Source organism: Somniosus microcephalus, chromosome 1, assembly GCF_052327205.1.
Source record: "Somniosus microcephalus isolate GS21.2 chromosome 1, FLI_Smic_1.0, whole genome shotgun sequence".
NCBI lineage: Eukaryota > Metazoa > Chordata > Chondrichthyes > Squaliformes > Somniosidae > Somniosus > Somniosus microcephalus.
In genome coordinates this window covers 430,557,609-430,694,707 of record NC_140987.1, presented here as the reverse complement: position 1 = coordinate 430,694,707, position 137,099 = coordinate 430,557,609, and the positions used below count along the sequence as shown (strand labels likewise).

The following is a 137,099-nucleotide window of genomic DNA, read 5'->3' as shown; positions in this document are numbered from 1 at the left end:
TCTGCTGTCATCACCCCTCTCCTCAAAAAAAATCAACCCTTGACCCCTCCATCCTTGCAAACTACCGCCCCATCTCCAACTTCAATTTCCTCTCCAAATTCCTTGAACGTGTTGTCGCCTCCCAAATTCGCGCCCATCTTTCCCGCAACTCCATGTTTGAATCCCTCCAGGCAGGTTTCTGCCCCTGCCACAGTACCGAAACGGCTCTCATCAAAGTCACAAATGATATCCTTTGTGACTGTGACAAAGGTAAACTATCCCTCCTCGTCCTTCTTGATCACTCCAGCCTTCTCCAACGCCTCTCCACTGTCATCCAGCTGGTTGGGACTGCACTCGACTGGTTCCATTCTTATCTATCTAATCGTAGCCAGAGAATCACCTGCAATGGCTTCTCTTCCTGCTCCCACATCATTACTTCTGGTGTCCCCCAAGGATCTATCCTTGGCCCCCTCCTATTTCTCATCTACATGCTGCCCCTTGGCGACATCATCCGAAAACACAACGTCAGTTTCCACACGTACGCTGATGATACCCAGCTCTACCTCGCCACCACTTCTCTCGATCCCTCCACGGTCTCTAAATTGTCAGACTGCATCCTGTTCTGGATGAGCAAAAAGTTTCTCCAATTAAACATTGGGAAGACCGAAGCCATTGTTTTCAGTCCCCGTCACAAACTCCGTTCCCTAGCCACTGACTCCATCCCTCTCCCTAACATCTGTCTGAGGCTGAACCACACTCTTCGCAACCTTGGTGTCATATTTAACCCTGAAATGAGCTTCTGACCACATATCCGCAGTATAACAAAGACTGCCTATTCCCACCTCCATAACATCACCCGTCTCCGCCCTTGCCTCAGCTCATCCGCTGCTGAAACCCTCATCCATGCCTTTGTTGCCTCTAGACTTGACTAATCCAACGCACTCCTGGCTGGCCTCCCACATTCTACCCTACAAAAACTTCAAAAATTTAAAAATTTGCGGACGACACCAAATTGGGGGGTATACTTAATACTGAGGAAGAAAGCAACAAAATACAAGAAGGCATTAATTAACTTGTGGAATGGGTGTATAATTGGCAAATTAATTTCAAAACAAATTAGTGTGAGGTGGTGTATTTTGGGAGGAAGAATAAGGAGGCCACATACTGCTTGGATAATAAGAGTCTAAATGGGGTAGAGGAGCAAAGGGATCTAGGGGTACAGATACACAACTCACTAAAAGTAGCAATGCAGGTTGATAAGGCCATTTTAAAAAGCAAGCCAGGTGCTGGGGTTCATTTCTAGAGGGAGAGAATTGAAAAGCAGAGAAGTTATGTTAAATGTGTATCAAACCTTGGTTAGGAACCGAGCAACAGGAGTAGGCCATTCAGCCCCTCGTTCCTGTTCCATCATTCAACGAGATCATGGTTGCCTTGACTCCATCCATCTGCCTTGGCTCCATATCCTTTATACGCTTGTCTAGCAAAAATCTATCGCTCTCAGATTTAAAATTATGAATTGAGCAAGCATCTACTGCTTTTTGTGGGAGCTCCACACTTCCACCACCCTTTGCCTGAAGAAGTGTTTCCTAACTCCTCTCCTGAATGGCCTGGCTCTGATTTTAAGGTTATGTCCCATTTGTCCTAGACTCTCCCACCAGCAGAAAAAGTTTCTCGCTATCTACCCTATCAATACCTTTCAAAATACTAAAACCCTCAATCAAATCACCTCTTCACTTATATTCCAGGGAAAGCAAGCCTAGCTTATGTAGTCTCTCCTCATAATCTAATCCTTGAAGCCCTGGTAACATTCTGGTGAATCTGCACTGTACTCCTTCAAAGGAGACGGCACTCGGAGTACTGTGCACAGTTCTGATCTCTATATTGTAAAAAAGGATATTGAGGCACCAGAGAAGGTGCAAAAAAGATTCACAAGGATGATGCCAAAACTGAGAGGATATACTAATAAGGAAAGGCTGAACAGGCTGGGGTTCTTTTTCCTAGGAAAGAGAAGGTTGAGGGGTGACCTGATAAGGTCATGAAAGGATTCGATCGGGTAGACATAGAAAAAATGTTTCCACTTGTGATACATCATTAATCCAAAACTAGAGAACATAAATATAAGAGAGTCATTAATAAATCCAATAGGGAATTGAGGAGAAGCTTCTTTACCCAAAGAGTGGTGAGAATGTGGAACTCGCTACCACAAAAAGTAGTTGAGGTGAATAGCATAGATTATCTGGTCATTATCACGTTGCTTTTTGTGGGACTTTGTTGTGCAAAAAATTGGCTGCCGCTTTTCCTACATTACAACAGTGAGTACACTTCAAAAGTACTTCATTAGCTGTAAAGTGCTTCGGGACATCCTGAATAAATCCAAGAAAAATGTCTTCACACAAAGGATTATGAGAATGTGGAACACATCTGCCCCTGAAAAATCAATTGATTAAAAGAATTCCGATTAGGCACTTTACAGCCTTCCGGACTCAATATCGAGTTCAACAATTTCAGATAATAATCCCTGCCCCCATTTTTCATGCTGTGTGATTTTGCCATTCCCATTTGCAACATTTTCACAGTATGTTCTTTCAATTCCTTCCTCCCCTCCTAACCCCCCCCCCCCCGACCCCCATCTCTGCACCTGCTTAATATCTGTTACATTTCCAGCTTTTTCCGGTTCTGATGAAGGGTCCCAGACCTGAAACGTTGGCCCCGATTTTCCCCCAGCCGTCGGGCGGGTTTTCAGGCGGGCGGGGGCTGAAAATCACAGAAATAGGGGGTCGCGACACCCCCGCCCGAATCCCCGCCCCGCCCGACTTTCGCCCCCGTGTTTCAGCGCGACCCGAATCAGTCCCACCCGCAGCAGACGGGAATGGTCGGCGGGAGCCTAATGATCAATTATTGGCATGTTTAATCCTATTTTCAGGGTCCCTTGCAATTTTCAGCCTTTCCCCATGTGAAACACGCCTGGTGGGAACACCGCTGATGAAACCTGGCATGAACAAAGTTGGCTTGCTTGCTTTCAGCTGCAGGTCAATCAGGACTGAAGAGATTTAATCAGACAGCATTTGCAGACTGCAGGACCTTGTTGCTGAAGGCTTGGGGCAACTTGTTGAAGGCTTAGGCACAGTTGTGGAAGGTTGGAGTCTCACACACTTCTCCAGCGTGAGCTCCTGGGAAGCCCCTCTCACCACCCTAACTCAGCGCCTCCTCAACGGAGGCATCTGCCAGAAGCATGGGAGGCCTTTTGTTCCTTCCCTTCCTGGCATTAGAGGACCTCCAACAGCAGAGGAGGCTGGAGCAACTCCAGCAACAGCAGTGATGTGCCTCAATAATTCCGAGACTCGAAGGTAGCAGAACAAAACAAGGCTTTTATTAACTTAGAACGAAACACGTAAGCGAGAGAGATGTCGTCCTTCTGGAGACTGTGGCTAGACTGAAGCTAGCTTACAAACGGGGCCAGGTATGGGCAGAGCCCTACACACAGCACATTCCAGTATACAATACAGCACATTCCAGTACACAATACAATGAGGTCTGGGGGAAGGGAAATGACACTGAAACCGATCTCAGTCACAGGCAGTGATGAATGGAAATATTTCATCACATTCACCCCTTCTATAGATTTAGTCTGTTCGGGGGTTTGATAGTCCTCTGCGACCGACGTGGCTGTTGCGGTGCCGCGGGTGTTGGCTGGGTGTCCCCGGTAGCCTCCTGGGTCTCTGCCGGGGGTGCCGCCAGGGTTGTTGAAGGGGTAGTTGGTGGGGGTGCCGTTGGTCGGTGTTCTTCCGGGGGTGATGAAAGAGTAGTGGGTGGGTAAGAGTTGCTGTGATCGTCGTTGCCGCTATTGCCGTGGTTGTTGTCGATGCCGGCTGGGGCGACGTCTTTTATGGACATGGTGTCCTCCCTTCCGTCGGCGTGCCGGACATATGCGTATTGGGGGTTGGCATGGAGTAGGTGTACTGGCTCCACGAGAGGGTCCGTCTTGTGGCCCCTCACATGCCTTCGCACGAGTACCGGACCTGGGGTGGAGAGCCATGACGGCATGGATACGCCTGAGGTGGATTTCCGGGGAAAGACAAACATTCGTTCATGAGGCATGGTATTAGTGGCCGTACACAATAGTGACCGTATCGAATGGAGCACATCCGAGAGGACTTCCTGCCAGCGGGAGATAGGGAGGCCCTTGGTCCTTAGAGCTAGAGTGACTGCTTTCCATACTGTCCCGTTCTCTCGCTCCACTTGGCCGTTACCCCGGGGGTTGTAGCTGGTGGTACGACTCGTGGCGATCCCCCTGGACAGCATGTACTGGCGTAGCTCTTCACTCATGAAGGACGCCCCCCTATCCGTATGGATGTAGCTCGGCATACCGAACAGGCAGAACAGGCTGTTGAGGCATTTAATGACCGTGGCGCTGGTCATGTCTGGGCAGGGGAAGGCGAATGGGAACCGGGAGTATTCGTCCACAATGTTCAGGAAGTAAACATTGCGGTCGACGGACGGGAGGGGGCCCTTGAAATCTAAGCTGAGCCGCTCAAAGGGCCGTGTAGCTTTGATTAAGTGGGCTCTATCTGGGCGGTAGAACCGAGGCTTGCACTCAGCGCAAGTGCGGCAGTTCCTGGTCAGGGACCGAACTTCCTCAATCGAGTAGGGTAAGTTACGGGACTTTATGAAGTGGAACAGCCGCGTGACCCCTGGGTGGCAGAGGTCATTGTGGAGGGTCTGTAGCCGATCCCCGGTGGCGCTGGCACACATCCCTCGTGAGAGGGCATCAGGGGATTCGTTAAGGGCCCCTGGCCGGTAAATGATGTCGTACTCGAAGGTGGAGAGCTCGATCCGCCACCTAAGAATCTTATCATTTTTAATCTTCCCCCTCTGTTTATTATTGAACATAAACGCTACCGACCGCTGGTCGGTAAGTAGGGTGAAGCGTTTGCCGGCTAGGTAGTGGCGCCAGTGGCGCACTGCCTCCACGATGGCTTGGGCCTCCTTTTCCACGGAGGAGTGTCTGATCTCGGGCCCTTGGAGGGTCCTCGAGAAGAAAGCTACGGGCCGCCCCGCCTGGTTGAGGGTGGCTGCCAAGGCGAAGTCAGACGCATCACTTTCCACTTGAAATGGAGTGTTCTCGTCCACTGCCTGTAGCGTGGCCTGCTCAATATCCTGCTTAATGCTTTTGAAGGCGGCGTGGGCCTCAGCAGAGAGCGGGAAAGAGGATGCTTTCAAGAGGGGGCGGGCTTTGTCGGAGTAGTTGGGGACCCATTGGGAATAATAAGAAAATAACCCCAGGCACCTTTTCAGGGCTTTGGGAGTGTTGGGCAGGGGCAGCTCCCGTAGGGGGCGCAATCGGTCGGGGTCTGGTCCGATTTCCCCATTCTCCACCACGCTGCCTAGTATGCAGAGGCGCGTGGTGTTGTAAATGCACTTGTCCTCGTTGTAGGTGAGGTTGAGTTTTTGTGCGGTTTTCAGGAACCTCTCGAGGTTCGAGTCGTGATCCTGCTGGTTGTGACCGCAGATGGTGACGTTGTCGAGGTAGGGGAAGGTTGCCTGCAAGTGGTGGTCATCGACCATGCGGTCCATCTCCCTCTGGAAGACCGAGACCCCATTCGTCACCCCAAAGGGGACTCTGAGGAATTGGTAGAGGCGTCCGTTCGCCTCGAAGGCGGTGTACGGGCGGTCCTCTGGTCTGATAGGGAGCTGGTGGTGCGCTGACTTGAGGTCGATGGTGGAGAACACCCGGTATTGGGCGATTTGGTTCACCATTTCTGATATGCGGGGTAGCGGGTAGGCGTCTAGTAGGGTGTACCTGTTGATCGTTTGACTATAGTCGATCACCATCCGTTTCTTCTCGCTACCCCTTACCACTACCACTTGGGCGCGCCACGGGCTGTTGCTGCGTTCAATAATGCGCTCTTTCAGGAGCCTGTCTACCTCGGTCGCGATAAACCGCCTGTCCTCCCAGCTGTACCTCCTGCTTTTGGTCGCTATTGGCCGGCAGTTAGGGGTAAGGTTCGCGAATAGCGAAGGCGGCTTTACCTTCAGGGTAGCCAAACCGCACACTGTGAGGGGCGGCTGGGACCCACCGTACTTGAGCGTGATGCTTTGGTGGTTGCACTGGAAATCCAGGCCCAAGATCACGCTCGCACATAGGTTCTTCATGATTAATACTTTAAAATTATCATATACAGTTCCGTTAACGCACAATTGTACCGTGCAGTAACCCAGAATGGTCGATGTCTGGGTTTTGTCAGCCATAGAGATGGTACCCTGAGTAGGGACCACCTTTAGGGAGAGTTGTTGTGCCAGTTCTGGGTGGATAAAGCTCTCCGTGCTTCCACTGTCAATTAAGCATTTAACCCGGCACCCGTTTACCTCGATGTCCACCATTGATCTGGATAGCGGGTGCGGCCTGGTCTGGTCCACTGTGACCGATGCCACTGTAGGGCCCTGATCAATACAAGATGGCGTCCACGCTGTCTGCTCACAAGATGGCGGACCCCACGAGGTCGGGCAAGATGGCGTCCAAGATGGCCGCTCCCACGGCGCACACGCGGCGGTGGCGGGTTTTCCGGCGGGGTTCCCTCTGCACACCTTCCCGAAGTGCCCCTTCTTACCGCACTTAAAGCAGGTGGTGCCTTTCGCCGGGCACAGGTTTCTGGTGTGCTTTGGCTGCCCGCAGAAGTAGCAGTTGGGTCCCTGACGCGTCGCGGCTGTCGTAGGGCTTCTGGGGGGAGAGCGGGGCCCAGCCGGTGTCGGGCTGTCGGGCGGGGAAGATGCCTTCCAAGATGGCGGCGCCCTCGGTGCACACGTGGCGGCGTGGACGGCGCAGGCTGAAGAGTAGGCATCCGAGTTTCTCTGGGCCACATCCAGGGATCGCGCGGTGTCCGCAGCCTGTTTCAGGTCCAACCCCGTTTTTTCCAGCAGTCTTTGCCGGATGTAAGTGGAGCTGAGGCCTGTGATGAAGGCATCGCGAACAAGCTCGTCAGTGTACACTGCGGCTTTTACATCTCGGCACTTGCAGTCTTTGCCAAGCATTTTCAGGGTGCTTAGGAGCTCCTCCACCGATTCCCCAGGTCGCTGTGCGCGGGTGGCGAGCAGGTGCCTAGCATACACCTCATTCGTAGGCTGCTGGTAATGCGCCTTTAAGATGTCGCAGGCGGCCAGGTACGTCTCGGCGTCTTGGATGAGGGGGTAAACCCGGTGGCTTACCCAATTCCGCAGAATTCCGAGTCTCATCCTTGCAGCGTCCGTAGCGTCTTTGACGGCTGCAGAATTGTCCAGGAAGAATTCCATACACTCAAACCAGTGTCCGAAGCGTGCTGATGCGTCCGGAGCACGTTGATCCAAATCCAAACGTTCGGGTTTCAGGAGTTGATCCATAGTGTTGAAAATAAGTTAATAAAATTGATGTGCCTCAATAATTCCGAGACTCGAAGGTAGCAGAACAAAACAAGGCTTTTATTAACTTAGAACGAAACATGTAAGCGAGAGAGATGTCGTCCTTCTGGAGACCGTGGCTAGACTGAAGCTAGCTTACAAACGGGGCCAGGTATGGGCGGAGCCCTACACACAGCACATTCCAGTATACAATACAGCACATTCCAGTACACAATACAATGAGGTCTGGGGGAAGGGAAATGACACTGAAACCGATCTCAGTCACAGGCAGTGATGAATGGAAATATTTCATCACAAGCAGCACCAGCAACAACAGCAGCACCAGCAGGAGCGACAGGCTGCGGCTCAGCCACCTGAGGCAGCACAGGCCAGAAGGGGCAAGCGCATGGAAGGCCATCGGCACAGGAGATACCCCCCAAACAGGGTCTACAGACACAGGATCAGCTACCTCAACATGACTGAGCAGCAGTGCCAGAGGCGGCTCCGACTTTCGCGAGAGGTAGTGACTGACATCTGCGCAATGCTGCAGCAAGACCTGGAGCCCAGAGCACCAGGTCCACACTCCTTACCAGTGGCCATCAAAGTCACCACCACACTCAACTTTTATGCCTCAGGCTCCTTCCAGGGATCAGCAGCAAACATCAGCGGCATCTCCCAGGCGGCCGCACACACTTGCATCATGCAGGTAACCGATGCCCTCTTTGCCCTCGCGCACAATCACATTCATTTCACCCGGGATCGCGCAAGTGTGAGGGCGCGAGTGCTTGGATTAGCTCAGTTGGCAGACTTTCCAAGGGTGCAGGGCATCATTGACTGCACACATGTGGCCCTTAGGGCACCCCACCGCAATCCAGGAGTTTTTGTCAACTGCAAGGGCTTCCACTCCCTTAATGTTCAGCTGGTGTGTGACCACAAGAAGGTGATTTTGCATGTTTGTGCCAGGTACCCTGGCAGCTGCCATGACTCCTTCATACTGCGCCAGTCTACTGTGCCTCCGCTATTCAGTCCGCCAAACGAACTTCAAGGATGGCTACTTGGAGACAAGGGATATCCCCTGCACTCTTGGCTAATGACGCCATTGAGGAGACCAGCCAACGAGGCTGAGGAGCGCTACAACTCCAGCCACATTACCACCAGATGCATTATCGAGCAAACCATCGGATTGCTGAAGATGCACTTCAGATGCCTCGATAGATCAGGTGGAGCCCTACAGTACTCATCAGCCAGGGTCTCCAAAATCGTCGTGATGTGCTGTGTGCTTCACAACATGGCACAGCGTCGTGGCTTGCCGATTCCGCAGGACCAAGAGGCTCCTCACAGAGCCGCCTCGGATGAGGATGATGCTGAGGATGATGCTGAGGAGGAGGAGGAGGAGGAGGAGGAGGAGGAGGATGGAAACGAGCATCCTGCAGAGGCCCGCCAACCAGTGGCACCAGTGCGCGAGAACATTACTGGGCGGAATGCAAGGAACGCATTCATCCTGGGCAGATTTGCGTAGCCTGGTACATCAAACACTGCAGCCTCACTGCTTCTTAACTGACCATGGACAGTGGCCCATGCCTGCACACTCCTACCTATTTGACCAGCTTGAAGACATCTGCAAGTTATCCTAAGGCCTCTATGTGATATCCCCATTCGCCAAATGACAGACGCCATAACTGCAGCAGTTGCCACCAGATTTTTTATGTACAGGAAAATGATGGCATTAAAACTATTTACAAGACTTTTCACCCAAATGACTACCCTTTTGATTAGTGGTGCTTTATTTTTCTCTTATGCATGCTCCTACGTAGTGGTACCCCTGTGGCTTCAGCAGATGTGGAGGCCCCTTGCTCACTTTCCTGCTGCTCCTGTCTCGACACCTTTGGCGGGCATCCTCTGGGGTGGCGAGCCTGTGAGGGCTCGCCAGCAGCCTGCTGTTCCTGCGGCTGTGCAGTGCTTGAGACTCCTATCTCACTGGGGTGTGGACTCCGGCGGGGCTCTGACCGAGGGCTCTGAAGTGGCATGGAAGTGTGAGCGCGTGGAGAGGAGCCCCCACTTCCTTGAGGTGTACCAACAACCTCCCTCTCATGGGTCAGCTCCCCCTCAGCGCCTGCAAGTGGCTGGAGAGCACCTTGCTGCACATCAGGGGGGCCATGGGAACCCGTATCTGCAATGGCAGTCCTATTGAGAAGGACTTCCATGAAGGTCTGGTTTCGGTGCTCAATAGATGCCCATCGCTCCTCAAGAGATGCCATTCTATTCAGAGCACTCACCATGTTTTCGATATCCTGGCGACTAAGCTCCTCCATGGCCGCAGCCCTACTCTCCTCGGCTGCAGCCCTCCTCTCCTCGGCTGCAGCCCTCCTCTCCTCGGCCGCAGCCCTCCTCTCCTCGGCAGTAGCCAGCCTTACCACGGAGGTTGCCAACCTTTCCATGGTGATGCTTTCATGCGCCAATGACTCCAATAAAGCTCTGCTCATGCTCACCATGGACTCCTCCATTCGCTCCACACTTGCAGCGACCCTGGAGACAAAACCTGCCAGAGACTCCTGCATCTGTGCATGGAGATCCATCACCTCCTCTCTTGCGGATGGACCCAGAGGCATAGGGTCGACATGCAGCTGAGCTGAGCTGGCAGAGGCCTGCGCCCTCCGACGAGGACTCTCCACTGCTGTCCCTGTCTCCACACTCTGCTGATGCTCACTTGTGAGCTGTGATACACCAGGTGACAACACTACTCTATGTCCCGAAGGTCCCACCGAGGTGTGAGTGTCTGCGCTGGTGTTGGGTGCACTTACTTCTGCTGACGCTGCGCCCTCAGAGGCTGGAGCTTCCTCTGAGGAGTCTGGCTGCAAAGCCTCTTCCTCCTCGGCAGTGGCGACGGGGGCTCCGGATGGTCCTGTGGGGGAGTAAAGGAAAGAGTTAGAGATGTGATGCCAAGGCTACTTGCACATTGGATTTGGCAGATGCTCATAAGTCCAAATGATGTGGCTTCAGAATCAGATCAGCAACTCATGCTATGTCAATGAGAGAGATGGGGAACTATTCTGTCACCAGCTTGCGGGCTTGCTCCTGTCTCTCCTGCCCCAGCATCCACAGGCACGTCAGCCCCAGCAATCTCGATCGCAGCTTCCTCCCAGGGGCTCAGGTGGGCGAATGAGGGTGGTCCTCCTCCAGTCCTCGCACGCTCTCGTCTATTGTGAGCTCTCTTTTCCTGCAATGAGGGAGACAAGTGGAGTTTGAGTGAGAGTGCAGGAGTGAGTGTAGAGATTGCATAGCATAGATACTTAGAAGGAGACAAAGATGTTGTGAGGCTGCAAGACCAAGGGCCCTCCCTGTGTGTTGTCAGTTGTGTTCCAAGCATCAGAGTGAGAGGCAGTGTGAGGGCTGCATGGTGGAATAGTTATGTGAATGTGAGCATAGAGAGATACAGAATGGGTCTGGGCGCATGGATGTGACTGTGAAGTGGGATGTGGAGGAAGAGATTGCTGAAGCTGAGTGCTGTTGGGGAAAGGCAATGGGGATCAGGTTGAGGGTGATGGAAACTTCGTACTTACTTTCCCTGTGCAGTGAAGGTCATGGAAGTGCTTCCTGCACTGCATCCAGGTCTGACGGGTGACTCCCAGAGAGTTGACCTCTGCAGCCACCTCCATCCAGGCAGCCCTGGTCTCTTTGGGAGGCCTCTTCCTCCCTGAGCGAGGGTAGATGACCTCCCTTTGGGCCCTTACCCCATCCACCAATGTCTGCAGTGACGTCTCATCGAATTTGGCGGCAGCTCGGCCTCTGCCGCTGGCAGCAGCTGGTGCAGGCTCCTCTGCCATTCTGCAAGACTGGTTGAGAAGCCTGCAGAGGTTGAGAAGCTTGCTGGACACTTTAAAAGCACCACAAATGATGACATCATACTGTGGGGCTTTCTGACTGGAAATGGACAATTAGCAAGGGTGCCCACACGTTGGAACTTAATTGGCCACTTGAGGGAAAATTGCGTGCAGCTGGCTGACCCATTTTTTTTCGGGTCGGAACCCGACATTCGGGGACCCGAAAATTTCCCGCACGATCAGGAAAATTGGGGCCGTTAACTCTGTTTCTCTCTCCACGGATGCTGCCTGGCCTGCTGAGTATTTCCAGCATTTTCTGTTGTTATAAAAGAATTATACATACTTACTTGGGATGTGAGAGTATTAATAGATATGAAAAATAAACTGGGAATTGGGATTAATAGAATACAGCTGCCATGAATATCAAAAATAGTAGAGCAACTTGATGGGATAAGTAGCCTATTCCCATTCCCAGATTACTAGGTAAGGTGGTGGAGTCAAAGACATTAGAGGAATTCAAAATGTAGTTGAATGCTGGACTGGGTGGGGTGGAGCATGAGAAAGACAACCTCGGTAGGGCAAATATCTTTTCTTGTCCTTATCTTTTATCTAACTTACTTGTGGAAAGTTATGTAAACATAATTCCTGATTACCAAAGCTTAACATTGAAAATTCAAAATATACACTTATCCTCATATCTCCACTATTCATCTCTGGTCTGCTGTCCTCCATTGTAATATTCCTCCCAGTCCCAACGGAACAGGAACCACTGTGTTGCATGTGTTTGACAATCTCAGTTATACATCAGTAAATCCACTCAATTCAATTCAATTCAATTCAAATCGCTTTATTGGCATGACAAGGTACATCTTATGTTGCCAAAGCATCGAAAAACATTTATGGTTGAACACATAAATGCAGGTCTATCCATACAGTATATAAACAGATATATCCCTGAGTGTATAAATATACATTCATATATTTTGTATATATTATTTTCTTAGATTTAATGGTTGTCCCTCTATTTATGGCAAGCTGTAACATAGTGTGCCGCTAAGGTTACACAATTTCTCTGTTCCCCTAGTAGGTATGGGAGTTTTTGGTCGTCATTCAAATTTCTGAATTCAGGGCATATTTTTGTGAATTTTGGGTAGAAATTCTCCCTTATGCCCTGATATTTTCTACAAGCTGTGAGGAAGTGCATCTCTGTCTCCACCACTCCTTGACTGCAGTGAGAGCATATCCTATCCTCTCTTGGTAGCCGGGTCTGCCTGTGTCTGCCTTTTTCGATGGCCAGGCTATGTTCACTAAGTCTGTACATTGTCAAGGTTTTTCTCAGTTTGCTATCCTTTACCATGGTTAGGTAATTAGCCATGTTGTATTGTCTGTTTAGGGCCAAGTAGCAATTGAGTTTGTTTTGGGTTTTTGTTGTTTCTGCCCAATATGACAGATATTTTTCCTTTTGCTTAGTGACGATTGTGTTGGGTCGAATTCTCTGTGTTACGATGTCACTGTCCTGGGGCTGGTTATTGACATTTATCCACCTCCTTTCCTAAGAGTTTATGAACTCAGCCTCAACTGATTTTTCTGATATTCACTATTCTGTGGGGGAAACCTTTGTTCGGACCTTCAATCTTAAACCTGTGCCCTCTAGCTCTGCGCCCACAGTGTATCCAAATGCCTATTTATATCTGCACCCTTGAGCCCTTTAACATCTAAAGATTTGCATCATGTCTCCTTGCAGTCTTCTTTCCTCCAATGAAATTGAGTTCAGTCCTGTGTGTCTCTGCTTTATAGCTCCAAGTCCCAGAATTATTCCTGCCACTCTTCTTCAATGCATCAATGTCCTTTTGAGGGTGCAGTGTCCAACATTACATAGAATATTCCAAATGTGGTCTCAATAGTGATGCATATAGGGCTCTTTTGACTGTTTCCAGAACTTCCATGCGTTATCAAATTATTAGAGCTATTCCATCCATTTAAGTAACAGAACAGACAGTGGTAAGCAAGCTCGGCGTTGCTTCTGTTGACCAGGTGATTCTGACGGAGGCCTTAGAGGTTTGATTCCTGCACTGACAGAAGCCATTTCTGAATGATGAGGAATACCATAACATAGAATTACATAGAATCCACAGCACAGAAACAGGCCATTTGGCCCAACTGGTCTGTGCCGGTGTTTATGCTCCACACGAGCCTCCTCCCACCCCTCTTCATCTCACCTTATCTGTATATCCTTCTATTCCTTTCTCCCTCATGTACTTGTCTAGCTTCTCCTTAAAGGCATCAACTACTCCAAGTTCCACATTCTATCCACTCTCTGGGTAAAGAAGTTTCTCCTGAATTCATTACTGGATTCATTAGTGACTATCTTATATTTATGGCTCCTAGTTTTGGACTCCCGCACAAGTGGAAACATCTTCTCTACATCTATCCTATCAAACCCCAACCTAATTTTAAAGACCTCTATTAGGTCACCCATCAGCCTTCTTCTTCCTAGAGAAAAGAACCCCAGCCTGTTCAGTCTTTCCTGATCGTTTATAACCTCGCAGTTCTGGTATGATCCTTGTAAATCTTTTTTGCACCTTCTCCAGTGCCCCCATGTATTTTTTGTATGACCAGAACTGTATAAGTGTGGTCGAACCAAGGTTCTATACAAGTTTAACATAACTTCCATGCTTTACAGTTCTATACACCCAGAAATGAACCTCTGTGCTTTGTTTGCTTTTTTATGACCTTGTTAACTTGCGTTGATACTTTTCATGATTTGTGAATGTGTACCCCTAGATCCCTTTGCTGCTCTACCCCATTTAGACTCTTCTAGGATACTTAAAGATAAGCACTTAGAAAGTATCAGTTCATTTGGTAAAGGCAGTACAGACCACAAAGCCCCAGGTTTGATTCCTGGTCTGTGTTGAGCTAACTGATATCACCAGGGATGGCAGTAGGAGCAGTTCCAATAGCTTCAGTACCCTTGGGATGGGGAGGGAAAATCAGCAGCATTCCCACTTCTGATTATTACCAGTGACCTTTGCTGGAAAACACTTGTGAGAAGCTTGTGTGAGGAGACCATCAGGCTTGATAGTGATGCCACCCATGTTCAAAAGCTTGCCAGCACTTAGGTTCACCCATGAAGGCTGGTCCTTTGGGGAAGGTGTTGGAGAGTGTCCAGCACCCATCGAATCATACTCTAGCGGGAATCAGCAACTTCACGAGAGGAGGAGAGATAAAGGTTTCTGAAAATGACTGTCAGAAATGATAGTTCGTTAATCAAATTTTTACTGAAGATGCCTTATCAATGCTGGTATTTGACCTCAATGCTAATTGCCAGTAATACAAAGATATTCTTTTAAATGTTTTACTCTGGGTTCCAAAATGGTTCTGGTAATGTACTGAGAGTTCAAGCTAATAAAGCTGAACTTTTAGAAAAGCTATTGTAAAGGGAAACAATATTCAGACACTTTTTACTGACTGTAATAACTTAGACAGTAAAAGATGTAAGACAAAGTCAAAATAAAATCCCCCTGTTCACTTTCGTTACACCCAGCTTATCCTGCAGTGTGGTGCCTCGTGTCCCGGTCCCAAGGATTAGCAGACACCTTGCTGCCAGGCAGTGCTGAACTGTAATTACCTAAACTAACTAACGAGAAGCTGGGGTTGTTCTCCTTAGGGCAGAGAAGGTTAAGGGAAGATTCAATGGAGGTGCTCAAAATTATGAAGGATTTTGATAGAGTAGCTAGGGAGAAACTGTTTCCACTGGCAGGAGGGTCGGTAACCAGAGGACACAGATTTAAGATAATTGGCAAAAGAACCAGAGGGGGAGATGAAGAGAAATGTTTTTCTGCAGCAAATTGTTGTGATCTGCAATTCACGACCTGAAAGGGTGGTGGAAGCAGATTCAATAGCAACTTTCAAAAGGGAATTGGGTAAATACTTGAAACAGAAACAATTGCAGTGTGATGGGGAAAGAGCAGAGGAATGGGACTAATTAGAAAACTTTTTCAAAGACCAGGGGCGTGGGACTAATTGGATAGCTCTTTCAAAGAGCCGGTACAGGCGTGTTGGGCCAAATGGCCTCCTTCTGTGCTGTATGATTCCATGATACCTGCAACAGATCTGCAAGCATAATTGGGCTTTCTTGATTATTTTTTCCCCCTTGGACCCTGCTCTCTATTTTCCCCCAGAACAGGCCGACTGACACCTTGATGGCGGGCCGGAAGGGAGGAGAGGTGGAGAAGGAAACAGCAGCTGTGGCTCCGTGTCCTATTGTTCATCTGTGCAGCATGTGGAAACACCAAACCTCAACACTACCTGGAAAACATTTTAAATGAAATGGCGCGTACATTCATCGCCTACGCCAAGACACAGGAAATACTGCATCTAAAGCGAAAAAAAGAGCGAGGGAGGAGGAAACTGCTCAACTGAAGAGACGCCTATTATCAGACCACAGAAGAGAACGGCTGCATACAGGTCTGCTATAGAATGGAATTAACAAATGCCTAGTGTTTGAGATTCCACTAAAATTTCGCAGCAATCTCAAAAATGGCTAGCCAATGCTCGTTGAAAGGACAAGTATTGCCAGAGCTGATTTATTTGATCTGGCTGGTTGTTTTATGCAATGTGGCAGCCAGCACGCAGTCAAATGGTGAGTCGTTTGCTATTTTTCTATTTCTTATTTTAAGCTAGCAGGAAGGAAACATTTTGAAGCGTGTATTTACCACTGCCCCATTTAGACCCCGTTTTACTGTTTACACTACCTGAAACATATAGTTAAAAATATTTTTGGGTTTCTGAACAATTGTCTTTAATTCTGTTTCTATTTAAATGTGCTAAAAATTCATATTTGTTGTTTGATTTTCATTTGAAATTAAAAAAAGAAAGACTTGCATTTATATAGCGCCTTTCACGACCACCGGACGTCTCAAATCTTTACAGCCAATAAAGTACTTTTTGAAGTGTAGTCACTGTTATAATGTGGGAGACACGGCAGCCAATTTGCACACAGTAAGCTCCCACAAACAGCAATGTGATAATGACCAGATAATCTATTTTTGTTATGTTGATTAAGGGATAAATATTGGCCAGGACACTGGGGAGAACGCCCCTGCTCTTCTTCGAAATAGTGCCATGGGATCTTTTACATCCACCTGAGAGAGCAGACGGGGCCTCGGTTTAACGTCTTATCCGAAAGACAGCATCTCCAACATTGCAGTGCTCCCTCAGTACTGCACTGGAGTGTCAGCCTAGATTTTTGTGCTCGAGTCTCAGGAGTGGGACCTGAATCCACAATCCTCTGACTCAGAGGCGAGAGTGCTACCCACTGAGCCATGGCTGACACTCTAAGGTATCTTCATCGACAATATGGTCAAGTGCGCTGTACCAAGCACGAATGGCAATAATTCAAATCTTGTTTAAATGAATCAGAACAACAGGAACTATATAACTACTCCCTCTTCACTCTCATATTTACGAAATATAAAAATGGACTTTTTGATGGATAATTTAAAACATTTTAGAGGATCTTTTAAAATCAAAATTGATCTCAGCCTCAAGTAGTCACATTTTTATCACAAACACTGAGCAAGTAAAAATAATCTTATACATAGAAGCGTAGACCAAGCAGAGTTTAGCCCACTTATAAAAATACATGATAAACCTACTCATAGAATGGGAAAGTCCTGAACTGTGTTCGACTGAGTGAATCATTTGAGCTGTTCGGTCCTACAAAGTCGATTATACATTATACTTGATTTACAGCCCAATTATAGCCTCATGCATGACCTGGTTAATTTCTTTATTTGTTCTTGGGTAATGGACAACACCGGTAAGGAAGTATTTACTGACCATCCCTAGTTGCCCTGAGGACATTAAAAATCAATCACGCAGAGTCACATGTGGGCCAAACTGGGTAGGGGTGGCAGGTTCCCTTCCCATTAGTAAACCAATTGAGCTTTTGCGACAATTCAACAACTTTCAGATGTTTATTTTCTGGTGCGCCCATAATATGGCAATCATTGGACTAATCGGGTTACGAGCCCAGTGCCATCACCACCGGGCTACTGCATCCTGCTGCATCAACTGATCAGAGTTTAGGCCATATATGAATACTTGATATATCTACTGAGAGAATGGGAAACTGAGAAAGTCCTACCCAGTTCAAAAAAGTAAATCTTCATCACTAATTAAAATGTATAGTTGAATTATGCAATCGAAAATTGGAGCTGATATTTCATTGTCACTATGTATTGGGTTAGTATGTTATCCACTGAATAGGAACGCAGTGCAGTGCAAATTCCTTTGAACTGTATGTTACATACAAAGCTATGTCCAGGTTAAAGACACCCACTATGCTATACAAACGTAAAGATCTTCAGCTTGTGCTGAGTGAGCTCTTCTTAGCTGTAGAAGAAATAGAGGACTACAGCCGGCCCCAGCATTCCAGAACTAAGGAAGGTGGGGGAATTCAGCTGAGGAGTTCCCACACTCGATCACCGTCTAGTGGCTCCTGCTATGTTGTAGATTTTGGTTAAGGGCAGGATTGACAGTGATGCCCTCCAATGGTTGAATAGCCTACTAATAATGATGAGGTCCTGGGATGGCAGGAATGATGTATGAGGAGAGAGTGGGTCGATTGGGCTTATAATCGCTGGAGTTTAAAAGAATGAGAGGGGATCTCATTGAAACTTATAAAATTCTAACAGGGCTAGACAGACTAGATGCAGGAAGGATGTCCCCGATGGCGGGGAGTCCAGAACCAGGGGTCACAGTCTAAAGATAAGGGGTAAGCCATTTAGGACAGAGATGAGGAGGAATTTCTTCACCCAGAGAGTGGTGAACCTGTGGAATTCTCTACCACACAAGGCAGTTGAGGCCAATTCATTAAATATATTCAAGAAGGAGTTAGATATATTTCTTAAGGCTAAAGGGATCAAGGGATATGGGGAGAAAGCAGGGACAGGGTACTGAATTTGGATGATCAGCCATGATCTCATTGAATGGCGGAGCAGGCTCGAGGGGCCAAATGGCCAACTCCTGCTCCTATCTTCTATGTTTCTATGTACTGAAGGATTGCAGATGCCTGTGGAGCCATGTACTACCCAGGAAAAGAGGGAAGTAAATATTTGGAGGATAGTTTTTTCAAAGGCAAGCACTGAAAAACTCATAAAACAATCCTAGTTCTTGTTGAGGTTATCCTTGTCCTTGATGAGCAAGCATTGCAGGATTAGATCTACATTCTTAGAAGTAATACTTAGTAAAGAGCTTCACAATCTATAACTTAAAAATTGTTTCAGTATGTTGTGAAAGTACATTACACAAAGATATGACACAGAGCTAGTTACGGTGGAGCTGAAGGGTAGGCGATAATATAGACCAATTACACCACAGGAAATATGCTTCAGCTCGAGTCTTTGGGGTACCACGTGTCAAGACACCACTTTATCAATGTGATACGTACAACTGATAAAGTTACACCTAATAGAATATTGAAGTTTTATAGGTAAAAGGTCAGGAGCCAAGAAGTAGGCCTCTCCTCCTCATTCTGCAGCCAAGCATCTGTCCCTGTTGTGTTATTTTTAAAGATCAGCAACAACAACAAAAAATGACCAGATTTTTAAAAGTTAAAAACGGCCAGCCACTGATCAGCCTGGCCAGTCTAAACAGAGCCACTCTCTAAACAGCAGGCCAACCACTCTGGCTACAATGATCGGGAACCAAAGCAGTCCAAGGTCAATCTCCCTTTTCATCCCAGTGCATCTACGTCACTGTTTTGTCTGATAAAGTGGAAGCTACACAAGGCTGCACTGAGGAGCCCTGCGAATGTGAATTAGGGCAGAGGCTAACCCATTTTCAGGTTGGAAGTGACACATATGTCACATAAGATGGAATTTTTTTTTTTATTCGTTTACGGGATGTGGACGCCACTGGTAAGGCCAGCATTTAATGCCCATCCCTAATTGCCCTGGAGAAGGTGGTGGTGAGCCGCCTTCTTGAACCACTGCAGTCCATGTGGTGAAGGTACTCCCACAGTGCTGTTAGGTTAGGGAGTTCCAGGATTTTGATCCAGTGACGATGAAGGAACGGCGATAAACTTCTAAGTCAGGATGGTGTGTGACTTGGAGGGGAATGTGGAGGTGGTGGTGTTCCCATGCTCCTGCTGCCCTTCTCCTTCTAGGTGGAAGAGGTCACGGGTTTGAGAGGTGCTGCCGAAGAAGCCTTGGTGAGTTGCTGCAGTGCTGCTAGAATGTGTCTAGTAATACAGCAACCTCAGAGCTGCCTCCACTTTTAAAACACGCATTTGAAACCGGGCGAGCACCATCTCTGCTCCCCACTCTCCCCCAGGCTAGTAATGTATTTATATTGATGGTATATCAACTTGCTCATTAAACTCAGTTTGATCCTGAGTTGCAGCTAAAAGAGGATTTGGAGACAATGCAGGAAAAGTTAACAGCTCTAGTTTAATGACTAGCATGTAGGAGGACTGCATGCTGTACAACTCTTTTCATTACACTTTCCATCTGTTATGGAATGCAATCTATTATTCACATGCAAATTTCTGCTAATTAACTTTCATTTTTTGGTCAGAGTGATTTTTATGCAATACGTTATACTGATATCAGCTGTTAACTACTTTTTTTTCTAAAGCAGTCCGACGAGTTTTGTCATTGTACATCTGTACTTTCTATCACGTTATTTCAGACTGATGAGAGTTTCTGAGCATTTCTAATGCTGAATAATAATCCACTGTAATGCAATAATTAATTACTGCCCCCATGCCTTAGTGGGTAAATACACAATATGCAGTGGTAGTAGACTATATACACCAGAGGGTCCCTGGTTCAGTAGAAAGACTCTGTTGACTTAGCTGATTTGAACAGGTGGTGCAATAATTGGCCTCAGTCCCCTTCAGCTGAAGAGGGGTAAAATAGAAAGTGTTTCCACTTCTCCTTATTATCCGATCACGTATGCTGGATAAAAGATGGGCTTGGCAGTGATACTTCCCATAGTTGAATAGCCTACGTTGTTTAGGCTCACATATTAAGAATTGCCGCATGAGTAATGTACTGGAGGATTGCCAGCACCTGTGGACCTAAACCCCAGCAAGAGTTAGCACTCTCAGAAGACAAGAGGTAAAAATTGGCAAAAGCAATGGGAGAAATATATGAGCTACCATTCATTCTTAACTGACATTGCACCAAAATAGTGCACTTAAAATATTATTATTTATTATTAAGAGATTGTTACTTTCCCGTCATCGATTGTTAATTGGTTCTTGATAAAGTTGCAGTTAAATATGTTGCAATCGTTCATTATTCAGCATTAACGTCATCAAACATTGAGCACGCGTAGCACACTGACCATCAGTGTCCAAGATAAAAACTACTGCCAGTAGAAAGGCTTGAGTCCAACTTGAGCAAAACCACAGTGTGAGAGCCACAGGCCTAGAAACAGGTGTAAAATAGGCATCAAAGTGGCATGCGCATGCACATTCCTCACAGGAAGTGAGCCACCCATCATATTACTAAAGGCAGAAAGAGCTGTTCAGGGCCAGCACTGGAAAGAGGTGTTAGGTCCTTTGCATATGCAAATAGGGGGCAAAATGCCTGTTTGAGGCCCCTTCCCAAAATTGGACTGCCATGAAGGCGGCCAGAGCTAGGCCTGCTGCATTCAGGATAATCATTTCTACACGCAGCCTAACCAATGGTCCTTAAAGAGACTGCTGAACGTCACCACCAAAAAGGGATGTTTTAAAAATATATACTTATTTGAATGTGGAGCTGTGAGGAGTAAGAGCTCACTTTTTGGCTCCACAGTAGTTTTGAAGAGTGTTGCTGGTCTCTGCTTGTTTGCCTTCCTGATTGCCCCCGCCCTCCCAATCACCTTCCCCCACCCTAGCTACCTGTGGGCCACTGCCAGGGAGGCAGTCGGACCAACCTTGTCCTTGGGGAACCGATGAGCTGTCTCTGGATGCTTGATTGGTGCCTGATGGTCCAATTTTGGGTGAGCCTCAGGTCTCCAGCTTCTGGCCTATTTCAGGCTTGAAAACAGGCAAAGCAAATGTTCACCCCCAGTATTTAGGACATTGTATGGTGAACAGAGCCTTAGCATCTAAAGTAAAGGTCCAACTGAGATTTTCTATTTCAAATTAGAATTTAAAATTAGTGTTGTATCCCCGAGTGTGTTTAAAATGCTGGTGAGTATAGTAATTGTTGACAAATACAATGGTGTGGCATTTCCGCTGGGGGGTGCAATCAGGAAAATGCGCCCAGAATGTGCTGGACACTGCACTGGATTTGTCCACGTGATAGAATCATAGAATGGTTACAGCACAGAAGAAGGCCATTTGGCCCGTCGAGCTCATGCCAGCTCTCTGCAAGAGCACTTCAGCTAGTCCCACTCCCCGCCCTTTCCCCGTAGCCCTGCAAAAAAAATTTCCTTCAGGTACTTATCCAACTCTCTTTTGAAAGCCACGATTGAATCTGCCTCCACCACCCTATCAAGCAATGCATTCCAGATCCTAACCACTCGCTGTGTAAAAAAGTTCTTTTGCCAGTCACCTTAAATCTGTGTCCTTTGGTTCGCGACCCTTCCGCCAATGGGAACAGTTTCTCTCTATCTACTCTGTCTAAACCCCTCATGGTTTTGAACACCTCTATCAAATCTAAAGGTGATGTTCCGCCCAAGTTCCTGTGCAAACTCTTAGCATAAACCCGATCATAAAATCTCCCATGAATCGGTGCAATCAAGCAGCATAATAGATGGTAATCGATTCGTGACTGGAACAATTCATTCTCCAGCATTACAAAGAGGAGTTGGATTGCCAGGAATTAGCCATTCTTCAATTGACTGATTTAATGCTCTTGGTCTTACTTTTTAATAGGCTTCAATTGACTGCTGGTCACTGCTGTCTTCACTTACGTACTTTACTGCAGCAGAGCAGGGCACACCTGTGAGGCTTCAATTGACTGCTGGTCACAGGTCTTATCTGGGATGGCAGGAATGATGTATGAGGAGCGATTGGGTCGATTAGGCTTATATTCGCTGGAGTTTAGAAGAATGTGAGGGGATCTCATTGAAACTTATAAAATTCTAACAGGACTAGACAGACTAGATGCAGGAAGATGGTTCCTGATGGCAGGGGAGTCCAGAACCAGGGGTCACAGTCTAAGGATAAGGGGTAAGCCATTTAGGACTGAGATGAGGAGGAATTTCTTCACCCAGAGAGTGGTGAACCTGTGGAATTCTCTACCACAGAAGGCAGTTGAGGCCAATTCATTAAATATATTCAAGAAGGAGTTGGATATTGTTAAGTATGTGTATTGTATTGAACAATTAACACAAAGACTTAAACGTATAACTCAAACAGGTCTTTACTGGTTGGAGGTAGGGACTATACGTAGGTCTTTACTTCATGCCCACAGGCGGGAACTGAGGGGAGATCAGTACCCACAGTACTATTTATACCCCTATGGCCAGGAGTGGTACTGCGTATCACTATGCCCTACAAGTAGTGCAGTCCTGTCCATAGGTTCAAAGTAGCACACATATTACATACACAACATTCCTCCCTTCCTAGCTTTACAGTCATCTCCCCATTTAACATAACGTAATAACATATATACATATATAACTTCAGGTTTACATAACAGAATAACATAGATACATAGATAACTTCATGTCAAAACAGATCACAGATTCAGTCTCTGCGGAAAACAGTTCACAGATTCAATCTCTGTGGTGTAGTCGGTTCACGTTGCTGGAGTGACTCATTCAATAGTCCTTCCATGGATTTAACAGTTTGAACTTCCGAACTGAATTGGCTCCGTTCGGAGGGACCACGTGTGTGATCTGGTAGAGGTAATAATGGTTCAGATGGGTCATCTTCTGTTTCGACTTTTCCTTTTCTGCTTCTTGGAGACTCTCTGGGCTCCATTGTCAGCTGCCACAGCTGCCAGCTGCATGCGCAGTTCCTCCTTCTCTTCCTCCTGTTTCCGTCGTAGAGCCAGCTTCTCCCGATGTTCCGTAGACTTTTGGTGCTCCTCCATGATTTCTGCACTTTGGGAGTCGAAGTTACAAGCTGGGCAGGACAGGACATCGTAATATTCGGTGTCGTCCACCAGGTCATGGTAATATTCGGTGTCGTCCTGAGCTAGACCAGTGAGAGGGTCGTCTATTTCCTCCATACCCAGCTGGACGTTAGCCAGCTCTTGTTCCAAATCCAGACATCTTTCCTGAAGAGACTTCTTCATGTGTACCTCTGCATCCAGCTTTTTCTGGGCTTTCAGCAAGTCGTTTACTAGTGACCTCATTTGTGATTTTAATACTTCAACTTCCTTTGGAGATTGATTGATCGGACTATGCAATCCCTCTACCGGAGCAGCTGTTTCAGCGGTCTGTTGTTCTACATTGACGTGAGTCAGCGTACTTTTGGCATCCAATGGCTGCTCTGTTGCAGTCGTTTCAGTCTGTGTCGTCACATCAGCCATCTCAATGACTTTTGAGAGCTCCGAACCCTTTTCCTTTGAAGATCGCAGCTCGTGTTCAAGTTTTTCCCATTTCAGAGTCCTGTCCTTCAGCATATGCAGGAGTTGGCTGACCGTTAACTCCTCTGACATCAGACGTTTTGTGTGCTCCTGCTCCATTTTCTCCATCAGCTGCTTCTGTTGTCTTTCCAGATTCTCCAACTCTATATCAAAGAACTCTTTCGTTGCATTCAACTCTTGCTCAAAACGGCGAAGCATTTGTTCTAATTGCTGTTGTAGTTTGAAATGGAGTTGAGTTCAAGCCCGGTGTCCCTCAGAAATGGGCACATCAGTAGACTTGACAGACTCAGAATTCTCTGTTAAACTATGTTGTTGTTGCTCAGTGGAATTCTGTGCTGAAACTTTGTCTTTTGCACATGGGTTGGTCTTACCATCATCAGTTCTAGAGTCTGGGCTGATTATCTGCACCGAGTTCTCACTCTTTATGGCTTTTAGCGAATGCCAGTCCATATTTATGTTTCTAAACCACTCCCGGCCTAGTAGTGGTGGACCTCCCTCCGGTAGCACATATAAGTCCATTATTTGACTTCCTTCGCCCTTGTTGGCCACTGCAACCTTTATTGTCCCGATGGGGTACACTCTCTGCCCCGTGTAGGTTGTCAATATAATCTCCGTATCCTGTAGGGGAATATGTTGGAATAACCTTCTGTAATCTTTCTTATTCATGACCGACAATGCCGATCCAGTGTCCAATTCCATTTTTACTTGGACTCCTTCTATCTGAATTGTCTGGAGGTCTGCACCCTTACCAACGTTGAGTACCCTTAAGCTAGCCAGTTCAATACTGCTTGCGTCTGAATCGGACTCCTGTTCGGCCACCTTGTGTACCTTTGCGTATTTCCCTTGCGGTGACTTCTTGTTGCTGGTCTTCTTCGCTGACCTGCATACTCTAGCTATATGTCCAAGCCTACCACAAGTTCTACATTCTTGGTTTTTAAACCAACACTGGTTCTGATCATGCGTTGTCTTTCCACAACGATAACATTTGCCAGAACTCACACCCAATTTGTGTGCACTGAGCTCCGGTGACCGTAGCTGCATTACTGCCGTGCCTCTCGCTGCGGCTTCGTGTGCTGCTGCCATAGTGACCGCCTTCTCAAGCGTCAGCTCATTCTCCTCGAGCAGTCGCTTTTGTGTATCCTGTTTAAATAAACCACACACAAATTTGTCTCGAAGTGCCTCTGTCAGTCCCGTTCCAAACTGGCAATATTTCGCTAATTTACGCAATTCCAGCAAATATTCAGCACTGCTTTCATGCTGTAGCTGCCTTCTGTCGTAAAATTTAAATCGTTCCGCTAACATCAGCGGCGTGGGGTTTAGATGATCTTTCAGGACAGTAACAATCTCATCGAACGTCTTATCCGCCGGTTCATCTGGTGATAACAGGTGTTTCAATTGCCCGTATGTCTTCGCACCCATTAAATTTAATAATGTTAGAGCTTTATCTTGGTCACGAATTTTATTGGCCTTACAATAATTTTTTACTCTTTCAACATATATGGCCCAATCTTCGAGGTCACTATCAAAGGTGCTAATATTCCCGTGTTTAGGCATTGTAGATTTGCAATTTCTCAGATTTTATTTTGTTTACTTGTTATCAAAGATGGCGGCTTCCCGCTCTTGCCGTCGTCCTCCGCCCACAAAATGGCGGTTTTCCCGCGCTTGGCGGTCTTCACCCGTCCCCCGACGCCGTCTCCCTTCAGCCCCCGAGTGCGGCCCTTATCTTCGCCGCGATCGATAGCCCGCGCTGTGCACCGCGGCTCTCGCACCTTGAGCTTCTGCAGCCGCTGCGCCTTTCAGTCCGACTGCGGCCCTTATCTTTGGTCCCGATCGCTGGCCCGCGCTGCGCCTCGCACTTGAAGCGGCTCCCGGCCTCTGGCTCACCCGCTCGCGCGGCTCTTGCTCGCTCCCTCCCGGGCTCTGGCTTACCCGCTCGCGCGTTTCACCGCGGCTCTTATCAGGGATTGCGATCGCCCTTATCTTCTCCAACTTCCCCAGCCCTGTCTTTGCAGCCAACGCTGCACGGCTTACCCCACCACCTAGGTTGAACAAGGAAACTGCAGAAAGACTTCTGTCAGTCGCTGGAAGCTGTCAGGATGGCTGTTGCACTCCAGTGCTCAGTCGCTGATGGAGGCTTCAGAGTCCTAAAGCCTGTCGCTTCTAGTGGGGTGGTGATGTTTGAAACCTCTCTTCAACTGCCGCAGGGTAAGAACCTGACTCGTCGCCAGTGTTAAGTATGTGTATTGTATTGAACAATTAACACAAAGACTTAAACGTATAACTCAAACAGGTCTTTACTGGTTGGAGGTAGGGACTATACGTAGGTCTTTACTTCATGCCCACAGGCGGGAACTGAGGGGAGATCAGTACCCACAGTACTATTTATACCCCTATGGCCAGGAGTGGTACTGCGTATCACTACGCCCTACAAGTAGTGCAGTCCTGTCCATAGGTTCAAAGTAGCACACATATTACATACACAACAGATATATTTCTTAAGGCTAAAGGGATCAAGGGATATGGGGAGAAGGCAGGGACAGGGTACTGAATTTGGATGATCAGCTATGGTCGCATTGAATGGCGGAGCAGGCTCGAGGGGCCGAATGGCCTACTCCTGCTCCTATCTTCTATGTTTCTATGTTATGTATTAAGGGCAGATCAACTGACCAGATCGATTGACCAGGACAATTTACTAACTCATTTAAACTTGAATTTAAAGTAGTAACAATGGTTTAACATGACCTGTGTGCCCGATGATCACCCTGCAAACGAGCACAATTGGTGGAAACTCGCCATTCTGACATGGGGGCAAGGTGGGGGTCTGCTTGTGACGAAGGGATTTTTGAAACAGCGTAAAAGATCACGGAAACAGGCGTAAAGTGTTTATGGATGCTTAAAATTCTGCAATCTTTTGGGCTATTTCATTTCATTCAGCCCAGTTTCCGTTGTTATCTGGACGGAAATCTGCCCAATAACTAGCTGGTGCACTCAGCTCACTGACACTATAAATAAACAAAAATGGACTTTGTTGTAATTTTAAATGGGAAAAGATGAACTCTGATGCTGTTTTCACCATACTAGGAAGTAACATTTGTAAATGCTAGCACTCTAAACACTTAAAAATGTGATTTCCACATGGAGAGGGACCATTGTTGTACACTTACGCATTATTTCACTCTATGTTTGATGTTAAGATCAAATGCTGGAAATGTGCAGCAAGTCCATCAGCATCGGGGAGATGGGAAAAGACAGTTTAACATTTTAGGTGCATACCCTTCTTCAGAAACTGGTAGATAAGCAAGCCCTTTACAGGATGGAAGAAAAGGAGGGAGAAAGAAAAAGGGACCACTGATATGAGTCATGGGGAGAAAGTTAATGGGTTGAACGACCTGAAAACTATTTGATAGAAAAGCAGGAACCTATTCGATGATATAAAAGGTCAGCTCAGTGAGGCAATGCAAAGATATTAAAAGAATGTGTTAAATGGTAAGATGGCAAAAGGCATGGAAAAGGTATGAGGCTAGGAATGAAACCAGGAAATGCTAGAAACGCACAGATGGTCTCCACCTGTGGCAACACCTGGAGCACTGAAGCCCCAGCAAGAGCTGTGTCCCGATGAAGGATCCATGTGCAAAGCATCACCTCACCTTCCCTCCCCTTGGGTGCCCAACAGACCCACTTCTCATCCCCAGCACCTCCCGGTGAAAGGAAATGCTATGGTCAATGTTCAGACCAGAGGGCTAATGAATGGTTAAACAAAATATGAAATAGTGTTCTTTTTCAGAACAGGTGGCTGCATTTCTTGTTTTCATTTTCAACCTCATGCCTTTTGCCAAACTTTTCACCATATTAGTTATTTGTGTGTTCTTTTGTACTTCTAATGCCTTTTCATTGCCTCACTGAGATTATCTCATATCACGTAATGGGTCCTTATCTCTCTATCAAGCAGTTTTCAGGCCATTTAGCCCATTCATTTCTTCCTGGTGATCAGCGTATCTATTGTCACTTTCTCTCCCCACTTCCTTTATTTTTCTCTTCCAGCTTACAGAAGGATTTGTTTATCTTTCAGTTCTCAAGAAGGAGCAAGCATTTGAAATATTAACCTGTTTTTTCTCTTTACAGATGGTGATGGAGCTGCTATATATTTTCATCATTTTGTGTTTCTATTTCTGATTCCCAGCATTTGCAGTTTTTAAAAATTTATCTTTGATAGAATCTACTGTTGATTGTATTGGAAATGTGTTACGTTATTAACTGGAGTCACTTATCTTATTCTCTGCAAATTAATGGTATTGTCCCTGGACCTGGAAATATCACTATTACTCAAATAATAAGTGGTTTGTAACAGACTCAGTTTATTATAGGAAATAGTAACAACCAAATCAATCTGGAATTGCAGAGCCATGTGTTAAACTTTCAATGGCCTGTATCAAGGTTTGGTAGGATGTGGCGTTATGTCTGTTGTTCCTTGTCTGGTGAGTTGCCTATCTCAGCTGTGTGATCGTGGGAAAGGACCGAGTGGAGACAGACCTCTTGTTACACAGAGGGAAGGAAAATGGAAGGGAGAATTACCTTGTGTTAATCCTCTTGGCAATGGCCTGGTAGCTGCTTTTATGCCAGCCATCTTGACTGGGATGGAACATAACACCTACAGAAGGGATGGAGAAAAACTAATAAAACACTTCCAAGAAATTAATACATAACTATTTTGATTAAACCTGCTAAGATATGAGCTGTTAATGCTGTAAAATTCACCTATTAAAGAATGTTATTGCAATTTCCAGGTAAACATAGGATTTGTAGGCCTGAGTTTCATTATTCCATGACCAGTGAACTGTTCCATGTGGCGTAAAACGATAGGGGTGTAGACACGTGACTGAATACTGGATAATCCATACTCCATCAAATATAAAACTAGATTTTTAACCGAGGGATATTTAGTCTACTGGGTTCAGTCTAGAAGTGAGACAGAGAGATGCTGGAAGTTTTTGAAGATGCAATTACTCTTGTTCTAGATTAATAGTTCCTAAATTAAGCCAACTGCTCTTTAAAATGGCAATGTGACAGCTTGTTTTCCATTACAGCGGAAAACATCAAGATAAGGGGAAAACCCTTCACCGTATAGTCCACATATGAGTAAAAGACAAAATTACCCTTAAAGGTCAATTGAAATGGCAAACTCCTTTATAACGCAGCTGTAAAACTCTGACATGGTCAGATCCAAGTGTTAGCTTTAAGTTGATATTATTGGTCTTCACAACATTTTGATAAAAATAAGACATGACACTTAAGTAAAATGAGTGTTATCTTCCTGCATTCATTTCTTTATCCATTTGTTTATCTAGCTGTCTATCTACCCAATTATTTATTTTGCACCTCTGCCCTTTTTTAAAATATAGTTTTTACACAGAATTTACAGCACAGAAACAGGCCATTCGGCCCAACTGGTCTATGCTGGTGTTTATGCTTCACACGTGTTTGCTCCCACCTTATTTCATCTAACCCTAAATGCCAATCCTTATATTCCTTTCTCCCTGATGTACTTATCTAGCTTCCCCTCAAATGCATCTATGCTATTTGCCTCAACTATTCCTTGTGGTAGCGAGTTCTACATTCTAATCACTCTCTGAGTAAAGACGTTTCTCCTGAATTCACTACTGGATTCATTATCTTATTTCTATTTCTATTTCTTTCATCTGACACCAGAATGTAGTCACCCACCAAGAAGGCAGACAATCGACCGACTCTCAGGCCTTCCCCCATGGCCACTTGCCTAAACAAAAACCTTAAAAGGGGTACTGGGTGATGCAGGGGGTTAGACAATGGTTTTCACCAATGGGACCATGCTTCAAATCCAGGCCAGATTAATGGGCTCACAATCTTCACTGGGTGTAAGGGTCTTATGTGAAAGCAGTTTGGGGAATTTCAATCCAATTCCTTAGTTAACATGGAGCCACAGCACAAAAGAGTCTCCAATTTGGTAGCAATTCATACTACATTGATAATCAGAGAGGACACAGGATGAATTCAGAAATGCCACACTGGTGGACTAGGGGTACTCTTCTCGGGCTGGAACTGAGGCACATTGTTTGGACAAAATAGAGGGAATTTTAGTCTCTATTTAACCATGCTATACCTGACCTGGGAGTGCTTGATGCTGACATTTGAGCCCTGATATTAACTGGAGTGTGAGTGGGATGCGGGGGCTGGGCCGAGCAGGAAGAACCGATGACGGTGCTGGCGAGAGGCTGGGGCCATTTTATCTCCTGAGCCTCATTGACATGTTCCAGGGTGAACTCCTGCCTCACCCCGGCAGCAATGACCGGCAGGCGGGAGCAGAAACTCGTGCGGCAAGAAGCCGGGGAACCACGGGAACCGTCCCAAGCATTGCGGAAAGTGGAGGCAATCGCGGTTCGGGGGGGAGGGGTTGGGGGAGGAGGGAAGCCCAGGGCAGAGGAGTCCCAAAGTTTTCTTGTGGGGTCTAGGGAGCACACCTGCCACTTCAGGCCTACCTTAAAAAAATTGAAAATTGACACTTAGCTGAGCCTCTTCACGCCACAATACTGCCTGCCGCCAAGATTTCCTGGCGGGTTCAACAATGTGTGCGACTTGCACAACCCGAGGTTAAAATCGCCTCGGGGTCCGAATTACGTCATTGGACCCTGGCTTTTATATATTAATGAGGCCTCCATCTGTCTCTGGCGGACATCTTCCCTGCAACCGGAAACAGCTCAGTTAAAATGGCGGTGGATGGGAACGTGTTGGGTACGCTGCAGGAAGCGCCCAACCACCATTTTAACCATCCACGCGCTCTGTCTCTGTCGGGCGGGTGGGCAGGGTTAGAATAGGGCCTTTGGTCTCATGTTCCATTCCTCATACTTCCTGGGGAAGAGTCTGGTTTCCAATTAATACATCCTCTTCACGGCTCATATAACTTCTGTTTTCTTTCATTTATGGGAAGCCCGTGAATAATTCCTTCAGGCAATAATGTTCGAGGCTCACATTCTCTCATATCAATAAAGTAAAAGGCAAACATTTCTTACTATAGTATTAATATTCGCTCTGTTTTATGAAACATCAGAATAAGGGGAAATCAACTGATTTAAAATAAAGAAACGAACACCTGTGTTAAAATAGCAGACAAAGGAATGCCATACACACATGTTAACCATTTATCCACTAACATTGCAAACAATAATTTCCAGGCTGTTGTCACAAAAGTTATTTTTATTGATTTTGTACAATTCCAAATGTTTAATGTGACTCACATTTTTTTAATAATAAATTTCCTGATTTTTCCCCTCTTCCCCTCAGTGTGGTCTCCCCACAGCATGCCCAATAGTCTGTTATTGGGTCTGTTATCAGGCCTCTGCCAATCCCACTCTATCATTAACTTCCAAGAGGTATACTATAGTGATTCTGGGATAACTGTCCCTTTTTAGCTTTACCACCTGTTCCCATCCATCTGAGGATCCAGTATGATGACTCGTTATTGACAGAATGGTGCAGAGTACAACAACATCTTGCATTTATATAGCACCTTTAATGTAGTAAAGCATCCCAAGGCACTTCACAGGAACGATTATCAAACTAAGGTTGACACCGAGCCACATAAAGAGATATTAGGACAAGTGACCAATGGCTTGGTCAAAGAGGTAGGTTTTAAGCAGTGTCTTTAAGGAGGTGAGACAGGTAGAGAGGCAGGAGAGGTTTAGGGTGGGAATTTCAGAGCTTAGGACCTAGATGGCTAAAGGCACGGCCACCAATGGAGGGGTGAAGGAAATCAGGGATGTGCAAGAGGCCAGAATTGCAGGAACGCAGAGTTAGAAACATAGAAACATAGAAGATAGGAGCAGGAGTAGGCCATTTGGCCCATCGAGCCCGCTCCACCATTTAATGAGATCATGGCTGATCATCCAAATTCAGTACCCTGTCCCTGCTTTCTCCCCATATCCCTTGATCCCTTTAGCCTCAAGAAATATATCCAACTCCTTCTTGAATATATTTAATGAATTGGTCTCAACTGCCCTGTGTGGCAGAGAATTCCACAGGTTCACCACTCTCTGGGTGAAGAAATTCCTCCTCATCTCAGTCCTAAATGGCTTACCCCTTATCCTTAGACTGTGACCCCTGGTTCTGGACTCCCCCGCCATCGGGAACATCCTTCCTGCACCTAGTCTGTCTAGTCCTGTTAGAATTTTTTAAGTTTCAATGAGATCCCCTCTCATTCTTCTAAACTCCAGCGAATATAAGCCTAATCGACCCAATCTCTCCTCATACGTCATTCCTGCCATCCCAGGTATCAGTCTGGTGAATCTTTGCTGCACTATCTCCATGGCAAGAACATCCTTCCTCAGATAAGGCGACCAAAACTGCACACAATACTCAAGGTATTCTCTGCTGAGATCTGCCTCCTCCCAACATCACTAGGCATATGACTACTTTAATCACAATATATTCTGAAGCAATTTACCATAAATTAATTTCTATCCCATCATTTTAATGAAATAGTCGTGACTGATCTAGAGCAGACAGATTAACAAGAAGTTAATCTTTTTGATACAGCTATCAATGTGTATATTTTTCCCTTGACGTTATTCATGTCCTTTGTTCACCAGAAGATCTGATATGAGATTGTAATCTTTCAGTAGAACATTCAGCGGAAATTTTCATGACACATTTGGTAACAACCAGGGGATATTTTTATTCACCATGTGCACTAGAGTTTTTTTTAACATTCCCCACTCAGTAGGTTTCAATTTTTATGTGGTTTTATAAATATATGTTTTGTAAGTTTAAAAGAAAATTATCTCATTTAAAATTACCACAAGAAGTTGACGTAAAAAAAATCATTATTCTTCACACCGCCGATAGCACAGGAAGAACCATTCTTGGTGCTCACCATAGTAACTTTGTTTAAGTTCAAACAGATTATTGTTTCTGATTTTGTTTTTTCTTTTCTAAATATATACACTTTGAAAACACTGTAAAGCAAGACAACCATATATGGGAATAGTAGAGATTATCTAGGGTCAACACAGATACAATCAGACCGCACGTATGATTCAATCCTCTTCCCTCCGCCATTTCTATTCACTGTGACGCAATTTTCCTTTCCAATTTTTCCCTTGGTCACCTTCCCAAAGATACTGGCTCATGCTGCATTATGGCTCCATGGGCAACAGGGACTCTGCAGAACCTTGCCTGCGTGGCTATATGTGAGCCCGATCCTGCACACATTCCAGCAGGAGTCACTGTATAGCGATGGAGAAAGGCAAGCCTGGCTGGGCCATGTTCCTCCCTAACCAAAGGTGTGCTAAGTACCAGTGCAGCAACCCAGAGCCAGCCCTCCTGAGATCTGCTGACTCAACACAAACTGGGGATCAAAACTGAGACCTTCATGGTTCCAACCTGGGCTGTGCATTCTTCCATTAACAGGGAAACTCGGCCAGAGTATTCTTAAAGGCCACGTACAGCATAAATTACAACATTTTATTTTTTGTTGATAAACCTAGATGAAGGGGCATGGCCAATAGTGCAATATGCTACCAAAATTGAAAAGAGCAGGATAGAAGACAAATTAAATCAGGAAGTAGTGGTTAGAAGATGGCAAACTTAGGTTTTCAAGAGAGCGGTTGTAAGTATTAGAAAGTGGGAGTACATAGTGGGTAAAGAATAGAGTAAAAGGGCCTGGTAAATACCTCAAGACACTGGAAAGTTCGCTGTGGGACTTATTCAATGCTATTTCAGGAGATCCAAGAAGATATATTCTCTGAAATATTTTGATGTTGACTAGTTCCACAAAATTCAGTGCACAGGAAGGGTTCATTACAGGCCTGGGGAAATTTGACAATATATCCTGACAGATTATGAAAGCTTGTCATTAAAGTTTCTCAACAAAACAAAATGCTTAATTATGCTTACACATTGACAGATCAGGGAAACTGAAGGGCTGATAATGCGGTCCCAGTGGGACTGCTACCACTTGATGCTCCGCGCGCCTGCAGTGCCGTGAACTAACCTCATGCTCTAATGTGAGAATTTTTCCAGGCAACTGCAGGGGATATCTGCCATATCAGCCAGTCTGCAGTTCACACATGCATCAATAGGTTACCAATGTCATGTTTGACGAGGAATCAATTCATCATTTTCCCACTGGAGAGTGCAAAATTTGGCTCAGTCCACTGCGGGGGCAGGTGTGTTCATGTCATAAGAACATAGGAATTGCTAGATGAAAAAATGTCAAGGTCCATCTCGTTCTCCTTCTACCATCCTAGGAGTCACGTGATACAATGATAATGGAATGCTTGATGAATCATAGCAAGTGCCCTCTATCAATTAGTCTACAGCAGACCCGGAATTGATACAGCAACAACAACTTGCATTTATATAGCGCCGTTAATGTAGTAAAACGTCCCAAGGCTCTTCACAGAAGTGTTATCAAAAAATAATTGACACCGAGCCACTGGGAAACATGCATCAAGTAAGTTCCCAATGTCATGTTTGACATGGAATCAATTCACCATGAGGAAAGCCCCAGTGGTGGAGAGTTTGGGGAACCATCGGTCCAAAGTCACCCTTTTCCTCTCAAGCACGCTACACTTACCACATTTCATGTTTCAAATTACTCATTTACTATATCCCAAAATGTTACTGTCTGAAAGAAAGCTATCATTTGAATGTATCAATATGAACTGTTTCCACCGTCTTCCTAGGGACTCTCTTCCATAGTTTGACCATTCGCTTACTGAAATATTGGGGGCAATTTTGCCAGACCTGGGGAGGCAGGTTTGGGGGCGGGACTGCCGGGAAAATGGCAGAAACTGGGGGTGGGTATCCATCCCGCCCCCAACCCGCCGCCGTGCCATCTTCCCGGGAGGCAGGTACCCGACCCGCACCGGGTCCTGTCTCCTCGAGGTGGGAAGGGGCTTACAGCCACTTAACTGCTTATTATCAGGCAGTTAAGAGGATTATCCCCATATGTCCAACAGAAGTGCGAACTTTCCGACGTCGGGAAACCCCGCCAGGGTCAGCGAGGCGAGCAGTGGGTCTGCTGGGGTGAGAGGGGTCGAAAAGTGCGCTGTGGAGGTGAGTGATGGGTGTAAGTGCGGAGAGGGAAGTATGTGAGGTGAGTGAAAAGTGTTAGAAAAAGTTTCCTTACCTTTGTTTCTTCCTGGAGGCTTCAACCGTTGGGGAACCAGAGGCTCCGGCATCTCCACAGCAGAGATGACAGAATGGCTGCTGCATTCTCCGATGCAACATCCATCTGCTTTCTGCTCAGAAAAGAGGTTTGGTGAGTCTTGAGTACAAGAACTCACCAAAGAACAGAGATTGTCAGAGTTTGACAGCTTCTCAAAGCTGTCAAATGATGACAATTCATCTGTCAAAATTTTTTGACAGATCAAACGTCATACGCTGACGTTCTCTGTCACCGGCTTTCCCTTAATTGGCCTGCTAAGCCCGATGGGCGGGTTTAACAAGGTCAATCAAGAAAAAATAGCGTGGGTCAGCCACAAGTCGATGGAGACGGGACTAAAACCCGGCAAGTGGGAGTCCCGCCTCCAACGGGCCCCCATTGGCAAAATCACCCCCCTTGTTTCTGCAGATTAGTTTTGTATTTACCCCCTATCAAGCACAGGCTGTGTCCTCTGGTTCTCCTGTTCTGGACAAGGTGAAGTATCTTGTCTTCTAATATAATTCCCACCTAATCCCTTTAAAATCCTAAAAACAGCAATCAGATCACCTCTCAACCTTCACTTTTCCAGTGAGAACATACCCAATTTACATAATCATTGGCTCACATACCCTCAAGTTTTCTAATATTGCAAAATCAGGCTTAGTTTCCACGATTTCTGGTTTCAAAGCTATGTCAGATGTGAGAACATTCCCGAATCAGTAGATATTCTAGGACATCAGTGTTGTCATACAAATATTATTTATATTTTGTTGAGTTTTGCATAGTCAGACCACAGTGTGTAAATGCAAGTTCTGCTTTCCTTCTAGACGTGAATTGCATTGTCTACAATGAGGAATTTATGGAGTGTACATGGAGCCACAGTGAAGGGAAACCAAACTACAGCCTGTATTACTGGTGAGTCTGCTGGTCAAGTGAAGTCGTTTGGGGAGTTTCATGAATTTGTTCTGCTAGAACTTGATTCAGAAATACACCACAGCAGCAGTTCATATGAATATCCGTTTACCTTGCTGACCAGCTAAAGACGAAACCTTCACCATTGGTGAATACACTGCCCACTCGGGTACTGAGCGGTGTGGGGCAGGAAAGGTCTCAGTTTACAGTTCCTGTTTAGTGTTGAATTAACTTATCTCAGCTGTGGAGAAATAAGGCAGGGTTGGGAGGCGGTGGGGGGGTGGGGGCAGGCGGAGTTAGTTCCTGGTAATTACTCATCAAGTAACCATTTCTTTTAATAAGTAAAGGTAGACACCAGCATACACTGATTTACCACAAACCTGAAGGCCCAACTGGGTACTTTGTCTCACATCACAAGCTGGTTATTTTGGCAAATCATTGATTATTTTAATTTTTCTTATTTATGAAAATTAATATAAAATTTAACATCTATAGCACTTGTGTGACATGTCCTCTAGCAGAGGAAGGAGAAGGACAAGGTTAAAGAATCGGTATCACCTTGGGTGGGAACAAAGGGCACTGGGCAGGAACAATCTCACGATTCCTGACAAGTTTCTCAGCTGTCTCATTCTGGGGAAATGCCGGGATAAAGCCAGGCATTTCCCCACTGTGAGGAAGGGCCACTTATCCTGGGGCGCTCTTGTGTGCTTTCATGTGGTCGTTTGTAGAGCAACAATGGCGGACCCCTGGGAATAGATCACTTGATGACCTTCTTAGCCTGGATAATTAGTGCTGCTGAGAAATAAAAAGCAGGAAAGGAAATATAACAATAAAGTAGGTAAATAATAAATTGGTATCAGCAGATGTGATCAGAAACCCACATCCATCATCATTCCTTCCTTTGATTATAATAAGCCAAGACACTGCAGCCGAGGGAGTACTGTTGGTGATAACAGCATCCGTATGATATTACATTACATCTGCTTTTTTAGAAGAGGTGTTAACCATTTCAAATAAATCAGTTAACACCTCATTAAAATAGAGGGTAGAGGAATGTCACACAAACATGTTAAGGATGTATCCATTGACATGTCTGGCAATAATTTCTACTTTGTATTTTGATCACATTGCACTTTTAATATAGGCCTGTTGTCAACTGAGTGGTGAGAGACTGAGAGGTGACCTGATAGAGGTCTTTAAATTTATGAAGGGGTTTGATAGAGTAGGCAAAGAGAAAATGGTTCCACTTGTGGGGGAGTCCAAAACTAAGGGCCATAAATATAAGATCGTCACTAACAAATCCAATAAGGAATTCAGGAGGAATTTCTTTACCCAGAGAGTGGTTAGAATTTTTTTTATATTCATTCACGGGATGTGGGCGTCGCTGGCAAGACCAGCATTTATTGCCCATCCCTAATTGCCCTTGTGAAGGTGGTGGTTAGCCGTCTTCTTGAACCGCTGCAGTCCGTGTGGTGAAGGTACTCCCACAGTGCTGTTAGGGAGGGAGTTCCAGGATTTTGGCCCAGCGACGATGAAGGATCGGCGTTATATTTCCAGGTCAGGATGGTGTGTGACTTGGAGGGGAACTTACAGGTGGTGGTGTTCCCATGCACCTGCTGCCCTTGTCCTTCTAGGTGGAAGAGGTCATGGGTTTGGGAGATGCTATCAAAGAAGCCTTGGCGAGTTACTGCAGTGCATCTTGTAGATGGTATACACTGCAGCCATGGCATGCCATTGATGGAGGGGGTGAATGTTGAAGGTGGGGGATGGGTGCCAATCAAGCGGGCTGCTTTGTCCTGGATGGTGTCGAGCTTCTTGAGTGCTGTTGGAGCTACACTCATCCAGGCAAGTGGAGAGTATTCCATCACACTCCTGACTTGTGCCTTATAGATGGTGGAAAGGCTTTTGGGAGTCAGGAGGTGATTCACTCACTGAAGAATACCCAGCCTCTGACCTGCTCTTGTAGCTACAGTATTTATTTGGTTGATCCAGCTAAGTTTCTGTTCAATGATGACACCCAGGATGTTGATAGTGGGGGATTCGGCGATGGTAATGCCATTGAATGTCAAGGGGAGGTGGTTTGGCTCTCTCTTGTTGGAGGTGGTCATTACTTGGCACTTGTGTGGCGTGAATGTAACATGCAACTTATCAGCCCAACCCTGAATGTTGTCCAGGTTTTGCTGCATGTGGGCATGGACTGCTTCATTATCAGAAGATGGTTGCAAATGCTTCAGCCTTGTCTTTTGCACTCACATGCTGGACTCTGCCATCATTGAGGATGGGGATGTTCATGGAGCCTCCTCCTCCCGTTAGTTGTTTAATATTCCACCACCATTCACGACTGGATGTGGCAGGACTGCAGAGCTTTGATCTAATCTGTTGATTGTGGGATTACTTAGCTCTGTCTATAGCATGCTGCTTCCGCTGTTTAGCATGCATGTAGTCCTGTGTTGTAGCTTCACCATGTTGGCACCTTATTTTTAGGTACGCCTGGTGCTGCTCCTGGCATGCTCTTCTACACTACTCATTGAACCAGGGTTGGGCCCCTGGCTTGATGGTAATGGTAGAGTGAGGGATAGGCCGAGCCATGAGGTTACAGATTGTGGTGGAGTACAATTCTGTTGCTGCTGATGGTCCACAGCACCTCATGGATGCCCAAATTTGAGCTGCTAGATCTGTTCTGAATCTATCCACTTAGCACGGTGGTAGTGGCACACAATATGATGGAGGGTGTCCTCAGTGTGAAGACGGGACTTCGTCTCCACAAGGACTGTGCGGTGGTCACTCATGGACAGATGCATCTGCAACAGGTAGATTGGTGAGGACAAGGGATTTTCCCTTGTGTTGGTTCTCTCACCACCTGCTGCAGGCCCAGTCTGGCAGCTATGTCTTTCAGGATTTTGAAGAAGACCAGGGGAGTTATCCCTGGTGTCCTGGCCAATATTTATCCCTCAATCAACATAGCAAAATAAAGATTATCTGGTCATTATTACATTGCTGTTTGTGGGAGCTTGTTGTGTGCAAATTGGCTGCCGCGTTTCCTACATTATAACAGTGACTACATTTCAAAAATACTTCATTGGCTGTGAAGCGCTTTGGGACGTCCGGTGGTCGTGAAAGGCGCTATAGAAATGCAAGTCTTTCTTTTCTTTCTTGGCCAGCTTGGTCAGCAGTGGTGCTTCTTCCAAGTAGTGTTCAACATGGAGGAGTACTGATTGAGGAGCTGAGGGAGGTAATCAGCAGGAGGTTACCTTGCCCATGTTTGACCTGATGCCATGAGATGCCAGGAGTTAATGTTGAGTACACCCAGGGCCACTCCCTCCCTCCTGCATACCACTGTGCCACCACCTCTGGTGGGTCTGTCCTGCCAGTGGGACAGGACATACCTGAAAGGTGTGATCTTGTGAGTATGACTAGTCTGTGGGAAACTCTCCCAATTTTGGCACATCTCCAGATGTTAGTGAGGAGGACTTTGCAGGGTCGACTGGGCTGGATGTGCCTTTGTCGTGTCCGAATCCGATGCCGAGGTTGATGTCCGGTTTTATTCTTATTATACTTTGTTGTAGCGGTTTGGTACAACTGAGTGGCTTGCTATTTCAGAGGGCACGAAGACATTGCTGTGGCCAAACCAGGTAAGGACAGAAATTTCTGTCCCTACAACAACAGCAACAAAAGAACACTAGTGAACCAGATGGGTTTTTACGGGTTTTTTGGTCAACATTACTGATATTAGCTTTTTATTCCAGATTTATTTCATTAACTGAATTTAAATTCCTTAGCTGCTGTGGTGGGATTTGAACTCATGTCTCTGGATCATTAGTCCAAGCCTCTGGATTACTAGCCCAGTGACATAATCACTATAGAATATGGAACTTGCTACCACATGGAATAGTTGAGGTGAATAGCATAGATTGATTTAAGGGGAAGCTAGATAAGTACATGAGGGAGAAAGGAATAGAGCGATATGCTGATCGGGTTAGATGAAATAAGGTGGGAGGAGGCTCGTGTGGAGCATAAACTCTGGCACAGACCAGTTGGGCCGAGTTGGCCTGTTTCTGTGCTGTAAAATTCGATGTAATTCTATGGCCACGATTTTGCCGGCGCTCAGGGGGCGGGTTCGGAGACCGGTCAGGTGTTAAAGTCGCAATGATTGATGTGACTCATCGGAAACCCGCCGCGAACCTGCCTCCGTGTGAGTTTCAAGACTGTCGGGTCTGTGATTTCACAACAGACCCGACACCAAGCGGCGGGTAAGGGATTTAGGGCACTTAGCTCCTTGTTAAGTGCTATTTTTAGAGCACTTTGCAATTTTCCGACATTTGATTCGGGTTTCACGACGTTTGGAGATCACGCCAGGTAAGTGTGTCGTGAAGACCAACGAGCTAGAAACTTCACAGCTGCAACTGCAGTCTAAAAGCTGCACTCTCAAATCTGCTCAATTTCAGACGTCAGAGGTGCTGATTTCACAATTTGGGAGACTGTCTTGAGGCTGTAAGTGCCTGTTGTTAACTCTATAGTTACTGTCACCTGCATTGCTGAATGTAAAAGGCGCCCTCACCCTTCACTGTGCCACCTCAAATTGGGATCACACAAATGATGTCAAACGTTCATACAAGATTAATTTATTCCAACATAATAAAAGAACAGAAACTTAACATTTAATTTTATCAGAACACCCAAGTGAGTACCCTTATGATCATTTATGTGTCATCATTCTCTTACGCGTGCTTCTACGTTGTGCTACCCCTGTGGCTTCAGCAGGTGTAGAGGCAGCCTGCTCACTTCCCTGCTGCGCCTGCTTAGACACCTTTGGCGGTCATCCTCTGGGTTTTGGAGCCTTTGAAGGCCCTGCCAAAGGCTACTCTTCCAGCGGCTGCACCGGGGCAGACTCGGCTATCACTGCTCCGTCGGTCATCTGGGGCGCTGACCGAGGGGTTGGCTAGGGGATGAAAGTTGGAGCGCTTGGAGAGGAGCCCCCACTGCATGTTAGCTCCCACCATCATCCCTCTCATGGGCCACTCGCACTTCTCTGCTAGCAAGTAGCTTAAGAGCACCTTGCTGCACATCAGTGGGGCCATGAGGACCCATCTCAGCATTGCAAGTCCTCATAATGGGGACGTCCATGTACCTCTGGTTCCTCTCCAGGATAGATGCCCATCTATCCTCCATAGCTGACCATCACCATGTTCATTTGAGTCTGGTGATTTATGTCCTCCATGGAGGTTGCCATCCATTCCATGGCGGGACCTACATTCGCTATTGCGTGCACCACGGCATTGCTCATGTTTGAGATGGACTCCTCCATTCTCTGCACACTCGCAGTCACTGTGGTTGCAAACAGAGTCAGAGCCTCCTGCAATCAACGGATCAGATCAAAGCTCTGCAGTTCTGCCACATCCAGTCGTGAATGGTGGTGGACCATTAAACAACTAACGGGAGGAGGAAGTTCCATGAATATCCCCATCCTGAATAATGGTGGAGCCCAGCACCTGAGTGCAAAAGACAAGGCTGAAGTGTTTGAAACCATCTTCAGCCAGAAGCGCTGGGTGGATGATCCATGTCGGCCCCCTCCTGAGGTCCCCACCATCACAGAAGCCAGTCATCAGCCAATTTGATTCACTCCACATGATAACAAGAAATGGCTGAGCGCACTGGATACAGCAAAGGCTCTGGACCCTGACAACATTCCGGCTGTCGTGCTGAAGACTTGTGCTCCAGAATAAGCCCCGCCTCTAGCCAAGCTGTTCCAGTACAGCTATAACACTGGCATCTATCCGACAATGTGGAAAACTGCCCAGGTATGCCCTGTCCACAAAAAGCAGGACAAATCCAACCCGGCCAATTACTGCCCCATCAGTCTACTCTCAATCATCAGCAAAGTAATGGAAGGTGTCATCGACAGTGGTATCAAGCAGCACTTACTCACCAATAACCTGCTCACTGATGCCCAGTTTGGGTTCCACCAGGACCACTCGGCTCCAGACCTCATTACAGCCTTGGTCCAAACATGGACAAAAGAGCTGAATTCCAGAGGTGAGGTGAGAGTGACTGCCCTTGACATCAAGGCAGCATTTGACCGAGTGTGGCATCAAGGAGCCCTAGTAAAACTGAAGTCAATGGGAATCGGGGGAAAAACTCTCCACTGGCTGGAGTCATACCTAGCACAAAGGAAAATGGCTGTGATGGTCGGAGGTCAATCACCACAGTCTCAGGACATCACTGCAGGGGTTCCTCAGGGCAGTGTCCTAGGGCCAACCATTTTCAGCTGCTTCATCAACGACCTTCCCTCCATCATAAGGTCAGAAGTGGAGATGTTCTCTGATGACCGCACAGTGTTCAGTGCCATTCGCAACTCCTCAGATAATGAAGCAGTCCATGCCCGCATAGCAAGACCTGGACAACATTCAGGCTTGGACTGATAAGTGGCAGGTAACATTCGCGCCACACATGTTCCAGTCCATGACTATCTCCAAAAAGCGAGCGTCTAACCACCGCCCCTTGACATTCAATGGCATTACCGTTGCCGAATCCCCTACCATCAATATCCTGGGGTTCACCATTGGCCAGAAACGTAACTGCATCAGCCACATAAATACTGTGGCAACAAGAGTAGGTCAGAGGCTGGGTATTCTGCGGCGAGTGTCTCACCTCCTGACTCCCCAAAGCCTTGCCACCATCTACAAGGCACAAGTAAGGAGTGTGATGGAATACTCTCCACTTACCTGGATGAGTGCAGCTCCAACAACACTCAAGAAGCTCGACACCATCCAGGACAAAGCAGCTCGCTTGATTGGCACCCCATCCAACACCTTAAACATTCACTCCCTCCACCACCAGCGCACCGTGGCTGCAGTGTGTACCATCTACAAGATGCACTGTAGCAACTCGCCAAGGCTTCTACAGCAGCGCCTCCCAAACCCGCGACCTCTTCCACCTAGAAGGACAAGGGCAGCAGGCACACCACCACCTCCAAGTTCCCCTCCAAGTCTCACACCATCCTGACTTGAAAATATATCGCCGTTCCTTCATCGTCACTGGGTCAAAACCCTGGAACTCCCTCACTAACAGCACTGTGGGAGTACCTTCACCACAAGGACTGCAGCGGTTCAAGGCGGCTCACCACCACCTTCTCAAGGGCAATTAGGGATTGGCAATAAATGCTGGTCTTGCCAGCGACGCCCACATCCCATGAACTAATACATTTTTTTTTTCTGGATGGCCCCTGTGGCTCAGCATCTACATGCAGCTGAGCAGAGCTAGGAGCATCCTGTGGCCTCCGACGAGGACTCTCCACTGCTGATCCTGTCTCCACCATCTGCTCTTGCTCACTAGTGCGTTGTGATACACCAGGTGACAACATTGCTCTAAATCGCGAATGACCCACCGAGGTGTGCGTCACTGCGCTGGTGCTGGGTGTGATCATTTCTGCTGACGCTGCTCCCTCAGAGGATGCAGCTTCCTCTGAGGAGTCCTCCGACTCTTCCTCCTGGACAGTAGGAAGGGGGCCTCCTTATGGTCTTGTGGGAGAGGAAAGACATGAGTTAGACATTTCATATGTAGATTGCAGACACATCCCATTGTGCACATGCTGAGCATTCCATTTGTAATGACATCAGATGCCATATGTGTCACTCACGAAAGCCAAATAAGATGGATGGAGAAGCATTTTGTCACCAGGTTGTTCAACTGAGCCCATCTCTCCATCCCCTACTTCAAACTGTTCCCCATATCCCACAATTTCCAGAGCAGCCTCCTCAGTGTTGGTCAGCTGTGATAAGGATGGTGGTCCTCCTCCTGTTCTCTCCCTCTCCCTCTTATTGTGGGCTCTCTTTTCCTGCAATGAGGGAAAGAAGTGGAGTTTCAGTGAGAGTGATGGAATGAGTGTAAAGAATGGATAGGATAGATGTTTAGAAGGAGAATGTGAAGGAGTGGGTTCCCATAATGAAGTTCCCTCCTTTTGAGTTGTTAGTTGTTGTCAGTGCATAACCTTGAGGGTGGGTGTGAGGGGTGCATAGTAAGATGGGGAAGTGATTCTGTGCATAGGGAGAGAGGGATGGGGGAAGGGATGTTAGGTTGAGTCAGGATGTGCAGGAGTAGGGTAAGCAATGCAGAGTGATGGGGATGCGATGAATTAAGGTAAGTGAGCTTTTATACTCACTTTTCCAGAGTGCAGGAGATCATTGAACCCTTTCCTGTATTGGACCCAGGTGCATCGGAACATAGACCTGGCATTGACCTCCCCAGCTATTCGCAGCCAGGCTGCCTTTGTCTGCTGAGGAGGTTTCCTTCTTCCATCAGCTGGGTACAGGACCTCCCGACGTCCTCTGACTCCCTCCACGAGAACATGGAGGGAGTTTTTGTTGAAGCGGGGAGCTGCCTTCTGTTTCTCTGCAGACATTGTGGTGAGAAGCAGCAGTCAGAAGCACCAGAAACCACCTGAGATCTAAGGGGGAAACGGCCCCCTTAAATACACCGGCTGCAATCGCGTCAGCGAATCAGCTGACCAGACCCGCACCTTGTGATCAGGGCGGGTAACCCACACGGCGGGCTTAACTAGGCCAATTAACCAAAAATTGCGTCAGCAGGCCGGCAGGAGCCGGCAGCGGGACGGGAACTCGCCCACTACCTTTCCCGACGCAAACCCGCCTCCAGGAAGAAAATCATAGCCTAGGTAACTGTTGACATGTTGGTACAATGTGAAGAACATTATTATTGAAGAATGGAACTCTTTTCATTCTTGTCAAGCATCAGGCACTCTCAGATTAGGTATAGCACACATTAGGTGCAGAATAAAGCTCCCTCCACACTAACCTACCAAATATTCCCAGGTCAGTTAAAGTGTAGATTAGATTCAGAGTAAGAATCAAACCTGCATGATGTCAGAGTAATGAGCATTTTCTCTTGCTCACTATTACTCAAACTCAAACTCAACTGAGCTGGAATTTTCCTACTTCTACTTTCCATAATTACTATATTTCGGGCCTATTAGTCATTTTGGCATATCAGTTTGATTCATAACTTTGGGCTAATTTGTCCCAGTGCAAATGAGCAAATTACTATTTCAGAAATTCTGAAACTGCGAAAGAGAGTGGACGTTGAACATTTTATTAAAATCCCCTTTGTGGTGGCAAAAAGGTGTCAAATCTGAATCCATTACATCTCCTGTAAGGGCATCTTTCTGACACACCTATGTTGCACATACAAGGTCTGGTTGAATTCTACATTCCATGGACCTTAACAGTTATGGGTTGTATTATAACCAGATCAGTAATGTTTTAGCTGAGCGAAGCTGCCATTTGATTTATCATGGTTAGCCATTTGGATTGTTTACCTTGTAAAATAGTAGAACAAACTACCTAAATATGCATTTATGCATTTGGCAGCCTAGTCACAAAATATATACATATATTTTTAATTCATTTTATGGGATCTGGGTGTCGCTGGCAATGCCAGCATTTATTGCCCATCCCTAGTTGCCCTTGAGAAGGTGGTGGTGAGCTGCCTTCTTGAACCGCTGCAGTCCGTGTAATGAAAGTACTCCCACAGTGCTGTTAGGTAGGGAGTTCCAGGATTTTGAGCCAGCGACGATGAAGGATCGACGATATACTTCTAAGTCTGGATGGTGCGTGACTTGGAGGGGAACTTGGAGGTGGTGGTGTTCCCATGCGCCTGCTGCCCTTGTCCTTCTAGGTGGAAGAGGTCGCGGGTTTGGGCAGTGCTGCCGAAGAAGCCTTGGCGAGTTGCTGCAGTGCATTTTGTAGATGGTACGCACGGCAACCACGGTACGCCGGTGATGGAGGGAGTGAATGTTTATGGTGGTGGATGGAGTGCCAATCAAGCGGGCTGCTTTGTCCTGGATGGTGTTGAGCTTCTTGAGTGTTGTTGGAGCTGCACTCATCCAGGCAACTGGAGAGTATTCCATAACTCATTAAATGAGTTATTTGCCACAAAGTGGAGCCTGCACTTTTTAAATTGAGGACATTGATAGAATGCTTAACTAATATTTTTCAGCAGTAGGGTCTATTCTCCAAAGGACATTAGAAATCATTATTTTCTATATTTTAGATATATATATCTATATAATATAGAAAAGGGCAACTAGGGATGGGCAATAAATGCTGGCCTTGCCAGCGACGCCCATATCCCATGAACGAATTTAAACTTTTTTTTATATAGGTTCCTGTAGCAAGCCACAAAATACGTGGTTGGGTGTCCCATTTGTTTGAAGTCCTGATGAGAAAATGGCTGCCCTGGCAATGTTAGGGAGAGTTTAGGCCAATAAAAATGATCAATTTTAAAAGAACTAAAAGCAGCAACACAGGTTAATAAGGCCATAAAAAAGCTAATCAAGCACAGGGGTTCATTTCTAGAGGAATAGAATTGACTTGCAGGGAAGTCATGTCAAACTTGTATAGATCCTTGGTTAGACCACACTTGGAGTACCATGTACAGTCCTGGTCCCCATATTATAAAAAGGATTTAGAGGCTTTGGAGAAGGTGCAAAAAAAACTCACAATGATGATAACAGAATTGAAAAGTTATAACTACTGGGAAAGACTGAACAAGCTGGGGTTCTTTTCTCTAGAAAAAAGAAGGCTGAGGGGTGATCTGATAGAGGTCTTTAAGAAAATGAAAGGGTTTGATAGGGTAGACGTAGAGAAAATGTTTCTACTTGTGAGGGAGACCAAAACTAGAGGCCATGAATATAAGACTGTCTCTAATAAATTCAATAGGTAATTGAGAAGAAACTTCTTTACCCAAAGAGTGGTCAGAATGTGGAACTCACTACCACAAGGAATAGTTGAGGCAAATAGAATAGATGCATTTAAAGGGAAGCTGGATAAGCACACGAGGGAGAAAGGAATAGAAGGATATGGTGATAGGGTGAGGTGAAGAGAGGTGGAAGGAGGCTCGTGTGGAGCATAAATACTGGCATAGGCCAGTTTGGCTGAATGGCCTGTTTTTGTCCTGTAACTCGATGAACTGCAATTAGAAAGTTTCAATTTCAAAGGTTGCCTTGCAAAGCAAATTAAAAAAAACATGACCCTTTATACCTGGCAGATGGGAGATGAGACTGATACACAGAGTAGTTTTTTTTTCCTGGCCTAGTTTCCAAATATCCTGGATGTGTCTATTTTATCAAAACTGAGTATGTTTTTGGTGAATTTGAGCACTTGTTGCGATGGCCTCCCAAAGCATGTCTTGGATAGAAATCTGTCAAACTACATTGAAATATTGGAATTGGTGCTATTACTGTCCTAGTGCTATGCTGCTAGGTGGAGGCACTGAATGGAGCCTCAGCCAAGACATAGAGCGAGTCAGAGGCAGAGTCATCATTGGGCCACTGTCACAGAATCACAGAATCACAGAAACCCCACAGTGCAGATAGAGGCCATTTCGCCCCATCGAGCCTGCACCGACACATATCCCACCCGATCCCGGTAACCCCTACACCAACACATATCCCACCCTATCCCCGTAACCCCACGTATTTAATCCCCCTAACACTAAGGGTCAATTTATCATAGCCAATCAACCTAACCCGCACATCTTTGGACTATAGGAGGAAACCGGAGCACCCGGAGGAAACCCACGCAAACACGGGGAGAATGTGCAAACTCCACACAGACAGTCACCCGAGGCTGGATTCGAACCTGGGTCCCTGGCGCTTCTGGGAGTCATCAGCCCACCCTCTCAGCCAAGCACACTAGGTAGAAAATAAAGGGATTTTATACCCCCACAAAAATTAAAAATGACAAAATATGAATTCCTGATACAGCCACTTCAAACATGTAATTTGCAGACTGCAGTTGTCTCGTCTGAGAGCTCTATGTGCAAAGCTGCATCACTACTTTGAAACTTAATGTAAGGCAAAGAATCACAAAGGATCCGTCTTTCGGATGTGACGTCTGCTGTTTCAGGTGGATGTAAAAGATTGAAGAAGAGCAGGATAGTTCTCTCCGGTGTCCTGGCCAATATTTCTCCCTCAACCCACATCACAAATTTAAAAAAAAAACAGATTACAAAAGCAAAATACTGCGGACGCTGGAAACCTGAAATAAAAACAGAAAATGCTAGCACAGAGGCTGCCTGACCTGCTGAGTATTTCCAGCATTTTCTGTTTTTATTTTTTTTTAAAAACAGATTATCTGGTCATTGCTGTTTGTGGGAGCTTGCTGTGTAAAAATTGGCTGCCGCGTATCCTACATTACAACAGCGACTACACTTCAAAAGTACTTCATTGGCTGTGAAGCACTTTGGGACGTCCTGAAGTCTTGAAAGGTGCTATATAAATGCAAGTCTCTCTTTGGACTCTAGGGGAATGAAGGGATATGGGGATCGGGCGGGAAAGTGGAGTCGAGGTCGAAGGTCAGCCATGATCTTATTGAATGGCGGAGCAAGCTCGAGGGGCCAAATGGCCGACTCCTGCTCCTAATTCTTGTGTTCTTCTGTTCCTGTTCTTTCTTTAAATAATCCTTGCACATACAATGATTTTCAAAAATGTTCAATTTTGCAACTGATTTTGAATTTCCAGCTTATAAATAGTTACTGAAAATGAAATAGCAACCATTTCTCACCCTTTACAGGTATTCTTCAAAGCTAGTAAATGAATGTAGGAACTACATCCAGCAGGATGGCTATAACATTGGCTGCAATTTCTCACGCAATGAGATTGTGCAATTTCAAGAGTTTAGCGTTTATAGAAATGGATCCAGTGACTCAGGAGATGTGTCAACACCTATTCAAAAATTCCAGCTGCAGAACCAAGGTAGGAAAACTGGTAAATAAGACACAATATAAAGCCAGTGATGTCAGTGTACATTATAGGATGTGTTTGACACAAACAATTTGACCCTGGCAATGATATTCTCATGGCGGGGGTAGGGGTTGTGGGGGTGGTGTGGGTGGGGGTGGCGGTGGGGGGAGCTTGGTGAATATATTGGTGGATTGGGGTTAGGAGTGCAATGCCTCCTTTGCTAATACTGATGTCTCTTCAAGAACAAGGCTAAACATCGTTGACTAGAGTACACTCACTCCAACCAATGTCAGTATAATTTGCAGTGTGAAAAGAGTCCATTGTCTAATGAATTGTGTCGCCATCTGTTAAGACATTCTAGCTGCAAAACCATTGTAGGAGAACTTATAAATGAGACACAGGATATGAGTTGGTGATGCAAGTGTTCATTATAGTGCAAATTCATCTCAAAATGTTTGGTCTTGATTCTCTTAGGTGCTCCAGTGGACTGCGGGTGGAGATAGTCAAACAAGATAGTCACCAAGAAATCCAATAATCAATTCAGAAGAAACTTCTTTACCCAAAGAGGGTGAGAATGTGGAACTCGCCCGCTCAGGGAGTGGTTGATGTGAATAGTATAGATGCATTTAAGGGGAGGCTAGACAAGCGTATGAGGGAGAAGGGATAGAGGGTTATGCTGATAGCTTTAGATGAGGAAAGACGGGAGGAGGCTCGAGTGGAGCATAAATACTGGCATGGACTGGTTGGGCTGAATGGCCTGTTTCTGTGCCGTATATCCTATGTAATGTAATGAAATAAAAAAATAGGGAAACTTCTTCTAATTCTAATCTCACATGCACTTACACACAAGATACACATACACTATTGGTTTACAGTTCTCTCTGGAATCAGCCTTTAACCCAATCTCCTTACTTCCATAATAAGACTCTAACGTCAGATGCTTTTATATAATATACAGCTGAATAGATTTCAGAAATCCAGTAAATGATTAGCAGTTTCATTTTACTTCAGGGGTAGAAGAAAGCTGTGCAGAATGTGTTTTAAGGAGATTAAGCGGGTTGGGTAAAGTTTCTAGTAGACCCATAGAAGGAGTACAGTTGATGGTCTTTATACATTTCATGCATTGTTGCAGATTCTTTCTTGTTAATGTGTTCAGAGCTGCAAAAGTGCCCAACATGTGATTATGCAGAAGCAAATTGGTACAAAGCACCCATCCCACCTAAAGGCATAATTTTTCAGGTGTACAATATCCACTTCCAGATTGAGATTAAGATCACAGAAATCAGCAATGAAGTAGATTTTAATACTGCACCATCGTATGAGAAATGCTCAGCTAAATATTTGCAAGATATGCAGTATTCTCGTACATGTGTTGATTGTTGAAACTATTGGTATTGACATTAGCTATGGTGTAATCATAAAAGTTTTAGGATTCGGAAGCAATTACTTTTTACAAATTTCTTACAATTTGTTATTATGTAGTAGACTTGAAGAGACAACAGATGTATTAATGGGAACTACACTATATCCAAATACTCTGGTGAATTACATGTAATTTGCATAAAGCAAATCACCCCTAATATAGAACAAAGAACCCAGTAAATAATAATACAGCATCATTCCCAGATAACTCAGGCAAGTGAAAATGTAGCTCATGGGGCCACCCACAGGAACAGGAATGGGCCATTCAGCCCCTCGAGCCTGTTCCGCCATTCAATGAGATCATGGCTGATCTGCAACCTAACTCCATATATCCACCTTTGGCCCATATCCCTTAATACCTTTGCTTAACAAAAATCTATCAATCTCAGATTTAAAATTAACAATTGAACCAGCATCAACTGCCATTCGCAGAAGAAAGTTCCAAGCTTCTACCACATTTTGTGTCTAGAAGTGTTACTTAATCTCACTCCTGAAACGCCTGGCTCTAATTTTTAGACTATGCCTCCTCGCCCTAGACTCCCCAACCAGCAAAAATATTTCCTCTCTATCTACTCTATCAGTTCCCCTTAATAACTTGAAAACTTCGATCAAATCACCCCTTAACCTCCTAAATTCCAGGGAATATAACACAAGCAATGACTCAACAGTGATTTTAATATTATTTTAAAATCTTAAACAGTTTTTGTGATAAATCCAGAAAGTGGAACAGGAAGCAAACCTCTGACCTTAGTAGCAGCATTGGCTACAGCACCACCTGGTGGATAACCTTAATCATAACACCCCAGATTACTATAGTTTTCTGGCATTGAGGGAAAAGAACTTGGACACATAAGTGCCAATGGTTTATTTAGTAAAAATAATCCTTCAGTAAAAATGGTAAAGAAATGTTTATATTTTTGATTAGTAAGAAGGAAAGATTGGTACTGACACATCCAGACACTATTTGAAGTCAAACGTTGGGAGGAGGCATCGGTACAAAAGACAGCCTCTGAGAAATGTTGTAAGCAAGTTAATTTCAGGTTTTAGATCTCTGAACAAAGAGACTCGAAGAAACAAAATCAAATCTCATTAGAAGTAAATGAGATTAAGAGGGGGACATAATCCACGTTTTTAACAAGAGCCGTGCAAAATATAGATATGGTTGTATGGATGTTACTTGTATGAAATGCTGATTGGGACAACCAGAGGTCATGATTATAAGCTGAAGAAGCTAAATAGCTCAAGAATAAATTCTCTGTGTTTAGAGCATTGACCTGTGGAATAAACTTCTCGACTGGTGCAGTGGGTACTGGGCATTCCAAAGGGGATCAGATGGGCTTCTCATTAACCAGAGAGAAGAGAGATATGGGTTTGGAATGGGGATAGGAGAAAAGGAAGTAGAATGATCCGTGAAATGGGATCTGAATGATGACGTCAACTGGATGGGCTGAATGGCCCTTTCTCATTCCTTCACTCTTATGTCCTTAGGTCAGGGAGTTATTTCCTGCAGCCTTCTGCATTTTATTTTTTGTGCAAGGGCGTAATTTTAGCCCTAACCATTCTGATGCTCTTTTAGTGCAAGAAAATGTATTTGAGCCAAGAATTGCTTTCTTTTTTTATAAAAAGTATACGACTAAAATCACCCTCCTCAAAACATGACATACACTTTTGTGAGGTATTGCATACCATTTTGTTTCATCAAAGTCATTAACAGAAGCCAAATGATCCATTTCTCAGTTTTTAATCTGTTTAATTTAACTGATTCCATCTAATAGTCTGTCGGATGGTTTGACTCACCCACCAGTGGTAACTTCACATGCAAAAAGGCTCCACAATATGCTTTATTGCTTTAATGGTAAACTCAGATGATTACCCTATATTTATAGCCTAAAAACCTTATACTCTATCCCACTGATAGTACTTGGGCTTGGAGGTACTAACTGTGTGTGGGTGTTAGGGATATTGAAATACCTAATTATTGCATTGAATTTGCACCTTCATTTGTTTAGAAATTATGATAGCTCTTGAAACTCGGGCAGTTCACTCATTACAATTCTGTTGAGCTACAATTTTCTCCTGAATAAAATCACTCTCTGAAATGCTTGGATTGATCCACTTTTGTAACAGGACAAAAACTCAATTCATACTTTTCAGTGAAACTCAATCCTCCTGGAAACGTGACAGTGAATGCCACGATCAAGAACGGGCTCCTTTTGAGTTGGGATGCACCAGTGCCACTACAGAGATGCCTGATATACAGAGTGAGGTATCGGAGTAATAAGGATAAAGATTGGCAGGTACAGTGTGGCAGTGAAAGCCTTGTCTTAAAGGCTGGCAAGAGTTTTACCTTATTAAAAAAAGGGAAGGAACTAATTTTTAGGAATTGGATGATGTAGCGGAAGTACATTTATCCCTTTGCCACTGGGAATTCGGATGAAGGTCTCCTCTCCTTGCCTTGGATCAAGCTGCTCTGTGTAGGTCCTTTCACCAGACTGAAGGAAGGTGTCTGGCATATAGTTAGCGAGAAAGTTCTGGGATTTGGGATGATACCGGTTTGAAGGTGTTACCTGGAGGAAGGTATGCTGACACGTTTATATATGCAGGATTTGGTGCCTACCATAATTGATTTGCAGAAAAGCAATCAGCTACTGCTAAGCTTCACATGTCCAACTAATGGAAGCACCATTTAATGGGATATGGTGTGCGCCCACGCTGTAGTTAGGAGGACGGTGACAACCCACTCATACATTTTATGGTGAGTTACGCTGCTCACTATGCCACGTGTGAGGAGCTGCTAAGAACTTGGAAGGTTCAAATCCACCTTGTTTGTTTCCAACAATGGACTATTGACTATTGCTGGGGGGATGGTAGCCAGGGTCTCTCTGTGGTCAAGGTGACTCCAAACTGAAGCAACTCATGGCGGAATTTCAGAACCAAATCTAATCCCCCTCCTCCCCACTCCCCCACCCATTGGAAGACAGGATAATTCAATATGTCAGCCAGGCAGGTCTACAGTACTCCAAGGCATGGTTGATCACTGAACAGCTAAGCTGCTTCACTAATGGAACCTGGAAGAACAGACTTTGACTGGTGGCTGGAATTGTTCCCACTTGGCTCTGGAGAATCCTGCCCTAATGGATCAGGTGGCCCTCTGAGTGGAAAAGTAGCAGGAAGTTTACCAGTTCCTTGCTCTTTAGCTGGTTAAACTCCAGTAGTATGCCTGTGCATGCTTGAAGTTCCTAAGGTTTGGCTCTGCCAACTTGTATCTTATCTCTCCAGACTTGGGAATGTGGACTATGCCTCTATGGGAAAAGAATGTGCATTTCAGATTGGATAAACAGAAACCATACAGACGGCTCAGGAGACTCTTAAATGTAGTGATGGGTTTCTATGTGTGTCAGGCAATGATTGACCAAAAAATATTTTTTGCGAGCTGTAAGGGTCTTACATAAAATGAAATTGGGCAATCTCAGCCCAGTTCCTACCTTCTGACACTGAAAAAATATGCTAGAGAGGCTGGTGTGAGAAATGGCAATGCCACCCCAGTACAGTATGGTATATTCTTCTAAGTCTGGAGTCTTTTTTCACACGTTGGTAAGTACTTTTAAATTGTACGGTATACCCATTATTCCATACAGTGCCTTTGTTTTATCTACTAATTTTTCCTTTAAATATACGAGCAGTGGTGATTAAAACAGGGAGATTTGACCCATGAAAATTCCTTCATTCTCTCTACCATAATGGAATATACAAAGTAATTTTCATAACCCTGTTATTTTCACTTCTACTGCTTCATTTGCTATATTCTTACTAACATTCGCCTGTGCTATCAGTGTTTTTGGCATAAGTCTTGAACAACTGCTATTTTCTTTCCTGTCTACATATGTTCTTTACTGCTACTTTACAGTAATATTCCTGCCTTACCTTTGTGCTTGTGTGCAACTTCTCCCAACATCCTGCGACGTCCTGAGTCATTGATAGTGTGTTGATTCATTTTGTGACAAATTGCTGCACTAGTTACTGTGTGACCGTCCATTGCCATTAGAAATGCGCCCATGATTATCCATCACAGCGGTAACAAGTGCCACTCGGGCCAAGTCTGAAAACTGGGCTTTTCTCATATTTCCATGCGCCACTCTCCACAGCGTTTCTACATTCCACAGCGGGATTAACAGAGTTTTCAAAACTTCCCAAAGCTGATTTTCCATTTCCAGTAATTACTGTAAATCAGATTCTCAAGAAAAGCTATGCATTTCCACAATTCCATTGTCTGGTCGTAACTTTGAAGAAAAGCAAGCGTTTCTCCTGCTTTTTTTTTTGAAACACAGGGAAATATACCCCATTGCCGAGGCAGAATCAAGGGAGCTTTATTCTGCATCCAACCAATGCTGTACCTGACTTGGAAGCAGTTGATTGTTCACTTCCTTTCAACAACAACAACAACTTGCCTTTATATAGCATCTTTAACGTAGTCAAACGTCCCAAGGAGCATTCTCAAACAAAATTTGACACCGAGCCACATAAGGAGATATTAGGGCAGGTGACCTGTAGCATAGTCAAAGAGATAAGTTTTAAGGAGTGTCTTAAAGGAGGAGGGGATAGAGGTTTAGGAAGAGAATTTATCAACACAAAAATTTAAACTTAAAACTAAGGTAGACCTTAGCCTATTCAGTAGATAATTGCAGATATTTCTACTTATGGACTCAGTACTTACAGAATGTGTGCAGAAAATGAGTTGAGTAGAATATCTAGGATAATTCTAGGGCTTCAATGAAAGGCAGATTGAATGAGCTCTGGTAACTTCACTAGGGTAAAGTAGATTAAGAGACAATATTATACAGTTGTTCATTATTTTGGATGCAGGATATAGAATAAGAGGGTTTAATTGTAAGGAAAAGGAAAAAGTGTATTTAAGAATTTGAACAAAAATTCCTCTTTCAGAGGATGATCAGACTTTTCCCATGTGTGGTGCATTATCCCCTGTGCTTTCTTATGTTTCCTTGATGTAGTCCTCACATTTTCTTCTATATACTGAGAGGTCTAGCACCTTGTCATAGTGACCATTCTTCTTCCTCTTGAGGAGCTTGCGAGCAGATTTTCATATGGTGTCTAGCTCAGGGATCATGGGGGAAAAATTCAGTATCGCCCCGTTTGGAGCGCCATTATCGGCCGTGCACAAAATTTAGCGCCTGGTGCTAATTATCGCCTCCGACAGCAAACTTGGCTTTTATCGCCCCTGGAGGTGATTGGAGCGCTAAATCAGGCGCTTCACACCTGTCTTAAGGCGCAAAGACCGAGGAGCGAGGCGCTACCTCAGAGCGCTGGCGAAGCAAGGAAGGGCAAATCAAAATGAACCTGCAAAGTGCTGCTCAGTACTCAAAACTCCTTCACACAGCGTTGAATCTCTCCAGAAGTCTCTCTCTCTCTTTCCCGCTCAGAATGCGTGGTGCAACAATGTCACCGACAAAAAAAGGCAGGAAGCGGTCGCCTTTAAATAGTGCACCCCTAGTCCCTTTCTGACGGCATAATGCTCCCCTGAACCTGTCGTTGCTAGCGGCAGGCGGTAAGGGAGGGGGCGCCACTCAATATCCGGTCCGGGGCGCTAACGGGGTGTTGCGCGCTCGACTGACATCATGATCTGCCGGCACAGGAGATCGTGGTGGTAGTGTTTAGCGCCGCCGCAAAATGTCTAGTTAATTTCGCGAGCGGCGCAAACATCGCCGCGCCCGGGCGCTAGTTGCTTTGCGCCCCAATTGCTGCCCTCTTAAGGCACTAACGGGTGGCGCAAACAACTGAATTTTCCCCCCAAAGGTTAGTATTTTTGAATGGGTTGTGTGGAGGCCTGAATACTGGTTAACTACAATCTCAGCTCTGTGACAACTGACCGGATATCAATTGTTGAAGCTGGTTATTCTTTTACCTGGTAGTCCATGATGCTTCAGCTCAGAGAAGCTTGGATTTTCCCTCCCTCCTTATGCTATAAACAGCAAGTTACTGAGGATCTGAGCAAATATTGATCTGAACTGAATTCCTTACCAATCACTACAAATAACAGAAGTTTAGAGCCACCTTGTTGATCTCTGTATTGAGATTATAAACTTGTCACCGCATTTGATTACACACTACTTTTTCTTGGTTTGTTCATACAGACAGCAACAATCAATGAGCAAACAAGGTTTAATTTGGCAAGTGTGGATCCAGAGAAACTCTACACCTTTCAAGTGCAAAGCAAGATTAACCAGTTTTGTGGCAGCACTGACCTGTGGAGTGAGTGGAGCTTACCTGTTCACTGGGGAAGAAATGACACAGGTAAATTAAACATGTATGTAATGCAATAGACTAGATCTTCATAAAAACAGTGTTCTAATGATGTTTTTACCCTAAACACTATCCTGGTGCTGTGGGCACTGTATATATTCAGATCGTATTAACAGCACAGGGTGTCTATCAAAAGTGACTGAGGAAGAAATCAAATGATCCCTGAGCCAACAAACAAGTGGGATTAAAGAGGACGACATCAGCACCTTAGAAGGTCCAGTTACCAGTCACAAAGAGCCCAGTGCTCGGTTGGTTTGTGCCAACACGCAGTCTGAACCTGAACCATACGGACTATGAAGGCCCCAGATTTGATTCCCCAGCCTGTGTTGACCTCACTGGGATGGCAGTGGGTGCTACAATTAGGCTTGGTGATTCTGTAATAGGAGAGAAATCAGCAAGGTTCCCTTTGATTTTCTATCCCTGCTCCAATGTGGATAGAACATCATGCGGCATGCGCCTGTCATTCCCTGGCATGGGTAAGGCACCCTGCTGGGACTGTGCATTTTTAAAAATTGCCCCTCTAAGTGGCTGTGCTTTCTTTTGATGTGTATATTTGGGTGAGCATATATCCTTCTATTGAAGAATGAAACATCTTTCCAAATTGGACACCTCTGGTTAGGATACCAGGCCAGGCATAACACAGGCCAGCTGTTGAGTATAGCTCTCTCTGCTCTGCCTCCAATAACATTTCCATTTTGCATTTCAACCACCTTTGCGAGCTCTCCAAATACGTTTAGTATCATATTGTAATAAACTGTGGGCAGTTTTGTGATGTGGGCCTGCACTCACCAGAAATTGGACTTAGATTTACCAAACATACTTCACATAGGAACCCTACAACCATCAGAGAGAGAAATTTTTTATCCCGTGAGTCTGGACTGGCCATGAACCCAAGTCCTAGAGCTGTGAATTGCAGTGTCTAAAGAAAGGATGAAAGAAAGACTTGCATTTACATAGTGCCTTTTACGACCTCAGGGCGTCCTGAAGTACTTTACAGCCAATGAAGTATTTTTGAAGTGTAGGCACTGTTGTAGTGTAGGAAATGTCTAACCAGTATTCGGTGCTGAGTACCGGTGAGGGCGATGGTTCCTCTGGGGAGTGCTGCCAGAGCCAAGTCCACAGCACCATGGAAGGCTCAGCTGCACAGGCGGGGGGGAAGAGGAGAGGGAGAGCAATAGTGATAGGAGATTCAATAGTTAGGGGAGCAGGCAGGCGTTTCTGCGGGCGCAGACGTGACTCCAGGATGGTATGTTGCCTCCCTGGTTCCAGGGTCAAGGATGTCACTGAACGACTGCAGGGCATTCTGAGGGGGGAGGGTGAACAGCCAGAGGTCGTGGTCCATATCGGTACCAACGACATAGGTAGGAAGAGGGGTGAGGTCCTGCAGGCAGAGTTTAGGGAGCTAGGAAAGAGGTTAAAATGCAGGACCTCAAAGGTAGTAATCTCCGGATTACTATCAGTGCCACGTGCTAGTGAGTTCAGAAATAGGAAGATAGAGCAGATGAATGCGTGGCTGGAGAGATGGTGTAGGGGGGAGGGCTTTAGATTCCTGAGGAATTGGAACTGTTTCTGGGGGAGGTGGGACCTCTACAAGCCAGATGAGTTGCACCTCAACGGGAACGGGACCAATATCCTCGCGGGAGGGTTTGCTAGTGCTGTTGGGGAGGGTTTAAACTAGCTTGGCAGGGAGATGGGATCCTAAGTATAGAGTCAATAGGGAGGGAAGAAAACTGGAATTGGAAAACATAAAAAGTAAATTGGAAGGACAGAGGAATCAAGGGCTAGATAATAGTCAACAAGGAGGTTTGCCTGTACTAAATGGTATATACTTCAATGCAAGGAGTATAGCGAACAAGGCAGATGAGCTGAGGGCACAGGTAGATACTTGGGACTATGATATTATAGCTATTACAGAGACGTGGCTGAAAGAGGGGCAGGTATGGCAGCTCAACATTCCTGGTTACAGGATTTTCAGACGGGATAGAGAGGGAGGTAAAAAGGGAGGGGGTGGTCATGGTATTGATTAAAGAAACTATTACAGCTGTGAGGAGAAAGATGAAATGTTGGAGGGATCATCAAACGAGGCCATATGGGTCAAATTGAAAAACAAAAAAGGGGCAATCACACGGCTGGGAGTGTACTACAGACCCCCAAACAGTGAGAGGGAGATAGAAACATAGAAACATAGAAGATAGGAGCAGGAGTAGGCCATTTGGCCCTTCGAGCCTGCTCCGCCATTCAATGAGATCATGGCTGATCATCCAAATTCAGTACCCTGTCCCTGCCTTCTCCCCATATCCCTTGATCCCTTTAGCCTTAAGAAATATATCCAACTCTTTCTTGAATATATTTAATGAACTGGCCTCCACCGCCCTTTGTGGCAGAGAATTCCACAGGTTCACCACTCTCTGGGTGAAGAAATTCCTCCTCATTTCAGTCCTAAATGGCTTACCCCTTATCCTTAGACTATGACCCCTGGTTCTGGACTCCCAGTCCTGGAAGAACAAATATGTAGACAAATTTCTGAGAAGTGCAAAAACTATAGGGCAGTAATAGTAGGGGATTTCAACTACCCCAATATTAACTGGGATAAAATTAGTGTGAAGGGTATAGAAGGTGCGGAATTCCTAAAATGCACCCAGGAGAACTTTTTTAGCCAGTATGTAGCAAGCCCAACAAGGGCTTAGTTCTGGACTTAGTTTTAGGGAATGAAGCTGGGCAGGTAGAAGGCATATCAGTGGGGGAGCATTTTGGTGCTAGTGACCATAATTCTGTTAGATTTAAGGTAGTTATGGAAAAGGACAAGGGTAGACCAGGAATAAAAATTCTAAATTGGGAAAAAGCAAATTTTGATAAGCTCAGCGGGGATATAGCCATAGTGGACTGGAAACAGCTACTTGAAGGTAAATTAGTGTCAGAGCAGTGGGAGGCATTCAAGGACGAGATCCGAAGGGTTCAGACCAAACATGTGCCCTTAAAGAAAAAAGGTGGGACTAACAAATCTAGAGCCCCCTGGATGTCTAGAGCCATGCAGGGTAGGATAAAGAAGAAAATGGAGGCGTATGGCAGATACCGAGGGCTAAATACTCCAGAATCTTTAGAAGAGTACAGAAAGTGCAGGGGTGCAATTAAAAATGACATTAGGAAAGCAAAGACAGAGCATGACAAATTCCTGGCAAGTAAAATCAAGGAAAATCCAAAGACGTTTTATAAATATATTAAGAGTAAGAGGATAACTAAAGAAAGGGTAGGGCCTATTAGAGATCATGAGGGTAATCTGTGTGTGGAGGCGGGAGACGTCGGTAGGGTTCTTAATGAATACTTTGCGTCTGTTTTCACAAAGGAGATGGGCGAAGCAGACATTGCTATCAGGGAAGGGGGGATTGTGAAATATTAGATGAAATAAACATAGTGAGAGAGGAAGTATTAAGGGGCTTTGCAGCTTTAAAAGTGGATAAATCCCCAGGCCCGGATGAAATGTATCCCAGGCTGTTAAGCGAAGCAAAAGAGGAAATAGCAGAGACCCTGACCATCATTTTTCAATCCTCTCTGGCTTCAGGTGTGGTGCCGGAGGACTGGAGGACTGGAGTAAAGGGTAGACCGAGTAATTACAGGCCAGTCAGCCTAACCTCGGTGGTGGGAAAATTATTGGAAAGAATTCTGAAGGATAGGATAAATCTTCATTTAGAAAGACACGGATTAATCAAGGATAGTCAGCAGGGATTTGTTAAGGGAAGGTCATGTCTCACAAACTTGATTGAATTTTTTGAGGTGGTAACAAGGAGGGTAGATGAGGGTAGTGCATTTGATGTACTGTACTGTATATGGACTTTAGTAAGGCTTTTGATAAGGTTCCACATGGCAGACTGGTCACGAAGTTAAAAGCCCATGGGATCCAGGACAAAGTGTCAAGTTGGATTCAAAACTGGCTCGGAGACAGGAAGCAGAGGGTAATGGTTGATGTGTGTTTTTGTGACCTGAAGGATGTTTCCAGTGGGGTTCCGCAGGGCTCAGTACTAGGTCCCTTGCTTTTTGTGGTATATATCAATGATCTTGACTTGAATATAGGGGGTATGATTAAGGAGTTTGCAGATGATACTAAAATTGGCTGTGTGGTTGATACTGAAGAAGGAAGCTGTAGACTGCAGGAAGATATCAATAAATTGGTCAGGTGGGCAAAACAGTGGCAAATGGAATTCAATCCGGAGAAGTGTGAGGTAATGCATTTGGGGGAGCCTAACGAGGAAAGGGAATACACATTAAATGGTAGGACACTGAGTAGTGTAGAGGAACAAAGGGACCTTGGAGTGCATGTCCACAGATCCCTGAAGGTAGCAGGCCAGGTAGATAAGGTGGCTAAGAAGGTATGCGGAATGCTTGTCTTTATTAGCCATGGCATAGAATACAAGAGCAGGGGGGGGTTATGCTTCAACTGTATAAAACACTAGTTAGGCCTCAGCTAGAGTACTGCGTGCAGTTCCGGTCACCACATTACAGGAAAAATGTGATTGCACTTGAGGGGGTACAGAGGAGATATACAAGGATGTTGCCAGGAGTAGAGAATCTTAGCTATGAGGAAAGATTGGATAGGCTGGGTCTGTTTTCCTTGGAACAGAGGAGGCTGAGGGGAGACCTTATTGAGGTGTATAAAATTATGAGGGGCATAGATAAAGTGGATAGAAAGGACCTATTTCCCTTAGCAGAGTGGTCAAAAGCCAAGGGGCACAGATTTAAAGTAATTGGTGGAAGGTTTAGAGGGGATTTGAGGGGAAACTTTTTCACCCAGAGGGTTGTGGGTGTCTGGAACTCACTGCCTGAAAGGGTGGTAGAAGCAGGAACCCTAACCACATTTAAAAAGTACTTGGATGTGCACTTGGGATGTTCTAACCTGCAGGCCTAGGGACCAAGAGCTGGGAAGTGGGATTAGGCTGCATAGCTCCTTGTTGGCCGACGCGGACACGATGGGCCAAAATGGCCTCCTTCCGTGCTGGAGCTTTCTATGATTCTATGATCTGCTTTGTCAAGTACCACCCTTTCCCAAGTAGCCCTGCTTCCAAAAACAAATCATAGGATTTTCGTTTTGGAAAATAAAATGAACACAACATGTTGTGGTACTAACAATGGTAATAAAAATCGGGAGGGATGTAAAACGGGATGCCGATGCGCTATTATCCGTTATACACTATCGCACAAAGTCAGCATCACCCCTGGCGAGAAGGCTGCTGATGGGAAAGGTGCAGAACCTTGAATATGGTGCATTTTTTGGACCGTTCTTATTTGCAATTCAGCCTTCCTACATTAAAAATTAGATCATTTTTTCACTCTGTGATAGGCGTAGTGCAGACTGGCTCCCCCAAAAAGACACGTGATTCTTCAGGATTCTCAAAGAAAATGGGGGGCGGGGATAGTGTCAACAGTACAGCGCTGTGGAACCATTAATGGGGGTACTCAGGAAAGCTCTCGATTTCTCATATGGTCTGTCCACTGGGATAGGCCAGCTGGTAGCATTGGTGATGACAATTCAAACTCTCAAATCAGTACAACCCACCATTTGAGGTTGCCAAAATTTCATTGGGAAACTTTGGGACGATGTCTTTAAGTTGCTGGAATTAAATACTGCATTACAGCAGAAAGATAGGAACAGTCAGAGAGCAGGACAGACGGAGAGGAAAGAAAAACTCCCCAAACCAGATTGGTTCTGCAGAACCACATTTCTCAACCAAACTGCATTGATAGTGAACAGTGAAGTGGGGTCAGGGGTATGAAGGTAGTAGGAAAATGTACTGATAATTAAAAGAAACATTTAAAAAACCTGAAAAAAGTGAGCAGAATTTGTTATTTTGTTTTACAGAGAAATCAAAAGAAGGACTTGGTACTGTAATCACTGTACTTTCACTAGTGGGATTAATTGTAATCGTGATTTCTCTCATGAGGAGTGAAAGGTGAGTTACAAACAACATGAGTCCCCAAAAATTATTATTTATATACCACTATAACATGCTGCACCATCTTTTTCATGAGTCTGCTACCAGTGTATCGCCAGGATGCACTATGCGTCCACTCCTACGTCCATAACATGCTACTGACTGTATACAATAGTATTTGCCAACTTTTTTGTCAAGGGCTACAGTCCTATTGAAGGGCCACTCTCACAAATGCACCCACAAGGAGTGCTGAGGTGAAGTGTGGCTCTGTGATTCTCTACATGGTGATATTGTAATATGAACTATACCATCATGCGAAGTGGTTGAGTGGAGGCCAAGTAGACAGTTGTGGGGGAGGGGTTGGGGTGGGAGTTGTCCTGATCTCCCTCTGTACCTTCGGTGGAAGATAGGCGTGAAATCCTGAAGCAACGTCAACCTTCTGCCAAAGTTCTGGTGGAAGATTGTGAAGACCCTTGTGGAAGTGTTATTCCCCAAATGACTAGTTAACTTGTGCCATTCTTATCCTCCTCTCAATGGCTGGATAAGTGTCTCTGGTGGGGTCCTGAGAGGAGGTCTCCAGCCTTCCTCCGAAATGGAGAAAATGTTGGGACAAGGAGAGCACAAAGGAGAAAAATAAACTATTGGAGGGAAGGAACATTTAGTTAATCTCCGACTGTTCTCTCTTTTTCCATTTTCTCTTTTCTCCGCTCTCTTCTTTCTCTCTCCCTTTATGTTATCTTTCTCTGTTCACTAAAGTATCAGTATCTGCCAGAACCAGGGCTCGGTATTGTTAAGTCTGTGTGTCCCAGTTATGCTTATTATAAATCACTGGACACAGACCACAAGAGTAACTTTTAACAGGTCTTTACTATTCGGAGGTCAGGGCTGAACTGCCCAGCAAATCCCTACACAACGTTTATATACCGGTGTGGTCACCACCGGTATTACAGTATACAGCAGCCAAGAGAAAGTAGTACATCTCTTAAGGTAGTTCTCTTAAGGTGGAACAGGTTACATACACCACAGGTATAGTTATCTTTCCCCTTTCTTACTGCTGAGAACTGTAGGTGAAGGGATGGCAGAGTACAAGTGGCCATGAGGATAGACAATCTATAGTCTAACCATAGGTTATAGGGGATAGGCTATCGACAAACATCCACTATAAGCCCACTGACCCCCACAGCTACCTGGACTACACTTCGCCCCACCACGCTTCCTGTGAGGACTCTATTCCATTCTCCCAGTTTCTCCATCTCTGTTGCATCTGTTCCGATGACACCACCTTTCATACTAGTGCTTCCGATATGTCTTCCTTTTTCCTCAACTGAGGATTCCCCTCTACCGTGATTGACATCACTCTAGACCGTGACCGTTCCATTCCCCACACTTCTGCTCTCATCCCTTCCCCTCCCAGAACCATGATAGGGTTCCCTTTCACCTCACCTTTCACCCCACCAGCCTCCACATTCAATGGACCATCCTCCGCCATTTCTGCCACCTCCAGCGTGATCCCACCACCAAACAAATCTTCCTCTCCCCTCCCCTTTCAGCATTCCAGAGGGACCGCTCCCTCTGTGACACCCTGGTCCACTCCTCAATTACCCCCAACACCCCTCCCCTTCCCACAGCACCTTCCCGTGCAAGCACAGGAGATGCAACACCTGCCCTTTTACCTCCTCCCTTCCCACCGTCCAGGGCCCCAAACACTCCTTCCAGGTGAAACAGCGATTTACTTGTATTTCTTTCAATTTAATATACTGTATTCGCTGCTCACGATGCGGTCTCCTCTACATTGGGGAGACCAAATGCAGATTGGGTGACCGGTTTCTGAAACACCTCCGTTCAGTCCGCAAGCATGACCCTGAGCTTCCGGTCGCCTGTCACTTTAATTCTCCGCACCACTCCCACTCTGACCTCTCTGTCCTCGGCCTCTTACACTGTTCCAACAAAGCTCAACATAAGCTCGAGGAACGGCACCTCATCTTTCGTCTTGTGGACTCAACATCGAGTTCAACAATTTCAGACCATAACCTCTGCCCCTATTTTTTCAGATGGCAGCTGTCGATGATTCTGCTATACCCATTTGCACCTCTTCTCAGCCCATCTTTTGTTTCTTTACTTGTCCCATTACAATCTCCTTGTGCTTTGTATAATCATGCCTTTTGTCATTTCATCTCTTCTGCCTTCCACCCTATCACAGACCTTTCCTTTTGTTCTTTCCTCCCCCTCCCCTCTTTCCCTGCCCCTGCAATTGCTTAAAATCTGTTACATCTCTAACCTTTTCTAGTTCTGACGAAAGGTCATCGACCTGGAACATTAACTCTGTTTCTCTCTCCACGGATGCTGCCTGACCTGCTGAGTATTTCCAGCATTGTCTGTTTTTATTATAGTCTAACCATATCTCTGCACTAAATGTTTATTCTTGCGTTTGTAGACCTCTTCAGTATATTTGTGTCCAGATCTGTAGAATATTTATGTATTTGTGACAGTCCATCCATGGAATATAAGGGCTAATTTTCAGCAGAGCACCGTACACTGGGAGTGCCAGTCAGAGTATTGGGTGCAAGGAATTGCGTGCGCTTTATGCAACCCACCTAATTTTCCATCAACTAATTTAAATGGATGCAATATTGGGCAGACTGTGTAACGTGCATGCTATCCTTGTTGCCCAATATTTTGATAGATGCTCCCAGCCTGCACTGCTTTGCTGAAAATTACCCCTTATGAAAAGAAAGACTTGCATTTCCACAGAGACTTTCACATCCTCAGGACGTCCCAAAGCACTTTACAGCCAATGAAGTAATTTTGAAGTGTGCTTTCTGTGGTAATGTAGGAAATTATGTTCCATAGATTTTGTTTTACGGAGAATTCAAAAGAGGTGCTCCCTATTTGAACCGCAGTGCTTTCACAATCGGGAGTAATTGTACCTGTGCTGACTTGCAGAAGGAGTGAAAGATGAACAGCAGGAGTCCCCAAATATTGTCATTTATTAATGAGATAAACATTCTACAAACATAGGTATAAATATACTGGAGAAGGAGACACTGAGCAGACACAGAACAGAAGATCGTGCACAGCACGCCCGCAGTTTCCCCATGTACATGATTGGTGGGCTCCCCATGAGTAGAATGCACTCGGAAAATCGACTGTCTTCATCTGCCATTTCTGTGAAAAGCTATTAGGTATTTCAGTGGTTCCAGCAACACCAGGGTGACTACTCTTAGTCCCTCAGCTGTGAGTTCAGGGAAAGTTTACAGCTGGCACTCTAGTGCCTCTGTACCAGCCAGCCCAAGGCATGCTTTTACAGGGTATGAAACAATTCACCTTTGTGATCATTTTACCTGCTGACCTCCCTCACCAAGATTAAACATTCCATTAAGTGATTTAACTTAGAGAGCCCACCTGAGAAATGAGTTTGTTCGTGGTGGGAAGTTACATAGAAACATAGAAGATAGGAGTAGGCCATTCGGCCCCTCAAGCCTGCTCCGCCATTCAATGAGATCATGGCTGATCATCCACACTCAGTACCCTGTCCCTGCCTTCTCCCCATATCTCTTGATCCCTTTAGCCTTAAGAAATATATCTAACTCTTTCTTGAATATATTTAATGAATTGACCTCAACTGCCCTGTGTGGCAGAGAATTCCACAGGTTCACCACTCTCTGGGTGAAGAAATTCCTCCTCATCTCTGTCCTAAATGGCTTACCCCTTATCCTTAGACTGTGACCCCTGGTTCTGGACTCCTCCGCCATCAGGAACATCCTTGCTGCATCTAGTCTGTCTAGTCCTGTTAGAATTTTATAAGTTTCAATGAGATCCCTTCTCATTCTTCTAAACTCCAGCGAGTATAAGCCCAATCAACCCAATCTCTCCTCATACGTCATTCCTGCCATCCCAGGTATCAGTCTGGTGAATCTTCGCTGCACTCCCTCCATGGCAAGAACATCCTTCCTCAGATAAGGCGACCAAAACTGCACACAATACTCAAGGTGTGGTCTCACCAAGGCCCTGTACAACTGCAGCAAGACATCTTTGTTCCTGTACTCAAACCCTCTCGCTATCAAGGCCAACATACCATTTGCCTTCTTAACCGCCTGCTGCACTTGCATGCTTACCTTCAGCGACTGGTGCACAAGGACACCCAGGTCTCGTTGCACTTCCCCTTTTCCCAATCTATTGCCGTTCAGATAATAATCTGCCTTCCTGTTTTTGCCACCAAAGTGGATAACCTCGCATTTATCCACATTATACTGCATCTGCCATGCATCTGCCCAATCACCCAACCTGTCCAAATCATACTGGAGTTTCTCTGCATCCTCCTCACAGCACACACGCCCACCCAGCTTCGTGTCGTCTGCAAACTTGGAGATATTACATCTAGTTCCCTCGTCTAGATCATTAATATATATTGTGAATAGCTGGGGTCCTAGGACCGATCCCTGCGGTACCCCACTAGTCACTGCCTGCCACTCGGAAAAAGACCCGTTTATTCCAACTCTTTGCTTCCTGTCTGCCAACCAGTTCTCTATCCAAGTCAGTACCTTGCCCCCAATCCCATTTGCAATTTGACCTTGAATGGGGAGCCCTGTGCTTTGACATTGGAATTACCACTGCTTTAATTCTGCCCTCTTGAGCATCCCTGATTATAATCGTTCAACCATTGGTGGCTGTGCCTTCTGTTGCCTTGGCCCTAAGCTCTGAGATTCCCTGCCTAAACCTTTCCACCTCTCTACCTTTCTCTCTTCCTTTAAGACACTTCTTAAAGCCTACCTCTTTGACCAAGCTTTTGGTCACCTGCCCTAATTTTCTCCTTATGTGGCTCGGTGTCAAATCTTTTGTCTTATAATACTCCTGTGAAGCGCCTTGGGACATTTTACTACGTTAAAGGCGCTATATAAATACAAGTTGTTGTTGCTGGCCCTTCTCCTTGTCGTCAGATTGCTTCTGTCTGATTCATTCATATGTCCTGCTCAGTTTTATGAATAAGTCAAGGTTTACCAGCTGTATTTTTTTGCAGGTTGAAGGTGATAATCATCCCAAAGATTCCAAATCCGGGCAGAAGTTTTGACTCTTTGTTCGGCAACTACAATGGCAACTTTCAGGTAAACATAGAAGGAAATAAAATAGCCTCTGTTCTTGAAACAAATTCTTTTCAATCCCTTGGTCTTTGGGGAGATATCGATCAGAGGCAATTCCTCACAGGGTGGGAGGAAAAATCAGTGACACCATCATCCCACCCGCATTTTGATCCAACTTGCCAGTGGCCTTCGACAAGAGTGACATTGCCAGAGAATTGCGGGTAGCTCTTGCTGATCCCTTTAACCAGGGAATAGTGAATGGGTTACATGAGTGGGGGGTGGTCCAACAGATGGAATCTACAGAAACAGGGCAAAACTGAGGGGGAAATTATAAATAATTTCTAGCCATACAGTTGCTCACAGTAAGCCCAAAGATATTTTGTTTTAGGAGCATTATACCTGTATTATTCTGCTGCTAAAGTGTTGCAGTGTCCCTTTAAAGCTACTAGGTACAATATCTGAACCCTCCTCCGGTCAATTAGAGGCTGATCAGTCTTGGCAGATACTTAGGTCGATTAGAGATCAGACTGGCTTTCTTATTTTATACCGTGCTTTTTAAGTGTGACACAGAAATGTACTGGATGTAACTTTTTTTAATAAATAGATATACTTCTGTTTTCATTTTTTTTAAAAAGCCTTTAATTTTCTTCCTTCCTTTTCTGAAGGAAAATTCCGGCCTATGTTTCAGTTCCAAACTGGGCAGTATACTTTTCAACTGAGTTACTGAAGAGCTTGTTATTTAACATTTCCAACTGGCAGAAGTGATATTAGCATGAGACAATAGGAAGCATAATGAGAGAAAGAAATAAAAGACACGTATGAGACACAATGAACATGTGAATAGCTTCGATTGGTGCAGACAGAGAGAGAAGCATGAAAAACTGGCAAAATGAAGTAGGCTCCAGCAGCCCCAGACCACTTCACCAGCACGGTGTTCCGATGGACGCTCCCCATCCCAAGCACCAACTCGGCCCTTCCCTCCATCCCCAGAAACATCAGCACACCCATTCCACATTGCCAGTACTACCTGCCAAGAAAGTGAAAGCCATAGTTAAGGTCTGAAGTTATTAAAGTTAACATTAAGGCCAGAGGACTGCAAAGTGCCTAAGCTTCATTGGAACAGTGTCGAAGGCCAAAGACAGCGAGGTCAGCGTGGGGGCGGGAGGGGTAATGGAAATGATAAGTGACGGGGAGCTCAGTGTCGCACTTGTGGGCCGAGCGGAGGTGTTTGGTAAAGCGGTCACCTAATCTGCATTTGGTCTCCCCAAGACTGCACTGTGTTCAGTATAAAACTCTTGTACTGACTGAAACGAAATTCTGCTTGGAATAGTACTTCGCTGGGTACAATTTACAAAACATTTTGCCACAGCCTCAGTTAAAATGCGTCCGTTGCGTGTGGTTTCTGAGCTGCACAGATGTCAAAGTTTGTCACCTTCACAGAAACAGAAAGAATGTAAATCATTACAAAGGGATGCACAATCCCACCTCCTTCCTCACCCAGCCACTATCTCAATGGGGGGGAATTTTAACCTAAAAAAAACGGGTAGATCGGGAGCATGGGGGTAGTTAAAGTGTTAAAAATTTGAATCCCGACCTGAACCCGTCTCCAACCCACCTACTCTCTAGCTCCCCATCACCTTAACTGAGATCAATTAATTCAGCAGAGAACAGGGCGTGAAACTGGGCAACTTATGGGTCTGAATGGCTGAGTTACACAACGGGTGGTACATTTATGCATTCAACCTTCATTTTTGATATTTTAATCCCTGTGTCAATTATTTTTTTCTGGATTCCTGTTCTGAGATCCTTCCCATTCATTTTCTCCTTGCGTGCTTTTTTCTCCATTTGTCTTCTCTTTTTTCCTGTCCCTCGCCTTTTTTTTTCTTGCACCTGCCTTCTTGTTCATGATTGCTATTACATCCTGTTCACTGATCTGTAAGTAAAGTAAAATTCAATTACCGCTTTAAAGCCTTTAAGGAATTAAATGATTTTCAAACTTAGACACGCGGTGGGGTGGGGCGGTGGTGGACTGAAATTCCGTGGGGTTTCCACCAGTCCCCTGCCACAACTCTGGCGGGAGACCAGTGGTGCACCGCAGGCAAGCGGCAGAAGCAGCTGCTACCGCTGCTTCTCCAGGAGAATTTCAGTCTCTCTGGTCCTGTGCGGCTCCCCCAGTGGCCCGGTGGGTAAATGCATTACCAAGTGGCGCACAGGCCAGGGACGTCATTGGTCACATCCTCAGTCTGTGCTGAGTTAGATATTCTCATCCAGGTGGCAATTTGGCGCTGCAATTGGCCTCAATGGTCTGGTTTATGCAGGGGAAATACTAGTCAGGATTGCTGCTCCTGATCAACGTTACCTTTTAAAAAAATTATTTCACGGGATGTGGGCGTCGCTGGCATGGCCAGCATTTATTGCCCATTCCTAATTGCCCTTGAGAAGGTGGTGGCCACCTTGAACCGCTGTGGTGAAGGTGCTCTCACAGTGCTGTTAGGGAGGGAGTTCCAGGATTTCGACCCAGCGATGATGATGGAACGGCGATATATTTCCAAGTCAGGATGGTGTGTGACTTGGAGGGGAACTTGGAGGTGGTGGTGTTCCCATGCGCCTGCTGCCTTTGTCCTTCTAGGTGGAAGAAGTCGCTGGTTTGGGAGGTGCTGCCGAAGGAGCCTTGGCGAGTTGCTACAGTGCATCTTGTAGATGGTACACACTGCAGCCACAGTACGCCGGTGGTGGAGGGAGTGAATGCTTAAGGTGGTGGATGGGGTGCCAATCAAGCGGGCTGCTTTGTCCTGGATGGTGTCGAGCTTCTTGAGTGTTGTTGGAGCTGCACTCATCCAGGCAAGTGGAGAGTATTCCATCACACTCCTGACCTGTGCCTTGTAGATGGTGGAAAGGCTTTGGGGAGTCAGGAGGTGAGACACTCGCCACAGAATTCCTAGCCTCTGACCTGCTCTTGTAGCCACAGTATTTATGTGGCTGGTCCAGTTAAGAGGTGCTGATCTCACTTACGTTATTGTTAAGTTTCTGCTAGAAAGAATGTGTAATAAAAACAGCAAATGCTGGAAATACTCAGCAGGTCAGGCAGCATCTGTAGAGAGAGAAACAGAGTTAACGTTTCAGGTCGATGACCCTTTGTCAGAACTGGAAAAAGTTAGAGATGTAACAGATTTTTAAGCAAGTGTAGGGGCAGGGAAAAGGGGGAGCGGAGGAAAGAACAAAAGGGAAGGCCTGTGATAGGGTGGAAGGTAGGAGAGATTAAAAGACAAAAGGGATGATGGTGCAAGGCAAAAGGAGATGGTAACGGGACAAGATAAGAAAGAAAAGGTGCCTCTAGATCAGGTGTAAATGGCAATGGCAGAATCATTAACAGCTGCCATGTGAGAGAGAATAAAATAAAAAATACAACAAATAAAAAATAAAAATGTGTGCTTGATTATAGATGAGGACAGTGTTGGCTTGGCTGTGGTGCTCTCCACAGTCGAATAGTTCACTGGCATTCACTGTCCAGGCTCACACATGAAGAAAGGCCAGTTTTACCAACTATAGGAAACTCTCATTTAAACGGCACCTAAAAATATCCGGAATTCTCTATTAACCGGCAAAATTCATACTCCGAAAACACCTCAATAACCGGAAATGTTGCCGAGTCCGAGTCTCCCGCGGTGGCTGAGTTAGTCAGTGGGGGTAGTTCTCCAAACTGCCACTACTCGGCTTCTTGGCGCTATCGGAAGTCCGAACACCTCAATAACAGGAGTCTGACTCTTTGTTTGTTAAAAACAGCCTCGGTAGATAACCCTCTCCGTCATCCGGAATTTTTAATCAACTGGCATCATCCCGGTCCCGTCGGTACCGGATACCAGAGAGTTTCTTGTACCAGGGGATCTGGGAACCATAACCCACTATCTCATCTCTGCTCTAAAGGAAAGACTGCAAAGTCAACACATTTGTTACAGAAAGGATTGGTGTTGATTTATGGTTACAATTGCCCCACTTTGAGAGGTACTGATCTCACCTAGGTTATTGTGAGGAGGGTAGGCACTTCTCTGCAGAGAGGGGAAGAATGAATGGGAGAATCATCTACTGGCCTCTTTCATACACATTCTAATAGCTGTTTCAGAGCAGCCTAGGTGTGGATTTGCAAGGCTGCCCTCCAGGGTGCATAAGTAGGGAAGAGAAGGAAAAGAAACTTTACAATGAAAGAAAAACAAAAAAATTTGGATCAGTATTTGGACCAGCAGTAGAAGAAAACAGGTGGAGCTTCAGTATTCTGAGTGAGTGGACTCTTTTGGTTGGCGCTTAAACAAATTGACTGTAAATTAACAAAAGTTCAAATAAAACTTAACAAATCAAATTAAAATTTGGTTGTCCGGGTTGATAACGCACTCCAGTCCCCGCAGCGCCCACCGGTCGCGGAAGTACTCAAGCGTGCCGGCGGACACCACGTGCTCCATCTCCAGGGCCACCCAGGCACGAACATGGCCGCGGAAGAGAGGCAGGCAATCTGGCTGAACGACCCCCTCGACCGCCCGCTGCCTGGACCAATTGATGGCTTTTTTAGCCAGGCCCAGGAGCAGTCCCACGAGGAGGTCCTCCAACCTGCCCGCTCCCCTCCGCACCGGGTGACCGTAGATCAAGAGCGTGGGACTGAAGTGCAGCCAAAAATCGAGGAGCGGCAACCTCTCACATTCTACGTAAACATGAAACACGGACTCCTCCAGGCCGCAGAAAATGCAGGCGGCCTGGGAGTCCATGAACCTATATAAAACCATATTGCACGGGACTGCTCCGTGCAACACCCTCCAGGCCAAGTCCCCGATAGAACAAGGAAGGACTCCCGCGTAGAGAGCCCTCCATTGGGGACCTCCGCCTTCGCCAGAAGGCAATCTGAGTGAGTGTAAGAGGGGTTTTACAATGCTGTGCTAGTCAAGTTATCATGGTAAACTAATGTGACGTAAACAAACGCTTTACTATGGTCTGATGTCTCTTACTCATTACAGGACTGGCTTGGCGTCCCGAAGGACACATTGGAAGGTTTCAAATCAAAGTACCATGAGAACGCGTGTATCGTGAGCGAGTCACCGCCCAACTCAATCCAGAGCAGTGACCACGGAGGGTCCTACGAGCAGCTCGGAAGGACAGAGATCCCAGGGAAGGCGTTCATTCCTGCCAACAGGGGAGAGATTCAACCAAAAAACACCTCACCAGCAACGCTGTTTTCTGATATTGCGGTTTTTGTAGAGAGCAGTAGGTACGCCATTAATGAAAACATCTACGTGAGAGTCTAGTCTTTGCGGTGTGGCAAGCCTTTACGACACTGGAGAAATCCCAGATATGGCGGTACAAATTCCTGAAAGGTTTTTTGCAGGTCTTTCAGGAATAAAATCACCCAAATTGTAAATCTTCCAGCAAACTCCCTAAGGAATTAAAACAGAAAATGTTGGAAATGCACAACAGGCCAGTCAGGAGATGAAAGTGAAACAGCCACTCTTTCTCTTTCAGAAGCTGATCGACCTCTTGTGCTTTTCCAATATTTTCTAGATATATTTCAGATTTATAGCAAGCTGTGGCTTTTCTTTTAACCCCCTCAAGTATATACAACACACGGAAAGTTGGAGCAGATAAACAGAGTTAACGTTTCAGGCCGATAACCTTTCATCAACCCAAAAATGTTAACTCTCTTTCTCTCTCCACAGATGCCGCCTGTCACCAGCATTTTCTATTTTTATTTCAGACCTCCAGCCTCCGCAGTATTTTGCTTTTGGACAAAATAAGTATTGCTTTACATATCATTCCGAGAGCTGATTTCCCAACTGAGTGCTGCTGAAGAAGAGTGGCAGTCGCAGGGTGTGGTTGGGGGAATTGTAGGCCCAAAGCCTTTCATCTTTCATCCATTCGTTTAAATGAATGGAAAAACCAGGGGCTACAGACCAGCGACTTGCCGGTCAAATATTCCCTGTGAGCACCACTGCTCGCCGAGGGCTCCCGATTGGGAAATCAGTCACTCGGCTTCAAAATACCAAATCGGTATTTTGTGTTGCTATAGAGTCGGCACTTTTTTCAATAGGGACCGAAGAATAAATTAGTCTTCTTAAGGGAGAGAATTTGAAATGTTGTGCTTGATCTTTCCTGATGTAAAAATATTGAAAGTAGGACCGTATGGATTAAATGCAACAATGACAGATGGTAAGGAGTGTGCTTCCAGGCTGTGTCACATCTCACCAATTGAGCAATACCATAAGCTGTGGGAAAATATCAAAGAACTATTTTGTCTGATCGGTGAGGTGTGTCACAACCTTGAAGCACACTGCCAAGTATTTTCTTGCTATTCTTATGTAATGCGTATATGAGACTGATCTGAGAGTGTTTTTTTTTTTTTTTGTTTTGTTTCATATTTTGTTGAGGCTGTAGCAGCACCAAGTCTGGCTGAGGAACATAACAGAAAGCAAGAACTGACCGGAGAGAGAGAGAGAGAGAGCCGGCGGGAGCCTGAGCATTATAGCGCGGGAGTCATTTGATTGTTACCGTGTTGTGGTGTCATAAGTCACTTGTACCAGGCTGTTGCACACTTTTAACGTGCTGTTTGATGCTAAATTAACAAATGCTTTGCATGTATTATGATTCTGTAATTCTGTCTCCTTGTGTATGCCTTTGAAGATTTCTACCTGGACAGGTACTGCAAAATGTTTTAAAAGTTTTGCTTCAATGTTAAAACATTTTTTGAACTCATCAAAATGGGTGTTTCACTTGCTCAATGCCCCCATTTGAAGGACATTGGAGTAGTTCTTAATTTTGTTCGGTAGTGTAAAATGGGCAAGTCGTCAGCCCGTTGTATGTCTCTCCCATTTTTTATTTCCACTGGCTTCAAGGATAGCTTAGCAAGCTGGAGTCCTGATTCCAAAATGGCAGTCTTGACCAATGTTAGGGAGAGGTCAAATCAATAAAAATCGAATTTGTTAAAAGAACTACTGTTAATAAAAGCATTTGTTTTTAACAGACTGTTCAAGCTGGATATAAGAACAAATCACTGAATGTTTCATTAATTTAATAATGGAGTATAGCTCCATTAAAAAAAAATGTTGGCAATTGCTTTTCCAGCTTGTCTTTAAATACTACACACACACAGACTGTATCCTGAAGTAAAAATAGCTGAGTAGAGACTTTAAGAGATTTCATACAGTTCCGGCTGATTTGGGCAACTGTTTTATGTTTCCAGGAGCAGCTTAAGAAAGAGGGTTGGAAATCGAATAGACAGCGCACACTAACCAGTCAGCCAGACTGAGAGGCGGCGCCCTATACGTGAAATCTCCCTTCCTTATCATTATTCACCTTCCTTAGTCTTCGTCCTACATGCCACAGGTGTCCAGGTGGAAACTCTGAAAAAAGAAATTGATGTGCATTGATAATAAAATAAGGCTGACGTGCCTAAATTGAAAAAGTAATGGAAAAAGTTGACAATTCTGAACTAGTGAATTTTCAAATGTATTTAATGACGAATAAGATCAGCTCTACTGAACTGTGACATATAGGAAAGGAACAGGGGGAATCTGCTGCCACATGTCCCATCAAGCACTGGCCAGGCTCGTGAGAAAAGTGCTGCTTTCCCCATGGCTGTGCACCTTTTTCAACTGAATCATAGAATCATAGAATGGTTACAGCACAGAAGAAGGCCTTTCGGTCAGCTGAGCCCACGCCGACTCTCTGCATGATCCCATGAAAGACATTTTCCTTTTGTGGTAATCAATTATTCTGTATTCCATTTTCCCCTGCCTTGAGTCTCCCTAGGTCACTCACCTTCCTTGATCAAGATGACTGCCAGTGTTAAAAAGAAAAGAAAGACTTGCATTTATACAGCACCTTTCATGACTTCAGGACGTCCCAAAGCGCTTTACAGACGATTACACAATATAGTGTTAACATATTGGCAGTTTCTAAGAGGTTACATAGGATATACGGCACAGAAACAGGCCATTCGGCCCAACCAGTCCCTAACCAGTTTATGTTCCACTTGAGCCTCCTCCCACCTTTCCTCATCTAAATCTATCAGCGTAACCCTCTATTCCCTTCTCCCTCATATGCTTGTCCAGCCTCCCCTTAAATGCATCTATACTATTCGCTTCAACCACTCCCTGTGGTAGGTAGCGAGTTCCACATTCTCACCACTCTTTGGGTAATGAAGTTTCTTCTGAATTCCCTATTGGATTTCTTGGTGACTATCTTATATTGATGGCCTCTAGTTATGCTCTTCCCCAGAAGTGGAAACATTCTGTATCTACTCTATCAAAACCTCTTATAGTTTTAAAGACCTCTATTAGGTCACCCCTCAGCCTTCTTTTTTCAAGAGAAAAGAAACCCAGCAGATGTGCATGACAACTGGTTAGGGCAACTGCCTCTCTCTCTCTCTCCCCCTCTCTCTCCCTCTCCCCCTCTCTCTCCCTCTCCCTCCTTCACTGTTCAAACCACTAGGGACATTTGTTGCCTCTCCCTGCAAATAAATGGTGAGGATCAAGGAATAATGGGTGAGGAGCACTTTGCTGCACAGTGAGTTGTAGCTTTGCCAGAACTATTATACGTCTTGACTCTCTTGAGTATTGACTTCATCTTCTTTGAAATCCTGCCAAATCCACTACATCAGCTTTTTTTACAAGTGAATTCGTGCATTTTAATTTACTTTTTTATTGCAAGACTACCATTTATGTAAAGTGAGCCTTAGTACAGTAGTATTGTAGCAGTTTGTGAGCTTCTTAATCGACATTTTGTTGGGACGCCCCAACATACACACCAAACCTCTGACAGGAAGGCTAATCGTTCTTCAGCCCCCACGGAAACACAGAAACAGATTGCTGATAACGTTTGGTTATTTCAGGTGAGGGTGGGGGCAGGGCTGAGATGAGAAGAGCCACTTTGGCCTGCCAGAACTAAACTTCCCTTTTAGACTAAAAACAAACCTCGATAACTCTGTTTTTGGCTCAGGCTTTTTGAACATTCTGTATATATATATATATTAATTATTACATCTAAGAAGGTGACTCCACAGGCCTATGGTTACGTTAAGTTGTTAGGCCGAGTCCGTGAGATCCATGCACTCCCTGCAGTAACTCAGTCTGCTGCCCTGCATGTACCTGAATCATTTCCTGTAATTAATAAATAAATCAAAATGCACAGATTGCCCTCCTGAGATATTTTTTATTTACTTGGAACCATCAACAGTCAAATTCTTGGCTCCATTGATGGCTCAGTGTGTTGGTACTGGGCCACACAAACCCAAAGATCCCAGGTTGAATCCCTGGTCTGCAGGTATGCCAATCTAGGATATTACTAAAAGCTGGCCAATAGCTTCCAAAAAGCAGACACTGTCCTCCAAAAAGCTGATAACGCAAGAATAGCCCTGATTATGATATAAGAAAGTAATATGGGCACTGCACCTCAGAATGGATATATTGAACTTGGAGAGGGTGTAGCGCAGATTCACCAGAATGATACCGGGGTTAAAAGAGTTAAATTATAAGGACTAGGCTTGGCTTGTATTCCCTTAAGTATAGAAGATTAAGAGGTGTTTGAGATGATTAAAGGATTTGATAGAGTAGATAGAGAGAAACTATTTCCTCTGGTGAGGGAGTCCAGAACAAGGGGGCATAATGTTAAAATTAGAGCCAGGCCGTTCAGGGGTGAGGTCAGGAAGCACTTCTTCACACAAAGGATAGTGGAAATCTGGAACTTGCTCCCCAAAAGCTGTTGAGGCTAGGTGAATTGAAAATATCAAAACTGAAATTGATAGATTTTTGTTAGGCAAGGGTATTAAGGGATACAGAACCAAGGCGGGTAGATGGAGTTGAGCTACAGATCAGCCATGATCTAATTGAATGGTGGAACAGGCTCGAGGGGCCTACTCCTGTTTATGTTCCTATGTTTCTAAGTAGTTACGAGGCTTTGCAGTCTGTGCTGGAGGTATGCTCAACATTCACACACTTGTATTGGAGGAAAATTGTGTAGGGCAGATTTTCCCAGCCGATGCATTTAGGGAACATTCAGAGGGGGTGATTTTGCCAGTGGGGAGCTTTTGGAGGTGAGACTCCCACTTATCGGGTTTCAGTCCCGCCTCCAACAACTTCTGGCCAACCCATGCTATTATCCCTTGATTGACCTTGTTAAGCCTGCCCAGCGGGCTTAGCAGGCCAATTAAGGGAAAGCCGGTTGCAGAGAACGTCAACATATGACGTTTCATCTGTCAAAAATTTTTGACAGATGAATTGTCATTGTTTGACAGTTCTGTGAAGCTGACAAACAGTGACATTCTCTGTAGTTTAATGAATTCAAGACCTCATCAAACATCTTTCTTTTGCAGAAATGAGATGGTTGTTGCATTGGAGAATGCAACGGCCATCTGTCATCTCCAACACGGAGGTCCGAGTCCCTCCGCATACACACTGACTGAAGCCTGCAGGAAGAAACAAAGGTAAGTACACTTTTTCTAACACTTTGCACTTACCTCAGATACTCACCTCTCCACACTTGCACCCATCACTCACCTCCACAGCACACTTTCATTTCCATTCAAATCAATGGAAAGAAAAATCCTAAGATAGTAATTTTATTTTGGAACTCTCAGGATTATGTGATAATTTAGAAAATAACAGCTCCCTTTTTAAGAAAAATTATGATAAATTATTATAGCGGCTAAGTGCAAAAAATGAGATCACTGATACCTCCACCACTGTAGGTGCCCACCTTTACTGGAGTTTGGTTCCATGGGCACGCCCCATCCTTCGGTACCTCACCCATGTGGTCTTTCTCCATGTGTGAACCTGGACAGAGAATGTCAGTGGGTGATTCAGCCATAGAGGCCTCACCACTGACCTTCAACCTCAGTTTCGATTGTGTGCTCTTTCCCATAAGCGATAACGACTCCTACACAAAATAACTAGCTCATAAGATATGGTTTCCCATAAGCGATAACGACTCCTACACAAAATAACTAGCTCATAAGATACGGCAACAGAGTTTTATCACTGCGCTGCTGGATCCATTGCATGTTTTGTTCTAAGATAAAGTTTACCAGACAGGAACAACTGCTGATTTAACTTAATGCCACAGGAAGTTTGAGGTGCATGAGGTCTTGTTCACAGTTCTTAAATCAACAAAAGACCCGACAATCGTATCATATTGGTAGATACACCTGCATCTTTTTTTTTAACATTTTCTTTTTCCTTCCAATGTTCTCCCCTCCGCTACCATGGGTGCCGACTTTTACTGGAGTATGGCTCCGCGGGCGCTCCGAATCCTTTGGTACCTCACCCACATGGTCTTTCCCCATGTGTGAACCTGGACAGGGAATGGCAGTGGGTGATTCAGCCATAGAAGCATCACCACTGACCTTCAACCTCACTTTCCCATAAGCGAGAACCCTGGCTGATTTTCCACACTCCAATGCAGCGTGGCTGAGGTCAACTGTAGCATTCCTACCTTCACCCTAGGTGAGATCAGCTAACTCAGCAGCACGAACCAACGATTGAACTTGCGACCATCCTGGTCTGCTTGGCTCAGTTCTGCACCAAGTGGTGCATTTATCAACTGATAAGCCATCAGGACAGCAATCTGCTTTTCTTTTTAATCCTAGTTCTGCATCTGCTCTACCCTTGACCAAAAATCAATGAGTTGTTCGACATCAGGATTAATAAAATGGTGAAAAATCAGTCAAGGTTTCAGATCTCGATCATTATCCAATAATTCCTGCTGGGTTATGCATATGGTAGAAATTGGGTAAGGACAGAATCAGGATCAGGATCAATGGCTAAGACCATATATAGAAAAGTAATCTATTAAAGACTAGATTGCTGCACAGAGTGTTCGACTTTCAATTATCAAAGAGCACAGGAACAAAGCACTTAAAAAAATCTTACTTTGCTGACTTGTGCTTATTGATTTAAGCGACAGAGTATGGAATACTGTCCTACTTCTGCCACTTAATAGCAGCACCAAATAAGAATATAGGAAAATAGGAACAGGAGGAGGCCAGTCAGCCCCTCGAGCCTGTTCCGCCATTCATTTAGAATATGGCTGATCTGTTTCTTAACTCCATTTACCCGCCTTGGTTCCATATCCCTTAATGCCCTCGCCTAACAAAAACTTATCTCAGTTTTGACATTTTCAATTGACCAAGCCTCAATAGGTTTTTGGGGGAGCGAGTTCCAGATTTCCACAAATACTCCAAGATCAGGCACGGCACGGGTTAGGCGCAGAGTAAAGATCTCTCTCCTTTGCCCCAACAATACAGCTTAGCTCAACCTCGGAAAGGCACTGCCTACTTCACTAGTGTGACATTTCTTAGCAATGAAGTCTTTCAACATGATGATTTCTGTTGTGTCGGTACCTTTCTACCTAGACACAATTTAGGACTCAGAACTCAGAGATTCAAACATAAAGTGCTTTATTCAGGAAGGACAGGAAGTTCTGGAAAGTTCCGAACAAAGAGAGCTAAACTTAACCAAGAGAACACCCAACCATTTATCTGCTGTGACAGCGCCACCACAGGTGGGAGGAGAACACACAATACATAACATATTCCTCCCCTCTTAAATGAAAGGTCCACATTATTGCTCGACAGGTAAGTTACTTTCAATGCACTCACTAACCAAGGGTAGAGGTAGACTGCCTCAAACCCTGACTTTACCCTGGGATTTATTCTGTCCCAGTCTTGTGGTAAGTCACTAAGCCTACAGATCCAAGCGTCTTGGAGGCCGCCGCTCCCTGACAGGATACTGGCGGTCATCGCTGGCTTGCACAGCAGTAGGCATTGACACAGGCCTGGATGGAGAAGGTGCCTGTGTCAGTCGAAAGTCAGGAGTTTGCACAGGTGGAACAGTCTCTATGACTTCCTGTGTTGGAGAAGCGCACTGTGGCAAAGGATGCTGGTTTGCGGTATCATCTGTAAACAGTTCAGGCCAACCAGCCGTTGGAGCCTCTGTGGCTGTCTCTGCTCCTAGCAACAGTTGACCTGTGTGTCTTCTCCAGACGACGTCCTCGGCAGTCTCAACCATGTAAGACACAGGGCCCGTCTGTGCGATCACCGTAGCAGGAACCCATTTCGGTCCAGTGTTGTAGTTTCGAGCTAGGACGTGCTCTCCAGGGTGAAACCATCTCTCCTTGGCTATTTCCTCTCTCTTTTCAACTTGAGCTTGTTGTTGACAATGGACAACCTGCTCTGCCCTTGGAGGTTTGAGTAAGTCAAAACTTGTCCGCAACTGCCTCTTCATCATGAGCGAAGCGGGGGAAGTTTTGGTTGTGGCATGCGTCTCGTTCCTGTAAGACAACAGGAAGCTGTTCAGACGTTGGTGGATGGAGCCCTGACCTTGCGATGCCTTCAAGGCGTGCTTCAAAGTTTGCACGAACCTTTCTGCCAGGCCATTAGTAGAGGGATGATAGGGCGCAGACCTGATGTGTTGGACACCATTCACATGCAGGAAGATTGCAAACTCCTGTGATACAAATTGTGGACCGTTGTCACTTACGAGTTTTTCCGGTGAGCCATAACGGCTGAACATCTCACCAAGTTTCTCAATTGTTTTCTCTGCCGTGGTAGACCTCATCACAGCGACCTCCGGCCACTTGCTACGAGCGTCCACAACCACCATAAACATCTTCTCTTCGAAAGGACCGGTGAAGTCCACATGTACTCGCTGCCACACTTCTGCAGGCCAATCCCAGGGGTGTAGGGTTGCCAGCTGTGGAACATTCCGGACCCTTTGCCATGGGGAACATGTTTTGGCCTTCTCCTCAATATTTCCATCAAGACCTGGCCACCAGAAGTAGCTCCTTGCCATTTCCTTCACCCGAACCATCCCACTGTGGCCTGTATGAAGTTGTTGCAGTATAGGTTCCCTCAGAGGTGGCGGAATGATGACACGGCGTCCCCAAAGAAGACAACCTGCCTGGACGGAGAGCTCATTTCTTTTTGAAATGTAAGGTTTCAAACTAGGAGAATCTCCCATAGCTCTCCCTCGAATGACATTGTCCATTACCTCAGACAGGACTGGATCGTTGCGGGTGTACCTTCGCACCTGAACTGCAGTGACAGGTGCTCCCTCCACTTGTCTAAAGTAGAAGATGTCTATCTGACAAGGCTCTGGGGGAGTAACAGGCAAGGGTAGCCTCGAGAGACTGTCTGCGTTGCCGTGCAAGTCTGATTTGCGATATTTGATGTCGTATGTGTGTCCTGACAACAGTAAAGCCCACCTTTGCATCCTGCTTGCAGCAAGAGACAGATTTCCGGTGTGGGGCCCGAAGATTGAAGTCAATGGACGGTGGCCCGTCAGGAGTGTGAACCTTCTCCCAAGCAGGTACTGATGAAATTTTCGAATTCCAAAAACGATTCCCAAGGCCTCGCGCTCAATCTGTGCATAGTTACTCTCAGCCTTGTTCAAGGTGCGTGATGCAAAGGCGATAGGTTTCTCTTCACCAGAGGGCATGATGCGGGATATGACTGCTCCCACACCATATGGTGACACATCACATGCTAGCTGCACGGGTAGCTTTGGGTCGAAGTGTGTCAGGACCTCCGATTTCAGCAATGCTTTCTTTGCTTGGGCGAAAGCTTCGTTGCACAGTTCATTCCATTTCCATGTTTTGCCTTGACATAGCAACTGATGTAACGGCTTCAGCAATGTTGCTAAGTCTGGAATAAACTTCCCATAGTAGTTAAGTAGCCCCAGAAATGAACATAACTGGCTCACATTCTGGGGTGCTGGGGCCTCCACGATCGCCTTGACCTTTGACGGTGCCTTATGCAGGCCAGTAGCGTCAATCACATGCCCCAGGTACTCAACTGAAGACTGAAAGAATTCACATTTGTCCTTACGAACTCTGAGTCCATACTCTTTCAGTCATTGTAGTGTCGCATCCAAGTTCAGAAGATGATCCTCCTCATTTGTCCCAGTGACAAGGATGTCATCCAGGTAGCACTGGACTCCTGGCAGTGCACTCAAAATCTGATCCATTGCCCTTTGGAATAGAGCAGGGGCCGACGTAATTCCAAACGGAAGGCGGTAGTACCTGTATAGCCCCTTGTGTGTCACAATTGTCAGCAGCTCCTTTGATTTGTCATTGACATGCATTTGTAGATAAGCCTGGCATAAGTCTATTTTGCTGAACTTTTGCCCTCCGGCCAGGCCCGTAAAAAGATCATCAATGAGGGGAAGAGGGTACTGTTCCGCAGACAGCACCGGGTTAATAGTCACTTTAAAATCCCCGCAGATTCGAACAGATCCATCCTTTTTCAGGACAGGAACAATGGGTGTGGCCCATTTGCTCATACTCACAGGCTCCAGGACTCCATTCTCGACTAAGGCCTCCAAGTTAGCCTCAACTTTTGGCCTAATTGCATAGGGTACAGGTCGGGCTTTGTGAAACTTCGGCTTGCTGTCAGGTTTAATGTCCAGTCTCACACTGATCTTTTTCATGCTCCCAAGTTCCCCATTGAAGAGTTCTGCATGTTTGTTTAACACTGCAGTCAGACCTGACTCCCCTTTTGGCATCATGCGGACTGCAGGCCAGTCCAGTGTGATTTTCTCTAGCCATGCACGTCCCAGTAGAGATGGGTAATTTCCCTTTACTGTTGAGATAGCGCGGCAAACGTGGGAGTCGAGACAGAGCTATTGAAAACACAGCTTCTTTATTCTGACCACATGGCAAACAGGAACTAGAAAAGCCCGCGCATCCACTTAAATACTTCCCAGACAGGAAGTGCTCCCGGCAGCCTGTCCCTGCGGGAAACAAGTTGCTGGAGGAAAGGGCCCCCGGCTGGGGGCTTCTGCTTAGACTGTCTGTGCCGCCGTGAGCGGATTATGTCCAGTGGTGGCGTGTCGCCACATTACCACATATAGTGGCAGTTTCGCAGTTTTGTCCGTTCAATTTAACTGTCACCTCAATGGCGCCTCTCATGGCCACAGGTTCGCCGGTATACGTCTTTAGCACAATGTTTGTTGGCTGAAGGGTAAGATGCTTTAGCATTTTGTTGTAGACAGTGTCTGAAACAAGGGACACAGCCCCGCCTGTGTCCACCTCCATCCGCACTGATTGTCCCTCCACCAGTGGTGATACCCAGTAGCCATTTGAACCACCTGCAACCGTCAGTATGTGCACCTCTTCCTCCTCAGAGGTGTCGCTCCCCTCTGTTTTGCTTGTTCCATCATACTGCACTGAATGAACACTCCTTTTCCTCTCTTGTCCAAATACAGACATTTTGCTTTCATGCTTCCCAGCTCTGTCTGTTCTTTTTTTACCTCTACAGGCGCGTTCAATGTGACCCTTTTTGCCACAATTTCGGCATTCCAGCTCCGTACACCAGCAGTCATTAGCGTGATGGCCCGTTTTCCCACAACGGTAACATGTGCTGTTCCGCGCGCCTTTAGGCTCAGACGACACCTTGTGAACTCTCCCTGTTGAACTCAACTGGTGAGCCTCCTTTTCCGCATCTCCATGGAGACACTAACTTGAATGGCCTTTTCAAGAGTAAGGTTGTCCTCAGTAAGAAGGCGCTTCTGTGTGGCTGCATTTTGCAGACCACACATGAGTCTGTCTCTAATGGTGTCCTTCAGCACTTCCTTGAACTCGCAGTGTTCTGACAACCTTTTTAAAGCAGCAATAAACATCATCACTGATTCCCCCTCCTCTTGATTCCGTTTGTGAAATCTAAATCTCTCAGCAATAACCAGAGGTTTTGGTGAAATATGTGCTCCAAGAATTTCCACTAGTTGCTTATATGTTTTAGTTCCTGGCTTATCTGGCTGCACAAGGCTGCGAAGTAAATTGAATGTCTTCCGTCCCATTACACTCAAAAAGGTAGGCACGACCTTTTCGTTTGCCACCGCATTCGCCAATACAAAATAGTCAAAACATTCCGTATATGCGCTCCATTGCTCCACATTTTCATCAAAATCACCGATGTTTCCTAATATAGTAGCCATCTCACGTTTCAAATTAAAATTTCTGTTTACTCACTGCCGTAACGTTAATGTGATGCTGCAATCTCTGTTCCGAGTGTTTTGTAGTCGAAAACAAGAAAGTTCCCACAACGCAGATTCATCCGATCCTCGTCGCCACTTGTTGTGTCGGTACCTTTCTACCTAGACACAATTTAGGACTCAGAACTCAGAGATTCAAACATAAAGTGCTTTATTCAGGAAGGACAGGAAGTTCTGGAAAGTTCCGAACAAAGAGAGCTAAACTTAACCAAGACAACACCCAACCATTTATCTGCTGTGACAGCGCCACCACAGGTGGGAGGAGAACACACAATACATAACAATTTCAAAGCTCTATCCCACCTTAAAAATAACACATAACTTTTAAAGTGGTATTGTAAAAAAAACTTGCTTCTAAGCTCATACTAGTGTGACCTATCCCCCCCTGCCAAGTAGTACAGTGTAAACTCACTTTCAATGCTGATTGTCCTGGGGTGGAGGTTGTGTGTGGGTGGGTGGGATGGTGAGAGGAGACCTGTGTGTCCGCCGGACTAAGTTCTTATGTCTGAGACCGTGTGCAAACAGCAGAGAAGAGGGTGAAATAACAACAGAAAATGCTGGAAACACTCAGCAGGCCAGGCAGCATCCGTGGAGAGAGAAACAGAGTTAACGTTTCAGGTCTGGGACCCTTCATCAGAACTGGAAAAAGCTGGAGATGTAACAGATATTAAGCAGGTGCAGACACAGGGAGGGCGGGGGTGGGTGTGGGAGGAGAGGAAGGAATTGCAGGAATATACTGTGCTAAGGTAAGAGGCAGGAAAGTTAAAATGTTGCAAATGTGGATGGCAAAATCATACAGCATGAAAATGAACAATGTAAGAGGCCTATTTAGTATACTGTATTCGCTGCTCACGATGCGGTCTCCTCGACATTGGGGAGACCAAACGCAGATTGGGCGACTGCTTTGCAGAACACCTCCATTCAGTCCGTAAGGGTGACCCTGAGCTTCCGGTCGCCTGTCACTTTAATTCTCTGCTTCACTCCCACTCTGACCTCTCTGTCCTCGGCCTCTTACATTGTTCCAATGAAGCTCAACGGAAGCTCGAGGAACAGCACCTCATCTTTCGATTAGGCACTTTACAGCCTTCTGGACTCAACATTGAGCTCAACAATTTCAAACTATAACCCCTGCTCCCATTTTTCATGCTGTATGATTTTGCCATCCCCATTTGCAACATTTTATCTTTCCTGCCTCTTACCTTAGCACAGTATATGTTCCTTCAATTCCTTCCTCCCCTCCCTCCTCCCCACTCCCTGTCTCTGCACCTGCTTAATACCTGTTACCTCCCCAGCCTTTTCCAGTTCTGATGAAGGGTCCCAGACCTGAAACGTTGGGCTAGATTTTCGGGGAGCCGTCAGGCAGGGTTTCAGGTGTGTGGGGTGGGGGGGAGGAAATCCTGAATTTGGGGGTCCCGCCACCATCCGGCCAAAAACCCCGCCCCACGTAAGTTTCGGGGGCGGCGGGTACCCGCCCCGCACTGGGACCCGCCGAAACCAGGCGGGAAGGGATTAGTGCCAATTAACTGCCTGTTAACAGGTAGTTAACAGGCAGTTTTTAGCCTAATCCCTATTTTGAGGGGTTTCGTGTGTGTTTCCCGACGGCTCCAAACCACGCCAAGTAGAGCAGGCGGGCCGTCGGGTTGAAGGAGTTGGAGGGGTCGTGATGTCGGCGCTCAGGTGAGTGATGGGTGCATGAGTGCAAAGGTAAGTGTGTTTGGTGTGTCTAAAGTGTGTAAAGAACTTTTACTTACCTGTACTTACCTTAGCAGCCTTTCTTCCTGTAGCCGTCGGGAGCCCATCACTCAGCCGGAACTTAAAGCTGAACGGCTGCGATCTGTCAAAAGTGACAGCCTTCAGCTTTGAGTGCCGGTGAGAGTTCGAACTGAGTCTGTGCAGAATGACTCTGCTTAGAACTCAGAGTGTCAGTGTTTCACAGCTTCAAACAGCTGTGAGACACTGATATTTCATCTATCAAGAACTCTTGACAGATGAAATTTCAGTCTGTGACGTCACCTGTTGCCAGGTGGCCCTTAATTGGCCTGCTGAGCCCGCTGACAAGGTCAATCAGGGGAAAATCGCGCAGATTGGCCAGACGTCGAAGTAGACGGGTCAAAAACCCGAAAGGGGAAGTCCCGCCTTCTTCCCGACAGGTTCGGCAAAATCTACCCTGTTAACTCTGTTTCTCTCTCCATGGATGCTGCCTGGCCTGCTGAGTGTTTCCAACATTTTCTGTTGTTATTTCAGATTTCCAGCATCCGCAGTATTTTGCGATTGTGTTAGAGAAGAAGGTGAGATGACTTTCCTTGTCTAATGCTAAGGCACTATTATATTATAAAAGTGTATAAACATGATTCTCCTGCCATTGACTACGCCTGTAAATATAACTGAACTGAACTGACGTTTTTTGTTCCAAAGACAGCAGAGACCCACTCAAAAGTAAAACCATGAAGCGGGATCCCAGTCCATTCAGAAGTGGCAATTGTGGCTATCCAGCTTCTGAAAGATCTTCCTTAGGATTGGTGTCAGCAAGTAAAATAAATAGGGAAGAGTGATGCACGGAGGTGGGAGGTCGAGGTTTCAATTGCAGCAACACATCTCCCCCCCCCCACCCCCCCACGGACCCTTAGGCAAATATTTAAAAATCATTTAGTGAGTCAACCTGCACTAAACAAACATTTATTGGTGAGAGTCATTATTGGTCTAACCAATTACAGACCGTTTCATAGCCAGTGCTGAGGTTTGGCAGCGAAACCATTAATTACTCTACAGTGATGCTGAAAAACAATACTAAATTCTGTAGATTAGTAGCTACATTTAAATGAAACAATCATTCAGATACTTAAATCAAATTTCAGCCATTAGCAAGCGGCCAGGACAAGATGATAATCTACTCCATTTAAGTTACAGAAAATTCAGTAGCTGAGTGCATCTCTATTTTGACAGCAGTCACTGAGTAATTATGTTCCTTATTACAAAGTATTTCAAAATATTTGCAGCATAGAAACAGGCCATTCAGCCCAACAGGTCCATGCCAGTATTTATGCACTACACGAGCCTCCTTCCACCCCGCTTCATATAACCCCATTTATTTTTTTCTTTCCATAAGCAACTTATCAGTATTGAATTTCATTTGCCATAATTCTTCCCACTTGCAAATTTTGTCTCGGTCTTTCTGTAATCCTTGGTTTCCTCATCAGGCCTGACTACCCTCTGCCTCATTTTAGTGCCATCTTTGTATTTCATCAACTTGTGCTACCTTTTGACATTTTGGTATCCAAGTCATTTGTGTACGTTAGAAACTGCACCAATCCCCGGGGCACTGGTACTTACTGCTTCCTCCCCTTCAGCCAAACCCTTATCCACTTCCAAGCTTTCCCTAGGACACCTGCTGCATTAAGCTTGTGTAGCAATCCGAGCCACTGCCTTGAGCTTGTGCAAGGGCTGTGAAGAGAATCTGTAAGACGGATACTTTTTTTTTTACACAGAGGGTGATCAACAGCTGGAATGTGTTGCCACAGGTTGGTGTGGAAGTCAGAATGTGAGTGCAGTGAAGGGGTGCTTTTCTGAGGTTGGAAGTGGTGCAGTAGGGATACTCTGACCTAGTCATTCGTTGGCGCCGCACCTGTTTTTCAGGCGACTAACTGGCGCCTAAGCATCCAATATGGCAGGCAGTGTGCACGCGCTAATTCCATGCCGGAAGTGTGTCATCCACCATATTGGATCGGGCTGCCTCATAGGCGTCCACAGCACATGCCGGAAGTATGTTATTAAAATATAATTGAAAACCTGCTGCAGAAGTAACCTTACTGCAGGCAGCAGGAATGCTACGTGTTAGAGAGAGTTGCCTTCGAGTATTGCTGTCCATGCTATGCATTGATCATGAATCTCCGCAGTTTGTAGAAAGACTGTAATCTAACAATAGTCAAAGATGAATACAGAATGTTATTCCAGCCCTGAGACATCAGCCTCAAAGCCACCAACAGCTTTTCCCGTGCAGCTAACCACAAGGTCCATATCCTGTCACACAGGAACACAATTAGCTGCAGCTCTGAGTCGATAACAATCTCTTACCTTGTACAAAACCATTACATGTCACTGCCTCACAAAACAGTGTCAAACACTCACGGAGGAGTTTCTTTATTCATCTCCTGCCCACTCCTCACCTCGGTTGCTCTTTTGTATGAAATTACTTTAAGCGGCCATTTTAGGCAATTGATAGGTCCTCACTGATGCCTTCTTTCCACAAAATTGCCAGTATGATAACACGTGCTGCCTCCTATTTCTCTTTATCATCACTGAGTCCCAAAATGGGGAAAAGTAAACATGGTGAGATAATTCCACCAACCTCACCCAGTTACCTAATTCTACCCAAAACAGCAGTTGTGTCCAGTTCTGGGCACCACACTTTAGGAAGGATGTGAAGGCCTTAGAGAGGGTGCAGAAAAAATTTACAAGAATGGTTCCAGGGATGAGGGACGTGGATAGACCGGAGAAGCTGGGGTTGTTCTCCTTAGAGCAGAGAAGATTGAGAGGAGACTTGATAGAGGTGTTCAAAATCATGAGGGGTCTAGAGAGAGTAGATAGAGAGAAACTGTTCCCATTGGCGGAAGGGTCGAGAACCAGAGGACACAAAGTTAAGGTGATTGGCAGAAGATCCAAAGGCAACATGAGGAACAACTTTTTTACTCAGCGAGTGGTTATGATCTGGAATGCACTGCCTGAAAGAGTGGTGGAGGCAGATTCAATTGTGGCTTTCAAAAGGGAATTGGATAAGTACCTGAAGGAAAAAACATTGCAGGGCTACGGGGAAAAGGCGGGGGTGTGGGACTAGCTGAATTGATCTTGCAGAGAGCTGGCACTGGTTTGACGGGCCGAATTCACTGACCGGGATTTTGCTCACTTCGGTGGGTCCGTGGCGGGTGACGTTGGTGGCGGGTCCCAACCCCACTGTTTGCTCTATCCCGCTCTGTGAAATAAATTTCCCTTGATAGTGTTAAATCCTTGAATCTTGATGTATGGCGTGTTCTTCAATCAATAGACAGAGACTGCAGAGGAACAATCAACAGGTGTTTACTGGATGAGGGTTACTCTAAAACTAACAGTACAGATCCCTACTCAGGGTTATATACAGGTGTGGTCACTGCCGGTACTACAGTATACAGGAGCTGTAAAAAGTAGTTCTCCCCTTAAAGGTACATACACTACAATTCCTCCCCTTTTAGATTAACAGTACCATAACATTCATTTAACAATTAACACTTTAAACATGCAACATTAACTGAAAATAGTCCATTTATAAATTCAGTCTTTGGGGCGGCTTCCTGATCCTTTCTGGATAGTGCCTTTCCTGAGTGTCTTGCTCTTAGTGCGGAGGCGATTCTGGCCCCCTGTCGTCGGTTGGTTCATTAGCTTCCGATGCTACTGTTTCTGGGGTAGATGCTACCTGTATGTTGGGTTCATTACCAGGTACGCGAGTCATGGGGTTGACTCATTCCTGTGACTCTAGGATCTGGTCGACATGGCATCTCACAATGTTCTCCCCAACATCCACTGTGTACATTAGTGGCCCCTGCCGTGTGCATATCGTTCCAGGTTGCCATTTCTCTGTTCGGTAGTCGCGGGCCAAGACTGGTTGCCCTATATTGAAGCTCCTTGTCGGCTTCTCATTGATGTGCTGGAATTGCTTATTCTCAACATCTCTTCGTACATTTGGTCTGAGCAAATCCAGACGAGATCTCAAACTTCGGTTAAAGAACATCATGGCCGGGGCCTGGTTGGTGACTGCATGTGTTCCTAGGCTAACAGGAAATTGTCCACCTTATGTTGCAGTGGAATGTCATCATCGCACATGGCCCTTACTGCGTTTTTAAAGGTTTGTACGAACCTCTCAGCCAATCCATTTGTGGCTGGATGATATGGGGTGGATGTGTAATGCCTTACCCCATTCCTTTTCATAAATTTCCGAAACTCTTCGGACACAAACTGTGGTCCGTTATCAGAGCAAATCTGCTCTGGCAAGCCGTTCCTGGCAAATATGGTCCGTAGGACTGCAATCATTTTCTCCGTGGTGGTGGAGGACATTTTGATCACCTCAGGCCATTTCGAGTGTGCATCCACGGCTATTAAAAACATTGAGTCCATGAATGGACCAGCAAAATCAATATGCACCCGTTGCCATGGAGAGGAGGGCCACTCCCATGGGTGTAGAGGGGCATGTGCTGGTGCATTTTGGACCTTCTGGCATCCTGAGCAGCTCTTTGTCAGGTCCTCGATTTGCTGATCGATCCCCGGCCACCACACATAAGCCCTAGCAAGGCTTTTCATTTTCACCCCTCCCAGATGGTCTTCGTGAAGCTCATTGAGCACTCTCTCCTTTAACTTGGGTGGAATTACCACTCGGGATCCACACATCAAGGTCCCCTGGCATACTGACAGCTGTTCTCTTCTGGATGAGAATGCTGGCAACAGTGAGTCGCCATGTGTTGGCCATCCCTTCACCGTCAAGTCATATACCCGAGACAGTGTCGGGTCATTTCAGGTCTCCTTCTCTATATCCGCGTTAGTTACTGGCAAGCGTTCAATTATAGTTGAATAAAATATTTCGACAGGGTCCACTGCTGGTGCTTCCTCCGCAGTAGGCAGTGGCAGGCGTGATAGCCCATCAGCGTTTCCATGCTGTTTCGTGCCCTTATACTCTATTTCATATTGGTTCGCCCCTAGAAAAAGGGACCATCTTTGTAGCCGTTGCGCAGTCATCACCGGAACGCCCTTCTTTGGATTAAAGATGGAGACAAGTGGTTGGTGGTCGGTCAGCAAGGTGAACTTCTGCCCGTGCAGATAGTGGTTGAACTTTTTCACTCCCCACACTAGGCTGAGGGCCTCCCTGTCAATCTGGGCGTAGTTACGCTCGGCTGAGATTAGTGACCGAGACGCAAAGGCTACTGACCTCTCCGAGCCGTGTGGGAATTTGTGCGACAGCACTGCTCTAATACGATAGGGTGATGCATCATACGCCAACCGAATTGGTAGTGCTGGGTTGAAATGAGCCAACACCTCTTTTGATGTGATCAATTCTTTGCACTTCTGGAAAGCTCGTTTACATTCGCCATTCCACTTCCATGGTACCCCTGTTTGCAGTAGGGTGTTCAGTGGGTGTAGTACTGTAGACAAATTCGGCAAGAACTTATGGTCATAGTTCACCAGCCCGAGGAACGACCTCAGTTGTGACAAATTTTCCGGTGCTGGAGCCTTGACTACTGCCTCAATCTTTTCAGGGGACTTATGTAACCCCTCTTCATCAATAACATGGCCACAATACGAGATCTGCTTTTGGAAAAACTCGCATTTGTGGCGATTAGCTCGGAGCCCATATTCCTTCAATCTAGTGAGCACCTGCTCCAGGTTGGCGAGGTGATCACTGTCATTTTTGCCCGTGACCAGGATGTCATCCAAATAACACTGGGTCCCTGGAATCCCTTGCAGGACTTGATCCATTGCCCTTTGCCAAATAGCCGGAGCTGATGCTACCCCGAACACCAGCCGATTGTATTGGTAGAGACCTTTATGAGTGTTGATCGTGAGGTACTGTTTCGAGGCTTCTTCTACCTCCATTTGCAGGTACGCCTGGGCCAGATCAATCTTAGTGAAGCGTTTTCCTCCAGATAGCGAGGCGAAAATATCTTCAATCCGCGGAAGCGGATATTGTACCATGTGAAGGACTGGGTTCACTGTCACCTTAAAGTCCCCACAGATGCGAACTTTCTTTGGTTCCCCAGGCGTATTACTCAACGACCTCTTCATTACAGGAACGATGGGTGTAGCCCACTCGCTCCAGTCCACTTTGGACAGTACTCCTGAATGTTCCAAACCTTCCAGCTCTGCTTTGACGGCTGGGCGGATCGTATAAGGTACCGGTCTGGCCTTAAAAAACTTTGGGCTTGCATTTTCCTCTATTTTGATTGTCGCTGTTATGCCTTTTAGTGTTCCGAGTCCCTCCTGGAACGCTTCTTGTGCGTCAGTTAGCATTTTTGATAGTCGTCCAGGTGTGACGTCATCATCCTTTTTGGCATCTACAGTCAGTGCTTGTATGGAATGCCAATCTAGCTGTATCTTCCGGATCCATTCACGTCCTAGTAGTGGTGGTCCTCCATCTGGCAATACATATAGGTCCATTTTTGGTGTTTCCTTGCCGTTATATATAACGTTCACCCTTATTATTCCTTTGGGGTAGACTTTTTGCCCCGTGTACGTCTTCAAGACAATCTCTGTATCTCTCAAGGGTATATGTGAGAATAGCCGCTTGTAGTCCCTTCGGTTTATGACTGTTAGGGCTGATCCTGTGTCCAATTCCATTTTCACTTGGACTCCGTCTATCTTGAGCGTGACCCAGATAGTTTGGTGATCCTCCATTTTGATTACATTATGTAGTTTCAGACAACCCAGCTCCTTGCTTCCGGAGTCTGTATCACTTTTCTGTTCGTCTGAACTACTCTCCGTCACCTTCTGTACCTTTTTGTACTTCTCCTGTGGAGATTTCTTGCTGCTGGTTTTCTTTCCCGACCTGCAGACTCTTGCTATGTGTCCTACTTTTCCACACTGTCTGCACACTTGGTCCTTGAACCAACAATCCTATGGTCGTGTGTTGTTCTGCCGCAGCGATAACACTTCACTGCTCCATATGACATTTCATTTGTGCCATATTCTTGCGGCCTCCATTGTATCTCTGCAGCGCCCCGTGCGGCTGCTTCGTGTGATACTGCCATGCTGAAAGCCTTGTCCAGTGTAAGATCCTTTTCTGATAGAAGCCGTTTCTGGGTTCCTTCACTTTGAAGCCCACACACAAACTTGTCCCTTAAATTATCTGCTAGTCCCGTTCCAAACTGGCAGTGTTTCGATAGCTTGCGCAGTTCCGTTAAATACTCAGCATTACTTTCGTCTTTATGCTGGTTCCTTTTGTGAAACTTAAATCTTTCTGCTATCAGCAGCGGTGTGGGGTTTAAGTGGTCCTGTAGGATTGCCACTATGCTTTCAAAATCCTTTTCCACTGGCTTCTCTGGGGTTACTAGGTTTCGCAGTAAGCCATACGTTTTTGCACCCATCGAATTCAACAATACCAGTGCTTTCCTGGCATCTGGCACTTCATTTGCCTTGCAGTACACTTCTATGCGTTCTACATATGTCGCCCAATCTTCGACTTCATTGTCGAACGCTGTGACACTACCACTCTTCGGCATCCCTGTGTGTGGTGAGACTGGCTAAAAATGGCGTCTCCCGCGCTCTCCCTTATTCTCTGCTGGCTCAAAATGGCGTCTCCCGCGTTCTCCCTTCTTCTCTGCTGCGGCTCAAAAATGGCGTCTCCCGCGCTCTCCCTTCTTCTTCGCTGCGACTCAAAAATGGCATCTCCCGCGCTCTCCCTTCTTCTCCACTGCGGCTCAAATGGCGTCTCCCGCGCTTTCCTTTCTTCCCCTGCGGACGCTGCTCAGCCCTTGTACACCGGCCGCGCTCTGTGCGTTTTCCTGTGCGCCTCTCTCGTTGATGCAGCTCGGCCTTGAACCCCGACTGTGCCCTGTGCGCTTTACCCTCTCTCTTACCCCATCGATGCTGCTCGGCCTTCCCCTGTGCCGTCGGTCGGCTCCAGCCGCCGCCGTCCGGGAAAGGTCTGCGCCGTACCTGCTGCCAGCCCGTCTCGCTGGAGTCTCCGCCGGATGGTCGACGCCCGTGCCCCTGGAATCGGCCTTCTTCTGCAGAGTTGCAGGTAGGTTCGAATCGACTCATCGTCAATGTTAAATCCTTGAATCTTGATGTATGGTGTGTCCTTCAATCAATAGACAGAGACTGCAGAGGAACAATCAACAGGTGTTTACTGGATGAGGGTTACTCTAAAAGTAACAGTACAGATCCCTACTCAGGGTTATATACAGGTGTGGTCACTGCCAGTACTACAGTATACAGGAGCTGTAAAAAGTAGTTCTCCCCTTAAAGGTACATACACTACAGATAGGGCTTGTTAAGCCCGCCCAGCACGTTTCCTGGCCAATTAGTGGAAGCAGGTCTGGTGATGTCATTTGATGATGTATCATCAGCCGGCTTTCTTAAAGTGCCCATTTCCAAATTTATTTTGACATTTGTGCTGTCAGTGTTCTGCAGCATTGAGGTGCTGAAAACACTGACAAGCACTGCACAAAGGCACAGGGCTGCACCCAGGCTCTCCCATGACTCCCAAAATATGCTTATGGAGGGAGTCACAGCACGTAGGGGTGGAAGAGACCTCCCCAGGAGACCAACACAGCCTGGTTGCACATTGCACAGGAGGGCACAAGCAGGGATGTCGTCAGGAGGACCTGGGTGCAGTGCCGCAAACGTTTCAAAGATCTCAGTAGATCATGAAACGTTAGCACAAAGCCACACTCAACCTCATCCTCCTGTGCCTCTCATCACATCCCCATCACTCTGCCTTCCCTACCCTAATCCTGCACATCCTTACTCACACCAACTTATCTTGCACCTCCACCCATCCCTCTCTATCTACATTATCACATCCCCATCTCACTAGCCACCCCTCACACTCACCCTCATCCTAGTGCAATCATACCAATTAACAACACACAAGGGGAGGCACTTGGGTGTTTTATGCAATGTTCTTGCAAAGTTTCTGTTAAAGTGGTGTCAAACATTGAAGCCTTTATTTTCAACGCTGTCAAAAATATCAAATTTCCTACCCGAACCGCCACCAATCCTGCCTGCTGACCCCCTGGAAAATTCCGGCCTATGATTCTACAGCAGTGACCCATTATCACTGATGTGGGTGCCATTGGGAAAATGGTTTTATTCGACAGGGTTATTGGTGTCAGATGTTAATTTGGTTCCTTCAGTAACTACCCATAGTCAGATACTGATTTATGACTGTATTAATACTGTTTATACTCTAGCTTCAGCACTGACAGCTTTCACAGTTTCTCCCAATGATTAACTCTGTTAATGGATGCGTTTCTACTGATCCAACTGCTAGCCAACTACTTGGAAAAATATAAGGCTGGAACAAAAAAATGATATTCAGCCCATCAAACTCGCTTCTTCTGTAGATGTTATCTACTCCACCCTATCCCACCGATTTAATCTCCTGAGGGGAACCTGGCATAAAACACCAGTAATCTTCAGAGGTAATCAGGCAAAACTCCAGAGTATCTATCCATTCCCTTATCTCCATTTGTCAACCTTGACATGCTACCCTCCACAAAAGCAAGGAAATCATTGTGTCCTGTGGAGTATTTGATTATCTTCTAAGATCATCCCATATCCTGTGTTAATGAGTGCATATCTAGCAATGTTAGTCCAGCACCCTCATACATTCAAATTCCTCCTCCAAGCTAGTTCCATTGAAGATGTCACCAGCATTTATTGAGTTAACCATTGTACTATGTATTTGATCTGCTTTGTATTTATTTGCACATTGTTAAGCAGCTTTGCTGTGTGCATCAGCTATTTTAATAACAATTTTCAAGAGGAGCCTTTCAAGCCTTTCTTGTGTATTTGAAAAACATTGAAGCAGACTGACACAAATCACAAAGGAACTCATTATCACACTGTGAAAATTTCACCATGTTGCATGCATGTGATGTCAAAGCAGATTATTCAATAGGATTTCTGGCATTTCTTGTTCAAAGTCTCTGGTCGAATTGTTTTCACCAGTTTAAGGGCATGAATACTAATAGCTGTCTGGTCTCTCCAGTTTTCCCCTACAGAGATTGTTAAAATGAACTTCACCACCTGCCTGTGTATGTCCATGTGCATTTATGATTGTGTGTATTTTTTAATTGAGAAACATGGATTAAGGGCCAAGGTCCATAGTGGAGGTCACAACAAGGTCGAAGAGAGTAGGAGAGAACACAAGATAAATGAGCAAGTAGTCATTGGGCGATGGGAAGTGTAGGATTTAAAAATCTGAAGATAGTTGGAGAAAAAGATGGTAAAAGATCAAACAGTTTTTGTTTTTTTAATAGAAGAATGAATTACAATAGGAGAATGGGCAATGGATCTTTATCTGAACAGAGTGTAGGAACAAAGCTGGGTGGGAGGGTAAGCTGTGAGGAGGATGTCGTGAAACTCCAGTACGATTTGGACAGGTTGGGTGATTGGGCAGAAACATGGCAAATGCACTATAATGTGGATAAATGTGAGGTTATCCACTTTGGTGGCAAAAACAGGAAGGCAGATTATTATTTGAATGGCAATAGATTGGGAGAAGGGGAAGTGCAAAGAGACCTGGGTGTTCTTGTGCACCAGTCGCTGAAGGTAAGCATGCAGGTGCAGCAGGCGGTTAAGAAGGCAAATGGTATGTTGACCTTCGTAGCAAGAGGGTTCGAGTACAGGAACAAGGATGTCTTGCTGCAGTTGTACAGGGCCTTGGTGAGACCGCACCTTGAGTATTGTGTGCAGTTTTGGTCGCCTTACCTGAGGAAGGACGTTCTTGCCATGGAAGGAGTTCAGCGAAGATTCACCAGGCTGATACCTGGGATGGCAGGAATGACGTATGAGGAGAGATTGTGTCGATTGGGCTTATACTCACTGGAGTTTAGAAGATTGAGAGGGGATCTCATCGAAACCTATAAAATTCTGTCAGGCCTGGACAGACTAGATGCAGGAAGGATGTTTCTGATGGCCGGGGAGTCCAGAACCAGGGGTCGTAGTCTAAGGATAAGGGGTAAGCCATTTAGGACTGAAATGAGGAGGAATTTCTTCACCCAGAGAGTGGTGAACCTTTGGAATTCTCTGCCACAGAGGGCGGTGGAGGCCAGTTCATTAAATATATTCAAGAAAGAGTTGGATATATTTCTTAAGGCTAAAGGGATCAAGGGATATGGGGAGAAGGCAGGGACAGGGTACTGAATTTGGATGATCAGTCATGATCTCATTGAATGGCGGAGCAGGCTCGAAGGGCCAAATGGCCTACTCCTGCTCCTATCTTCTATGTTTCTATGTTTCTATGTTTCTAACTTAGCCGTGGGCCTGTAAAATTGTGAATAGGTGAAGTTTAACGGGATATGGGCGCTTAAAAGGAAGTGGCAGAAAAGAGAACAAAAATCTTTGTAGATTTAGCAAAGGTCTCCATTGGTAGGCTTTGCCAAGGCTGAAGGGGGAGAGGGCTAAGAAATGAAAGGCAAAAGTGAAGAGAAAGAAAACGCAACGCACAGGTATTACTGGCTATAGATGGTAGGAGGGAGAGAGCATGAATTTATGGGATGGAGGTCTTGCTGCATGTTAGTTGCAGCAGATGCCACAGCTCTGGAACTGGGTGTGTGCTGACAGTTCCCCTTGATCGGCTTCGGATATTCTCTTGGGTTCAACGTCACTGAACACTCTCGTAAGTGGATCAGGATCAGGATCAGGAGCTTACCCTCAATGATGGTGGAGCTTAGCACGTGAGTGTAAAAGACAAGGCTGAAGCATTTGCAACCATCTTCAGCCAGAAATGCAGAGTGGATGATCCATCTCCACCTCCTCCTACGGCCCCCACCATCACAGAAGCCAGTCTTCAGCCAATTCGATTCACTCCACGTGATATCAAGAAAAGTAGCATAGGAACATAGGACATAGAAACAGGAGTAGACCATTCAGCCACTTGAGCCTGTTCCGTCATTCAATGTAATAAGAACATAAGAAATAGGAGCAGGAGTCGGCCATTCGGCCCCTCGAGCCTACTCTGCCATTCAATAAGATCATGGCTGATCTTCTGCCTCAACTCCACTTTCCTGCACTATCCCCATATCCCTTGATTCCATTAATATCCAAATATCTATCGATCTCTGTCTTGAATATACTCATAGACTGAGCCTCCACAGCCCACTGGGATAGAGAATTCCAAAGATTCACCACCCTCTGAGTGAAGAAATTTCTCCTCATCTCAGTCCTAAATGGCCAACCCCTTATTCTGAGACTGTAACCCTTGGTTCTAGACTCCCCAGCCAGGGGAAACATCCTCCCTGCATCTACCCTGTCAAGTCCTGTAAGAATTTTGTATGTTTCAATGAGATCACCTCTCATTCTTCTAAACTCTAGAGAATATAGGCCAAGTCTACTCAATATGTCCTCATAGGACAATCCCCCCATCCCAGAAATCAGTCTGGTGAACATTCGTTGCATTCCCTCTATGGCAAGTACAGGAAACTTTGGTTTATCCGGAGGTTAACTGTCCGGAATGCTCGAGCCACCGGCAAAAATCAGGAGCCGTTTCGTTAGGTTTTTTTTCTTTTCGTTGCTTTTTTTTCACCAGTCAGGCTCTGCAAGGTCTCGCTGAAGCTGTTGCTAAGCTACAGAGATGCTTGCAAGGTACGGCCGACTGTTTAGAAGCTGTTGCTAAGCAACAGGGTTTGTTGCCAGACACGGAGCTCAAAATCTCCATATGTTTCAACATTAGCGCTGGTTTGTCCGGCAGTTTTGATGGGACGGCAACAGCTCGGTCCCGTCGGTGCCGGATAGCACAAAGTTTCCTGTATATCCTTCCTTAGGTAAGGAGACCAAAACTGTACACAATACTTCAGGTGTGGTCTCACCAGGGCCCTACATAATTGCAGTAAGATGTCTTTACTCTTATACTCAAATCCTCTTGTAATAAAGGTCAACATACCATTTGCTTTCCTAATTGCTTGCTGTACCTGCATGTTAACTTTCAGTGATTCGTCTACAAGGACAGCCAGGTCCCTCTGAACACCAACGTTTCCCAATCTCTCACCAATCTCTCACCAATCTCATGGCTGATCTGCGACCTAATTCCATATACCCGCCTTTGGCCCATATCCTTTAATACCCTTGGTTAACAAAAAGCTATCAATCTCAGATTTTAAATTAACAATTGGTCTAGCACCAATTGCCGTTTGCGGAAGAGAGTTCCAAACTTCTACCACCCTTTGTGTGTAGAAGTGTTTCCTAATTTCACTCCTGAAAGGTCTGGCACTAATTTTTAGACAATGCCCCCTAGTCCTAGAATCCCCAACCAGCGGAAATAGTTTCTCTCTATCTACCCTATCTGTTCCCCTTAATATCTTGAAAACTTTGAACAGATCACCCCTTAACCTTCTAAAGTCTAAGGAATACAATCCTAATTTGTGTAATCTCTCCTCGTAACTTAACCCTTGAAGTCTGGGTATCATTCTGGTAAATCTACGCTGCACTCACTCCAAGGCTAATATATCCTTCCTAAGGTGTGGTGCCCAGATCTGTTCACAGTACTCCAGGTGTGGTCTAACCAGGGCTTTGTACAGCTGCAGCATAACTTCTACCCCCTTGTACTCTAGTCCTCGAGATATAAAGACCAGCATTTCATTAGCCTTTTTGATTATTTTCTGTACCTGTTCAAGACATTTTAATGATCGATGTACCTAGACCCCCAAGTCTCTTTGGACCTCCACTGTTTTTAGCTTTTCACCATTTAGAAAGTACCCTGTTCTATCCTTTTTAGGTCCAAGTGGATGACCTCACATTTGCCTACATTGAAATCCATTTGCCACAGTTTTGTCCATTCACTTAATCTATCAATATCCCTTTGTAATTTTATGCTTTCATCTACACTGCCTACAATGCCACCTATCTTTGTGCCATCGGCAAATTTGGATATATGACTTTCTATGTCATCATCTAAGTCGTTAATAAATACTGTGAATAGTTGAGGCCCCAACACAGATCCCTGCAGGTCACCACTAGTCACCTCCTGCCAATTAGAGTACCTACCCATTATCCTTACTCTCTGTCTCCTGCCGCTCAGCCAATTTCCTAATCAGGTCAATAATTTGCCCTCAATTCCATGGGCTTCTACCTTAGTTAACAGGCTATTATGTGGGCTTTATCAAATGCCTTCTGGAAGTCCATATAAATAACATCCATAGACATTCCCCTGTCCACTACTTTAGCCACCTCCTCAAAAAATTCAATCAGGTTTGTCAGGCATGACCTACCTTTCACAAATCCTTGCTGGCTCTCTCCGATCAACTGAAAATTTGCAAGGTGTTCATTCACCCTATTCTTAATTATAGACTCCAGCAATTTCCCGACAACAGATGTTAGGCTAACTGGACTATAATTCATTGGTTTCCCTCTCTCGCCATTCTTAAATAGCGGAGTGACATGCGCAATTTTCCAATCTAAAGGAACAGTTCCTGAATCAAGAGAACTTTGGAAGGTTATAGTTAGAGCATCTGCAATGTGCTCACCTACTTCCTTTAAAAGCCTGGGATGGAAACCATCTGGTCCTGGGGATTTGTCACTCTTTAATGCCATTATTTTCTTCATTACTGTTATTTTACTTAGGTTAATTTTATTGAGTCCCTGTCCCCGATTCAATATTAGTTTCCTTGGGATTTCCAGCATGCTATCCTCTTCTTCTATTGTAAATACTGACACAAAGTAATTATTCAACATGTCCGCCATTTCCTTATTATCTGAGCACACTGGATACAGCAAAGGCTATGGGCCCCGACAATATCCTGGCTATTGTGCTGAAGACTTATGCTCCAGAACTAGCCAAGCTGTTGCAGTACAGCTACAACACTGGCATCTATCCGACAATGTGGAAAACTGCCACATCAGTCTACTCTCAATCATCAGTAAAGTGATGGAAGGTGTCGTCAACAGTGCTATCAAGCGACACTTACTCACCAATAATCACTGATGCCCAGTTTGGATTATGCCAGGACCACTTGGCTCCAGACCTCATTACAGCCTTGGTCCAATCATGGACAAAAGAGCTGAATTCCAGAGGTGAGGTGAGAGTGACTGCCCTTGATATTAAGGCAGCATTTGACCAAGTGTGGCATCAAGGAGCCCTAGTAAAACTGAAGTCACTGGGAATCAGGGAATAAACTCTCCACTGGCTGGAGTAATACATAGCACAAAGCACGATGGTTGTAGTTGTTGGAGGCCAATCATCTCAGCCCCAGGACATCGCTGCAGGAGTTCCTCAGGGCAGTGTCGTAGGCCCAACCATCTTCAGCTGCTTCATCAATGACCTTCCCTCCATCATAAAGTCAGAAGTGGGGATGTTCACTGATGATTGAACAGTGTTCAGTTCCATTCGCAACTCCTCAGATAATGAAGCAGTCCATGCCCGCATGTAGCAAGACCTGGACGACATTCAGGCTTGGGCTGATAAGAGGCAAGTAACATGCGCGCCACAAGAGAGTACCTAACCACCGCCCCTTGACATTCAATGACATTACCATCACCGAATCCCCCAACATCAACATCCTGGGGTCACCATTGACCAGAAACGTAACTGGACCAGCCACATAAATACCGTGGCTACAAGAGCAGGTCAGAGGCTGGGTATTCTGCAGTGAGTGTCTCACCTCCTGACTCCCCAAAGCCTTTCCACCATCTACAAGGCACAAGTCAGGAGTGTGATGGAATACTCTCCACTTGCCTGGATGAGTGCAGCTCCAACAACACTGAAGAAACGCGACACCATCCAGGACAAACGGCCCGCTTGTTTGGCAACCCATCCACCACCTTAAACATTCACTCCCTCCACCACTGGCGCACTGTGGCTGCAGTGTGTACCATCTACAAGATGCACTGCAGCAACTTGCCAATGTTTCTTCGACAGCACCTCCCAAACCCATGACCTCTACCACCTAGAAGGACAAGGGCAGCAGATGCTTGGGAACACCACCACCTCCAAGTTCCCCTCCAAATCACACACCATTGATGTTCCTTCATCGTCGTTGGGTCAAAATCCTGGAACTCCCTCCCTAACAGCACTGTGGGAGTACCTTCACCACACGGACTGCAGCAGTTCAAGAAGGTGGCTCACCACCACCTTCTCAAGGGCAATTAAGGATGGGCAATAAATGCTGGGCTTGCCAGCAATACCCACATCCCATGAATGAATAAAAAAAAGCCCAATGTAATGTATTATCACATGGTTTGTCACATGGTTTAGTATGAGCATGCTCAGTACGCTCTGGCCTAATAAAGCAAGCACATGGACGAGCAACTCATCGAGTCTCTGTCCTTCATTTGTTCGACCCACATATATTACATTTTGCCGACAAGGATGGGATCACAAAGCCATTTTTAGGGATCATGGAAGGACACCGCGTCCAACCTTCGTTTGGACAAGTTAAGGTGAATTTGTGACACTTAAACTGAATTTTTTGCGATGTTTTACTATTAATGCTGATGCAGAATTGTCTGTGCTTCGCCTTCGCGTGTATGTATACACAGCAACAGTGGCGTTAATTCTCACAGGTACACAGGTAACATGCTGAGTCACTGATCGACGGGATCGGGACAATCATGGCCGTGTCTATGGGAATCATCGGAAACCTCAGCATGTATGACTGAGCTCGCGAACTAGTCAGCTCTTGCATTGAGCGGATGGAGATGTTTTTTAAGGTGAATAACATTATTGAGACCGAAGATGCAGATCAGAATGTTCAAGCTCAAAATAAAGTAATTCGTGAATGGAAGAAAGCAATTTTTCTAACGGAGATCGGGCCAGATGTCTACGGTACTTTGACGAACCTACTCGCACCATGGAAAGCGAAGGATGTGTCGTTTGAAGACGTTATCGAGAAACTCGAGGACCATTTCGACCCAAAGCCATTAGAAATATCAGAGGGCTATAAGTTTGGTATCAGAAACCAAAAACATAGTGAAACCATCAGTGAGTACATTGTAGCTGTTAAGAATCTGTCTTTGCATTGCAACTTCGGCACATTTTTGGATCGTGCGTTACAAGATAAGTTTGTGTGTGGACTGGTGGATGAGCGCACACAGTCCCAAGTTACTGAACACTCTGAACCTAACGTTTGACATAACATGTAAAATTGCCCTATCTATGGAGATGGGGTCTAAGAATGCTAGGGAGTTCCATCCAACTCAAGTGACTAGTGCAGCTGAGGTCTACAGTCACAAAGCCACCGCCAAACCTAAAGCTGTGAGACCAAGTCAAAAGCATGTCAGTGAGAGCAGTTCAGTGAATTGTTATCACTGCAATGGAAATCACTCACCACAGTCCTGCCAATACAGAAATGCAAAGTGTTTTCACTGCCAGAAGCAAGGCCATATTTCAACAGCTTGCAGAGCAAGATCGAAAGCAGGAAGTAAGAACCATTCTAATGGCAATGCAAAGCAGTGACAATAAAAGGGAGGAATTCACAATATTGAAGTGAACACACCTAATGTTGAAGAACTAGGCATCTACAGTATCTATGCCACTAGCAGCAATGCTAGCAATCATGAGAAAGACTTCCATACAAAACTTTTGATCAACGAGCAATATATTGATGTGTGTATCGACATGGCGGCAGATTGCTCTATCATGAGTAAGGACACATATGAGAGTAAGTTTAATCAAATACCACTTACAAAGAGTACCATAGAGTTAAAAACCTATTCCGGAGAAATCCTAGAGACATGTGGACAAATGGAATGTACAGTTCAACACAATGGCCAGTCAGTAAAGCTGCCTATTATTGTAGTGAGCTACAACAACAGGCCAACCCTCATGGGCAAAGACTGGTACAGAAAGTTAAAACTAGACTGGAAAAACATCTTCAGTGTAGATGCTTCAAAGAAGTGACTCGACACAATGCTGAACAAGTATAAAAGCATGTTCACAGGGCATCACTGGGTATGATGCACATATCTGCATCAAGTCCAATGCAAAGCCTGTCTCCTTTAAGGCAAGGCCGGTCCCCTATGTGTTGAAAAGTCAGGTGGAGAAAGAGCTAGCGAAGCTCAGAGAGAACGGAGTGCTAGTAAAAACTGGCAAAAGTGAACGGGCTACCCCGATTGTGGTCGTGCCCAAAACAGACAAACCTGTGCGCTTGTGCGATGACTACAAAGTTACTATCAACCAAGCAGTTGACGATGAGCAGTACCCATTACCTACATCACAAGATTTGTATGCAGCACTCTCTGGGTCAAAGGTTTTCTCCAAGCTGGACCTGTCGCACGCTTACGCCCAGCTGAATGTTGACAAAGAGAGTCAACATTATCTCACCATCAACACACACAAGGGACTGTACTCATACACCAAGCTGCCGTATGATGTAAAGTCCTCCCCAAAATCTTCCAAGTTATGATGGATAGGATTTTGCGAGAAGTTCCAAATTGCTTATGCAATCAAGGTGATGTGCTGATCGCAATAAGCAGCGAGGAAGAAAATCTAGAAGTGTTAGATATAGTGATTCAAAGGTTGAATTCTCACAATGTCAAATTGAAAAGGAGCAAATGTGCTTTTGTGCAGCCCGAGATTGTGTACCTTGGCCTGAAAGTTGATGCAAGTGGCTTGCAACCAGTGAAGGAAAAGGTTGATGCTGTCATCAATGCTCCAAAGCCACAGAACATGTCTGAGTTAAGATCTTTCCTTGGAATTGTCCAGTACTACACACGTTTCTTACCTGAGTTATCGACCATGTTAGCTCCATTGCACGAGCTCCTCAAGAAGGATGTCCAGTAGAAGTGAATGAAATTGCAACAGGAAGCTTACAACGCTTGTAAGAGAAGTCTCTCTAGCGATGCTCTACTTGTACACTACGACACAGAGCGTGAGCTTAAGTTAGCATGTGATGCTTCTGCTATGGTGTAGGAGCTGTCATAAACCAATTAATGGATGACGGCCACGAGAAATGAAATGAATCACATTGCGAACCCTCACAAAGAGTGAATGAAACTACGCAGAAATTGAAAAGGAAGCACTCACCATAGAAATTCCAACAGTTCCTGATCGGTAGAAAGTTTACTCTGATAACCGATCACAAACCGCTCCTAGGGGCCCAAATCTGCCGTCCCTGCAATGGCCGCATCAAGAATGCAACATTGGGCAATGTTGTCACAATATGACTCACGATTGAATATCGCATTTCAAAGCAAAATGCAATCACAGATGCCTTGTCCAGGTTGCCACATGAGAACTCATGTGTTTGGAGTGAAGGTGCTATTTTCACACTAGGTGCAGTTGACAAAGACTTTCCCGTGAATGCAACTGAGATTGCAAATGAGACTCAAAAGGACTCCGTACTGAAAAGAGTGTATGAAAACACCTTGAATGAATGGACTGATCAGTGTCTGGACACAGAATTGAAACCATTCCAAAACCGTCGTACTGAATTATCTGGTGAGCAAGGTTGTAACAAGTGGGGAAACAGAGTGGTGGTACCTACTTCTTTGAAAGATAGAATTCTGGCCGAACTTCATACTGAACATCCAGGGATCGTCAGTATGAAATCAATTGCAAGAAGCTTTGTTTACTGGCCTGGACTGGACAATAATCGTGAACCACTTGATCATGAACACACACATGAGTTTGACTCAGTTCAGACTTCAGTAACTGAAGTATCAGGTTCAAACAAGTCTGAGATAGAAACTGTAGTGCATGTGCCTTTAAGTCAGAACTACTTTTTACAGCTCCTGTATACTGTAGTACCGGCAGTGACCACACCGGTATATAAGATGTGCGCATGCCTCTGTACCCCAGTCTAGAGATTAACATCCTCCAGTAAAGACCTGTTATTTGTTAATGTACAGCATCCGTGTGATTATTTATCCACTGAACCACGGATCTAACAGTGGCGACCAGTGTCGATTCAAATCTAGCTGCAACATAAAAAAAAAACAACAACAAAAAATAGTCGAGTCCAGGAACACGGGCATCGACCGCGAGCAACCGCCCAGCAGTCAGGCAGAGATCCAACTTCGCTGGGGAGGCTGTGGAGAGCCGGGCTTGGTTCCCCAGCCACAACGAGCAGTAAGAGACCGATGACAGGTCCAGAGCAGACCCTTCCCGAGCAGCGGCGGCTGGAGCCGACCGACGGCAGAGAGAGAGAGCCGAGCAGCGTCGACGGGGTAAGAAAGAGGGTGAAGAGAGCAGGGCGCAGCCGGGGGTTGATCACCGAGCGGCGTTGAGGAAAAATACTGCAAACCGGAGAGAGAGAGGGTAAGAAACAACCGGGTTCTAGACTGAGCGGCGTCGACAAATATCAAGAGAAGAACGCGCAGAGCACAGCCAGGGATTACGGGCTGATCAGGGTCCGCGGGGCGAAGCAAGGGGAGACGCCATTGAGCCGCGGAGAAGCAGGGAGAGCGCGGGAGACGCCATTGAGCCGCGGAGAAGCAGGGAGAGCGCGGGAGGCGCCATTGAGCCACGGAGAAGAAGGAAGAGCGCGGGAGATGCCATTTTGCGAAGCTGCAGCGGAGAAGACGGGCGAGCGCGGGAAGGAAGGAAAGCGCGGAAGACGCCATTTTGTGCCAACGGAGAAGAAGGGGAAGCGCGGGAGGCGCCATTAGTGATAGTTAACGCACAACCAAGGATGCTGAAGAGTGGCAGTATCTCTACGTTCGACAATGAAGTCGAAGATTAGGCGACATATGTGGAACGTATTGAGGTGTACTGCAGGGCGAATGAAGTGCCAGATGCTAATAAAGCACTGGTTCTGTTAAATTCCATGGGTGCAAAAACTTATGGGTTAATGCGAAATTTAATAACCCCAGAGAAGCCGGTAAACAAGAATTTTGAAAGCATAGTAGAAATCCTACAGGACTACTTAAACCCCACACCGCTGCTGATAGCAGAACGATTTAAGTTCCATAAAAGGAACCAACACAAAGACGAAAGCAATGCTGAGTACCTAACGGAACTGCGCAAGCTATCGAAATACTGCCAGTTTGGAGCGGGACTAGCAGACACGTTAAGGGACAAGTTTGTGTGTGGGCTACAAAGTGAAGGAACCCAGAAACGGCTTCTATCAGAAAAGGACCTTACGCTGGACAAAGCTTTCAATATGGCAGTATCACACGAAGCAGCCGCAAGGGGCGCTGCAGAGATACAATGGAGACCGCAAGAATATGGCACCAACGAAATGACCTATGGAACAGGGAAGTGCTATCGCTGCGGCAGAACAACACATGACCAGAAAGATTGTTGGTTCAAGGACCAAGTGTGCAGACAGTGTGGGAAAGCAGGACACATAGCAAGAGTCTGCAGGTCTGGGAAGAAAACCAACAGTAAGAAATCTCCACAGGAGAAGTACAAAAAGGTACACCAGGTGATGGACAGTGGTTCAGACGAACAAAAAAGTGACACAGACTCCGGAAGCAAGGAGCTGGGTTGTCTGAAACTACATAATGTAACCGAAATGGAGGATCACCAGACTATCTGGGTTACACTCAAGATAGACGGAGTCCAAGTGGAAATGGAATTGGACACAGGGTCAGCTCTAACAGTCATAAATCAAAGATACTACAAGCAGCTATTTTCACACATACCCTTGAAAGCTACAGAGATTGTCTTGAAGACGTATACAGGGCAAAAAGTCTACCCCAAAGGGAAAATAAGGGTGAAAGTGACATATAAAGGTCAGGAAATACCTAAAATGGATATGTATGTATTGCCAAATGGAGGACTGCCACTGCTAGGACGTGAATGGATCCGAAAGATATAATTAGATTGGCATTCCATACAGGCACTGAAGGTTGAGGCCAAAAAGGATGACGACGTCACACCTGGACGACTGTCAAAAATGCTAACTGATGCAAAAGAAGAGTTCCAGGAGGGACTAGGAACACTAAAAGGAATAACAGCAACAATTAAAATAGAGGAAAATGCAAGCCCAAAGTTTCTGAAGGCCAGACCAGTGCCTTATGCGATCAGATCAGCGGTTGAAGCAGAGCTGGAAGGGTTGGAACGTTCAGGAGTACTGTCCAAAGTGGACTGGAGCGAGTGGGCTACACCCATCGTTCCTGTAATGAAGAGGTCGTTGAGTAATACGCCTGGGGAACCAAAGAAGGTCCGCATCTGTGGAGGTTTCAAGGTGACAGTGAACCCAGTCCTTCACACGGTGCAATATCCGCTTCCACGAATTGAGGATATTTTTGCCTCGCTATCTGGTGGTAAACGCTTCACCAAAATTGATCTAGCCCAGGCGTACTTGCAAATGGAGGTAGAAGAAGCTTCGAAACATTACCTTACGATCAACACCCATAAAGGTCTCTATCAATACAACCGGCTGGTGTTTGGAGTAGCCTCGGCTCCGGCTATCTGGCAAAGGGCGATGGATCAGGTCCTGCAAGGGATTCCAGGGACCCAGTGTTATTTGGACGACATCTTGGTCACGGGCGAAAATGACGGTGATCACCTCGCTAACTTGGAGAAGGTGCTCGCCAGATTAAAGGAATATGGGCTATGAGCTAATCGCCACAAGTGCGAGTTTTTCCAGAAACAGATCTCGTATTGCGGCCACATCATCAATGAAGAGGGGCTATATAAGTCCCCTGACAAGGTTGAGGCAGTAGTCAAGGCTCCAGCACCGGAAAATGTGTCACAACTGAGGTCGTTCCTCGGGCTGGTAAACTATTACCACAAGTTCTTACCAAATTTGTCTATGGTATTACACCCGCTGAACACCCTACTGCAAACAGGGGTACCATGGAAGTGGGATGACGAACGTAGACGAGCTTTCCAGAAGTGTAAAGAATTGATCACATCAAAAGAGGTGTTGGCCCATTTCAACCCAGCACTACCAATTCGTTTGGCATGTGATGCATCACCCTACGGCATTGGAGCGGTGCTGTCGCACAAATTCCCTGACGGGTTGGAGAGGCCAGTAGCCTTTGCGTCTCGGTCACTAACCTCAGCCGAGCGCAACTACGCCCAGATTGACAGGGAGGCCCTCAGCCTAGTATGGGGAGTAAAAAAATTCAACCACTATCTGCATGGGCAGAAGTTCACCTTGCTGACTGACCACCAACCACTTGTCTCCATCTTTAATCCTAAGAAGGGCGTGCCAGTAATGACTGCACAGCGGTTACAAAGATGGTCCCTGTTTCTAGGGGCGAATCAATATGAAATAGAATATAAAGGCACGAAACAGCATGGGAACGCTGATGGGCTATCGCGCCTGCCACTGCCTACGGTGGAGGAAGCACCAGCAGTGGACCCTATCGAGATATTTTATTCGTCGATAATTGAACGATTGCCAGTAACAAACGCGGATATAGAGAAGGAGACCCGCAATGATCCGACGCTGTCACGGGTATATGAATTGACGGTGAGGGGATGGCCAACACATGGCGACTCACTGCTGCCAGCATTCTCATCCAGAAGAGAACAGCTGTCAGTATGCCAGGGGACAGTGATGTGTGGATCCAGAGTGGTGATTCCACCCAAGTTAAGGGAGAGAGTGCTAAATGAGCTTCATGAAGGTCATCTGGGGGGAGTGAAAATGAAAAGCCTTGCTAGGGCTTATGTGTGGTGGCCGGGAATCGATAAACAAATCGAAGACCTAACTAAGAGCTGCTTAGGATGCCAGAAGGCCCAAAATGCACCACCACATGCCCCTCTACACCCATGGGAGTGGCCCTCCTCTCCATGGCAATGAGTGCACATTGATTTCGCTGGTCCATTCATGGACTCAATGTTCTTAATAGCAGTGGATGCTCATTCAATGTGGCCTGAGGTGATAAAGATATCTTCAACCACTACAGAGAAAACGATTGCAGTCCTACGGACCATATTTGCCAGAAACAGGTTGCCAGAGCAGATCTGCTCTGATAATGGACCACAGTTTGTGTCCGACGAGTTCCAAAAATTCATGAAAAGGAATGGGGTAAAGCATTACACATCCGCCCCGTATCATCCAGCCACCAATGGATTGGCTGAGAGGTTCGTACAAACCTTTAAGAAGGTGATAAAGGCCATGTGCGACGAGGAAATTCCACTACAGCATAAGCTGGACATTTTCTTATTAGTCTACCGAAACGCGACACATGCAGTTACCAACCAGACTCCGGCCATGATGTTCTTTAACCGAAGGTTGAGATCTCGTCTGGACTTGCTCAGACCAAATGTGCGAAGAAATGTTGAGGACAAACAATTCCAGCACATCAACGAGAAGCCGACAAGGAGCTTCAATGTAGGGCAACCAGTCTTGGCCCGGGACTATCGAACAGAGAAGTGGCAACCCGGAACGATATGTACAAGGCAGGGGCCATTAATGTACACAGTGGATGTCGGGGAGAACATTGTGAGATGCCACGTCGATCAGATCTTAGCATCACAGGAATGCGTCAACCCCATGTCTTATGTACCTGGGGATGAACCCGACATACCGGTAGCATCTACTTCAGACCCAGTAGCAGTGGAACCCGATGAACTACCCGATGAAAAGGGGTCAGAATCGCCTCTGCACCAAGAACAAGAACCTCTGGAAAGGCGCTATCCCGAAAGGGTCAGGAAGCCGCCCCAAAGACTGAATCTATAAATGGACTTTTGTTATTGAATGTACATGTAAAAATGTAATTGTTATTTGAATATTAAGGGGGTATTATTAATCTAAAAAGGCAGGAATTGTAGTGTATGTGCCTTTAAGTCAGAACTACTTTTTACAGCTCCTGTATACTGTAGTACCGGCAGTGACCACACCGGTATATAAGCTGTGCGCATGCCTCTGTACCCCAGTCTAGAGCTTAAATGGGCCTAAAGGTTCAGACTATCTCTCCCTAAAGGAAAGGAATGACTAAAGATGTTACCGTCCTCCGGATAGTACTTTTAATAAGTTGAACTAGACTGTAACCTTCCGGATATTATGAGGGTCTGGAATAGCCCCCAGATTTCTGCAACTCCTTACAAAAGAGTGTACAGAATTTGTGGGTTCGCGAGTCTATACAGATTCACTCTTTGAGACAATTCTAAAAATATATAGTTTTATTTAAGAGCCGGCATTCAGTTAACATCTGTTGAATCAGTCGCAACATTAACAATTCAAAATACAATTAGCTTACATTTCTTATTTCTCAGAGATCCTTATTCTCAAATCTTTACTTCGTTATATTTCTTATTTCTTACTTATTTCTAAATCCAGAACATTTCTTATTTCTTATTTCTAAATCTAGAAGCTCCACCAAAAATCAATCACTTTGATATACCCGAGACTCATAGTTAAAAACTTACAGAGATGCCTCTGGAAAGTTGAGAAACGCCCTGCCCGTTCAGCGAATTCTGACTTTCTGTTAAAAAGCTCTTATTTTTATACCCTTTTGGCATTGGTTTCTTCTTTGATGTTCTCTGCTGATGTCAGCTAATTGTCTTTATTGATACCTCTGTTTGAATGGTTTCTATGTTACTATCAATTCAACTATTGCATGCATAATTATTTCTCTACTTTTAGGTGTTCCAAAAACCATCATAAAAACAATGACAGCTATGGTTTCTGTTTGATGCCTTTCTTATCGAAGATTCTTAATATTAGCTTAACTGCTTTTTTGTAGACATTGTATCTTTCCTTATTCTCCATGTTCAATACAAACACAATGCAATTGTTTGGTGTCTCTATTGAAGTTATATCTTCAAAGTCTTGTTGGTATGGTTTTTACTATATGTAAATCAAAACCATTTTAACTGTGTGTTTACTTGTTTTCTAGCTATCTCAATTGGTTGCATATTTAATCGTGTTTCCTGTCATCCAAGTTTAACATAAAACTATTTGACCAGCAGGTTTCTTTACTTGATGTCATGTTTCAAAGGCACATGCCTCTTTTAATGTTTGTATTTCTGTTTTATCTTGTCAGCTTGTAACACCTAAATTGGGTCTTCCCATTGTGTTCGTTGCAAACCGTAGACCTTTCGGAACCACCAATGGTTGCTTCAATCTTTCATTGTTTTAGAATATTTAACTAATTCCCATTTCAAAGCTTGTTTACAGCTTTGTTATCAACTGATCTTTTCCCAGAAGCCTGTATTTCTGTTTACAGCCTTTCTGCTGAGACTTGTGTCTTTTAAACCCAGTATGTCTTTTATTAATAATATTAGAAAACTGTTCATAGTATCGTGTATTTCTCTGAATCATGGCTATTCCTTCACAAGGTAGTGGTACAGATCTGGTTAGTGGTCAGGGACAGGAGGGTGTGACTGCAACTCAGGCAGGTAAGGGGACCCCAGGTGCAGTGCTGGAGGAGCCTCAGCCTTTGCCCTTGTCCAATAGGTATGAGGTTTTTGCTGCCCGTGTGAATGAGGGAAAAGGCTGCAGGATGGATGAGCAAGCTGACCATGGTACCATGGTGCAGGAGGCCATTCAAGTGGGGGGGAGTGAAAGGGAATGTAGTTGTGGTAGGGGACAGTATAGTCAGGGGGATAGATACTGTTCTCTGCAGCTGCGACTGAGAGTTCCGAAGGTTGTGTTGCCTGCCCGGTGCCAGGGTGAAAGACATCTCCTCACAGCTGGAGGAGAACTTGGAGTGGGAGGGGAAGGATCCAGTTGTCGTGGTCCATGTAGGAACCAATGACATAGGTAGAACTAGGAATGAGGTTCTGCTGAGGAAGTTTGAGGAGCTAGGATCCAAATTAAAAAGCAGAACCTCAAAAGTAATAATCTCTGGATTGTTACCTGAGCCATGCGCAAATTGGCATCAGGACAAACAGATTAGAGGCTTAAATGTGTGGCTCAAAGAGTGGTGTGGGAGGTAGGGGTTTCAGTTCATGGGGCATTGGCACCAGTACTGGGGAAAGAGGGAGCTGTTCCATTGGGACTTCTCTTACAAGTATCGTAAAATTCCTGTTGCGATTTCATCTACTTCCACTGGACATCCTTCTTGAGGAGCTCGTGCAATGGAACTAACATGGTCACTAACTCAGGTAAGAAACATGCGTAGTACTGGACCATTCCAAGGAAAGATCTTCACTCAGACACTCAGTGGCTTTGGAGCATTGATGACAGCATCAACCTTTTCCTTCACTGGTTGCAAGCCATTTGCATCAACTTTCAGACCAAGGTACACAACCTCGGGCTGCACCAAAGCACATTTGCTCCTTTTCAATTTGACATTGTGAGAATTCAACCTTTGAATCACTATATCTAACACTTCTAGATTTTCTTCCTTGCTGCTTGTTGCGATCAGCACATTGCCTTGATTGCATAAGCAATTTGGAACTTCTCGCAAAATCCTATCCATCATAGCCTGGAAGATTTTGGGGGAGGACTTTACACTATACGGCAGCTTGGTGTATGAGTACAGTCCCTTGTTGTAGTGTATGTAACTGTTCTACCTTTAAGAGAACTATTGTATGTAACCGTCCACCTTTAAGAGAACTATTTTAGGTGTGGCACTACTTTATCTTGGCTGCTGTATACTGTAATACCGACGGTGACCACACCGGTATATAAGTGCTGTGTCAGGATTTATTGGGCAGATTCGCCCTGACCTTCGAATAGTAAAGTCCTGTTAAAGTTACTCTTGTAGTCTGTGTATTAATTCGCCATAATACCTACAGACTTTACAGTGGCGACGAGTTCGGTCTTACCCTACGGCAACAATACTTCCGAAGCAGATAACGAGCGTCGAGAAGAGGCACCCGCCCTCGTCGTTCTGCTGAGAGAAAACTCGAGTCTGCAGAGCAAGGAAGAAGGAAGAATTCAGACACGAAGCCTTCCATCAGCAACAGGCACTGATTGTCCCTTCTGCCACGGTGGTGAGTGAGCCGATCAGCACGAGAAGCAAGTCGGCCACGGTGACTGTGAGTAAAGGGAAAATAAAAAAATAAACGGAGGATAAGGGCGGTGAACTCGACCACGGTCGGGGGAAAGGAGCCGGACAGAAGTTGGGCCCAGAGGCGCTGAGACTGGGGCAGCGTGGAGCACGGAAGCCGCGGTTCAAGCGGGCTGGGAGACGCAACGGCGTCGTGAGACAGCTAGACCGCGACCGGCGAAAAAGGCCGGGCAGCGACCGAGGCCACGAAGCGCTGCGACCGGGATCGTAAGGCGCGGGAAGATATAAAAATAAATAAACCGCGGAGAACTCAGCCGCAGCCGGGGAGGAAAGCACCGGACTGCGAGAGGGCTGGGAGGCGCGATTGGAAGCCGCTGAGGGAGAGACAGAGCCCGAGCGAGCTGGAGAGACAGAGCCCGAGCGAGGGAGACTGAGCGAGATCCAGCCCAGCGGCTGAAACTGTTCGCCGTCAATGGGTTGTACCCAGCGCCGGTTGCCCTGCCGAGAAAAGGGAACAAGGAACGCACTGAAGCCGACGCGCAGGCTGCGAACCCCGAAAGCCAGCGGTCGTCGCCCGAGGGAAAAGCTTACCCCTCCCGCCAGGGGAAGAAACGCGGGAAGCCGCCAGTAGGCGGGGAAGAAGACAGAAGCGGGAAACCGCCATTTTGAAAGTGGGCGGGGAAAGAAGACAAGCGCGGGAAACCGCCATTTTGGAAAAAAAAAAGTTAAAGAAATATTTTGTTGTTGTTTCTCAGGAAGAGGGTGAAGATGCCTAAGCGTAGTAACATCAACGGTTTCGATTCCGATGTGGAAGATTGGGCCACGTATGTAGAACGCATCGCGATATATTGTAAGGTCAATAAGATAGCAAATTATGACAAAGCTCTAACCTTACTAAACTCAATGGGTGCGAAGACATACGGGTTATTGAAGCATCTTCTATCACCAGCTAAACCAGCGGATCAGTCTTTCGCTTATATTGTTGCTGTCCTGAAGGATCATTTGAACCCCGCACCGCTGATGTTAGCGGAACGATCTAAATTTTACGTGAGAACGCAACTAAAAGAGGAAAGCAACGCAGAGTACCTGGTTGAACTGCGTAGACTAGCAAAGTACTGCCAGTTTGGGGTAAATCTGTCAGAGGCACTGAGAGACAAGTTCGTGTGCGGAATGTCGAAGGAAGGAATACAAAAGCGACTGCTCGAAGAGAACGATCTTACACTTGAGAAGGCTGTCCTTATTGCAGCATCGCACGAAGCCGCAGCGAGAGGCACGGCGGAAATGCAGCGGAAGACAGCGGTACTCAGTATGGATCAAATGACTTCGGGTACAACGAAATGTTATCGTTGTGGGAAGACAACACACGATCAGAACCAATGCTGGTTTAAAAACCAGGAATGTAGGAAATGTGGCAAGCCTGGTCACATAGCTAAAGTATGCCGGTCAGGAAAGAAGACCAGCAATAATAAGTCACCGCAGAAGAAGTACAGAAAGGTACATAAGGTGACTGGGAAGAGTACAGATGAACAGAATTCGGATTCAGACTCCAACAGCAAGGAACTGGGTAGTCTGAGGATTCACAATGTGAGTAAAGAAGCTGACCGACAAACTATCTGGGTCACACTACAGATTGCAAAAGTCCAAGTGAAAATGGAAGTGGACACCGGATCGGCGTTGACGGTCATGAATAAGCAAGATTACAAAAAGTTGTTCAAACATATTCCCCTACGGGATACGGAGATAGTATTGCAGACATACACGGGGCATAAAGTATACCCCATCGGAAAGATAAAAGTCAAGGTGAGACACAAGGGCAAAGATCACCGAGGAATGGACATGTATGTGCTACCCGAGGGAGGTCCACCACTTCTGGGACGGGAGTGGATCAGGAAAATAAAGATAGACTGGCACTCACTAAACACAATGACGGTAGATTCCGGAAAGGAAGATGTCATACCTGAACGGTTGTCCAGAATATTGGACGAAGCTAAAGAGGTATTTCAGCAAGGACTGGGAACACTGAGAGGAATTAAGGCAAAAATCAAGATTGCAGAACATGCAAGCCCAAAATTTTTCAAAGCCAGATCGGTACCTTACGCGATACGACCTGCTGTGGAGGCAGAACTGGAAGAGCTTGAACATTCAGGGGTACTGTCTAAGGTGGACTGGAGTGAGTGGGCCACGCCCATTGTTCCCGTCATGAAGTCTTCATCAAGTAACAAGCCAGGGGGACCGGGAAAGGTCCGCATCTGCGGAGACTTCAAGATCACAGTTAATCCGGTGCTTCACACGGTACAGTACCCGCTTCCGCGGATTGAGGATATCTTTGCTTCATTGTCTGGCGGGAAACACTTCACCAAGATAGACCTGGCACAAGCATACTTACAAATGGAAGTCGAGGAAGAGTCGCACCAGTATCTCACAATCAACACACACAGAGGCTTGTATCGTTATAATAGACTGTTTTTTGGAGTAGCTTCGGCTCCAGCAATTTGGCAGAGGGCCATGGAGCAGGTCTTACAGGGGATTCCAAGCACTCAGTGTTACTTGGACGATATCCTGATTACAGGAGAGGACGAGGAGGAACACCTCGCAAATTTGAAACTGGTGCTCACCAGGTTGAAGGAATATGGCCTTCGAGTTAATCGCCAGAAATGTGAGTTCTTCCAGAAACGGATCTCGTACTGCGGTCATGTCATTGACCAAGAGGGGCTGCACAAGTCACCTGACAAGATAGAAGCTGTCGTGAAGGCCCCCGCTCCGGAAAATGTATCACAGTTGAGATCGTTTCTGGGGTTGATTAATTATTACCACAAGTTTCTGCCAAATCTATCCACGGTGCTGCATCCGCTGAATGCTCTGTTGCGGAAAGAAGTACCATGGAAGTGGAGCGAGGACTGTAAGAAGGCCTTTCGCAGAAGCAAGGCGTTGATTACCTCTGAGGAAGTGTTGGCTCATTTCAACCCAACGTTACCTCTTTGTCTAGCTTGTGATGCTTCCCCTTATGGAATTGGAGCAGTACTTTCACACAAGTTACCAAATGGCTCGGAAAGGCCAGTCGCATTTGCGTCCTGATCATTGACCTCCGCTGAGCGAAATTATGCTCAGATAGATAGGGAGGCCCTCAGCCTTGTGTGGGGAGTAAAGAAATTCAATCATTACCTGCAGGGCAAGAAGTTCACATTACTGACAGACCACCAGCCGTTGGTGTCCATATTCAACCCTAACAAGTCCGTTTCCACTATGACAGCGCAAAGGCTACAGAGGTGGTCCGTGTTACTTGGGGCACACCAATATGACATCGAATACAAAAGGTCCAAACAGCATGGAAATGCTGATGGGTTATCGCGCCTACCGTTGCCAGTAGTAGAAGAGGCGGCTACAGGGGACCCGGTAGAGATGTTCCACTCATCCATAGTGAAATGTCTACCAGTAACAAATTCGATGATCGAAAATGAAACAAGAAATGATCCGACTCTCTCACGAGTCTACGATTTAACGGTGGAGGGATGGCCAGCACATGGCGAACCAACGCTGCCCGCATTTTCGCAAAGAAAAGAACAGCTGTCAGTGTGCCGAGGAACCTTGATGTGTGGATCTAGAGTGGTGATTCCACCCAAACTTCAGCATAAGGTGCTAAAGGAGCTTCACGAGGGGCATCTGGGTGGAGTGAAAATGAAGAACCTAGCAAGAGCGTTTGTGTGGTGGCCAGGTATTGATGGAGACATCGAAGAAATAACCAAGAGCTGTCTAGGATGCCAGAAGGTCCAAAACGCGCCACCACAAGCTCCTCTGCATCCATGGGAGTGGCCCTCATCTCCTTGGCAAAGGGTACACGTCGACTTTGCTGGTCCATTTATGGACTCAATGTTTCTAATCGCGGTGGATGCACACTCCAAGTGGCCGGAGGTAATAAAGATGTCCTCCACCACCACGGAAAAAACCATCACAGTATTACGGACCATATTTGCTAGGAATGGCCTGCCGGAACAGATCTGTTCTGATAATGGACCGCAATTTGTGTCCGAAGAATTCAGGAAGTTCTTAAAAAGGAATGGGGTCAAGCACTACACGTCAGCCCCATACCATCCCGCCACCAATGGATTAGCTGAAAGGTTTGTCCAGACCTTCAAGAAGGCCATAAAGGCCATGGGTAATGAAGACATCAACCTACAACATAAGGTAGATAACTTCTTGTTGGCGTACAGGAATGCAACACATGCGGTCACAAACCAAACTCCCGCCATGATGTTTTTCAATAGAAGACTAAGATGCCGGCTGGATTTGATTAAGCCAAACGTCAGAAGGGACGTAGAGACCCGGCAATTTCAGGGCATGAATGAAAGGCCAACTAGATCCTTTCAGATAGGTCAACAAGTTTTAACCCGGGACTACCGTACCGAGAAATGGCAGCCTGGAACTATTGGGAAAAGGCTAGGGCCGCTGATGTATACCGTGGACATTGGTGACAGCATCATAAGGCGACATGTTGACCAGATCATAGGGTCATCTACAAAGGACCAACCTACTCCACAACCTTACACGGCTAATGTTGAAGCAGAGATACCCAGAGCACCTACCTCCGATCTGGTAATACTAGAATCAGATGAACCTGACACTGTCCTTCAAGCCGAATCGACCTTGCCAGAAGAACCTACTACCCCGCCGAAAACTACTACACCACCGAGGCGTTATCCGGACAGAGTCAGGAAGCCTCCAGAGAGACTGAATCTGTGAACTGTTTTGCATAAGTTGTATATATGTTATGATGTTATGTTAATGGGGAATAAGTATGTTGTAAGCTAAAAAGGGAGGATTGTAGTGTATGTAACTGTTCTACCTTTAAGAGAACTATTGTATGTAACCGTCCACCTTTAAGAGAACTATTTTAGGTGTGGCACTACTTTATCTTGGCTGCTGTATACTGTAATACCGACGGTGACCACACCGGTATATAAGTGCTGTGTCAGGATTTATTGGGCAGATTCGCCCTGACCTTCGAATAGTAAAGTCCTGTTAAAGTTACTCTTGTAGTCTGTGTATTAATTCACCATAATACCTACAGACTTTACACTTGTGTGTGTTGATGGTGAGATATTGTTGACTCTCTTTGTCAACATTCAGCTGGGCGTAAGCGTGCGACAGGTCAAGCTTGGAGAAAACCTTTGGCCCAGAGAGTGCTGCATACAAATCTTGTGATGTAGGTAACGGATACTACTAATCGTCAACTGCTTGGTTGATAGTAACTTTGTAGTCACCGCACAAGCATACAGTTTTTCTGCTTTGGGCACTACCACAATTGGTGTAGCCCATTCACTTTTGTCAGTTTTTACTAGCACTCCGTTCTGTCTCAGCTTCGCTAGCTCTTACTTCACCTGACTTTTCAACGCATAGGGGACCAGCCTTGCCTTAAAGGAGACAGTTTTTGCATTGGACTTGATGCAGATATGTGCATCATACCCAGTGATGCCCTGTGAACATGCTTTTATACTTGTTCAGCATTGTGTTGAGTCATTTCTTTGAAGCATTTACACTGAAGATGTTTTTCCAGTCTAGTTTTAATTTTCTCAATAGCCTTTGGCCATGAGGGTTGGCCTGTTGTTGTAGCTCACTACAATAATAGGCAGCTTTACTGACTGGCCATTGTGTTGAACTGTACATTCCATTTGTCCACATGTCTCTAGGATTTCTCCGGAATAGGTTTTTAACTCTACAGTACTCTTTGTAAGTGGTATTTGATTAAACCTACTCTCATATGTGTCCTTACTCATGATAGAGCAGTCCGCCGCTGCGGAGAGTGGCGTTGGCAGCAGCGCGGGGGGAAGTGCGCGAAGACCATAGGGCATCGCCAGCAAGGCATAAAAACGCCAGCAACAGCGCTGGCAGCAGCGGAAAAGACAGAAAACGCGGGAGGCGCCATCTTAATCCAGCGGGGAAGAAGGCAAAGCGCGGGAGGCACCATTTTGTTCAATCGGGGAAGAAGGCAAAGCGCGGGAGGCACCATCTTAGATCGCCAAGATGCCGAAGACTGGCAATATCACTGCCTTCGATAATGCAATAGAAGACTTCGATAATGCAATAGAAGACTGGACCACGTATGTGGAAAGAGTCAAAATATATTGCAAGGCAAATGAAGTAGCCGATGAGAAAAAGGCATCGGTACTACTAAACTTAATGGGCGCAAGAACGTACGGCCTATTGCGGAACCTGATCACTCCAGTCAAACCGATGGAGAAGAGTTTTAACGAAATTGTTGATATCCTACAGGAACACCTAAATCCTACACCGCTGCTGATAGCAGAAAGATTTAAATTCCACAAGAGAAATCAGCATAAAGATGAGAGCAATGCTGATTACCTTACGGAACTACGCAAGCTATCAAAGCACTGCCAGTTCGGAGCAGGACTGGCAGATACCCTACGGGACAAATTTGTCTGTGGACTCCTGAGTAAAGGAACCCAGAAGAGGTTACTCTCAGAGAAAGAGCTGACGCTAGATAAGGCTTTCAACGTGGCAGTATCGTACAAAGCAGCAGCAAGGGGAGCTGCGGAAATACAGCAAAAGCCACAGGAATACGGCACCCATGAAATGACACGGGGTTTTGAAAAATGTTATTGCTGCGGCAGAACAACCCATGACCAGAAGGACTGCTGGTCCAAGGACAAAACATGCAGGCAATGCGGAAAGATGGGACACATTGCATGAGTTTGCAGGTCCGGGAAGAAGACTAACGACAACAAAAAGACTACTAAGGAAAATTACAGGAAAGTACAAAAGATGACGGACAGTAGTTCCGAAGACCAGAAGAGCGATAGTGAATCCGGGAACAAGAGACTAAGCTGTCTTAAACTACACAATGTAATCACAAAAGAGGATCACCGAACCATTTGGGTCACCCTCAAGATAGCAGGGTCCCAAGTCAAAATGGAATTGGATACAGGATCAGCCCTGACCGTCATGAATTGACGAGACTATGAGCGGCTATTCTCACACATACCCTTGAAAGACACATCCATTGTCTTGAAGACATATACGGGGCAGAAAGTATACCCCAGAGGGAAAATAAGGGTGCCTGTCGAATACAACGGCAAGGAAATACAGAAATTGTATCTGTACATACTGCAAGATGGTGGACCACCATTATTGGGACGTGAATGGATCAGAAAGATAAGTTTAGACTGGCACTCCATTCAGGCACTGACTGTGGCTGGTAAAAAGGATGATGACGTCACACCTGGACGATTGTCAAAAATCTTAGCTAACGCTAAAGAGGTATTTCAACAAGAACTGGGAACTGTTAAAGGCATAACCGCCTCGATAAAAATAGAAGAGGATGCAATTCCCAAGTTTTTCAAAGCAAGACCGGTACCATATGCAATTCGCCCAGCCGTCGAAGCAGAGCTGGAGAATCTGGAGAATGCAGGCGTGTTAACTAAGGCAGACTGGAGCGAGTGGGCAACACCCATCGTTCCTGTCATGAAGAAAACGTTAAACAATAAGTCTGAGGAGCCAAGGAAGGTTCGCATCTGTGGGGACTTCAAGGTGACGGTGAACCCAGTCCTTCACACAGTACAGTATCCTCTTCCGAGGATAGAAGATATTTTCGCCTCACTATCTGGAGGGAAACGTTTGACAAAAATTGACCTAGCGCAAGCATATTTGCAGATGGAGGTTGAAGAATCCTCTAGAAAATATCTCACGATAAACACTCACAAAGGTCTTTACCAGTATAATCGACTGGTATTCGGAGTTGCATCAGCTCCGGCTATATGGCAAAGAGCGATGGAACAAGTCCTGCAAGGGATTCCGGGGACTCAGTGTTACTTGGACGACATCCTAGTGACAGGTGAAAATGACAGTGAACACCTTGCCAACCTAGAGCAGGTGCTCACTAGACTAAGAGAACATGGGCTATGAGCCAATCGCCCCAAGTGCGAGTTTTTTAAGAAACAAATGTCGTAATTGTAGTGTATGTTCCTTTAAGAGCCCCAGGTGTACTGTAATGCCGGTAATGGCCACTCGGGCTATATAAGCCTGTATATTGTGTTGTATCAGTTAGTTCCCCTCCAGACTTTGTTTAGTAAACACCTGTGAAACCAACTCCTGTCTTCAGTGTCTCTATCAACACACGGACACAACAGTGGCGATGAATTGGAAACGGACTTACCTGCAATTCGGCAGCACTTCAAGGACATCGATTCCTCTTGGCGTCCAAAGTTGAAGAAAAATCAAGAAAAAGAAAAAGCTGTGGTTTCACCAGCTAGCCAAGCTGGTGGCAGGTACTGCAATAATCCTTCCTGGGCATCGGGCTGGGGCTCCAGCGGCTGGCTCTGCAGCCAGGCCAAGCAGCGAAAGCGGAGGCAAGCAGTAACAGACGGGGAGGGAGCACTCAGGAGACGGCCGGCGCTGCAAGCAGGTCGACGTTCAGACCTAGAGAGAGAGTCCGGCGGGAACGAGTCTCCAACTGTAAATAAATAAATAAAAAGAACGGAAACCGCAGGAAACAGCGTTGTCATCGGCAGCAGCGGCGGGGAAGCGCGGGAAGCACCATATCTTTTCTGCAGAAAAGAAAGAGAAGCGCGGGAAGCGCCATTTTTTTTCTAGGATGCCTAAGTCTGGCGATATTGATGCTTTTGATAACGAGATAGAGGATTGGACCACACATGTGGAAAGAGTGGAGGTATATTGCACCGCAAATGGAATAGAAGATGAAAAAAAAGCTTCAGTACTGCTGAATCTAATGGGCGCAAAGACATACTGGCTGTTACGAAATTTAATCACTCCAGCCAAACCAAAGGACAAGAATTTTAAAGAAATTGTTGATACCCTACAGGAGCACTTAAACCCAACACCGCTGCTGATAGCGGAACGATTCAAATTCTTCAAGAGAAATCAACACAAGAATGAAAGTAACGCTGATTACCTCACCGAATTAAGAAAGCTATCAAAACACTGCCAATTCGGGGCAGGACTAGCAGATTATCTTCGAGACAAATTCGTCTGCGGTCTCCTAAGTGAAGGAACACAGAAAAGGCTGCTTTCTGAGAAAGATTTAACACTGGACAAGGCTTTCAGTATGGCTGTATCATACGAAGCGGCCACAAGAGGAGCTGCAGAGATACAACAAAAGACACAGGACTTCGGCACCCATGAAATGACACAGGGTTTCGAGAGATGTTATCGCTGCGGCAGATCCACCCATGACCAGAGGGACTGCTGGTTCAAGGACAAAGCATGCAGGCAATGTGGAAAGATTGGACACATTGCACGGGTATGCCGATCTGGACAAAAAAAATCCACGGACAGGAAAAAAAAAATCAATGAAGAAAAGTACAGAAAGGTACAAATGATGACGGACAGTAGCTCCGAAGACTAGAAGAGCGATAGCGACTCCGAAAACAAGAGACTAAGCTGTCTCAAATTACATAATGTAATTGCCAAAGATGATTACCAGACCATTTGGGTTACCCTCACAATAGCAGGGTCCCCAGTTAAAATGGAGCTAGATACAGGATCAGCTCTGACCATCATAAATCGACGGGATTACGATCGGCTATTTCCGCATATACCTTTAAAAGACACATCCATTATCTTGAAAACATATACGGGGCAGAAAGTATACCCCAAAGGAAAAATAAAGGTGCCTGTTGTATACAACGGCAAGGAAATACAAAAGTTGTATTTATACATTCTACAAGATGGTGGTCCACCGCTGTTGGGACGTGAATGGATCAGGAAAATACGTTTAGACTGCCACTCCATTCAGGCACTGACGGTGACCAGTAAGAAAAAAAACGATGATGACGTCATACCTGAACGATTAAAAGACATCTTGGCCAACGCCAAAGAAGTGTTTCAAGAGAAACTAGGAACCTTGAAAGGCATCACCGCCTCAATAAAAGTGGAAGATGCAGCAATTCCCAAGTTTTTTAAGGCAAGACCGGTGCCATACGCAATTCGTCCAGCAGTCGAGGCAGAGCTGGAGAATTTGGAAAAGGCAGGCGTACTATCCAAAATAGATTGGAGCGAGTGGGCAACACCCATCGTCCCAGTCATGAAGAAAGCATTGAATAATGATAAATCTGAAGAACAGAGAAAAATTCGCATCTGTGGAGACTTCAAGGTGACTGTAAACCCGGTCCTTCACACGGTACAGTATCCTCTTCCGAGGATAGAAGATATTTTCGCCTCACTATCCGGAGGGAAACGTTTCACCAAAATTGACTTGGCACAGGCATATCTACAGATGGAGGTTGAAGAGGCCTCTAAAAAATATCTCACGATAAATACACACAAAGGTCTGTACCAGTACAATCGACTGGTTTTCGGAGAAGCATCCGCTCCAGCTATCTGGCAAAGAGCTATGGAGCAAGTCCTCCAAGGGATTCCGGGGACTCAATGCTACCTAGACGACATCCTTGTAACAGGAGAAAACGACAACGAGCACCTTGCCAATTTGGAGCAGCTGCTCACTGATGCGCCATCAATTACTCAAAAGACTGAGGTTAAGCGAGTAACAACCAGGCTTTTATTAACTAAAGAATGAAGGTCTAGTCTCGAGTGGTCGACCCGTCCAGAATACTAAGGGACTGGGAGGTAGTCACTTATATACCTGGAATAGTGGGAGGAGTCAGCCGAGGCATGTCCAGACCTGTACCTAGTGGAATACACATACACATACAGACAGGTATAACAGTGGTTTACCACATTCACCCCTTGTTTAAAAATGAGTCCGGCGGGGTGAAGTGTATTTAAAAGTTCGTGTATTGGAGTCTCTCCGGAGGCCTTGTCTGCCGCTGTGATCAACGTGGTGACGGCAGGGGTGGTGAAGCTTCAGGCGTCGCGTCCCGTGTAGGCTGGGGCACTGGAGTGTAGTCCTCGTGGGTGACGGTCCAAGGCGAGCCGGCTGCTGGGGTTGGATATCGGGTCGTGGGGGGGGGGTGGTAATGGATAGTGGGTTACAGCGGTCCCCGAGGGTGCGAGGTCTCGTATGGAGACTGTGTCCTCCCGCCCGTCCGGGTACGCAATGTAAGCGTACTGGGGGTTGGCGTGGAGGAGGTCGACCCTCTCGACCAGGGGGTCCATTTTATTGGTCCTCACGTGTCTTCTCAGTAGTACCAGCCCTGGGGACGTCAGCCATGGCGGTAACGCTGTCCCCGATGTGGACTTCCTTGGGAAGACAAACATTTTCTCGTGAGGGGTGGCATTGGTGGCAGTGCAGAGCAGTGACCGAATCGAGTGGAGCGCATCGGGGAGCACCTCCTGCCAGCGGGAGGTCGGAAGGCCCCTAGACTTTAAGGCTAGTAGGGCGGCCTTCCAAACAGTTGCATTCTCTCTTTCCACCTGTCCGTTCCCCCGGGGGTTGTAACTGGTGGTCCTGCTTGTGGCTATACCCCTAGCGAGCAGGTACTGGCGGAGTTCGGCGCTCATAAACGATGAGCCCCGGTCACTATGGATATAGCTGGGGAAACCGAACAGGGTGAAGAAGCTGTTCAGACATTTAATGACCGTGGCACTGGTCATGTCCGGGCAGGGGATAGCGAACGGGAAACGGGAGTACTCGTCAATGATGTTGAGGAAGTACACATTGCGGTCGGAGGAGGGGAGAGGCCCTTTAAAATCGATGCTCAGGCGTTCGAAAGGGCGAGTGGCTTTTATCAGGTGGGCTCTGTCTGGTCTATAGAAGTGCGGTTTGCACTCAGCGTAGACTTGGCAGTTCTTGGTCATGGTCCTGACCTCCTCAATGGAGTAAGGCAGGTTGCGGGCCTTGATGAAGTGGAAGAACCTGGTGACCCCCGGGTGGCAGAGGTCATTGTGGAGGGCCCTCAGCCTATCGATCTGCGCGCTGGCGCAGGTGCCACGCGATAGGGCATCTGGGGGTTCATTGAGCTTCCCAGGCCGGTACAAGATCTCGTAATTGTAGGTGGAAAGTTCGATTCTCCACCTCAAGATCTTGTCATTTTTGATTTTGCCCCTCTGCTTGTTGTTGAACATAAAAGCAACTGAACGCTGGTCAGTGAGCAGGGTAAATCGTTTTCCGGCCAGGTAGTGCCTCCAATGATGCACAGCCTCCACAATAGCCTGGGCCTCCTTCTCGACCGCGGAGTGTCTGGTCTCCGGGCCCTGGAGGGTTCGTGAGAAGAATGCCACAGGTCTCCCCGCCTGATTAAGGGTGGCGGCCAGAGCGAAGTCGGACGCATCGCTTTCCACCTGGAAGGGGATGGATTCGTCCACTGCGTGCATGGTGGCTTTGGCAATGTCCTCCTTGATACGGTGGAAGGCCGAGCGGGCCTCTGCCATCAGGGGAAAAGAGGTGGATTTGATCAGCGGACGGGCTTTGTCTGCATAGTAGGGGACCCACTGAGCGTAGTAGGAAAAAAACCCTAGGCACCTCTTCAGAGCTTTTAGGCAGTGGGGCAGTGGGAGTTCCATAAGGGGACGCATCCGGTCCGGGTCGGGACCGATGACCCCGTGTTCCACAACACAGCCAAGGATGGCGAGGCGGTCTGTGCGGAATATGCACTTCTCCTTGTTATATGTCAGGTTCAGGAGTTGGGCGGTGCGGAGGAATTTCTCGAGGTTTGCGTCATGGTCCTGCAAGTCATGGCCGCAGATGGTCACATTGTCTAGGTAAGGGAAAATGGCCTGCAGCGCGTTTTGATCGACCATCCGATCCATCTCCCTTTGGAAGACGGAGACCCCGTTGGTAACGCCAAAGGGAACCCTAAGGAAGTGATAGAGGCGGCCGTTTGCCTCAAAAGCAGTATACTGGCGGTCTTCGGGGCAGATGGGGAGCTGGTGGTACGCTGATTTCAGGTCAATGGTCGAAAAGACGCGGTACTGCGCGATCTGGTTGACCATGTCAGCTATGCGGGGGAGTGGGTAGGCGTCCAGCAGGGTGTAGCGGTTTATTGTTTGGCTGTAGTCGATGACCAGGCGTTGTTTCTCGCCGGTCTTAACGACCACAACCTGGGCTCGCCAGGGGCTGGAGCTGCCCTCAATAATCCCCTCCTTCAGGAGCCGCTCCACTTCGGTTTTGATGAAAACCCTGTCCCCGGCACTGTATCGCCTGCTCTTTGTGGCGATGGGCTTACAGTCGGGGGTGAGGTTAGCAAACAGTGGGGGGGGTGGGACTCTGAGTGTGGAGAGGTTGCATCTGGTGCGCGGCGGGCAATTTGGAGGCTGCTGGCTGCGGACTGTGAGTGGGGGGAGGGGGCCACCGTACGCCATCGTAACGCTTTTGAGGTGGCACTGGAAATCCAACCCCAGTAGAACGGCAGCGCAAAGTTGGGGCAGGACCAGGAGTTTAAAATTATTGAACACAGTCCCGTCTACTACTAGTGTCACCACGCAGTAGCCGCCAATGTCCGCTGACTGGGACTCGGCGGCCATAGAAATCCGCTGGTGCGCAGGCAGGACTCGGAGAGAGCAACGCCGCACCGTGTCGGGGTGGATGAAGCTCTCTGTGCTCCCGGAGTCAAAAAGGCAGTTTATTGCATGGCCGTTTACCTTAACGTCCATTTTGGACCGAGCTAGTTGGTGCGGTCTCGTTTGGTCCAGCGTAACAGAGGCCAGCGTAGGGGTCGGTGTGTCGCTGCGGGTATCAGATGGGGGGGGTTTGGCGGCCTGCTGCGTCCCGGCTGGTGTCCAAGATGGCGGCGTCCATGATTCCCATGTGGCTGGAGTCGTCCAAGATGGCTGCTGCTGCGGTGGTTCGCACATGGCTGGGGAGGCCCAAGATGGCGGCCTGCATGGCCTACACGCGGCGCTGTTGGGGGCCCAAGATGGCGGCTCACACGGCCCACACGCGGCGCTGCTGGTGTTCGGGGTGGCTTTGGCCTTGCAGATGCTAGCGTAGTGTCCCTTTTTCCCGCAGCCCGAGCAGGTCGCATTCTTCGCCGGGCAGCGCGCTCTGGGGTGTTTGGCCTGGCCACAGAAGTAGCATTTCTGGCCTTGGGATACTGCTGTCTGGCTTTGGGACACTGCTGCGGTGGTTGGGCCATTGTTGGGCTGTGGCTGGGGTGGCACGGTGCTATGGGGCTGTCCTACCGTGTCTCAGGTTGTCGTCCCCCGCGGCGTCCACGGTGCAGAGGAGTAGGCATCCATGCCCCGGTAGGCTGCGTCCAGCGTTAGTGCGATTTCGGAGGCTTTGTCGAGGGTGAGGTCACTCTGCTCCAGCAGTCGCTGTCGGGTGTAGTTGGACCTGTGGCCCGCTACGAAGGCATCCCGGATCAGTTCCTCCGTGTACTTAGTGGACGTTACCACCTTACACCCACAGGCCCGGCCAAGCACGGACAGTGCTTGGAGGTATTCCTCAGTCGGTTCCCCAGGTTGTTGCTTGCGACTCCCCAGGAGGTGCCTGGCGTAAACTTCGTTCACAGGGCGCGTGTACTGGGTCTTGAGGAGCTGGAGGGCGGCTGTGTACGAGGTCGCGTCCCGGATGACTGAGTACACTCGGTGGTTCACCTTGGAGATCAGGACAGACAGTTTGTTCGCATCCGTTACGACCGCAGTGGAGGCAGTCAGGAATGCCTCGAAGCACATGAGCCAGTGAGCAAACTTGGTGGAAGCGTCCGCTTCCCGACTGTCCAGGTCCAGGCATGCTGGTGTGAGGATCTTCTCCATTATAAAAAATTTAGTTAATAAAATTGATGCGCCATCAATTACTCAAAAGACTGAGGTTAAGCGAGTAACAACCAAGCTTTTATTAACTAAAGAATGAAGGTCTAGTCTCGAGTGGTCGACCTGTCCAGAATACTAAGGGACTGGGAGGTAGTCACTTATATACCTGGAATAGTGGGAGGAGTCAGCCGAGGCATGTCCAGACCTGTACCTAGTGGAATACACATACACATACAGACAGGTATAACAGTGGTTTACCACACTCACTAGGCTAAGAGAACGGGGCCTACGAGCAAATCGCCCCAAGTGCGAATTTTTCCAAAATCAAATATCATATTGTGGCCACATAATTAATAAGGAAGGGTTGCATAAGTCACCTGAAAAAATTGAAGCGGTCATAAAAGCCCCAGCACCTGAAAATGTTTCACAATTAAGGTCGTTCCTGGGATTAATAAATTACTATCATAAATTTTTACCGAACTTATCAACTCTTCTACACCCTCTTAATGAACTGCTACAAACAGGAGTAATTTGGAAATGGAGCGAAGACTGTAAACGTGCCTTCCATAAATGCAAAGACTTAATCACGTCCAAAGAAGTTTTGGCTCATTACAACCCATCACTGCCAATCAGACTGGCGTGCGATGCATCCCCTTATGGCGTAGGAGCAGTATTATCGCATAAATTCCCTGATGGCTCGGAATGGCCGATAGCTTTTGCGTCACGCTCATTGAACTCAGCTGAGCGTAACTATGCCCAAATCGACAGGGAAGCACTCAGCCTGGTATGGGGAGTGAAGAAATTCAACCATTACCTACACGGACAAAAATTTACCTTGTTGACTGACCATCAACCCCTCATCTCCATATTCAACCCTAAAAAGGGTGTTCCCATTATGACAGCGCAAAGGCTACAGAGGTGGTCCCTTTTTCTAGGGGCCCACCAATACAACATAGAATACAAAGGATCAAAACAGCATAGGAATGCTGACGGGTTATCGCGCCTCCCGTTGCCAACGGTAGAAGAAGCACCTACCATAGACCCAGTGGAGATTTTCCACTCTACCATAGTCGAATGTCTACCAGTAACAAATTCTGCCATTGAAAGGGAAACTAGAAATGACCTGACTCTCTCACGAGTCTACGATTTAACAGTGAAGGGATGGCCAGCACATGGCGAACCACTGTTGCCAGCATTCTCGCAAAGAAGCGAACAGCTGTCAGTGTGCCGAGGAACCTTGATGTGTGGATCCAGAGTGGTGATTCCACCCAAACTCCAGGATAAAGTTCTAAAGGAGCTTCACGAGGGGCATCTGGGTGGAGTGAAAATGAAGAACCTAGCCAGGGCGTTTGTATGGTGGCCAGGTATCGATGGAGACATCGAAGAAATGACCAAGAGCTGCCTAGGATGCCAGAAGGTCCAAAACGCTCCACCACAAGCCCCTCTACATCCATGGGAGTGGCCCTCATCTCCCTGGCAAAGGGTACACATCGACTTTGCTGGTCCATTTATGGACTCAATGTTTTTAATCGCGGTTGATGCACACTCCAAGTGGCCGGAGGTAATAAAGATGTCCTCCACCACCACGGAAAAAACCATCACAGTATTAAGGACCATATTTGCCAGGAATGGGCTGCTGGAGCAGATCTGTTCTGATAATGGACAGCAATTTGTGTCCGAAGAATTCAGGAAGTTGTTAAAAAACAATGGGGTTAAGCACTACACGTCCGCCCCATACCATCCCGCCACCAATGGATTGGCTGAAAGGTTTGTCCAGACCTTCAAGAAGGCCATAAAGGCCATGGGTAATGAAGACATAAAACTTCAGCACAAGGTGGATAACTTCTTGTTCGCAAACAGGAATGCAACACATATGGTTACAAACCAAACTCCCGCCATGATGTTCTTCAATAGAAGCCTAAGATGCCGGCTGGATTTGATCAAGCCAAACATCAGAAGGGACGTGGAGAACCGGCAATTTCAAGGCATGAATGAAAGGCCAACTAGAACCTTCCAGATAGGTCAACAAGTTTTGGCCCGGGACTACCGTACCGAGAAATGGCAGCCTGGAACTATCTGCACACGACTAGGACCGCTGATGTATACCGTGGACATCGGAGAAAGCATAATAAGGCGCCATGCTGACCAAATCATAGAGTCATCCGAAAAGGGACAACCTACACCACAACTCTATACGCCTAATGATGAAGTAGAGATACCCATATCTACCTCCGATCCGGTGATAATGGAACCCGATGAACCCGCCACTGGCATTCAAGCCGAATCAGCCTTGCCAAAAGAACCTACTACACCACCAGAAACTACTACACCACCGAGGCGTTATCCGGACCGAGTCAGGAAGCCTCCAGAGAGACTGACTTATAATTAATTAACTGCAGCAATGTGTAGATTATTTTTCTTGTAACATGTAATTAATGATTACTTAAAATATTATGTACTGGTTGGCTAAAAGGGGAGGAATTGTAGTGTATGTGCCTTTAAGAGCCCCAGGTGTACTGTAATGCTGGTAATGGCCACTCGGGCTATATAAGCCTGTATATTGTGTTGTATCAGTTAGTTCCCCTCCAGACTTTGTTTAGTAAACACCTGTGAAACCAACTCCTGTCTTCAGTGTCTCTATCAACACACGGACACAACAGTATTGTGGCCACGAGATTGATGAAGAGGGGTTACATAAGTCCCCAGACAAAATTGAAGCGGTAGTTAAGGCTCCAGCACCTGAAAATGTGTCGCAACTGAGGTCATTCCTTGGATTGGTGAATTACTACCATAAGTTTTTGCTGAATTTGTCCACAATTCTGCACCCACTGAACGCCCTGCTACAAACTGGAGTAGCATGGAAATGGAGCGATGAATGTAAGCGGGCCTTTCAGAAGCGTAAAGGCCTGATCACTTCAAGAGAAGTATTGGCTCACTACAACCCATCACTACCGATAAGACTGGCGTGTGATGCGCCTCCCTACGGCGTTGGAGCGGTACTGTCACATAAATCCCTTGATGGTTCAGAGAGGCCGATAGCTTTTGCGTCACGCTCGTTAACTGCAGCCGAGCGTAACTACGCCCAGATTGACAGAGAGGCCCTCAGCCTGGTGTGGGGGGTGAAGAAGTTCAATCACTACCTGCACGGACAGAAATTTACTCTACTAACTGATCATCAACCTCTTGTCTCCATTTTCAACCCTAAGAAGGGCGTCCCGATAATGACAGCACAACGGCTACAGAGGTGGTCCCTTTTCCTAGGGGCACACCAATATGACATCGAGTACAAAGGAACTAAACAGCATGGGAATGCTGATGGATTGTCGCGCCTACCGTTGCCGACGGTGGAAGAAGCACCTGCAGTGGATCCTGTGGAGATATTCCACTCGACCATAGTCGAATGTCTACCTGTGACGAATGCAAACATAGAAAAGGAAACACGAAATGACCCGACACTCTCCAGGGTCTATGATTTAACAGTGAAGGGATGGCCAGCACATGGTGAACCACTGTTGCCAGCATTCTTGCCGAGAAGAGAACAGCTGTCAGTGTGCCGAGGAACCTTGATGTGTGGATCCAGAGTAGTAATTCCACCCAAATTGAAGGATAGAGTGCTCAATGAGCTTCATGAGGGTCATCTGGGAGGGGTAAAAATGAAGAACTTAGCCAGAGCGTTTGTGTGGTGGCCGGGAATCGATAGAGAAATCAAAGAGATGACGAAGAGCTGTACAGGATGCCAGAAGGTCCAAAACGCCCCACCACAAGCCCCTCTACATCCATGGGAGTGGCCCTCATCTCCATGGCAAAGGGTACACATTGATTTTGCTGGTCCATTTATGGACTCGATGTTCTTAATTGCGGTGGATGCACATTCAAAGTGGCCAGAGGTAATAAAAATGTGCTCAACCACCACAGAAAAAACTATCACAGTCTTACGAACCATATTCGCCAGAAATGGGCTGCCTGAACAGATTTGCTCCGACAATGGACCACAGTTTGTGTCTGAAGAGTTCCGGAGGTTCTTAAAGAACAATGGTGTTAAGCATTACACATCTGCCCCATATCATCCAGCCACCAATGGATTGGCTGAGAGGTTCGTTCAAACATTCAAGAAGGCTATCAAGGCAATGTGTAATGAAGACATACCCCTACAACACAAGGTGGATAACTTCTTGTTTGCCTACCGGAATGCGACACATGCGGTTACCAACCAAACTCCAGCCATGATGTTCTTCAATCGAAGACTAAGATGCCGCTTGGATTTGGTTAAGCCAAACATCAGAAGAGATGTGGAGAACAGGCAGTTTCAGAATATGAATGAAAGGCCAACCAGGAGTTTCAAGATAGGTCAACCAGTTTTGGCCCGGGACTACCGCACAGAGAAATGGCAGCCAGGAACGATCTGCACACGGCAAGGACCTCTAATGTATACCATGGACGTTGGAGAGAGCATTGTAAGACGCCATGCTGGCCAGATTCTAGAGTCACTGGAAAACATCAAATCTACACCACGATCCTATACACCTGGTGATGAAACCGAAGTACCAATTGCATCTACCTCAGAATCGGTGGTATTGGAAGCAGACAAACCAAACAACGACGTTGATCCCGAATCAACTTTGCCAGAAGAACCTGATACCCCAAAGAGGCGTTATCCAGACAGAATCAGGAAGCCTCCTCAAAGACTGAATTTATAATTGATTAACTTCAGCTAATGTATATAGCAACTGTAATTGTAAATATGTTATTTAATTATTAATCGAATGTTATGTACTGTTTAGCTAAAAGGGGAGGAATTGTAGTGTATGTGCCTTGAAGAAGGAACTATATTCTGCAGCCCCTGTATACTGCAGTACCAGTAGTGACCACCCCTGTATATAAGCCTGTGCAGTAACTTTGTATAGTAGATCCAGTTTTGTCTCCATTCAGTAAACACCTGTTATAACCAACTTCTGCAGTCCGTGTCTCAATTACACACGGACGTTACAATGTTGACCTACTTCTTTCTTCCACCGGACTCCTGGGCCACTGGATCCTGCTTCACTTTGCTAATTTGTCATGCTTCCCATTTTAGTTATTCTCGCACTCTCTGGACGGAATTTTCCAGGGGGTCAGCGGGCGCGATCGGTGGCGGGTCGTATGGGAAAGTGTTTTTTTTTTACAGCAGGTCGGGAACCCACTGTCAACCCACCACCACATGCCTTTCCCAATGATGGGTCTGTCAACACTGAGCAAACCCAACTGGCAGTGGCGGGGTACCTAATTAAAATGATTAGCATCTAGTTGTCAGATGCTTAACGGTCTGTTTTCACTTACCTTTTGTCTTTAACTTCATGACCATGGGATCCCACTGTGCGCAGAGCACGGCTGTCAAGCTGAGGTGGGAGTTCAGGGGCCATTGCTCCAGCTGATTACTTGACAGCTTCAAATGTACAGTAAAAGCTCCCACCTGACTGATATTCACTTTCCTCAGGCAGAACCTTTTTCTCACTCCATTTCCAGCACACATTCTGCAAGCTTTCCACTTTCCACTCTCCACCTCATTGGAAGAACTCTTTCATCATTGACAGATCGCTTCTGTCATCTCTACTTCACCTGCCATCTATTTCATCAACATGGGTATGGTTTATACTCTCTCACCTTGGTCCTCAGAGTCCCACCGCGATCAGCCCCAACACCAGCATCACCGGGCACACCAGCAGCACCAACAATAACACCAACCTTCTCTGCAATCACCTGATACTGCCCAGGACAGAGGGCATCAGCACCCGACCACATTGCTGCCCGGGACATCAGGGATGGAGTCACCAGGGCTACATTTACTTCACTTGACACTGTACACCCTGGCTGCCACATGATGCACCAGGTTGGCACCACCCCACACCAACACCATAAAGCATCCTTACAATGCCCAAGCCATTCCTTTTACACTCATCACCATTGCGGGTGGTACCGTTATGACTCACCATTCATTGCAACTCACTAAGCCACTTCCAAAGGTGCACACAAATCTGTCCAAGAACACAAAGTGTTGAAAATAAAGGTTTCAATGTTTGACAGCACATTAACAGAAACTTTACATGAACATTTCATAAAACACCCAAGTGCCTACCCTTGTGTGTTGTTAGTTGGTATGATTGCACTAAGATGAGGGTGAGTGTGAGGGGTGGCTAGTGAGATGGGGAAGTGATAATGTAGATAGAGAGGGATGGGTGGAGGTGCAAGGTAATTTGGTTTGAGTAAGGATGTGCAGGAGTAGGGTAGGGAAGGCAGAGTGATGGGGATGTGATGAGAGGCACAGCAGGATGAAGGTGAGTGTGGCTTTGTACTAATGTTTCATGATCTAATGAGATCATTGAAACGTTTGCGCCACTGCACCCAGGTCCTCCTGACCACATCCTCTGCAATGTGCAACCAGGCTGTGTTGGTGTCTTGGGGAGGTCCCTTCCGCCCATGGGAAGGGAAGCGGACCTCCCCGCCTGCTGTGACTCCCTCCAGAAGCATATGGAGGGAGTCATGGGGGAGCCTGGGTGCAGCCGTGCACCTCTGTACAGTGCTTGTCAGTGTTTGCTGCACCTCAATGCCGTAGAACACTGACAGCACAAATGTCAAGACAAATATGGCCATGGTCCCTTTAAGGAAACCGACTGATGGCATGTCATGAAATGACATCACCAGACCCGCTTCCTCTAATTGGTCTGGGAAATGCGCTGGGCAGGCTTAACAAGCCCAATCAACGGAAAATCATTTCGCAGAGCGGGATGGAGCCAGCAGCCTGGCCGCGACCCGCCACCGACATCGCCCGCCACGGATGCGCCGAGGTAAGTAAAATCGCGGCCTCTGCGTCTTGTAGATGCCTTTTATTCCAATGGCTGGGAATTTCCTCAGAGCTGCTCCCACTCTCGCTCTGGTGCCGTAACTTCACCAGAGGTTTGGCGGAAACCCCGTTTACACCCCTGTTAATGGGCAAAATTCACTCTACAGCCCCGCAAATCTATGAAACTAGTCAGTTCTAACCTTAGGAAAAGAGATTTTTCCCTTTCCCTTTGTGAGTGCTTCCATTCCACATTTCTCCCAACCGAACCTGCTTCCATCCTCCTAGGTTTGGGCCCCTGCAGCTGCCTCCCTTCCTTCAGGCCTCCTAGTCTTACCCTATTGAGGTTCCATGCTTAATGCTGTTTACAGGGCAGGTCCACTACTGATGTTAGTGCTTTTTAGAAAGCATATTACAGATAGGATGAATCCAAAATCTTCTGAGTTAGAGACAAAACAGTTTAACCTCTTGAACTTCACCCAACAGAAGTTTGTTTGCCATAGTTTCGAAACTAGGGTGAATGGTGGTTAGGAGAAAAGGCCAAGAAAAGCTGCAGGTTCGAACTAAAGCCTCATTGCAATCTTCTTTTTCCATCATTACATGCTTTGTCAACAAACAGGAAACCTCAAAAATAGTTAGATTGCACATAATTTTTGCAGCCTCGCTATATCCGCACCGCAGGTTTTGTTTGAGAAACTGTTAGTGCACGTTATCCTATTCCCATCAGATTGCATGAACTGGAGTTATTTAAAGGCAGCTGTTCAGGAAGTGTAGTGTACTGAATTGCCCCCATAATCTTCGCTATTTAAAGGACTGACCACTATCGCCAAGGCTTCTTCGGCAGCACCTCCCAAACCCGCGACCTCGTACACCTAGAAGGACAAGGGCAGCAGGCGCATGGGAACACCACCACCTCCAAGTTCCCCTCCAAGTCACACACCAGCCTGACTTGGAGGTATATTGCCGATCCTTCATTGTCGCTGGGTCAAAATCCTGGAACTCCCTCCCTAACAGCACTGTGGGAGCACCTTCACCACATGGACTGCAGCGGTTCAAGAAGGCGGCTCACCACCACCTTCTCGAGGGCAATTGGGGATGGCCAATAAATGCTGGTCTTGCCAGCGACACCCACATCCCATAAACAAATTTAAAAAAAAGTCACCCTTTCTTACATTGTTTTATGCTTTAGAACTGCAGAAGTTTAGAATTGTAGTCTGGGAGCAGGCGTTTTATGCGATGCTCCTTCAGCTCAGCTCAGTTGCATCATGAATGATCGGTACTGTCCCCACAACACCTTGTCTCCATTTGTGCTGTCACTGGAGCAGAACATAACAAGGCACTGCACTAAATTATGTCTGCTGTCAGACTGCCTATGGGCCACAGTTCTAAAGTACAAAACTGGCTAAAATGTTATTATTCTGGGACACCCAGTACATGGCTCTCTCCTGTTCCTAAAATGATGTCAGAAAATAAGTGTAATTTGCAGTTGCTGCCATCTACTGGTCAGGCTGAAGACATTTGACTTTATATAGCAAAGAAATCACTCCTGAAATTAATGAGGTTGCGGGGTTTGTGGGGGTGGGGGGTTGGCGGGCACGGTTGGGGGAGTAAGTTTAATACATTTTAGTTACATGATGTCAGGTGCCAATTTTGAAAGAATGTCAGTATACAGTACTGAAACAATGATCTTTAGTATGATTGATTTCTTCCTTCATTTTTAGCTCAAAATGGCACTTCCTGTCAGACTACTGAGGATTCTTATTGGTGATGGTTAGATCAGGAAGCCATTAGATCAGGAAGCCAAACTGTGATGTAGCATGCAAATAAGTGTGCAGAATGAATTACAGTAGTACAAAAAAGGGTTTATGCTTTTGAA

At 46.2% G+C, this 137,099-nt stretch overlaps 1 protein-coding gene across 5 annotated transcripts; it reads left to right on the top strand.

The window, feature by feature from the left end:
* Positions 1–15,439: 15,439 nt before the first annotated feature.
* LOC147125284 (cytokine receptor common subunit gamma-like) lies at positions 15,440–76,454 on the top strand. Of its 5 annotated transcripts, none has more exons than XM_086000561.1 (9): positions 15,440–15,813; positions 35,714–35,801; positions 48,386–48,567; positions 52,105–52,274; positions 56,127–56,286; positions 62,147–62,237; positions 67,237–67,321; positions 72,298–72,544; positions 73,709–76,454. In XM_086000561.1, exons 1-9 carry the CDS (start codon positions 15,711–15,713, stop codon positions 73,813–73,815), a joined length of 1,233 nt encoding a protein of 410 aa, XP_085856687.1. In that variant the 5' UTR covers positions 15,440–15,710; the 3' UTR covers positions 73,816–76,454. The 5 variants fall into 5 exon arrangements, with proteins under 5 accessions (XP_085856687.1, XP_085856706.1, XP_085856696.1 ...); XM_086000570.1 differs by having other exon boundaries at positions 15,442–15,813; positions 52,132–52,274; XM_086000590.1 differs by having other exon boundaries at positions 15,443–15,813; positions 72,298–72,548; positions 73,709–73,817.
* Positions 76,455–137,099: the final 60,645 nt, after the last annotated feature.

What these genes read in the sequence shown, in the direction of transcription:
- LOC147125284 (XM_086000561.1), top strand. Translation starts at nt 15,711, where the DNA reads ATGGCTAGCCAATGCTCGTTGAAAGGACAAGTATTGCCAGAGCTGATT. An exon ending in ATTCCAGCTGCAGAACCAAG is followed by an intron (nt 48,568 to 52,104) that starts GTAGGAAAACTG and finishes CTTTTGTAACAG; the next exon opens with GACAAAAACTCAATTCATAC. An exon ending in TGCGGTTTTTGTAGAGAGCA is followed by an intron (nt 72,545 to 73,708) that starts GTAGGTACGCCA and finishes TTGAGGCTGTAG; the next exon opens with CAGCACCAAGTCTGGCTGAG.